General features: G+C 35.3%; 4 protein-coding genes and 1 long non-coding RNA gene across 9 annotated transcripts; 2 read left to right on the forward strand and 3 right to left on the reverse strand.

Annotated features, from left to right (window-relative positions):
- Nucleotides 1-556: 556 nt before the first annotated feature.
- On the reverse strand, nucleotides 557-1,513 carry LOC116181920 (uncharacterized protein C14orf119-like). 2 transcript variants are annotated; one of them, XM_031502373.1, is made up of 4 exons: nucleotides 1,357-1,513; nucleotides 1,007-1,208; nucleotides 921-971; nucleotides 557-872 (listed from the first exon to the last, which is right to left on the reverse strand). In XM_031502373.1, the coding sequence occupies exons 2-4, from the start codon at nucleotides 1,148-1,150 to the stop codon at nucleotides 681-683; spliced, it is 387 nt and encodes a 128-aa protein (XP_031358233.1). In that variant the 5' UTR covers nucleotides 1,151-1,208; nucleotides 1,357-1,513; the 3' UTR covers nucleotides 557-680. The 2 variants fall into 2 exon arrangements, with proteins under 2 accessions (XP_031358233.1, XP_031358240.1); XM_031502380.1 differs by having other exon boundaries at nucleotides 1,007-1,181; nucleotides 1,357-1,511.
- A 1,493-nt stretch (nucleotides 1,514-3,006) lies between these two features.
- LOC116174936 lies at nucleotides 3,007-3,312 on the forward strand. Its single transcript, XM_031493007.1, has one exon. It carries the CDS (start codon nucleotides 3,007-3,009, stop codon nucleotides 3,310-3,312), a length of 306 nt encoding a protein of 101 aa, XP_031348867.1.
- Nucleotides 3,313-6,649: 3,337 nt separating this feature from the next.
- Nucleotides 6,650-23,626, reverse strand: LOC116159519 (synaptotagmin-16-like). Its single transcript, XM_031472510.1, has 8 exons — nucleotides 23,428-23,626; nucleotides 10,567-10,822; nucleotides 10,389-10,518; nucleotides 10,139-10,342; nucleotides 9,627-9,893; nucleotides 9,412-9,575; nucleotides 9,221-9,362; nucleotides 6,650-7,601 (listed from the first exon to the last, which is right to left on the reverse strand). Exons 2-8 carry the CDS (start codon nucleotides 10,770-10,772, stop codon nucleotides 7,401-7,403), a joined length of 1,314 nt encoding a protein of 437 aa, XP_031328370.1. The 5' UTR covers nucleotides 10,773-10,822; nucleotides 23,428-23,626; the 3' UTR covers nucleotides 6,650-7,400.
- Nucleotides 23,627-41,131: 17,505 nt separating this feature from the next.
- Nucleotides 41,132-116,464, reverse strand: LOC116159167 (protein doublesex-like). 4 transcript variants are annotated; one of them, XR_004142900.1, is made up of 5 exons: nucleotides 115,665-116,464; nucleotides 58,955-59,095; nucleotides 58,801-58,878; nucleotides 58,351-58,637; nucleotides 42,896-43,028 (listed from the first exon to the last, which is right to left on the reverse strand). XR_004142900.1 is itself a non-coding variant. In XM_031472103.1 (4 exons), exons 1-4 carry the CDS (start codon nucleotides 116,116-116,118, stop codon nucleotides 41,147-41,149), a joined length of 798 nt encoding a protein of 265 aa, XP_031327963.1. In that variant the 5' UTR covers nucleotides 116,119-116,464; the 3' UTR covers nucleotides 41,132-41,146. The 4 variants fall into 4 exon arrangements, 2 of the variants coding, with proteins under 2 accessions (XP_031327963.1, XP_031327965.1); XM_031472103.1 differs by lacking the exons at nucleotides 58,351-58,637; nucleotides 58,801-58,878 and adding an exon at nucleotides 41,132-41,205 and having other exon boundaries at nucleotides 42,885-43,028; XR_004142901.1 differs by lacking the exon at nucleotides 58,801-58,878.
- Nucleotides 93,659-95,844, forward strand: LOC116159168. Its single transcript, XR_004142902.1, has 3 exons — nucleotides 93,659-95,569; nucleotides 95,629-95,727; nucleotides 95,788-95,844. It is a non-coding gene; the product is annotated as an uncharacterized LOC116159168 (long non-coding RNA).
- Nucleotides 116,465-144,179: the final 27,715 nt, after the last annotated feature.

Here is a 144,179-nt window from a genome sequence, read left to right on the forward strand (position 1 = left end):
CAGAGAATCTTTCTACATCTAACGTGCTATGGAAATTCTGATAACAAATTCAGATATTCTCCGAAAAAAAAGGTGCCCTTATATTGAAGGTGATGCTAACGGGAATCGTGCATTTCCAACCGCTTAAGCAAGAAAAATGAAAACAAAATTTAACATTTCTGTTTTTCGGTGAGTTATTTTTAAAGATTTTTCAAAAATTTTAAATGCGTTTTTTTGACTACAAAAAGGGGTAACTTTGCCCCTTTTAACCTACATCTGTATGTAATGTAAGGGTCCCTGGTTCGTATCCGTGTCCAGGCATGGATATTTGTAAAACAGTGGGTTCTGTTGATAGAGGCATAGACTATGCTGCTTCTCTATTATAAGGGTAGAGCAGCCTTGACTGAAAGCCTGTCCACTTAAAAATAAAAGATGTAGATTATACCTTTATTTGTAACTACTAAAAATATAAACTGGAATAATGTAAACAATTGCTTAGCTGCCGTATAGTCAGTACACTACACTTTACCATTGGCACGTACATATTTGCCAAACAAATTAAATAATCAAACACAGCTAAATTGCAAGCTATATATACACGCTTTCATTCAACTTACATCCTTATTAAAGTATGTAGAAATAAATAGAATTAATTAGGTACGTAGATATGCAGGTAAAATAAAAAAAAACTATTCATATAGTTAATCTTCCAAAAGGTCCTCTCCATTTGTCGCATTATGATTTTCGTTCAAAATTTCCCCATTCTCCAAACCTTGCTGCAATTCCACATTTAACTTTGCAGCAAAAATCTCATCGATGTCTGATATTTTCGTTAAAAAATTGTCTCTTTGTGCAGGATTCCAATGGCCAAACCATTCTTTGAATAACTTTATCTGAAATAGTTATTTACATGAAAATGTAATTATCTTGTCAATGCTTACCCGGCACTCGAACAACGACATTGGTTTATCCTGGCAATTGACATTCGACATGTGATTAACAATTCCTGGCAATTGACATTCGACATGTGATTAACAATTCCATTTACATATACCTTATTGGAGTATTTCTCCGCTAATATTGGCAGAAAATCGGATCTCTGAAGCTCACTCCACTCGTTAAACCATTGGATTAAATATCGAATTTGCGCTTCGGCACTGATATTGGTCATGATGTATGAAATAAACAGTCTTGTTTTCAGTCTACACAGTGAATAGTGAAATGTAAATCTGGAACAATAAACCGCTTTGTGTTCTTTTATTAGAAGTTGGAAATATGCAGTAAAGAGAAAGGTTACTAAATACCATGAGATTGCAAGTTATTGTTTATGAATAAAATGGTCAAATTAGCCAAAATTTCTTTTACCTACTCGCTTACCTTGAGTGAAATTTTTCTTATCTTCTAATGAACATCGACAACCGACAAAATTTTCCTCATTTGTGTTAGAAATTTTTAAAAAGGTTTCATTTACCGTAATGACCTCGCACTTTTCAAACGAGCAGCCTTGACCCCCGCGGCCGATTTCTTGGTTATATGTACAGGATCGTTCACATCTTCAATCATTGTATATACAGGGTAGTATTTTAAAGTTGCAAGGTTAGTTTATCATAGGCGCTTTCTTTCGGCTACTTCGCAATCATGATTTCAAAATCGTGATTCATAGGATCACGTTTTACGAAAGAACGCGCGAATTTAAATCAAAGTATGGTTAAGTTTACGTAGTACACATTTGCATTCGAATTACGTATTTTTTGTTTGGATTATGAAAATAATTTAAATTCAAGTGGAAGTACTTGTGCGATTATGCTCCTCTTCAGTTACAAATATGGACTAACCTAACATTTGAGCAAAAATATCCTTGCATTTATAGGTTAGGAATTCGTGATCATAAAACTTTTATGTTCAGTTTGTTCACGATTTTAGCAATCATGATTATAAGATCACACTTCGAAAGAACGTGATTTGACAATCCAAACGCGTTTGCATCACCGAAAGAAAGCGCCTCATGTTCACATTGGGCGCGTTCATAAAACCAGTTGTGTTTTATGAACGCGCCCAATGTGAACATGAGGCGCATGAGGAACAATTACCGATACGTCGCTACTTTACGGCAGTCGGCCATTTTTAAGCGAGTTTGTTTTACAACAAAGTATATGTAGCAGTAGATCAAGAATAGCTACCGTTTTACTAGTATAGTCATAGCCAGAAAGCTCTTACACACTAATAGTAGAGTACGAATTAAAAAAATATCCTAGTTTGCATACTTTCACTGGACTAGCAACGAAAATTGTGGATTCTCGTGTGTCACGGGCTTTTTACAGTGTTGTGATGTATCTAGATACTTGTAATTTTTTACTTATATCTAGATACAGTATCTGGATCTACTTAAAAAGTATCTAGATACATAAGATCCTTTTCAAAATTTGTATCTGTATCTACAATTCAGATACTTTTTTTTACATTTTCTTTATTGTCCAATTCCATTAATCAATATTATAATGATGTATTAAAATTATATTTTCAACTGACAAAACGCTTTTTATTATTTGAGGGATGTCTCATGTCGCTTTACTTTGTCGAACTATCAAAAAGTCACCTTTTGCATTTGAGTTTCTTTTTTGAATTTGGTCCCGTTTTATATTTTGCACAGCGCCACTTACTACAAATCTAGGATTGCAGTAGCGGATATCTTTATTGTGTATGTGAATTCTTCTTTCGTAGTTCTTATGTAATTGTATAGTTCAAATGCGCCACCTACATAATCTGAAGTGTAGTTCTAGCTGAGGCTGAGTAGTTTATAAGTTTACTATTCTTGATTTGTAAGGTTTATCTGTACATTTTTTATTGTTAAAAAGGAACTTAATTTAATAAGTTTTTAAATCAGTAAACAAAGTAAGTAACGTAGGTAATTAAAAAGCGAGTTTACTAAAAAAAAGATGGTAACCTTGTGTGATTAGGATTCATAACCTAATTGTATATTGATGACATAACACTTCTATTCTCAAACTCTGTTTTCATTTTAGAACAATGTCTTTATCGCCTTTTCTTCGATCGCCCTTCACCGACTTGACTGGCGCAATGGTCAGTCACCAATGGTACGGACAATGTGCAGATATGGAATTAAAGGTGATGGATTGTTTAGAGGCGTACGGAGTTGATAAAGGGCGAAAGAAGTGTGACACTCTCATTCAAGACTTCCAAGAATGCGCTTCACGAAAAATTCGAAACCAACGTATTATCGAAATGCGACAGGAGAGGCATCGGCAATATAAAGCAGGGGAACGTTCGAAGGAAGATTTGTACGTTCCTACCATTAAAACAAATGGATATTAGTGTAAAACTTGTAATTTGTAGTAATATAGTCTGATCTTTCAAATAAAATATGTTGGTACTAATTGTCTTTTTTACTATCAATACTTTCATGGATACTATGTGATCAAAAACGAGTTGCTGTCATGTCACCTTTGGAATTTTTGTTTACATGGGAAATCTTACTTGAACTTCCCAAGGCGGCTCGACCGCCACTCATTTTTGATCATGTGGTAATTACAATCTCGGTACATATAGTAAATAACTATATAGGTAATCAAGTCCAACACCAATACTTGTTGCTTCGTAATAGTTATTTATTTATTATACAAGATGATAAAGGGATGCTTTAACTATCAAGTGAATCAACTTTCACAAGATGTTTAGTTTCCTCTGGTGCCATTGTGTATAATACAAAACTTGATTTTAAAGTAAAAGCCATAGAAATCATTGCTTCCGTTCACCAGGCGAAGTGATATCTAAAGGCGGGAAAGACTATAGTAAGATGTCTCGCGCGAGTTGCTGTCTGATAGCACTGTCGAGGTGTAGATATCACTGTGCAATCCCACTTATGGTGGTATGTAGTATGTACACCTCGCCAGTGCTATCAGACAGCAACTCGCGCGAGAAATCGCTAGTCTATTACCGGGCTTACCGCCTTTAGTTAGCGCTCCGCCTGGTGAACGCACTCATTATAAAACTTCTGAAAATTCTGAATTTATATTTGATGTCAAAAGTAACAAGCTTAGGTTCTGGCGTTTCCACTATATTGTTTTTTGTTCTGAATTTATTTCATGCTCCGCGTCTCTTTTTTAAGACTAAAACCGTTGAGTGAAGGATCTAGATCCTTCACTCAACGCTAAAACTCAATGCTAAAACGTTGGCAAAATGTGGTGTACAAGGGATACTCCTACGAGTAAAAAATAAAAGGGGAGAACCTTGCATTAAAAGGGGACGAGACGGAAATTGACAAAAAAGGAAGTTATAAAAGTGCGAGAAGAGTGGGGAGAAACGCGTCATTATTGGCAGTGGTGTAATAAAACAAAAACTGACATCGTCTCTTCGCTGTTTTATGATAAGAAGTCAAGTCGACGTAACTGACCAGCGCCATAAGGAAGTGATATGATGACGACTTCCGTCGCCTGTTATGCTATTTCCCACCACCGTTATATTCTCTCCTCTTATTTTTTACTCGTACTAGGGTACTCAAACAAACCATGAAAATGGATACGGGTAGAAAGAAGGTAATTGGGAAAGTAGATGAAGGAATATTTTCACTGCACGTGGAGTAAATGTATAGTCGAATGTTCTGATTGGAGGGAAGAATTGGTTTTGACTGGTAGGCGTAGATTGTTCGAGGAGAACCGTCAGGCAATGCGCGTTGAAATGCGAGCGAAGATGGGCCAAGGACCTGTCAATTAGCGCATTGCGTTTGTGTTGAGCCGTGAGCGAACTTAACTCATCAGCCACCGAGAATTGATCGCATAGAGGATTTTATATTGTGTGTTATTTGAATTTGTGTAATTTATCGGAGTGAAAAATCGCTATTGGCTGCAGTCTGTCGTCTGTCCGCCCGTCCGTTCGTCACACGTACTCCTATACACCACCGAACCGATTTGGGCGATATAAGGCCCATTTGAATGGGCTTGCTCTAAAGATTCCGTGCATACCGATATTTTTTGGTTTTGCACATGCGCAGTGTCAAAAATTTGGTTTAACGCATGTGCAATTCTAACTTTTTTTTATTTATGAAGAGATTTAAATTAAACTTTATATGTAAACACTACGAAATATAAGTAAAATTAATGACATTTTCAAAATGTTGTTTTGCACATGAGCATTGCGCAATGCCAACTTTCTTATTTATTAAAGCATTTAAATGAAATTTTATACATAGACATTTGGAATAAAAACAAATCTAACACCAGTTGGAAAAATTGGTTTTGCGCATGCGTCGCAATCACACAAAACCTGTCGATGATATCAGTCGATCTGTCTGTTTGTACAGTGTACCCTCATTTCCGGCTAAACAACTGAATCGATTGGAACTAAATGTTGCACACATATTCTTAGACATAAAAGGAAGAATTGCGCATGCGCAGGTGTGCGGGTGGTATCTGTGCTAGCCACAGCAAATTTTTAAAGCTGCCCTTTGGATGGATATATTGATCGTAAAAAACACAAATCATGAGTATTTTTTTTATTTTGTACAAAATATGTTGGAATATAATTACAAAGTGCATTTGTGGTTAAGGTGCAACATATTTCCATGCAAAATTTAATACTGACAATATTATAGAAAAATGTCATACAATCCCCTTTCGTTTGGTTTTTAGAAATACCTACACATTGTATTTCCCCTTCCATTCACTTAAGTAATTACGAAGGCATATAAAATTGTAGGGATGGGGAATAGCAGTACTTGATTTAAGTTTGATCTTTAGTTTCTATTCTACAACTTACGCAATGCAGCCGTTTAAACAGTTTTGTTAAAGACTCCGCTTTTACACATTTTGGAATCATTGGTTCGCATTTTCAGTTAACAGAGGGCCGCATTTTTCTTTAATAGAGTGTAGTTTATGCAGACAAATTGTTAAAATTTAAGGCTATTATTAGTGATATTAATTAGTGTAGCGCGAACACTTTAAAATCTAAAATTTTATTTACATTTTAAAAAACTGCCATAATTCGCAGCAATTAATGACTACTTAGTATGACTTTTAATATAAGAAATAAATAAGACGTGATGTAGCCAGAAATCACTTTGTAAATGGTCCAATAAATCCACAATATTATACGTAGTATTGTACAATTTTGACTTATAATACGTACTACAAATTTACACGCCATCCACTTGATGTATTACACTTATATCTGAAAATTTTCTTCATAAATACATGTTACAGTCTACATTTTATAATCAATCAAAACATATTGTATCGCAATATGTCCATCAATCACATTTATATCACAATTAATATAACAACTGTCATAAGAATATCCAAATATTTATTGAACACATGAAATTGACTATTTTACAAAATACATAAGTTGAGTGAATAACGGAATGGAGTGTACCTACTAAGAGTACTTTTTGAAAAGCAACCGGCAGGTTTAATATTTTGAATTGTATAAAAATATTAATAATCTTTCACTTAATTGTACGTACCTAATTATCTTTACTTAACACTATATGCGGTACGTTCAAGGATAAAATTGATAAAAAACATTTTAAAACCTCTATCTTGCGTTTTGCAAAAGACCTGTGCAGATTCCATATTTTGCTTAATTTATTTAAATGGAAGATAGAGAGATGGTACCCTGCACCTGCTTGAACGCTTGCTAATAATTCATTTTGTACAAATAAGTAACGTTCAAGTAAAATTTAGGCATTATATGTGCAACCCTGTCATTAAGATCAATTCTTCAAATATTAGACCCGCTTAAACTGTGCGAATGGTCAACCGAATCTGCTTAAATAAATATTGCCTCTATACGTTTCAAAAATCGCTCTACAAAGTAATAAGACACAAAGGGTTTGTCTTATTATGATCGATTTTTGAAACTTACACGTTACATATACTTATCTTATATATCTTCTCCAAAGTATAAAACCTAATAATTTATGTATAAATACAATCATTTCTTTTTAATACAACTATATTTTTGTGTGTAAATGTAAGCGTTTAGTCAAATGTACCCATCCCTACATAATTCTTTTTTTTTATAAATTTACTAAGTAAAGCTTATATTTAATTTGTGCAATGGTACAATAAGAGTAGGACAAAGTTTTTTACCTATAAAATTTTTGCCGGTTTATAGAGTTGTCGATTTCTCTGCTCCCTCTCATAATGTTGTGTGTTGTTTCAAATTAGATTTCAATATCACATTTCATGTATTTTGTTTGAGTGAGTTGTAGTTATGTTTGTCAAATATTTGTTTACCTTGAACGAATTTACACATTTTAATTTCAATATAAGGCAATGAAAATACAGACTAATAACTTATATATAAATAGAAATTGGTACCAAATTTTAACAGTAACAATATCGTTATTTCTCTTTAAAGTATAAAAAATTATTAGCGATTTAGTTTGACGCCTATAAGTTAAACTATGATTGCACCAGGACGTGCCATCGACAAATTTGTTCCTGTTGGAATTCCTTCATGTCCATCCAGTGTGCCAGTTCTTCCGCGCCGCTCGAGTTCAGTCCCAAGCTAAACCAACCGACCATTTCCTTCTTTTTGGTTACTCCACGTCTGTTGTAGACCGATGCCATTAGTGTTACGTCTGCTAATTGGAAAAGCGCCACCTGCAAACAGTTTTTGGTAAATCTTTACAAAATACAAGGCACAATAGTATAGTTAGGGAATATATTTGAAGAACGAGGAGCAATTGTCCCGCGTTAAATTTCATGAGCAACTCGGAATTTCTCTTGCAAGAAGTTTTTTTTGTAGGGGGGGAACGAATACACTAGGAAACGGTGTTGATTTTAAATTGTGGAATGTACGTTCCTTACAACTAAATTATATCTCAACAAGGAACGATTTTCCAGTTATTAAATTTGCATTTTTGATCGATTTAACGGTTGAGATCCGTGCCATAGATTTCGATGAAGTAGACAATTTTTTTCCTAAAGACTTTGAGTTATGACTACAAAAAATTCGACAGTAACAGTTATTATAATAGAGTTTTTGTTAGGGTCTAAAAATTGTATGGGTTTGATGGTCGAAATCGAAAATCTCCATCCTTAAAAAAGGAGTAAAAATATTGTTAATTTAATGAGAACACAAAGCCGACTACTTTTCTGCGTTCGTTCGTATTTTGTCTAAAAACGTCCATGCCGTTCCATACATTGCGCATGTCTGGAGCATTTTTATGCTTACTTGAAAAAAAATCGTTTTATGACAAAGTTTATCGGTTATGGGGGTAGTTTTTCGATATGGCGAACTCCGAAAAAGAGACTTTCGCTACGAATCTGTGGAACTGGGTGTGAAAGGTATTGTAGCGAAGCGATGTGAGCGAAAATCACAAAGATAAATAGGGTGGATACTAAAAACCTATTGCTTTTTGGAAAAATCGTAAAACATGTTTCAGAGTTTTCGTGGTTTTTCTAAGCATGTAAATCTAATCAACATCGCCTCGTAACAGGGTGAAAGTTTGAAGCTTCTTCAATGAGATCTAGAACCTATGTATTTGTTCAAAATCAAAAACACGCTACCGGGCAAATGTTAAAAGTGACGCGGAAAAGCCTAGTTTAAGAAAATTGATAGAACAAAAAAACATCTACCAAAACCAGTTTTCTATTAATTCGGAAGAGATAAATGTAAGAATTGGAATTAAAAGATTTGAAGACACGGGGAAAAAGTTGAGCATTTTAAAACCATAGTATCCTTATTTATAAACCGGTCCTACATCTCTAAAAGATTCTAGAGCAACGACGAGAAAGTTTTGCGTTCTTGTAAACTCGTATAAATATGTTATTTATAGAACTTGCAATTTGAGTGGAAGGGAAATCCCATTATAATTTCCGATTGAACGTTGAGTGAACCAGCATGCAACGCCACCGTAATTGTTTGTACTATTTATAGTGCTTGAATGGATTAGAATGATGGCCTTTTATATTGTGATTCTCTGGAAACGTAAGCGTATTGGTGAAAGGTATTGAGCAGAAATAAAACTGCCCCTAAGAGCGTGAAAAGCACGAACGAATGAACATCATATGCAGCACATCAATGAAATCTGCAAACAAAGTTTATCGCATGGTAGATCCGGAAAGATTTGTTTAGTCGAAATAAACAGGTACAACGACCTTTCACATGAACTGCTACGCTTTATCAACATACTTTTCGAAGGTGCCAAAATAGTGCGCACTTCAAATCTCACAACGCACCAAGAACATCAAATTATCTGTAACGAAAGGAAACTTACTTGGAAAACGAAGGTTTCTTTAAAAAGTGGGTTCGGTTGGCCTCTCCTAACTGTCGTTTTACTGTAACCAAGTTGTTGGCCGGTACTGCTAACCAGATGTAGCTTGACGTATGTATCTGGAGCTCGATTTAAGGAAAGGTTCCTGAAAAGACAGTGCGAAAAGCACTTATTGGTTAATAAGCCCAATTTACCTAAAATGTGATCCCTTGACGATTTCTACACTAAGTCTACCAGTGGTCGCATTATAAGATAACCCAAGTAACAATTCAGGTACACCTCCGTGTTGCATCGAATGCGTTGATCCCGTACTGTCCGAACGAGCTAAACTCATTAGTTCTCCCGTATAACCGCCTAACTGTAAAAAAAGATCAAATATCCTTTCGTTTGATCTAATACGAGAACATACCGCAGTGTTCGCTCGTGGCTCTAAGTTTAACCAAAAATTATTTTCTAATTCGAGATTTATGTTGGCAAAGCTAACTATGGCTTCTCCTATAAGTCGCTCTCTACGCATCCTTTCACAGCCGTACAGTCGCAGTCTTATACCCATCGAATTTACATCTTCGGGATTTACTCTATGTAATAAAAAACTTTCCATGTATTGTGGATTTTCTCCCGATCTAATCTTCGTTTTGTGCTTCTGTTTTTTACTGGGTAGTAATATCAACCGCACCTACAATTGTTTAGTTTCAGAATCATGTTCTTCTATGTCTTCAGGAACCCCTAGCAAATTGATTTCTTATGAATCTTTATAGCGCCAAAACAAAGTGGACTGTACACTGACAAAAGAATTTATTTCGAGACCAGTCCTTTGTAAGTGAAACAATGATATTAAAATATGAACAAGAAAGTCGCTGTGGCATAGATGATAATGCATAAAAACGTGATCACAATTTAATAATTGACTACTTTTTTTACCTGGGTGTGTGTGGGTTGACCGCGATCTCTACTTGGAATGTCACGGGCTTGCAATACATGTACAGTCATTTTTCTCATTGGTGCATCGTATAAGAGAGCTATCTCTAAATGTCCACATTTGTTTACTAGCTGAGTCTCTGCTTCCGCCTCAATGCATGAAAGAACTTCCGTTCCATCTGCTTCTGTATTCATCAGTACTATGCACTACAAGACGGTCATTAATACAAATATAAAGTTCAAAACTCCTTACATCTCTCGAACTGTTACTATGGATACTGTGTTGGGTTACTTTGGAAACAGTTTCAGTTTTTTGATAATTTTCTTGTGTTTGTTCTTCATTTTGATTGTCTATTTTTGTTTCTCGTAAAGAATTAGGTGATCTAAGGTGGTAAGTGAGATTTCGTGCATTTACGGTTGTAAGTGATTACCTTTGGCCACTATTAATTTCTGCCGTCACCTTTGTAGAACTAAGACCATGCTTCTCCCCGACGGAACTGGTTGTTGAACTGCATGAACTGTTACTGCTAATTCCAACTCTACCCTTTTCAACTAGTGAGATTAGGTCATGCGGAGAGCGAGGAGGAAAGTAGGGTCCCACTGTTCCAGAAGGACCTGGAAGTGTTTTTCCACCCATTTCCGATTCCGAACTGGACTCTCCGCCAACATCGAATGAGTATGCTTTCACTAAAAATAAAATTACATGTTAGGGACCGGTATTGCGCAGTGCAATTAAATTTAATGAATAACAATTCTATTTTCAACTTGGTACCTTCGTGTCGTAGAAGGTATTCTATTGATCAAACAAGATAATACAGGACAGGTTAATAATGTAACAAGTTCATATTGTTTTTGCCAGCATCGTTAGATGGGCATTACCTATTAATATCACACTATGTTTTTCGGTGCCTACTTTCATTCGAAATCAGTTTATATGAAACCTATATCTACGTGGGTAGTAAACGTACATCGGCAATTTCCCATCTGGTTTTGTTATTTGGTCAAAAAATTAGTGATTGAAGGAAAATAACCTACCCGCACTCTTTGTCTACGTTTATATCGTCGTTGCGTGACAAGCTCTCATAGCTTTTAGAGTCTAGAAAAGGTTATATTAGAATAGGAAAATAAGGAAATTAGTGCAACTGATGTGTTTAAGATTATTATCTATATGGTAATGGTACTCTTTTTCCGCAAGATCAATAAGTATGCATTAACTATAGTACATTTAAACTATATCAACATAATTTTTAGGTATACCTACACATTTTTGGTTTGATCATAATAGGCTGCCCTACTGAAACAAGAGCGTTATAATAAACATTTTTAGCTTGAACAGACTATAATTGCAATTCGCAATTTCGCAACTCATCATTTTGCACCTTACAATCCCCTCTTTCTCTCCCATCCCAGTGATTTTGCACTACTGAAGTCGTACTAAATTATAGAGTTTTTTTCTTAATTTAGCAGCATTGTCACTCCAAGGGAACGCAGTTAAGTTAAATCACGTGTGACGTCAGCTAAATAGTGCGATAAAAATAAATTCAAAGAATTTCCGTGTAGAACACGAGATCAGCGCGAGCGTGTAGGTATTGAATGTAATTATTATTAAAGAGATCGTGTCTCCGGTATTTAAGGATGCAGGGTATAAGAGATAAAAAACTGGGTGATACCTAAATAAACAGTTTTTTTTTCAAATAAGCGAAGCGTTCAAAATGTTATGCTTAGGAACTACACCTACAACGGCCATAAAATTTGTGTGTCTAAATTCTTTAATTTTTTCCACCACCCATACCAGTTATAAGGTTCTTACCAGGTTTGTCAGGTATGCTCTCTTTCGATTATTTAAAAAGTTCTGTATCCTTCTGAATTATGCGAAAGAAAAATTCTGCACTCCACGAAATTTGGTGTCTTGGTGCTTTTCAACATAAAAGAATAAATTCATAATCATGTTTTGAAAATTGGAAAAGGAATCGCAACTGCAGTCCTTGGACCGACAACAAAAATTGTCAAATTGTTATAAAATTTGCGAGGTTATGGAAATTTCCACGAATTTTTTGTCCGAATCTCACTTTGTAAAGGTGTGCCATGGGTATGTTTTTTTAAAAATTACATCCAAAAACGTAGTCAAAGCCGACATCTCCACAAACTTCTACGGTACTTCTATGGTGCTGAGAAAAATATTATTTAAAAATATTTGAGAAGGGTTCAATTTTACTTTTCTAGCAATCCGCAATATTCTTCAGCGAAAACCTCTCCCCAGGCAGAGTGATGTTGAAACGAAACGATTTTTGAAGTGACTACTTCGTGTCGCGATCCATATGATATTTTCAATGATCTTTGTTGCGTCCGGAAGCTCTTATCCCCCCCGCCCTCCCATGAAATGGCCGAATGTTATGAACGGTAAAGCTGTTATTTAACGAAGATAGCAACCCCTTTTACTTTTACTTGCACAGTAGCACTACCGCTTCGTTTTATTGCAAGGTAGGTAAGCTTTTTGTTATTTATTGTTCCATTAATTATAAGGGAGGATACTGTTTCGCTTTCCTGCATTTGCGCTCACGTAGATACCGCTACCGAATCCCATTATTACTGTTCCCTATGCGCTTTAATTTTGTTTTAGTATTCACCAGTGGCCACCCACCCTTTTCCCTTTAGAATTCCTGGAGCAGCCGTTCACCCCGTTTGAGTTTGCCCGATTCTTCAGAGACCGATCCGCCAAACCATTCCTACTCCGAACTTGAACAGGGGCAAGGTTGCAGCATCCCTTGGTAGCGCCCCAGTTGACCGTTCCGCCGCATCTTGTGTATGTGCCCAATGATCCTTCAATTTCTGTGTTTTTTATTGTTTCAACGCCAATTTTTCAAAAAAGGGCCCCTCATATACTTTCAGTGTGAGCAAAATTTAAAAGTTTCCAAAAACTAAAAAATCGTTCTAATAAGAATAATAAGATGTTTCTCTAAGTTTTCTGCACGAAATGATTGCCTCCTGTCGCTAAGAATTAATTTATAAGCGCTAAGCAGAGAAACTTCCCTCTACATCAACAAAAGTACAAAAAAAACAAATGCATTAGAAAACGAAAAACTATTGGGAGCAATTTCCAAACCTTCCATAATATCGCCCATCAACACCGTAGAGAAAGAGAAAGATAAAATAGTTTGGAAATGATGAAATTAAACATCAATTAAATCAACAAATCTTTCTTCCGGCTATTGCAGTATGTTTCATGATCGCGTCCGTTATAAAAATCCGCAAAAATGTATTAAAAATTCAAATTAAAATCGATTAAATCTAACAAAAATTTAAATACATCTTAAAATATGCAAAAATAAATTTGGTTTAATCGCAAATGTTGCAAACCGAAAATACACAAAATCTCATAAGAAGTACAACCAAAAATAAACGATATTCATTTGCATTTTTCATACAAGTTATCACAGCTTTAGCTGATCAACAAATTAAATTAAAATTAAAATTAAATAAGTGCTTCCAAACATCAAGAAGATGGTGAAAATATGCAAAAATATGTGGCGAGATTTCACCTTGAATTGCACTCTCCAAAATACAGGCAATCTTAGGCAGTGTTTTATACAACGTTGCCTTATAAGAATTTTCACCGTCTTACTAAAGTAGGAGATACATCGGATAAACTGTTGTACACTGTGAAGGCTTCTTCTGATAGTGAAAGTTCAATCTCATAACGACCAATCCAGAAACTTTTGAAACGAAAATAAATCAGCCCTACGAATTCAATATAAATATATGAAGGAAAGTCGATCTATGGAACCATTACTTCAGATTCTTCACCTTAGGACTGAGAAGAAACTTCGTGAAATTACTAAATACAAAAATCATTGTAGTTACGTCTACAGATATATTATAGCTGAAGAAGCATGATCAAATACCAAATGATGATGGAATTGGTATGTGCGGATTATGTTTCCATAACTTCACTTCTCTACTTTAATTGAACTTGTATCTCAATTTGGACGACACTGGATTCGTTGTAATTACAGATGTAAAATTGGCTCTTTAATGGTGAAAAAACTCCCTTTAACGAGTACTGGGGAAACCTTAAAGAAAGGCTTCAGATAAGCGACGCCTGCTTCATAAACACAGCACTTTCACTAACTTCTTCGTAAAACGTGAAACACGTTTCTGCTTAACTTTAAACAAGAACTTGACAACTGACAAGACTGACTGTCTTGCAATAAATACGATCAAATACGGCTTTTAGCCATAAAGTCAGCAAAGAGTTTGTTAATATTGATGGAAAGGTGTATATTGTGCCAGATAATTTGACATAGATTATGTGAAAACAAAAAATACATTGGAAAATTGTACGTCTAAATCAAAGAGATGCTATTCCGGAAACAGCACAAAGATGAAAGATAACGCTAAGTTTGGGTTCCATATCACCTCACGTAGAATTACCAAGTTGGCTCTTGACAACTACCATTATGTAATGTAACTTAAAGTGTACAAGCGCATGCAAACTGCCAACTTGTGGAAACGTCACTGAGGAAAAGGAAGCAGTAGCAGATTTTAGTGTATATGGCACTTTTGAAAGTAACGAAGAGGTTGATTTAGTTTTTATTAAATGTTAATAGTTAAAAAAAATTCCGTTGGTTTACTTCATGCATTAGTTACTAATTGTTGATTTTATCGAAAAAGTAGTTAAGTATGACAATATTGTAGCACACACAAAAGCTTTTATTTAAGAAAATGATAAAGTCGGACCAATAGTTCTAAAGATAGGTATAGTTGATTTTATAAACCTTAACATCCGCAATCTTGGATTGGCCGCCATGTCTATCAGCTACCAGTTTTGAGATGGCTATTATAGTTTTTTTACATCCTAATATAAGTGTCTAACCGTCGTAAAAAGGAAAATTGGTACCCCCAAATTATACCATTTCCTTAAATTTAGCCTGTTGGCCCATAGACTAATATTAAAGATATCGAAACATATCCTCATGTTGAACGGAGTCACGATATTGACCTATCTAAAATTGTGAAAAATGCTGTAATTCAAAACTGGACAAAACCATCTGCAGAAGCAATTGGCTTAAATACTCAAGAGAAAAAAGATTATAAACATAAAGTCCACATTTTTCTTGTTCTCTGAACATTTTATATATTAGCAAAATAAAACTTTAGCGTATGTTTTCTATTAAGAGTGCTCAATTTACGACTGCTATACAATACAAGTATACACGTGTCTGTAAGCATACAAGAGGTTGAAATTTAAATTAAATACTGCTGGGAGCGATCAATTTCTCCACGAGTCCAATCTCACCCTACTTGTTGAGATTCAAAACCAATTTCAACAAAAGAGACTTTGTGTTTCATGCAAAAAAAACTCAAATTGTCGGACGTTGTTTACTAAACTAACATTCATCACTACCTTCATTTGATCAAAAACTTTAATTTTCAAGTGGCGAATATGGGCGGAAGCGTAAATTATCACAGAATATTCTTTGTATCATTCACGCCGCGTCCTCAACTCGGCATTGTTTTAATATCAGTAATCGGTATCGAAGAATTATGCGATATTCGACTTGACGGTGTTTCTTTTTTAATTTTTCTCTCTAATTATAACATATTCTTATTATCTTATTATTTGCATTTGTTTCATATTATGGGGAATGTAAATCCTTCAACCCTTAGAACGGCGATATCTTAAGAATGGTGATTCACATGTGGGATCTATAGCGAATTTGGCACTTTATTTCTACTGGTGTACCCCGCGAAGTGTACCAAAATTCAGCTCTGTCGGAGTTGTTGTTATTTGATCAGTATTTTTACGTCTATTTTCATCGAGCTAATGGGGCAACCGATCAGCAATCGCAAACAATTTCACTTTTTAGCTAACTTGCTAAAGGGGATACGGTACGTAGCTAATGGGCGACACAAGTTTATTTTAAAAAAATGTGTAAAGTTACCAAGACACCACGAAAATAAATATTCGTATAAAAAAGGGGCGAATTTTTTCGATTTTTTCGGTAATTGGTGGCGGATATAAACAAGTCTCGCACTTTTAACAAAGTATAGAAGCATCTGTGGTTAAAATTTCAAGAAGATATCTTGATAATTAAAATCAACTGATATTGCACATCCTACGCATACGCACATTAATCTGATGTTTGCAATATGCGATACGTTTGATTTTACTAAAAGCATATTTTCAAAAAGAAGGAACTAAATATTTTGAAATCTATTAGGAGTAGAGTTAAGCCTCGGACTGACGAACAGAGAAAGTGGCTGCAATCGCACACCCAACTTCGTTGTGCGCGTTTACAACATCTTTCCGACGACACCAATTTGAAAAGAATCGGACCAAAACTGTAGTAGAAGATAGGAAAAAACTGAAAAACCTTCACGTTAGTATACTACGCTCGAGGATGACGCCCAGATGTCGCCAACCCCACATCATGTAGCCATGTCCCTAAGGGTGACAAATTTCACGGCCTTGATACACGTACACCCGTTGCCTTTCTACAAGAGTTCTTCTACGCGCCCACATTTGCAGCCAGCCAGCCAGCCAGCCAGCCAGCCAACCAGCCGGCCAGCCAGCCAGCCAGCCAAAGTGAGATTAAAAGCTACTTTTTACAAATAAATTTGCAAAAATGCGCTAAAAACATAGATTGTAAATTGACACAAGGTGTGCTGTGACCGGCAATCTTTCCTGGCGAGAGTTATAGCTTTTCTCTCTACGTTGTTGAATAATAATTATTTTGATTACTGCAAACTGTTGCATTATATAGGTAACCTATCATGTCCTTCAATCTCATCACCCTGCAGCAAAACTTTTCATTGTAAATATAATCTATTCTACCCTTACTCTTAAAATGCGTGTATTATTATAATACTTTAGAGAATTAGCGAAACTTTACCATTTGTGACTTTAATTATTAAGGATCCTCAGATCCTTTATAGTTTTGTATTGTCGTCCGTCCGCCCGTCCGTCCGCGTGCGCTCTAACTCTTTTTAAAAGTGTCCGATTGTGTTGAAATTTGGTGTACGGGTACGTTGGACATTAAGGACGGACGCTATTGATTTTCAGGAAGCTGGTTCAACAGGAACAAAAGTTATAGGACTTCGAGTGAATCGGGAACAGGAAAAACTGCGAACTCAATATAATAGAAATCAACATATTTCATTCCCTAGGTCATGTATCGAGTTCGGACTTCCGCCAGATTATTCCCTATGACTCTTAGAACTGTAACAATTCAATATAACTCTTCTCTGTAGTCTAGGTCAAAAGTTTTAGAGTATGTACCCAAAATTATTTTGTACACATGAATTTAGAGTTGTAAAAGCTTGATGCTGAAAGAGTTGATAACGTGCACGTTTGATAACCGCATGTGTGTGATTCAAAAATGTTAAATTATTTTTCTGAGGCCACATGGATTTTGATCAAAATATGTCAAAATCGTTATTTATGCACCAAGATGGTTGAGAAAAAGACCAGAGCATTATATCAATGACCAAAACATGAATTTGATCTATTTTTGGCGACCACATGGATTTTGATCAAAACATGTCAAAATCGTTATTTATGCACCAAGATCGTTGGGAAAAAGACTAGGGGCATTATCTCAATGCCCAAGACATGAATTTGATGCATTTTTGGCGACCACGTGGATTTTGATCAAAACATGTCAAAATCGTTATTTATGCACCAAGATCGTTGGGAAAAAAACCAAGAGCATTATCTCAATGCCCAAGACATGAATTTGATGCATTTTTGTTAACTATAAAATGTATTTTGTAAGATTAAAATAAATTGTCGTCAAAAGTGATTGTAATACTGAGGATCCTTCCATATTTCGTTGTATTGGTTTATTATATATCTGTTCTGTATTCAGTGGTAGTCGTAGTAGTATTGCTAGTAGCTCCAAATGATAGGTACAAATTTCCATTTTTAAAAAGAGGGTAAGGGAGTTTAACATACCTGCAAATCTCACACTAACAGGAAGCTCGTAAATTGATCAAACGAAGTGCCACCATTGAATAAGTAATTATTACTTATTTACTGGTACTTACATCTAATGTTTGAAAAAAGTACGTGCTAAACCTCTGCATAATTGATCAATATGATTCAAAGTTACCTACTCCAAACAATCTTGTTAATGAAAGCCTTAATTTGATTTTGTAATTGAGAAACATTGGCAGTCATTCGGATTCGGCCTAGTTTGATATCCGATTTAGCAAAATGTTTACAGATCCACGGCAATGTTGTTTTATGTACAATAAATACCTGACAACGTTTGTACGGGGGGCGCTAAGTGCTGCTTTCCCAACATCAAATACCAAATTCGCTTTAAACACGTACACATTTTTAACACTCTCGCTTTTTTACTCAGCAAAGTGCCGATAAATGGTGCTATCATACAGGCTAATAAGCATTGATTAACACAATCCTAATCGGTGTTTAACCACATGTCAAGTTATCACGCTTTGTAGGGGTTCCGGCGCAGCTATATGTATTGTAAGTTAATTTTTGTTATGTTTTTATTCAGCGGAAATTTATATAGTTCATTCCCAATTAACTTGTGTCACATGCAATGCTACCCATAGTAGAATTCTTACTACGTTTTCTTTAAAAATTAACTAGACTAGCTAATTCAGGAAAACTAGCTGTCGGAGAAATTGTGCCCGGGTGCACCGTCCTGTTGAAACCAACATTATTTTTGTTTTTTTTGTGTGCTGTTATCGTTGTATTCGTAATAAAAAATGCTACTCAATGCAGTGTGTACTTTCTTTACGACCCATATAAAAAATAAAGTTGATGATTTCTCCGGAACGAACCGTTGTATTGAAAATCTGTTAATTGTGTCTTGTAGAACTCAAAAAGTGGCAATGAGAAGTGTTTTTATTGTGTTTTTTATTTTTATTATTTTTCTGTATCTACTCATATACCTAACATCAGAAAAAATAAACACGAAATCTGAAAATTTCGGATTTTCTAGCATATCTTAGGAAATAACCGGAATTTTCTGGTTTTATTTCAAGCATGATACTAACTGTAAAATTACACAACTTTTCTTAAGTTTCGAAGTTGTTGTAAGCGCACTTCTTACTAAACATATTTCTTCAACATGGTTTAAAAAATATCCATTCTCTCTAGGTACTTATAGTAGTACGGTACAGTACTTAGTGTAAATATTGCCCCTTATAGAAATATACGTTTTATTCCGCCTTTACAGTGACGATTTCTGTCGTCTATCCATTAAAAAATTAGTTAAATAGTTAAATTAAGTAGTAAAGTACGTGGAATTAAAGAACAAAAATGGTCTGATAGGCATAGAAAGTTAAGTGTAAGTACGAAATAATAAATAAATGGACTTAAAAAATAATAAATGGATTATGATTAGTTGCCCAATATAGCCCTCTTTTGTGTAAAGTGTCTCTCAATCCTACGTTTTTAGCGCATTTTCCAAAAGGAAATTGAACGCTATTTTCCGCACTTTGTCCGTCTGTCCGTCTGTACCAAATAGTCCTAGTCCTCCAGTTTAAGCTTTTTCGTTGTGGTTTCTTTCTTATACAGTGTACCACAGTCCCGAGGCCAAAGCGACAAAATATTTTCTTGGATTAGTCACTTCTTTCCCCAGTTACAATTGTTTCTGTGCGATTTTCGTCGATTGCGAGTGACTACGTTTTTTACTTGATTTTACTAGGTTGATAAAGGAAAAGTGTGTACCTTTTTTGTAACAGTTTAGAGCTTTAATAGTGTTGTGGTTCTAACATGATTGGGTGAGTATTAATATATCTTCTTGTTTTTTGAACGCCTTCACACCGTCGCGTCTTTCCTGAAAGTCTGATCGATTCGCCTCTTTTCTCCTCTAAATTATATAAGACTTTTCCGTCGCCACATTCGAAAATTCTTCGAAAAACACCAACATCTTTCATATTCTTAATTAAATCTTATTATTCTTTTGTACAAATACATCTGTAATGAAATGAGATTTCATTCATAACGACGTTAAAAACTTCCTTCCGGCGCAACTTGAAAACATTTATTTCTTAATTTGTTGTTAATTAATTTGCATTAAACAAAAATTTTCTTTGTGATTCATTCGTAATGAGAGCTTTTGAATTTTTACGTGTAATCATTTGAGCTAAATTAACTTTCAACAGACGTTCCGTAATTTGGTAAAGCGGAAGTTTAAATGAGAGACAGACTTGAAATGAACTCTGAAGAAGTTGAATTACGACCCGATTGTGAGTTTTTTGCTTTCAAGCGAGTCAATTTTGTGCGAAACAAATAAAGATAGCGAATTAACTCTCAAAGAATTTAATTCGCAATAAACTGCGAATTGCTGTGAGATATAGGTAACAAATCACGTCTGTAAAGTATATTGTTTGGAGAGTCGAAACTACATATACATATAGAGTAGATTATGCTAGCTACCTACTTCCTAATAAGTTTGCGTGTTTCAATTCGCAATTTTACTAGTTCTGATTACTTGGGCTTTAAACTTTTGTCGGTGTTCAGGTGGTATTGTTTTTTTGCTAGGTATATACTTAAGTAAAAGTGAAAAATATTCGAAATTATTATCCGTATATGAATCATGTTACGTATTTTTTGTCGGAATGCGCATCCAATTGTCACTTGTTGTATTGAATTATTATTGTTGTGTGAATACTGTATAAGCTCAATTTAATAGAAAAATGCATAATTTTACTCAAAGTTGATATGTAGGAAATGTATATTTTAGCAAGGAAAAAATACCTTTGCCTTGGTTAGCATGTATCAAGAGAAATATCCTGAAGATATTTTCGAAGATTAAAAGCCAGGGTACGTGCTAATACAACCGCGTTTATTGGAAAATCGAGAACAACAATAAGTAATGTAATTGAAATAGAGATTTTGGCCTATTTCCAAGTGGCCCTATTAGATTGGCTGCTACCGAGTAGAATTGTAGTGGAGGAAGTGTACATACAAATTTAAAAAAGAAAGTTAGAAACAGCCTTAAATTGATCTAAAACTCGACAGCAGAACCTGACGACATCCCTGGCATCTTCCTTAAAAATCTCCCACCCAATCTACAAAAACAATTACTCGAACGCTTATGCGAAGTGTTTAATTGGACCATGTTATAGTCAATTTTTATTGTTGGTATCTTATGATTAATTCAATTTGTGTGTTAAAAGTAAATTTTGTTTGTGTGAATTCATGTAAGTCGTGTGTTTACTCGAACCCTTTAATGATACAGATAAATGTCTCATGCTCAATTATGATTCATTTTGCTGATCAGTACCCAAAGTTTGTTTCTGATATCTACAAAATTTGTGTAAATAATCCTTTTGGAATTTAAAGAATTTGATCGCGGCTATGCCTTAGAATTTAGATTGTGAAGTCGAGATTAAAATTTTTCATTGTCCTGGGATTCGGATGTGTCCTAGGAGCTAGCTTGGTTTAAGGTATTACAAAAAATGTAGGAGTTTTGTCTTCTCTAACTTTCACTTTTTTCGTAAGATAAACCGCTGCGAGGTTATTTTGAAAAAAACGTTTTTTCTACCTTTGATCCAAGATGACGGCGTGAGCGGTCTTCCCCCAAGATCGAAAACATGATTTTTGTTTCAAGGCCACAACAAGATATTAAAAAATTACTACTACACCACCTTTTGTAGAGCAAATGCCTTGTTTATCTCATACTGACTGGAATATTAAGACTATCTTAGATATGCTTTACATATAAAACACTCAAAAATCTTATAAATATAAAGAATTTGTATCGGAAGGGTTGTAATTTTCCGAACAAAGAGACCATTAACTTGTATACGCAAAGGAAACTATTCAGCGTAGTATGCTAAGCGTAAAAATCAAACAAAATATGTATCTAAATGAAGGGGTAAAAACCGCGAACGATTCAGGAAAGAGTGGACAAAAAAATGTAAACCATAAGGAATAAAGCTATAAGAGCTATCGTTGTTCTACAAGAATTGATCAAACTAACAAGGTAACCAATAAAAGTGTGTTGCTACAAAGAAGATTCAACCAGGAATCATTCACACTTGTTTCTAAATATTTTTAGCTTCCTAGCATGTGCTAGGTAGCTATTGCGATAGCCGTTTTTTGAACATTTCAAAATTTCATCAAATGTCGACGTTTTAGACCATTTTAAGCAACTTTTAAAGAATAAAATTTTTTTCCGTCTGTATGTTACGTTTGTTGGCAATTTTCTGAGAAAACGGCTCGACGGATTTTGTTGAAATTTTGTATATATGTTTTAGGCATACCGAACAGAAAAATAACGGGCCGGATTTTTGAAAAAAAATTTTGGAGCGCCGTAACGGCATCGAACTTTTTTTTTCAAATAGCAACCTAAAATTTTTATTCTATTATTTGGAAGACCTTATTTTCCTGTGTACAACCTACAAAAAATTTGGCCGGGTTATATTATCAAAAAACGGAGAAAAAAATTGTCAAAGTCAAAAAATTGTGTTGCATATGTGCAAAACCCAACGATCTTGTTTCTGAAGCAATTTAAACGAAATTTCTATGGTAAGTCCCTTTAATAAAAGCAAACAACATTCATGCGCAAAAATCGTGTTCCGCATGCGCAGAAATGCAATTTTCTTATTTATGGAACAATTAAAACGAAATTTGGATGGTAGGTCCTCCTAATAAAAGAAAACAAAATGCATGCGCAAAAAATCGAGTTGCGCATGTGCAAGATCCAACTTTCTTATTTATGGAGCAATTTTAACGAAAATTGGATGGTAGGCCCCTCTAATAAAAGCAGTGCGTACAGATGTTGGCAATTTTTGGTTTCAGCTAGGAAGCTATTCTGTCAAGAATTTGACACCTGGTTTATTTAATTGTTGCAAAGGCCAAGGTCGTAGTCATACGAATAAATAGCGGAGCCGCATTTTACCATTTATTTGTTTTTTGTATAACCATCGCTTTCTATTAAGACAACTCAACATATTTCATGCACCTAAATTTTATGTTGTAGAAACACTTTAAACATTCATATCCAATCAAATTAAATTTATTTTAGTGTGAACGAATGTGTCCTCCAGTTATCTATTTTAGCTATTGCCTCTTCCCCATTTACTAACTTGTAATTCTCGTTGGGCGGGCCTTTAAGAAAATGAGAACCATTTCGTTAAGCAATACATAAATATTGATTTGTTTAGCTTCCCATGTATCGTCATTTTTAAAACTTTGGTTATAGGAAACATGTGAGCGACCTCTACAATAAAAAAATACGGAGCTAATAAAAAGAGATTGCGGCAGGTAAATATAATAGCAGTTCATAAATACTGTGAAAATATCTTACCAAGTTTGTGCTTGTGAGCAGGAGCCGACGTTGACGGCGCCGGGGATGGAACTTGGCGTGCCGACACTGGAGGGCATGCATCTTCGCAACAGCTGATACCGCCCACTGCTCCCCATAACCATTTTTTGTTGATATAAAGCAAGAAAACTAGAAGGAGAGCTCCAAAACCAGCGACGACGCCTAATAGCGTTCCACCTGTCGCACCTGTAAATTAAAAGCCGCTGCTTCAGTATTCAGTGACATACAAACAAAAATACATTTCAGACACGATCAAATATATGTATGATTTCATTTAAGTGACAGTTCAGTTTTAATTTATGGGCGTTTTATTTACTTTTTTTAAAGGTTGATGCAATTTATTAGCGATAAGAATGCATTTTAATGGGCAAAGACTGTGTTTTTTTCGTAGAAAAATGATACTTGAGATATGAGAATTCCGCGTCAAAATTTGGATATGTTAAGGAGGAACAAGGGACCTAGGAACGTAGGCGGGATTGGCTGTTGTTGTTGCTAGTGTCCATTAATTGGATGAAGATGAACATGTTGTGAATATTTCAATAAAATCCCTGGCCGGCTAATGGGTGTTTCCATTCTTTATTCAATGCAGTATATATGTAACCCCATAGTTTGAGATCAAAACCCATTCCATTTCTTTTCATAAATGTTTTACATCGACACTAGAACTAGAAATTGCACTCACTTCCTCAACAATCAAAAGAATTAGGAGCGAATATAGACGACGGATACTACAGAGACGCTTTTATAGGTGGATTTCTAAGGGAAAATCCATTAACCCTAATTCGTTTTATTACAGCACTATAATAACGGACATTAATTTTTAGTAAACAAACCAATTTTTCTAATTGCCTCAGCAGTTGTATAAATATGTATGTTATGGTCGGTTCAGTAGTTTCAGGAGGTTCATAAATTTGGAAAAGGAAATTTGTAAATCGACTAAAGGAGACTACGGCAATTATTCTTAGTTAATTATTAATTACAAACGTTAAGGTAAATCGAAACTGGGGTAGCTGTAAGATTGTACGTGAAACCGAATCACAGTTTCATTTCATCTCAGTCAGCCCTACATGAATTTTAATTATTTAAAATCCCTAGCTCCAAGCAGAATTTTTAATGAATTCATAACATGAAGCGACATTATGTACTTAGGAAACAAGAAAAGTTTCCCCATTAAAAATGACTAAAGGTTGAATTATTTCTACAAAAAGATTGCATTTATGAATCAATGCTGGTAGGTATAACACTAACGTCATTCTTGCAATTTTAATGAATGAAACCTTTCTGAAAGAATGAATGTTGTTCTGATATTTCTGAAAAAACTTATGTTTAAAGGAAGTTTAAGGTAACATAAAAAATGTGACTTTGGTCAAATAAAAATTATCAAAGTTTCTATTGACGATTTTTCACTGGATGCGCGTGACAATTCTAGCGAATGCAAAAGTAATTTTCAACATAGAAATAAGGAATCCAAAACTAAGAAAAAGTTATGCATATTTTATTGCCTCAATCACGTAAATGTACATGTTTTGCAAATGTAACGGTGGCTCTAAATTTGGATTTATTTTTTCGTATTTTTTAACAGTTTAGGTGTTACATATCAGAGAAAGTCTACAGGGTGTCAAAATTAGAAGGTCATATTTTCCAAACGACTGATGGTGATTAGCGATCTTTTATCTGTTCTCTGGAGTACTGTTTTCATAATGGTTTCCGGAAGTGTCTGTCTAATTAAGACTACAGAAGAGAACCACGTTCGGTTGCCGCAAAAAGTTTCTTTCTTAGTAACATATTTCTAATAAAAAAAAGAAAGGGCTTTTAAACTGAATTTGCGTGTTTAATTGTGGAAATAGATAAAGACAACTGTGTCGTATTTTTCATCACAAAGGATTAGTCCTCCGGTGCGAATGCTACAAAAATTGAACTTCCTAGTTAGAATTCGTAACAAAAACAAACTGATTTTAAGTATACACGTGTTGAAAAAACCTTCATAAAAGTAAAGTGTACGATTTTGCGTGGTGGGAATTTCTCCTAGTACGGTAATACAAAAGACGTTTCGAACTATTAAAGAACAACTAGCATTACACTCCTTTGGTAATTAAAAATTTTGCTTGCTTGCAATAAATATTTTGAGGGTGAAATTAGAACCCGCCATTTACTTACACTGCACCTATCATACTCTCATAAACAAATTTTGGTGGGTGATATGAGTAAGAACTGATTGAAATAGAATAGCTGATTGTTTCTATAGATTTAAAGCACAAAATAAAACATTTCATTAAATTAAGGGTATAGTTCTACAAAAGAAAAGATAGAAAATTGAATTCGTGCGCGATATGATGGTAGGGCAGGATAGGAAATGTAGGAAGATATTTCTATTTGCGGTATAAATTTTTTTGCCTCCGTAAAACCATTGAACAAAAATACAAATTGCTACCCCGAAATGTGGTGAATATTTCCCAGAATGTGTATTGAATTCGGATATTCCAACACGTATTCGTTCGGAGAAATTCTCGTCTCGGTTACTTTTCATGTGGCGTGGTAATCGGATTACCTATATATCTCCTCGAGGTGAAATCTGGATTTGGATTCAATGAAAGCGGAATGAAAGTTATTAACATTGTTCATTCACGATTGCTTTATCGAAGGCGTGACCGGTTTGCAAATTGTTAATTTGATAAATCTGAACCCTCGGGGTATTATTGATTGATCTCCTGTTGGCACGTAACTGCGTTCTTCGTAACTACACAACAAAACAAAGCGACGTAAAACCTACTTCAAAAATAGATTACAGTCTGGTACCTAGACACATTATATTGCGCCATTTGAATATTCTGTTTTTTGAAGAGACTAAGAGACTACGTTGTGATTGATGAAAAACGGTAGTCAGTCTATAGCTAAACATAAATACCATACGTAACCATAATATGCAAGAAGGGCCCCTAACGAGAGATTTTCTAAATTACTATATTTTACAGCAACGATAAACCTAAAGCGATAGTTGATTCACCTTTGATTAGGTTTTTGTACAAAAATCTTACCTCCCAGACATATGATTGGTAGCCTGGGAGTCTGTGGAAATTAAAGAAGGAAGCTAAGGTATAATAGTTGCGCAACATTAACACGGAAATCGAACTGCAATTGATCAAAAAGTAAGCTAAAATGAAAAGCGCTCGATTACTATTCTAATAACCAAAGAACAAAGAATCAAAATTATAATGAGCCACTACCCTTCTGATTATTCAGTAGATAACAGACTTCGAGGAATGTGAATATTTCATAAGAATGGTAATCAATATTTTCAGGGAAACATGACCAAACACAGACACATAAAAAGTATTGTTTGAAAGATGTCGTTTTTTTGGATGATATTTCCTTAAATTTGTTCTTTGCATTCCTTATATTCACAAAGAAAAATTGCAAATTTCCTGACAATATAACTTTTTATACACAGCCTCTGTCTCCATATGGACACTTAGAAAAACGTATGCATACACAAACTATAATCCTGAGGCATTTCTGGGGCTAGTTGAGATAAGTAAACATTTGTAAAGGCTCGATAGAGAAGAAGATACATGTAAATGGTGGGGTCTTGCTATTACATTTTTCGAACCATTCGCTTTATAGCTTTGCGAAATTGCAAGGGCCATAAAGAGACGAGTGTCTACGTTCTTGCGCTTTATCGTTATGCCTTGTGATTTGTAGGTCACTTTTAAAGGTTTGGACTACATTTTCGCCTGCTTGTCTGCCATTTAGAGCGCAAGAGGGACCGAGAAAATAAATTTGCCCACAATAAGATTTTATCAAAGTGAAATCAGTTTTGCTCAAATAAATACGAAATTCGTCAGTTATTCAGAACTTGGCGAGCGTCGGAAATATTAGAACCAAAAAATAGGTTTTCTCATTTCAATGAGTTTAGGAAAATTAATCAAAGTAAAACGTTTACCTTTTTGATTTACCCAAAAGAAATTATATCCACGTGAAAGTTATAACGCCATGTAGGCCAAAGTGTGTTTATACGGTGTTTTACAGTTCAGCGAATTTAACATCACACAGATCAAAAGGCAAAGTAATTAAAATGTTCACGTCCACGTTTGAGAATTGACATGATCGAAAAACGAGACGAAATGATCTTTTGAGGCACTATTTATACGGTTACTGAGCGGATCTTTATCATTGCTTTCATATACATGGACGCATTGGAACCCTTGTAACCGTTGAAATAACCACAACTGAAACAGAAATATCAAAAGAACCACAATAAAACGAAGGCGAAGGCAAAAAGGAGAGAGACTGGCCGCAACCGTGATAATTTTATGAAGGGCGTATAAGATGACAAATATTCAATGTTTGTGTGGGAAAACGGCTTCCAACCATAGCAGATTTTCCACAAGTCTGCATGAATGTTACCATCGGACTACGCGATTTTAATTGCAGTGAACACAATAGCTGCAAAATATCTGTAGGCCACTAAAAAATATAGAGAAAGGGGTTGAAATGTATTTTTAGCGCATTTTTTAAGAAATAAAAACAAGTATAAATTGTACACAACTCTTGTGCAGATAAAGCGCAATTCTTTAAACCGAAATAGCTTAGTAAAAGGGCTAAAAGCTTATAAGTTATAACCCTCTATCGATGTTTACTTTCTTGGTAGGTAATTAATGGGGTAGGACTCCTACCGTAGGAGGCCCTTTACACATAAACATCTAAAGGCCGCCTGGCTGGCATACATTCAAAATCCTTCTCAACCCATTCTGCAGATATTTGCACAAAGCTTTGACATCACCAATAGGCATGTCTCGTCCTAACGTTCCACGTACTCTCTTCCGACATTTCGTAGCCAAGGTATCTGCTTCGACTAATAGACCAATAGATATGTCTTGTCTATTCGATTCATTTTGCTTTTGGGAGTACTTTCCTCCGACAAACACTTTCTCATTGCCACTTATTGAGTTCTACAAGACACCGTTGATTTTCAATACATCGTTTCGTTTTGTCTCCATCATCACCTTAATTTTGTTATATGTGCCGTAAAAAAAGTACATACTGTGTTGAGTGGCATGTTTTATTACAAATACAATGATATACGCTCGGATATACGATATAAAAAAAATCAAAAGTTGGTAACTCTGTTGGTTCCAACAGGATGTTGCATCCGCGCACAACATCCAAATCTTGTGGGAATACCTATCGGGCAAATTTCCGGGAAAATGGAAAATTTGTCCGATAGCTATTTTCGCACGATTAGGGTGTTTTGCGAGGGTGCGCTATCCTGTTGAAACCAACAGTTTCAAACTTTTTTTTACGTGTGTCGTATATCGTTGTATTCATGAATTCAAGTGAATTTAAGAGAGAATTTTGTTTGATTGTAGAATCGAGGTATCTTGTACTTTTGTAAAGCCGAAAATGGTATATCTACCCGAAAACCAGTGTAGTCTAGAGCGTTTACCGTTTCAATTATAGGTACCGGAAGTCGACACTCACTTTCATAAATTAGATGGGTATTGTGGCATTAGGCACAAATTATGAATGTGTAAAATACCGTGCCTTTTAACCCATACAACGTATCGCATCGTATCGTACATTTTTTAACGAAGGAGTACAATAGTACCGTGAAGAGATAAACATACGTGTTGTTAACGTAATTTCGGTCCAAATATCGGGAATAATAGTCGGGACATCCTGTATATGGCGTAATTCAAGTTATTTCATAAAACCTAGGAATTTTTTTATTTCAAATGGACACAGAATGGAAAAACTATTGTCATTTTTAATGTTACTCTTGCTATTGTAAATTTAGTCGGTAATTATTTAATTTATTTAATTCTAGTTTTTATGATAAATTTAAATCTCAAAAATAAGGGAACATTTAGTCGTAAGGTTAAACGTTTTTTCTGGTCAGATGTTAGTAAAAAGATATCGGACAAAAATTAATTGGTTACGTAATGCCACGTGCGAGATAAGCAACGCAGGTGTCGATCAATTCGGGCGACGGAGCGGAATTTCGAGTGTCGCCGGGGAACAACGATGTTCAATTTATTATTGGAAGAACGAAAAATAAACGCGACTGTTTCGAGTTATTTTGAAAGATGGCGTAAAGTCTGTGACGTTAATTTGTACCGTTGTGTCTAGTCGGCCATATATTTAAAGGAAGAACAACGTGGTCTTCTTGTTAACAAAATAACGCCGCAACAATCGCTTTCTTCTGTGAAGATGTTTCTACTTATGAAATTTCGAGTTTAAAAAGTTGTGTTACCAAGAATGAAGAATTCTTATAATACAAGGGAAGTCTTATAATCCGAGCAGTCATTAATTTTAGTGTTTTTTGTCTTCGATCCAGTTTTGACGTGAGGTTTGTTTTTTTAAGAAGAATCTGTCAATATCGTGTGCGTGTTTTGCAGATCATCACATATTTTTGTCCTGAGCAATTTATTTGGATCATAATTAACTGTGAGTACTTTTAGAGATCTCTTAAATTGTTTTTCGATCGACCGTTTTGCAAACGGGGTGTTTTGTATTCAAAAGACACTGAACGCCTTACCTTTTTCTTACAGGATTCGTTGTACTTGATTTTCTTTTTATGGCGTGTGTTAGAAATACATTCTTGTAATTTCTTCTTGTCAATTCCCAATTAAAAATCCCGGTAGAATTTTATATTTCTAATTTCTGTTTATCCGAATGTTATTTCCAATTCAAAATTTGAGTAGTGATTTCATTGAAATTTAAAAGGAATTTGATTGAGGCCATCGACTCTATCGAGTTTATAAGAGTTTTAAGTCAATGATAGGATTTTATTGTTGTGTCGGAAACCAGTCGTGCTCTGGAAAATTTTAAAAAGAAAGCTAAACTAAACTAAACTGTGTGATTTTAGCCATCTAGGTAGGTACGAGTCTGTTGGCTGGTATAGTGACCGCATACCATTGCAAACAGCATGATCTACATAATTATATGGTCCATGTTCTCGGCTACTTTTTTGGAGAAAGTGCTATTGATCTGAAATTTTGACAATAACTTGTAATAATGACCCCTGCTCGGCAAAACATTTTGACTGGAAAGTGATACTGAAACGAAAGGCCTGAAAAATTCGTTTTTTAGATTAGGTACACTTGTTCTAATTTTCTGGTGCGCACAAATAGCACGTTAGGATGACCGTATATTTAATGTTTGGCGCCCAACAGGGACTCACGCACTCGTTGGTCTAGTGATTAAAACGCATTAAATTAATAAAAGTTTCATTACCTGTTTCGTTAAGATTTAAAAAATAGTTTACAGTAGGATTCGAAATTACCTAAATCAGACCATTGATTTTTCTATTGCGTAACACAAACGAATGCGTTCATTTGCTAGACATCTGAGAGTAAGTAGTACAGATTGGAAACGTGACCCAATGTCTTAAATCGATTTTTACAAAAATAAAACTCATTATCCATTTTAAATTAGGAAGGGAAAAATACCTGAATTAAGATATGTGAAATCGTCTTCAATTGAAACAATGATTCATTTAGACAGCCCTGTTCTCAATTCTCTTTAATTTGTCTGTCGCAATTGAAGTTGAAATATACGCTATATATTTTTCTTTGACAGGCTGCACTTATATTACCTTACGTCCCTTCGACAGACCAATTACCCGTATGTGTTATTTACTACACCGTAACAGTAAACAGATTAGTAAATGGTATCGACATAAGTCAACTCGAACGTAAAATAAATATTTCAAACGGAACAAATAAAAGTAGTTTCCTACAGAATGCGCCCTTATTAAAAGGGCAAGTGACCTATATCACGAGAAATTTACAAGGACGTACGTGGGCGCGACCACTTGTTGTGCGAATCGCTTTTTAACTATTGTTTGAAATGCCTCTAGAAGAACTTTTCCTAAAAGAGTTTCCATTAGTACTAGTTTCCCAACTGTCGTTACTGAGTAATTAATTGGAATGAAGGGATCAATTTGCAACCTTATGGACAGTAATGTCACGCTACCGACATCCCCTTAGACAGACGCCTACGTAAAAGTGGGTCTCTCCTACAACTGTGGATCGATTCTCCCTACCACCAAACAACCCCTACCAACAGTTCATTGAACACAGAACATCTGCAGCGTGTGTTTGGAAACAACCTGGTCTACCTATACCCTCGGTGGGGCATTCCATGTTGCTTTTTGCGATTAATTCCATTCCGCTCGATCTTTGAATTGAGATGAATTCAGAACTACTGTGCAAGTTTAACCTACTTTCGTAGGGCGATTTCCGCCCTTCTACTACAAAAACAATGCACCAAGGTGTATCGAAATAGCGAAAAATGTTAATGAAATGAGGAAACCCAAGCTCACATCCTGAAAAGAATGATTCGAACTCTTTCGTCTAAGAGAGGACAATTGATTACATTAAAAGTTTAGCCGTTCCTGTGTGCCTAGTCAGTATAAGTCTGTTTTTCATCCGCTTTGATTCTCCAGAGGCCTGCCAAGTTTATTAATTAAGAGGGATATCTTTTAATCTCAGCACGTGCATACAAAAATTCAACTCATGCGGGAGACATAACTTCTATGGCTAACTTTACAGCTACATGCGGTAGTAAACCAAACTTAGTGAAGCGGAAGAATAATAGGTGAAGCTCAGTTACATTGTACTCTAATAAACCGATACAACGAAATATCGAAGGATCCTCAGTATTACAATCACTTTTAACGACAATTTATTTTAATCTTACAAAATACATTTTATAGTTAACAAAAATGCATCAAATTCATGTCTTGGGCTTTGAGATAATGCTCTTGGTTTTTTTCCCCACGATCTTGGTGCATAAATAACGATTTTGACATGTTTTGATCAAAATCCATGTGGTCCATAAAAATAGATCAAATTCATGTTTAGATCATTGAGATAATGCTCTTGATCTTTTTCCCAACGATCTTGGTGCATAAATAACGATTTTGACATGTTTTGATCAAAATCCACGTTTTCGCCAAAAATTCATCAAATTCATGTCTTGGGCATTGAGATAATGCGCCTAGTCTTTTTCCCAATGATCTTGGTGCATAAATAACGATTTTGACATGTTTTGATCAAAATCCACGTGGTCGCCAAAAATGCATCAAATTCATGTCTTGGGCATTGAGATAATGCGCTTAGTCTTTTCCCAACGCTCTTGGTGCATAAATAACGATTTTGACATGTTTTGATCAAAATCCACGTGGTCGCCAAAAATGCATCAAATTCATGTCTTGGGCATTGAGATAATGCGCGTAGTCTTTTTCCCAACGATCTTGGTGCATAAATAACGATTTTGACATGTTTTGATCAAAATCCACGTGGTCGCCAAAAATGCATCAAATTTATGTCTTGGGCATTGAGATAATGCGCGTAATCTTTTTCCCAACGCTCTTGGTGCATAAATAACGATTTTGACATGTTTTGATCAAAATCCACGTGGTCGCCAAAAATGCATCAAATTCATGTCTTGGGCATTGAGATAATGCGCTTAGTCTTTTTCCCAACGCGCTCTTGGTGCATAAATAACGATTTTGACATGTTTTGATCAAAATCCACGTGGTCGCCAAAAATGCATCAAATTCATGTCTTGGGCATTGAGATAATGCGCGTAGTCTTTTTCCCAACGATTTTGGTGCATAATTAACGATTTTGACATATTTTGATCAAAATCCATGTGGCCTCAGAAAAATAATTTAACATTTTTGAATCACACACATGCGGTTATCAAACGTGCATGTTATCAACTCTTTCAGCATCAAGATAATGCGTTTGAAAGCTTTTACAACTCTAAATTCATGTGTAAAGAATAATTTTGGGTACATTTTGCTCTAAAACTTTTGACCGAGACCACAGAGAAGAGTTATATTGAATTGTTACACATCTAAGAGTCATAGGGAATAATCTAGCGAAAGTCCGAACTCGATACATGACCTAGGGAATGAAATATGTTAATTTTTATTATATTGAGTTCGCAGTTTTTCCTGTTCCCGATTCACTCGAAGTCGTATAACTTTTGTTCCTGTTGAACCAGCTTCCTGAAAATCAATAGCGTCCGTTCTTAATGTCCAACGTACCCGTATACCAAATTTCAACACAATCGGCCACTTTTAAAAAGAGTTAGAGCGCACACGGACGGACGGACGGACGGACGGACGACAATACAAAACTATAAAGGATCTGAGGATCCTTAATAAACACCCACACAAGGTCGCAACTTGCCAGACATCAACAACAATATACAACAGCCCTTTGTTCTAAAAATAACGTAAAATTTTGATATTTGTTATAAAGGAATGTTACCTCCCCATTTCTATTATTTATTTCATAAAACGATAGGTAGAGGAGGTTACCTTTTGCAATGAATAGGAAAGAGAAACCAAATAAATTTCGAAGCAAGTGAACGATCTTTTTCTTGCTGTCAGCAAATTCTTTTACAAGCAGGCTCTGTTTAACCTTGAAAGAGAATCGCTAAATGATTTAACATAGGCAACTTACATAGCCTGCTAGTTTTTTTTTTGCTCGTAAATTTTTGTCTTTTGTTATCCCCATTACACAGTACTAGCTCAACGGTACTAGCCTAGTTAAAAAGTAAGAACAACTCCATCGCAAGATAAAAGCGCTTAGGTACCTATTTCATATCTTTATCGTATTTTTTACCGACTTCATGAAACTCTTGGTGGCACCCTCTGTGAGAAAGAAGCTACACTGTTGACCGCGATATTAGTCACAGCTGCGTAGTTTATTTCCATTTCTCCAGTTTACATGCCCATTTTTCAGAACTTCATTCACCACTTTTTTTATGAAAACTTTTGAGCTTCACATAAATTGCCAAAATATAGATAAGTATTCACGCTACCGATCCCATACATTCGTATTGCTTAAAATGCTCCCTAATTTTTGCAATTAATTCCTAAACTATGAACTCTTTTGACGCATGTTTTCTAGATTTTTTAAACATATATTAATGGACAAAATATCAGTTTATATTGTATGGAAACTATGCTCTGTACATCTATCTACCTAATGCATATTTTTCCGATCATATACACCCCTTGCTTATGGAATGGTGAATGAAGTTCTGAGGCAATGCACGCCCCATTGAATTACATGTGCATCACCAGTTGCCTATATTCTCTAAATCCAAACCTTAATTGTTGGTGTCATATTAATGTAGTACCCGAGGTAGTACCTATAAATACAATTTAAAAAAAAAAAACTCTTAATGAAACTTTTAATTGGACAATATACAAATCCATTTTAAAGCTGTAGGTATTCACAGAACTTAACAGGAAGTCGCCGCCAGTTATCGGAATTCAATGGGAAATCGCAGGTATTCATATAGGAAGTCATCGGTATTCAGTCGGTATTCATAGGAAATCATTGCCATCGGAATTCATTTGTACAACGAAACTTCAATGTAACAACCCCTCGGTAAAAATAGTGAGAAAGCAGCATTCGTTAAGCGAGCGTAGATGCTGCTGAATCTGCGCTAGTCGTTTGCGCTGAGCGAGTTGTGAATTTTTAAGTTTAGACCGTCCACTAGGTAGATTGCGAAGAAAGAAATTAAGTCAAGAGCGAGCCATCATCTCCATCAAGCCACCGTAACGATTTCCAAGAAAGAAAACAAGAAAGTTAAAAACATTCACGTCGTAACGCAGCTGTTACCAGACGACTGCGGAGTGGAGTTCAGCAACGTTTCAACACGAATACAACGGTCTCAGCGGACTCTATAGCTGGTCCATGCATAGCAAAGCTGGATCGAGGACTAATTTCATTCTGATCGTATTTTAAACTCCTGATGCAGAATTATTAAGGGTATTTATGAACAATTGTTCTATCGCGTTGTAATATTAGCGTCATCCGTCATGTTACCATTTGTTGTTGATATACTCACGTATTTGAACTAGCGCCGTAGTGTATTGCTTTAATTACAAACTTATTGAAGAGAATTTTATGCTCAAGCGCTATTTAATTATACTTGTGTAAAGGCGCTATAACCACCTACTTGTAACTTTGCAGCAAGTTAGTGTTTGTGAACACCGAGTACAGTAGAATGTAGACCTGCGCCTGAAAATTCTTAATATATTAACATAGTGCAGTTCGATTTGTTTTTATTATACAGGGTATTGATAAAAATAAAATTAACTTTCTTTTAGCACCTGACGATTATACATTGTGTTTGCTTCATTTTATAAATAAATTTAAATATTTCCTATCAATGCGAAGTGTATTTTTTGCGAAATTGCAATCCCCATTTACTAATATTCTATTGCAGTAAAGATATACCTTAAAGAAAATAAGAACCGTTTCATACTTAAGAACGTCTTATCATTTATTCCGTTATCCTATTCCCTTAGAGGCGAGAAGAGGAAGGATTACCGACTGACAGCTAGCCGGAGCACATTTATTCATATACAGGGTGACAATTTGAAAACTTACCACCCCCCATATCTTAGTAAATAAACGAGATATTAAAAAAAATCAAAATCCGTTTCGGTAATTCGGAGGGGGAATCACAATGACATAGTTGGCGACGCACCCCCTCCAACCCCCTGCACCCCAACTTTTAAATCTTAAATAGTGACCCCCCATGTGTGATACGTCGTTGGAAAGCTCTGAAAAAATGCTTTCCAACCATACCAAATAGCATTACATTTAGGTTAGTAATTATCGTGCAAATCAAAAAATAAACTAATATGATACATTTGAAATCTGTCGTATTTAAAACGCAACCGGCGAACATTAGACGAACTAAGACAGAGAATAATTCAAGAATGTCGAAATATTGCAAAACCAACATTTGAAAAGGTTCGACAAGAGTTTGAGAATAGATTATAACTGGCGATCAAAAATGAGTTGCTGTCGAGTCGGCTTTGGAAGTTCAAGTTAAATACGATTTTCCATGTTTATTTTTTGATTTGCACGATAATTACTAACCTAAATGTAATGCTATTTGGTATGGTTGGAAAGCATTTTTTCAGAGCTTTCCAACGACGTATCACACATGGGGGGTCACTATTTAAGATTTAAAAGTTGGGGTGGCTGGGGCGCAGGGGGTTGGAGGGGGTGCGTCGCCAACTATGTCATTGTGATTCCCCCTCCGAATTACCGAAACGGATTTTGATTTTTTTAAATATCTCGTTTATTTACTAAGATATGGGGGGTGGTAAGTTTTCAAATTGTCACCCTGTATGTAATTACATAACAAGAATCACGCCCAATTTAATTAAGATGTATGAAAATTAACCAAAGGTAGGATGGAGAAGAATAAATTGTAACATCCGTTACATTCTAAGAACTCGCGAAAGTGAAGTTATGCACCACCAAAAAGTCACATGTATAAGTAAAATTACAAAAAGACCACTTTACCATTTAAATTCAAACAGTATTTAGAGAGTTCGTTACAATCAAGATTGGTGTGGTGATAAGAAGCAGAACTTTAAAAGCAGTGTTACTTTAATGCTTGTGTTGATTATTATTGTGCATCTGATAAGAAAATGATGGATTATTAACACTAAGTAATTAAGACTTTGTTTTGTTTAATCGTTTGTTTGTTGGGTGGTGTGTTGTGGGTGGCTTATTGACCGTTTGTCATTGCAGCTGTTGTGTCAACCAAAATTGTATCCTAGTGTCTCTACCATAATTGCTTACAGCTCCCAGCAAATACTTGGTGTAGAAATTGTAAGGCAAAATTAATTATTATATTTGGAGCGGGAGAAACGCGTTCGGAAAACCTGTTGAGTCTCTCCCACTTCTCTTCTTCTACTACGGACGTGTGTTGATAGTTCTTCTACTGACTTGTTGAACATATTCACATGTTGCATTATATCTTCGATCGAAGAGCTACCAGCAACGTTTGTGCTTGCGAGTGTAGTAATCGCTGGTGCCGTTTCTTCCAAGATGTCAGTTAATACGGTTTGGTCTTTTAGCGTATCTTGCTAACTGACATTACAACTTGCACGTTGATATTATATATACCGGCTAGATTTGACATTCTCCTTAACAATTGAAACCAGTGAGTAATGTTTGTTTTAGAATTATTACTATTCTAAAACAATGTCTGTTTCCCTTGCCGAGTGTTTGTTTCATTGTCCAAAGCAGACAATTATGTACTTGGTTGTATTTTATAAAATTCTGGATAGTTCGAAGTTACATTCTGCTAGTACCAACCATAAGGTTTCTTTGGCTTTCTAACATTGCGGCAGTTTAACGCTTATTATCAACGACAACTGACACTATGACAACATAAAAATTCCACTATTATTCAAATCCCTGATTTTCGCTAATGATGATCGAAATATCAAACGGGACTTTAGGCGGATTGACATTATATCTTCGAATAAACAATGTATAAGTAGCACGTCGGTAACCGGATTCTCACGTGTACTTGTGTGCACCTTTACGGATTATTTATTCGTAGCAAATCTTTTGTAGCAATTTCAATGTAAATATTTGTGGTGCAGTTGCATATTAATTAAAAACAGGAAGCTATCTCATTGGCATTTAAATTGAACTTAATCAGCGAAAAAACCTTCACGCAGATTTCGAGGAATCGGACTTTGCGAATTGATTTCTAAAATATTAAAGGATAAAGTTGGCACGTTAATTTAACCAATACCAAAAGTTATACGATGTGTACGTTTTAAATCAAGGGAAACACACGTACATTACGAAAACTAAAAAGATTTACGATTTCATTTCTATTTCACAATGCGCTAAATATAATGCGAATTTTTACAGACTTACGAACGGAAGTTGAGTCGTTAGAACAAGAAACTTAACAAGTCCAGGTGGCCATTACAAAAGTGCAAACATTAAACATGGCATTACTTTGATAAATAACACAAAGCGAGCGCCATCTTTCTCACGTCGTCAATTTATTAACTAATATAGTTTCGCGAGAGTAATCAAAACAGAAACTGTGAACTTAATAACACCAAGTATTATTGCATTACTCTAAGTGCACACAAAATCTGCAAAATTACACAATCTCCATTGTTGACGTTGGTTGTTCCCTATTAACCAAATTATACGTTAAAAATATTTGCACTAAGGGCTAATTTACCCCAGCAAGCTTTGGCAATAAAGGCACGCATATGTACATACTAAAAATATTATAACCTTTGCATTTATGGGGATCATAAATTATACTTTAACGATTCTGTGCAGTTGTTTTAAAACATTACACGGCATTGGATGGGAGTGCGACATTTGATAAAAATTCATTCACACTGTTACTTTATATCGATTTTAGTTTTGTAATATCGGTACTTACCGCATTGATTTATTTTGCGTCGGACGGGAAAGTCAATCCGGGTAAGGCAGAGTTCGGTTGATTTATTACTAGAAAACTTACAGTTAAGTGCAAATGAATATTGCACACATCAAAAATGACAATCAAGAATGTGAAACTGTGTGTTTATATTTTATTATTATTATCATTATTATCAAAAGCATAGTGCGCGTGCGAGTTTTAGTGCGATAAAACTATCCAATTTGGTCCATGATGTTCCAGTTGTGGAAGAAAATTTAACGTTTAAACCAACACCAATACCAAATAGGATCATATTATTCTGGCTATGTTTCTCAGTTGGGCTACATAGCCGGAAGGTCGCGTGTTCGAACCTGGGCCGAGGTAATAATTTTTCATCTGTGGCAGAGATGGGATTTTCCTTAGTTCAGTTTGGAGCATTCTGCCGGCTACTCCGAATTAGGTTTTCCTAATTTGTAAGGTGAATACCGAAGTAGTATAGAACAACTTAAGACCTTCTGCAGGGGCACCTCTAAAAAGCATTGTAATTTGGCACAAGCCTGTTGACTGTTGAGGATCCAGAACATAAGAGGGACAATAAAAAAATAAATAAATAAATTACTATTAAGTCTAACTTGGATCGGAAGCTATTGCTATTCTATATGGAAACGAATGTGTTTCAACTGTCCATTAAAAATCACAGACCATTTTCCTATAACCTAAGAGTGTAATTATTAATGTAAATTGTAAATTGTATTTACGTTATTGGTGCAAGTTGTTCTTAAGTTAAGGGTCATCATGATTATAATATATAAATAAATTCCCTCTTGTAAAAAAAAACACTACCTTATAATACATCGTTCAATTAATAAGTCCCGGATAGTCCCGAGTTAGTATCCACAAATGGCGTTAGTAATATCAAATCGACTGGTTTTTGAAAACAACTAACCTGCAAATTACATGTTGCTGATTTTCGCGTCAATCGGACCATAAACGGCTAAACAACTACTCTGGTGAAAGCAACGCAACTTGTGCATTTAATAAATGTTTAATCAAACATTGCTATTTAATGGACCAAAATACAGGACCAGCTCAGAAATGGATTGAAAAATGTTATCTAGACACATTACAGGTGGTATCCACATTTTAAAGGCGGTCGCACGGATACAAATGATGCGGAACGCTCTGGTAGGCGTAATGGAGCAGTCACTTCGGAAAATATGAAAGTTTTTTTAATCGTGATAGATGACCGAAAAGTGAAAGATCGTGAGATTGCTGATATGGTCTTCTTCCCTCTCTTTTTCATGCTCATTTTCCACTTTGCAATGAACCTCGAGAAGGAAAAGGGAATTGGCCACGACCAGTCAAGGGAATCGGGTCTTGCAATGAAACAACCACCGAAGTTTGCCAAAGCTCATATAATTTCGGGCACCAGGCGTGAACAAGTCACGCCAAAAAGTAAATAAAAAATATAAACTAAAAATAAAATAAGAATACTAGCTTTGTGAATCCTTAAGCACTGGCGGGTATAAAAAAAACTTCTCCTGTCTTAGCAAAGAACGATACATATACACAAATAAAATTTAATTGCATAAAACTGTCTGCGCAAGGATAAACTTAACTAAATGCAAAATTCTCAGCAGATCTGATTACTTATAAAGTATAACTTAATCTAATCTCATTTACAGCCGGAAAGATAAACAAATTAACTAACTTAATTACTTAATTGAAAATGGTTTCTTGATAGCTAAAAAATATCTCAAATTAATTCTGATCTAATTTTAAAGTGTTTAAAATATTGAAATGCCACATTTAATGGTCTATTAAACGAGTATACATTTTTGTGTAGTCTAAGAAAGACGTAAATGAGTCTAAAACACACAGCTACGAAAATTTCAAAAATTTCCCATCAGGGTATGCCCCAAAACCCATACCCCCCCCCCCCCCGGTCTAACGCGGAGGGGGGCCACAGAGATAAATAACATTCACAAGCAGGCCACCAGTAAAAAAAGGTTGAAAAACACTGATCTAATTAATATAAACATATGTACCTCATTAATAAATGGGTTTCGGATTGTGACATAGATCAAAGAAAGATATGTAATTAAATTAAAACATATTGCATAACCTAGAAATAAACGTGTTAAGCAAATAAGGAATCTTATGAAAATAACTTTACCTTGAAAAGATATCAGCAATCCCAAATTCACGTAAATACGTTTAGATCATTTTTACTGGATGGCTGTAGATTTTACACCTCACAGTTCAACATCGGAAATTTGATAGAATTTCACATAAACTGAAGGATATTAATTGGGTAAATATGTTAAACAGACGTTATATGCACTATTCAGTTCTTATATCACAAAATTACATTCAGAACAGATGTACATAACTTAAATTTGAGGTTTAGGGGCCACATTACCATACCACGGTTAACCACTGAACTCGGTCGATGTCGTTTTACTTACAATGTAGCGAAATGGTGGAATGATTTGCCACAGAACCTCAAAGTGCCTTCATTACCTGCGTTTCGACATAAACTTCGTACGTTATTATTGTCTGGACAAAACCGATTTAAAATAGTTCAATCCTTATGATTATTTCTTAAGCGTACAGGAGTGGACATGCAAGACCAATAATTAAAATAACAACAAACTCTTTCGAAAAGTCGGTACCTCTGATTTTAACGACAAAAGCAAAAATGATATCCCCCATTCACATTCATACCAACTTTCATTCACTCAAACTATGTATTAAAAATTAATTAAACTAGGTAAATTTACGCAATATGCAAAAGGATCATATTGTATCGTTAACGTGCTAATTTATCGTGAGGTATTATGTTGGTCGAAATTCGCAAATTAATTTTTATCTTGGAATGTGAGATAAGATGTAGCTTAAATCGGGGCAAGTGCGGTGCGCAAAGAGAAATGAAGTTCATCGCGTTCTTTATTTTAGGAGCAATCGATAAGTGTAGATGTTTAAAAGGTGCGCGTGTACGTAAAATTAGTAGAGTGCCATATTAAATCGGCGATAAACAAAGTGATAATAAAGTTGCGAGAATTTCAGGTGCATCACTGGTTTTGTCTCAGCGAATGACGTAAAAATCCAATATGGCATCCATAAGAAATAAGAAAGTTGATTAGAAGAAGTCAGCGTTGCCATCGAAACCTGTCTGCCTCCGTCATCAGCTACTAGCTACTACCCTAACGAATGACGCAACTTAGTATCAACATGGGCGTCATCCCAAGGAATTATCGGTGCTTTCGACTAAATCGCGCAAAACTTCTTCGTGCGTACTTAGTATGAACGTTTTGTTTAATAATTTAGAATTACTCGTTGCATTATTTACTAAGATAGGTTCAATTATCTGGCGAGCAGGGATATGATTTTTTTTTTAAATCAATTAAATTCTTTCCTTTTCGTAAATCGTAACCTCTGTTTTTATTTCAGCCAGCTTGGGAAGTAAACGTAAAGGGTAGATCCAAGGGAAAATGAAGAAAAAGACGAAGTTTGATAGTAGAATTTTAAACATAGAACCACGCCACGAACCCGAGATAAAAGAGGGAGAATTAAAAATAGTCGCCCGAAAGTGAGGCTTTAAAAGTAGATCAGCTATCATGTGGTTTTCCACTGCATGGAAGCAGCGTTGTTGAATAAGAGACCAAAGTTGGCATTACTAAGTCCGTCGAGTTGAAGGTTTTTCAGCACTCAGATTTAGTAGAAAGCTGCGGGTGAGTGGACGAAATGAATTGATATTATTATTGAGATATTTAAAAGAAATTTAACAACAAACAAATTTTCACTATTTAATAGTTGTTTACATAAAGGTAAGAAAAATGACATTACTGGTGAGAAAATATTGAGGTACGAGGCCCCAGGGACCGAGTACTTTAAATTCCGCGTCAAGTAGGGCCATTTTACCGACGACTTTCGTATTAAATTTTTCCAGAAATCGTCTTTTTTAATATAAAATTTCAATTTTCATATAGAACTTTTAATATCAATATGTCAGTGAAGACAAGAGTCATTAGACATTACCAATGAGACATTCAAAGCGGAATCTGGTAAAGTGACAGGCAGTAGATGCCATACAAACTAAAATTTCCTGGCATATAAATGAAGGTCTCATGACGATTTCGGGAAAAAATGTTTACTCACTGATGCATCAACAAAGCTTTACAATTACATCTTCATCTTACCTTCATCAATCTGCTTCCATGCTTCATCCTGGTCATCTCTTGCGTATTTGAGAATTACATCCACCAATGAGATCATTTTCCAGGAGAAATGAAATTTATCCTTTAACTTAATGCAGAATTCCAATAGTACTTCTGACGCTCTACCTGTGAGAATAAATAAGTGTTAATTTGCCATTTGTTCCAACGCAATTTTTTTGGTGAACAAATATCTAAAAACTTAGTTTAACAAAATCAAATGTGCACTAAGTACTTATTATTAGATCATCGATTATTTGTGTTATTGACCGAAGTTTGCTTAAAAAAATCTCGAAAAATGTTTTAGCCCAAGACTTTTAGGAAGAAAAGTGGGTCGATAACCCACTAATTCATAATGAACAAAAAATTTGAGAATCAACTCTTTATGACAAGTTAAACAAACCCTGAAAAGTCTCATAACTTCTCATGTAAGCTTCCATCCAAAACGAAGAATCAAAGATGACCAGTCAGTAGGGCCGTCGCGAGGTATGAAGGCGCACAAGGCCAGGCTTAACCCCCCCCCTACTCCGGTAAAACTCGAAAACTCGTAATTTCCAGTCCCAGTTCCAGGGGATGATGCTGCACCTGTTTAGAACCACTCCATTATCCACCTCCACCACCTATGGACCCAGCTGAATCATAGAGAGAATTTGTGCGCATATGCTATAAAATAAAGTATGTCTTTTTTTACCATGGCGGCAGCCTCCAGATCGCGACGCCCATGGAGGCGACCTCCTCGGTCGCCCCACCCACACGACGGCCCTAACTAAAACCCTCTCTTCAACATTTAACCTGGCCATTCTTCCACAAAAATAGTGCATGGCTTCTCACAATTCCCTTCGAGTACAACGGGGGCTGGCGAACCACCTTCATCGAACAGATTGGGTATGGTTCGTGAATGAACGGAAAGCGTAAAGTAGAACGCATGGAGTTCTAATTGCCATCTTCAGAATATATATTGATCTCTGGCGATTGAATACATCATTTGGGAATTACGAAGTGATTGGTATGGGCCGGATTCGCCTGTGCTCTCAGTGGAGGTGTTACATATCCGTTTGACGTAAGTACCCCCATGTTGCATTTCGCGTATTTATCGTGTACCTTCTTTAGGTTTCGGCTGCAATTTGTTGAAATATAATTTCCATCAACAATCATTGCTGCATCTACGATTAGCCCTCTTATCTAAGAGGTAAGTAAATTTTATGTCATCATAGAAGGGGGGGTTACCTTTAATTTCTTTTAGGATTCAAGTTCCATAACGTTTTACGTTACATGTCTTGTTGGACATACCAGTTTTGTAACCTTGAGTTAAACTCACCGTTACGGGCGGATACCGACGCCCTTAGCTTATCTTAATATCTGCTGATAGCAATCGGGCATTTTTCTGTGAAACAAGTATCAGAAATATCTCACAAAAAAAAGCAAACAAGGTAAATAATGCTTAGCAGCCATCTTTGATTCGTCATTTTGCATGGAAGCTGATATGCGAAGTTATGAGGCTTTTCAGGTTTTGTTTTACTTGTCATAAAGAGCTGATCCCGAAATTTTCAGCTTTGTGGCATACCAAACCCGATTTACTGGGCTATTTCTATTGTTCTGTAGGACACGCAAAAAAACATGGTTGTTCTTTTTTTCGTAAAAAAATTATTTCGGTATTAAACAATTGTTTATGAAATATCAAAGACGAACCATTCAGGTAGTAATCTGTGTAAGAAAATCAGCGCGATAAGATCAGACGATTTGGTTACTTACAACATCTTTTTTTGGTTTTTTTGAATAGTGGAAAGCCAGCAAAAAACGAGTTTTGGAGTCGAACCGAGAACACTAAGAAGGGACAGCATATTTTAATTCAGCCAATATTTACTTGTTCAATAATCCTCGTAACAGTCGTAATTTTTGTGGCGCTGCGATTAGTCGTTATCGATGGTCAACATTAATTTTCCTCTTTCGATTGCAAGCTGTGACCGAGTGCAGATTTAATTTTGAAAACGCATGGGATTTTAATGGCCGCCACCCATATGTAATTTTAACGGATTCTCCCTAATAGTATGAAGGATATCGTTGCGTTTTTTTGGCTTCTTCTGTGTAAGTACGCCATTTGCATTTACATGTACTTGAAGTGTATTTTTCTTTAGGTTGGCTAATATTTGCTATATCCATCGATGATTGTTGATTAGCCCTCTTATTTAAAGAGGTATGTTCATTCTCAATTTTAAGGTTATTAACGAAGAGGGACTTTTCGGATTTTAATTACCAGTTTTAATTTATGGTACCACTTTAAGGACCAGTTCCAATTCAATCTTCAAAGTATAATTTCGGATACGTTTTACATATGCGTGTGAGCAACTTGCGAGTAAATTTACCATCGATGCGCGCGTGCCAATACCTTTTGACAGAATTTCCATTGCTAAGGAGCCGCCATTTGCTGAAATTGGGTCACGGGGTCATGCATCAGATCTGATATAACGGATTCGATCGTTAACCAAGAAACAACTTCAGTAACCTTTTATCGTAGTAATCAATAACTATTTTTGCGCCTTCCGGGATATCCCATATAGTTATATAACCTTTCAAGTAATTTTGTTAACGTCAATATCAATCTATTTTTTATCTTGAGATCTCTGTTAGGTGATGATCGAATTAGCGTATGCTATTGACAACCCTCCACTTCCTTCGGAAGCGGTTCGATTAAATATTGTACTTGTGATAGAAGCTTACTACAAGTAAGGCGAGGCCCTTCAATTCATTGCATTCCGAGATATGGGGCTTGAAAGTTTTCATTTGTTTACAGGTTTAGGGATCCAACAACTGAGCTCACTTCTCTGGATCACATCTAAGTTACATTTAAGGTAAGCGTTACCTTTTTAATATCAATTTCTTTGTGGAAACTTGTTTTAAGATCAAGTAATCAATTTAATCGATCATCATTGATTGGTATATTTCAATTTTCAAGTCAAGTTATTAAGATTTTTGTGTGTGACGTAACCTAAAATTTTGACATTTGAATAGTTGCATGTTACGCTATCCCATTGGGGAGACAATTTTGATTTTGCCATTTAATGACAATAAACCAGCATTTATTTTGCTACTTAAATTGATTTGTACTCTTTGTAATACCCCCGTATCTTGTCAATTTCATGTGGAGAGTTAAGTTAGAAATTGAGTGGAGCTCAACTCTTGATAAGTTCAACAAAGATAAGAAGATCATTTTACCTAGGACTCAAGTGCTTATTTTGCGGTTTACCCTCAGCTAGTTGGCCGTTTATGGGGTCGAGTTTGAGGAAAGCAGCGTCAACTTTACCTACCCGTTATAATCTTTTTTTTTTTAAGAAAATTGTATTATGGAAGGAGGAAATTTATTGTCAGTAATGACAGTTCATTACTTCAATACCTCTTCTTTTATCCCTTTCAGTAAATGTATCTTTGCACTACTTTCAGTTTCATCGATATCTTCGGCCACGTTTCAAGAAAGAATCCCGTTAGAAAGGAATATCTTCTGCAGCAATAAAACAAACCAAAGTTATTTGACTTGAGTGTTGACATTTGGACCAGTAATTAAAGAAGAAGAATTAATAAAAACATCGGGAAAATGTACAGCAGAACAGAGAGAGAGTAGCTTTCAAAAGCGTATCTGGTGCTGCTCTATAGCATTTAAAGTCTGCTCAGAAAATTGTACAAAGTACAAACGACTCAACAATTAAGTAATAAACTGGTACTGAATGTTCAAAACTCGAACATCATCCGACCATTGGAATGTCTATAATGGTTATAACTAAAAAACGAACAATACAGTTTCAAAAAACCGCACGCCATAAAGAACAAACACAACAATAATGGGAAATGGTTAACCCATTATCTAAGGTAAATCGACCATATATAAAGAATAAAGCAGAAATGATACCACAAATTGTTAATAAAGCAATAGCAACTCAGATCATAATTAGAAATAAATTTATGGGCAAGTTCTCATTCGCTTCATTAACATCTTACCTTTTGCAACGCTGATGGAAATTACCATTAATTAATTAGCTTTCCAGTTTTATAATCTATTGCAATTTGTCTTTCGTACTGCGATTGGTGGTATCACACACACACAATCGATTGAATAACGATCTTGCGATTTTAATTTTCTAGTAATTGTGTACTCGTCTTAAAAGAACTGTGAAATTGAATTATTTCGCTTGTATGTAATCGTTTTCAGTTGACGTACACCTGTGTACTTTGATAGTTACACCCATTAGATGCCATTACGGTTGGATAGTCGATTTTGTGCAATTTTATGGTAAAGTTTAATTAATTTTGTACATTTTGCCTATACACGTTTATTACTTAAAGTGCATTGTATTACGAGTATATCTGTAGCGATACGAATTGTAATTACTGTTGGAAGTGTGAAGTAACAAGTAAATTCCTATTTATCTTTATCACGAGCAATTATGGAGATAAGGGAAAACGTACGCCACTACTAGGTCACAAATATTTTTTTTAAATATTTTCTCCCATTCCTAAATTTATTCTTCTCGACCTGTTTACAAAGGGTACTAATAACACTTTTATTATGGCTACACTATGAAAAATAAACGTATTATCTGTAATGGAAGTATTGTATATAAATAAAACACTATTAGGTTACAATGTACAAAACAACCCAAATAAACAACAACTTTTTATTATAGCAACATGATAAACTCTACAGTATAGTTCAAAATCTGCTATAAAGTGGAAACTTATTCTTTAAGAATAGGTTAGTTAGTATCAGAAGTACTGCGGAATTGAATCAGGAGACGTAACCAAATCTTTCGGGGAATCTGAACGATTTCAGGAAGCATCAAAAACGGTAAATATCCAAAAATCAAATCTATGCTTTCTCGTCGATTCAACATACCTTTGCAAATAAAAATGTTGCCCAGCCATGGTTATTAATTACCGATTTGGCTCCTACTCAAAATCGCATACTGAACTTGTGGGCAACATTTTAACTGATTTCCTCCCACACGCTTTAATGCATGATTGCGAACCGTAATTTACCAAGATGGCGAAAGTGTTGTAAGAATTCACATTTACAAGAATAAGTAGATCTTTTAGGCGTTAAGAGAAAAGAAAAACAAAATACGTTTAAATGGGTTTACATAAATTAAAAGGCACAGATAGGACAATCTTCTATTCCATAAAATGCTTACAAATTTGCTCTTGACATTCCACTAGCAACATAATTTATTGGAAAATCGGTTCTCTAAATTTCGACGCCCTGTTAATTTTCTGAGATGTAACGCCTAATTTGCTCTAACCCTGGAAATCTCAAAAAATAAAATTTCAACTTTGCCCATCTGTATAAAATTCGAAAAAATAAATCCAAACTTGGAGCTACCGTTACATGTCTTGAAACTGTGAGCATTAGTGTCAATTGGTCATGATGCGTCCTCGTGCGAGAGTACAATTGTCCTGCAATATTTATTTATTTTTGCATTTATATTTGAGTGGGCGGGGTTTCAGCTAAGGCTATACTCTACCAACCCAACCAATTATACATTTACAAATATCCATGCCCGCACCCGGATTCGAACCAGGGGCTCTTACTACCGCAATCTAGCTTCACCTGAACTACGCCACACGGGCCGGTAATATATCACTGCAGTGTTACTAATTCTGGGATTCTGAAGAATCACTGCGCTTGCGGTAGTAAAATCGGTTTTGCCGTGGTTGTTACTGTTATATTTTTTCCTCTTTGGTCTTCGTTCTTCTTTGGTAGATATAAATTGTATGAATACAACTGCAAGATTAATTTGTCAATGGGCCCTCCCAAATTAGTCCAGACATGCTTCATTAATAGAGTTGAGTTATGAATCTAATTACTAGAAAGTTTGTGCTTGATCGGTATCGGTTTCTCTACAAGATCTGAGATCTGGGTTTTCCGCCTGGTAGTGACAGGTTTTTATTGACCACTCTGTGCATCATGAACGTCCGGTACATACAGGCGCTTCGTCACATGAAAAACCCGTCAAAAATATTGGTGTTTGTTCCAGAAGTTAGGAAACAGAATAAAGAACAAAGATTTGATTCCAACAGCCGTTTTCCGCTGATAAGGAGACAGTGGCTGTTTGCAATTAATTCGTTTTCTAGTTGTGCTCGTAGAGAGATTTTGGTTGCAGCTTCTGAAAGCTGGCGTAACCGGGAAGAAGAGAGACCATTAATTTGTTTTTGTGTTCAGCGCCATTAATTAATTGTTAACCATTTTAGTTTCCAATAGTAAGTGAAAACCAGGACAGAAACGAATATTCGCCGTGAAAACAGTTCGCCGGCAAGTTGAGAGAAGAGCGATATCGCGGGTTGAAACTGAATTTCGATTAGGCATAGGCGTTAATTGGACTAACGCATATTTAAATTTGAAGGTGCCTAATTGGGTAAGCATAATTAATGACTGTCGTTTTAATAAGTTGGAGAAAATCCCTCGGATAACGTTCAAAATAGTCTCTAAAGATGTGCGCATGATTGGAGAGAAGAATGGTATCCACCTCAATTTTCCGTTAATTACATGGAGTGGATTTGATTAAAAACAGAATTAGTTTGGACTTTCGTATTGATATTGCGAAAAATTGGATTTTCCATATACCACTTCTCAAAATGCCGGCTTTCTTTCTAAGGTAAACCCTTGATTTGGTTAGGATCTTCTTGCATCTTTACTTTCGCAAGTACGTTTTATAAGTACCGTCATTTTGATCAGTTCCGTTCTTTTACTTTTATAATTAGTTTCTCTGTTTTTGCATCATTTGTATTGTAACGAGTTACCGCTTTAGTTGCGAGCTTTGCTTTAACGTCCTGTCTAATTTTGTTTTGGCCGCGGTTTTTTTCTGCAACTAATTTTCTTGCACCGTGCTTTGTTTTTGTTTCGCTCCATTAATTTTCGTAGGTAAGCATTCTGGTAATTTTAAAGGGGGTAATGATTATTTCACTTTTCCGTATTTAACCTTCCGTAAAAACCGCTAATCCAGTCGTGTGCTTTTAGTTTTGCTTTCAAATTAATTAACACGTGATCATCGCCATTTGGCCGTGTGTGATGCTTAATTTTTCTTTTAGATTTTATTCGCCAGAGGCCGCAGTTAATTGCTGGACTGCCGAACTGCTGAACCACCGCACCGTACCTAACCAGAGGTTCCGCTTCCGCAACCCTTTGGTGGCGCTCGAGTTAGTCCGCCGCCCCGCCGTTTGCTCCAAACTCTTTAGTTTGTTAATAATTAATTGTCAATGTATACTTGTTTTTCATATTTTTTGCCGTAATTAAATTCCATTTTTTTAATATTCCGTCAATTTTTGGTATTTTAAAGCAACCGTTTGTGGCGAACTTCCCGACAAAGTTCGTTTCAACTAAAATGAAAAGAACAAAAATTGTTGCTTCTGTACGCAGTCCCCACTTCTCATGACGCTGAACCCCATCCCTACGACCTGTCCAGAATTAAGGCAAAACATGCAATACCATAAACTGCAGTTGTAGGAGGAAAAATGTGCCATGCATAAAGTTGTGTAGGTAATCGATGTGAAAGTGAACACTAAATTGTGTATGGCATAATTAGTGAACAAGTACAATTGTTTTGATAATGGGAAGTCACCCTTTAATGTTGAGGGAATAGCGGGCTGGAAATGACACAACATAAATGAAAATCGAGGTACCTATCCCAGCAGTTTGCTAAAATATTATCATTAACGATTATACAGTGATATTCATTTAGAAGTAGACATAAGTCGCTTTTATTAAAATCGAGAATGCGCATGTTGCAATGATGCATAAAATTAGGCGTCTTATAGAAGAGTTTTTGTGGTTTAAAAGTAGACATAGAGGAAATCCCCATGTCTATTTCTAAATTAATATCACTGTATAAAATATCTTTAAAAACGTTTGACGTCAAATTCGATTAAGAAATATCAACCAAGAAAACCTTCAAGGGAATTTTACAATACGTAAAAGAAGCTTTTTACCCGAATAAAATTTCAAGATTTACACAAAGATTTGCATATATCAATTTTCTTCTTATATAATTACGGTAAAATTATGAGCGATATTTAATTAGAGATACACATTGTAAATTTGAAAACAGACCGCCCAGTTCCAGAAAATTGGCTGCTAGGTTCACGTCTGTATGAAATGATCAAACAGCTATTTTCGATAGCTGCGACACATGATCTGGCGAAAGTCCCAAGATGCCACGTGGAGTAAGAAAAGCATCACTAGGCCACGCAGCCATAGGTTCTAACAGATTTCAAAGAAAGCTTTGGAAACGGACACTTTCGAGTCGAAGCAAAATTAGCTACCAACCGCCGGCCGTGCTGATTACACGCAAACAAATTTTTATCTTTTATCATTATATAATTTAATTACAAAGTAAATGGAAAACCAATAAGCAATACTATAAAATTTAGCTCTTGTGAAGCAGATGTCTGAATCCAATGTACCATTCTTCAAACCAGTGACACTTATAAATATAGAGTATAAATTATTTATGCATCAAGAAATTATTGGCACCAAAGTTGATAAACTAATCCTTATTTTGGAACGTATTTAATAATCCGACTAAACGCATACTAAACTCTTTACTACCCAATAAATAATAACATTGTTTGGCTTTTTATTCAGGTTTATACACTCACATAAATTTCCTGCACTTTTTTTCCGTGCGAGACGAGTAATTTTATGCACACAGAAATAGTCTATTATAATTTATAATTCAATTTTTATATAGTATATACTGTAGAATTTATGTAAATATACTCGTCATGGAAAAATTGTATAAAGACTATGCATATCTATATTGATTTTATTGATTACACTACACTTATCAAGAGAGCTTTCGTGTTTATTTATACGCTACAAGTTTTTGAAGAGGTCATCAATCATTTCGCTAATAAATATAGATTAATTGACTGGTAAAGTGTATATTTTCCACTCGCTTATTTGCATTGAGGGTAAATAAGACATCAGACCCATAATTGATCAATATTATCAAGCAAAATACTTCTCGAGAATCGATACAAGATAATAAGCCTCTTGGCGCAGATCGAAGAATTAAGATATCAGTTAGTGTGAAAGAAGTACAGGAATATTGGAAAATTGTACACGAAAATTTTGATATGAACAAAGTGTCCGGGATTCCTAGGCTCCTCGCATCACAACAAGAAGTGACAAGCAAGATATTTGTCATACAAATTTGGATGCTTTAAACAAGGTATCGATATTTTTCCAAAAATTATTAATCGAGGACCAATGCGTGGGTGCATAAAGGATTCCCACTACTAAAAAAGAGAAAACCCACTGTTTGGCGAGAAAACGGATTTCTGAGACTGTGAGGAGATTTTGTTGATTGAGTACATGAAAAAGGGCACTACGCTTAACAACGATGTTGATAAAGAGACTACTACAAATCTTAAAGCTACGGTCATAGTCTTAGTGATTATGTTAGTTTGTAAGTTTACCATGTCAACCAATATTTTGGTAAAATTGTACATACAGTCAGTACCTAGAAATCCTTGAATTTTAAATGTATTTTTGTTTTAAACCAAACCTCAGGGAACTTGTTATTTAGGCGTATATTTCTACCTACTATCTGTTTAGTGTTTATAAACTTAACATTTTGCCTTTTTAGACAGATTTGTTTTTGGTGTCAAATGATCAACATCTCGTTCTATGTAACACGTATGCAATTTTGTTATTTATCACATTTTTTTTAAATAACGAGTCAATTAATCGAGTAATATCAGCGGATCATCGCATCTCAAGAACAAATCTAGTCGCCGTGATTTAACATATGGTCCTTTGAGCAGGATTTATCAACAGCATATCAAGCCAGCCACCGCCAATCAAATAAATATATTACTAATAAGAATATAGTTTAAATTGTATGTCTATTTGTTTTGCTATACATGGTTATTCTATCTTTTCTGCGTTTTTTATGTTACCTTAATTTTTTTTAGGATTTACTATTATTACTTATTAGTCTGGATAATTATTATTACTTTTAATAATGGTTTGCTATTTTTTCTCTCATTTAGCGTTTATTATTGTACGTATGTACATTCATTGTAATGTTTCTATTGGCGTGTTTTGCTGTTAAGACAATAAATTTCATTGCATGCCTTTGTTATAATATTGTGCGTTGCCATGAATTAAAAAAGGGCAGCTAACGCGCTTCCAAACCGTTTTAAATTCATTTAATACAAGTACTGGCACCGTAATAGAATTAGAAAAGAGGTTGTAAAAAATTGAAATTGGGTGGATTACTTTCAATGGAATTCAAACTAACATTCTGAGCGCGAAACGTTTGAAAACGAACATTTTAAGGTAGTTAAATGTTCTACAATTACCACAATTTAAGGGTTCTTACAGTGATATACAGTGCTATTTATTAAGAAGTAGACATAGGGATTTACATATATTGTTTTTCCCTATGTCTACTTTTTAATGACAAAATCTCTTCTGAAGGGTGCCTAACTTTATGCAACCACAATAACTTCTCAAAACAAATAAATATCTGGCTGTCATATTAATTAATTTGAATATTGTAGTTTTGGATTCCGTATTTTATTCTCGTTCGGGTATGATGTATTCAACTGATGAAAACGTTGATATTGTCAATTAGTACGGTACCGGTAATAGTTTAAGAAGCGCAAGAGTTTATTTTCTGTGAAGCCAAAGTAACAATATTTAAATTCATTAGCACCTATGACCGCCAGATCTAAGTTGTTTTTCCTACTCTTAAGCTCTCCTCTACAATTGTCTTAAGCGTTAATATAGCTTCGCGCGCGCCACTATTTTTCCTAAACCCGAACTGGCCATCCACCAACCCCCCATCGATCTTCTCCTCTATTCTCCTATAAAATATTTTAGCTAGTATTATTTATGCGTGCGCCAGTAAGCTAATTGTCCTGAAATGTTATTTTTCTGAGCCTGCTTTCTTCGGGATCATAATAATCAGCCTACTTTTTGTTACAGTCACTCGGCATCTGCCCTGTGTCGTATATCCTATTTTGTTAGTTTAAAGAGTCTATCCTGCACCTTTGTTCCTGAGTATTTTATTAATTCTGCTGATACTGCATCTGCTTCTGTTGCTTTTCCTACTTTAAGGTCCTTTATGGCTTTGTCGAAATCTGACCTAAGTATGCTAAACCCTAGTTCTTCCTGTATAATGTTTGATTGCTCTAATGCTGCTAGCGGTTCTGTCGCCTATATAATTGTTCAACGTACTCTTTCCATCTCTCTGCTCTGTCCCTAGGTTCTATGAGGTCTTCTCCGTCTGCGCCTTGCAGAACGTCGGACTTTGGCCTTGCCTTACTACTCTATAAATTTCCTATATCCTACGTCCGTCCTACCTATTGAACTAGGCCTCTATTGCTTCGCATTTCCCCTCTAGCCACTGTTCTTTTGCTAACCTATACAATCCCTATCTACCTTGTTTTTTAATTTTTTATATTTATCCCTAACATGGATGCGTTTTTATATATATTCTCCTTTCGTGCATTAGTTCTAAAATTTCCTCTGTGACCCATCAATTAGATCATTAATAAGCCCATTAATTAGACCCATTAATTAGCTATCAACGTTCAAAAGTTACATTATCTAAGATCTTGTTTGCAAGGGAAATTAGAATGTTGCTTAGGATCAAATTAAAAAGCGATACGACAATAAAAGCGTAATTATCAATAGTAGGGGGTGGGCGATTACAGGTTTGAATAATCGATTATTTTTAATTAATGGATTATTCAAATAATCGATTAATCAAGCACTTGATTAATCAAAAAATTGATTAATCAAATGATCGGTTAATTAAATAATCGATTAATCAAATATTCTATTGCCAAATAAGCGATTAAGATTAACCGTATGATTAATTGTCACATACAAGGAGTAATGAAATATCTGTTTGTTCTCTTTAATACGTTCATTACCTAATAATTCTCTTCATCAAATAGTCCAAATAGGCAAATCGATTAATCAATAATCACCTAACAGTAAATCATTAGGCAGCTTACTTTACGTTTAGGTGTGGGTTAGTTTTGATGAATAGGTATTAATGAAATTACTTGAAAGTTTGATTTATTTGTCGAAACTTAAGTTAGTTTGCGTAGTGTGTACCTTGAGTTCAATACACTTCTAGTGCTTTAAATAATTTTTTATTTATTCATTGTGACTAAACAGTAAATTGTCTACATCTGTCACTGTTTATAATGATGATGACTTTTTATTTGTTTTAGTTAATTTTTTTTAGTTTTTCTTATATGTAATACCCACAATTATGCACTTATTGCATTCGTCTTGGCATTCTTGTCTTACGACTACGATTTGGTAAAATAAAAAGCTCATTTTGTTTATACCATAGAAATATATTGTTCATTGAATAACATATACACTTATTATTAGGCAATTTATGTAACGTAAAATGAATTACATGCGATAAAAATTAATTGTTCTGCATGATCTGAAGTAAGGCCAGCCCTATTATCAGTTACAATAGAGCCTCCGCGCCCTTACTAAAAACAAAGAGTACTCTTTGCTAAAAACACATTCTGACGATAAGAGGTGAGCGATTACAGGTTTGAATAATCGATAAGATTTCAAATAATCTATTAATCAAGTACTTGATTAATCAAATTATCGATTACTCAAACAATCTATTAATCAAACAATCGATTAATCAAATAATCGATTAATTTAAAAGAATAGATTATCGATTATCATTTGATTATAATCGATTAATCGATTTTTTTGGCCAACGCTAATCAATAGTCAATTGTAATCAATCATTCAATTACAACGAATTTCTAAAGACAACAGTGTTTAAGAAACTTTCACGGTAGGTTTCTAACTGAAGTAAGATCCCTACAAAATGTAGGAGAACCAGTTGTAACGAGAGCATTTATTTGCTTTCAATTTTTGAAAATTTTCCCGCTGAATTATGCGGAAGAAAAATTTCTAAGTTTCAAGAACATTCCACCAAACAAATATTACTCATTTATTTATTTATTATCCCTCTCTTGTTCTGGGCCCTCAATAGACTTGCGTGCTATTACAAAGTGGCCCGCATATTACTTTTTAGAGGTGCCCCTACACTAGCAGGATGCATAAGACTTTAAAAAAACACAAAGGTAATTCATCCGCTCTCTAGCTTCTGATGATGATCCAAAAGTTGATGCTGGTGATTTTTTACAAGAGCTACTTAAAAGAATGTTAATTTATAAGTACCTATCTGCTTATTGTAGAAAAGGTAAGTGAGTAGATATTGAATGTACATATGTGGAAACTAAAATTTGTTTTGTCTTAAATTCCTTTTCTTTCGCATCTATTTATGGGTAGATTACATAAAAATGTCCCCTCGTACAATATTCGTCAATTCACTATGCAACTTTGTACACTATAAAAGCTTCAAGCTCTCCTTAAGAGAAAACAATTTTGCAAATTTAAATAGATTAAAGAAGTAGGTAATAGTGCTAATAGAATTAAAGCCAGGGCGTATTATCAAATTTAAAACAATTACTTCGTATTACCATTAAACGCAATTGTTATTTAGTTGTCTACGATTAAATTATATACTAATTTCTTGGTTTTAATCTGAATCGCCGACTAATGATTTTAGTACAAAACTGTCAATGGGACTTGGTTGCATTTTACCAGGGCCAGCTTTAGGCATAAGCGGGGTAACCCTCCGCTTACGGGGCACACAAGGGGCGCAAAATTACTGAAATTTAATGGCTGCCGAATCACGGATGTAAGATACCGACGGCGTTTTCTATTTTTAAGATCAAACGATCACGATATAACATAAATTGAAAAATATCCTAATATAGTAAGAAATTATGTAGCGAATATTCCAGAAATCCCGATAGATATCCACGCGCCATGAAAAATTAGTAATCGGCGATAAAGAACAAAGGCGGATGTGATGTAATCTTTCTGGGAAATGTGACGTGTTTTGTTCTAGAATGTTCAAGACCATTCGGGAGCACTCGAGTTGGCTACTTAAGTAAATCGAATTGCGTTTCAGGAAAATTCCAATTTCAACACCGAAGTAATGAATAGTTTCCACTGTTATACATTGCGTTAATGTGAGTTATAAACAATATTTGGGTGTTATAAATGTATTGTTAATTAATTGTAAATAAATAAAAATTTAAAAAAAAAACGTGAAAATCCTACTTTTTACTTGTTTAAACAATACGTTGCCGACCGATTTCAGGTGTGCATTTTCAATATCTGTGTCTTTAGACCTATAAGAAGGCATAGAAAGAAAAAGTTTCAATAGGAATTGGTGTGTCTTAAAAACCTCCGACGCCTGGATTATATGGGAAGAATTAAGATAAAAATTGAGTGGTGCTCAACCCCATTGGTAAGTTATGACAAAGTATAGAAGATTGAATACCCAAAACAAACTACCGCTACGGAAGATTTCAAACTTTTATTTTACTTTCTAACCCTGAGCTAGTTGGCTGTTTATGCGTCGGGTTTGAATTAAAGCAGCGCCAACCTAAACCTCACGTTATACCGGAACATACAATTAGTGAGTGAAAAGTATCCGAATAGTAGTAAACAATCAGCAGTTTAACTTCGGGTAAAAACATTTTAAGTAGCGAGAACTCCTAAATTTCGGTATGTCGTAGATAAACCTTTAAACAAATTCGGATTTATGACAAATTGGGAGTTACCTGCAATTTTATGTGTGTGAATGAACGGATTACAGTAAATTCCGGATCAAATTGATTGGTAGAACAGTCATTTATTAATAGTGGTAAAATATACGCGAAGGAACATTTTGTGCATTCACAAGACCTAGTTATTAATTGGGTAAAATTAATATCAACACAACGGAGCATTGGCTTATTATTCCTGTACATAATCACGATTACTTTCGTAAAATTGGAGCCAGTTTGCTTGGATTCTCGATTCATACGACGTGCAAGTTTGTAACCTTCGGTTAAATTCACCGAGACCTAACGAGTGGCGAGCCAATAAGAATCAAAATTTTCAGCACTAACCGATGCACCTAATCCTGGTGCCGGCAAACGCGAAATCAGGATTCAGGCATGGCATGGATCATCAATAGATTAAAATAAGAACAAAAATCGGTACAATAAAAACCGCGGAGCTTTGTGAGTTTAGTGTCACGAGTGGAAAGGTTATCTTTAAGCAGACGCTCAATTAATATTATTTTTTACCTTCCATAATGACCACTATTATTGTATTGCTACAGTAAAGTTGTCATATAAATAAAGAAAAAAGGAAGACATAGTAAGCTATTGAAAAGAAGACAAAGATTAATTATTATAGAACCTCCTTATCATAACAACAAAGATCGTTATTAAACAAATGTATGCAGTATTTCAATTAATATAGTCATAAATTACCGTTTAATTGCCTTTGCATTTATAGAATTGAAGACACTTGGGTGGTCAATTCATTATAGCTATAACTTACCTGATCTTAGCAAAAATACATGGTGCAATCTCTTCTTTTGATATAATTTGGTAATTTATAGCAGTGTAATTTGTGGATAAAGTCCTTTGATTCACATTCGATAATATTGTATAGTTTTAAACCGATAACTCTAATGTGCATAAATTAATTCTTGAGTAATTGTTAAAACAAATAAATAGTTGGATATTTGGAAAACTGTCTTTAAAACAACACATTGCATTTAAACTGAAGATTGACAGACTTGAAATTTGAATCGGTGAAGTATCTTCTTTCTTGGTTCTTGTTATCTGATGGCGAAAATAAATAACATGAATTAATTAATTAAAAAGAAAAATCTCTAAATTTAAAGCAAAAAATGAAATTTTAAGTTCAGTGATAAAAAAAAGAAAAAACCTTTGACAAAATGAGCAATGTTACTTTATAGTTAAATTTTTAATCATCCATACTGACGTGTAGAATTTCGCAGTTCAACACCGTCGTACATGTTCAGGTTGTGCATTCTCGAGTATTCGTTTACGACCCGTTTTCCTGTATATAGATTACACATTAAAATTTCCGAATTTATCGGAGTAATATCCAAATAAGTATGAAAAAATTTGCTCACCTTCGTCTATACGCCTCGAAGCCTCCTCCAAATCCGCTCTGGCGTCCTTTAGGATTGCGTACATTAATGGCATCATTTCCCATGGATATTTAAACCTTTCTAGGAGTTTTTGGCAGTCTTCTAAGAGATCCGTGCTTTGCCCTGTAATCAAAAGAAACGAATGTATATAGGAAAGTGTGTAATGTTAAAACTGCTGTATTTCTACGTTGCGAGGAATATTTGGTAGTTCATTAAAATTACTTAAAACGATCATACGTGTTTATGCTGAAATGCAAGAGCTCACTTCCTTCCAGTGCTTAAGAGTTTTCTCACATAAATCACAATCGCGTGCGTTTATTTCAAATCACATTGGAAACAGAAATATATAATGTTTCTTATACTGTTGACGATAGACTAATGTCGTCGGAGCTTTATATGGGAAATTTGGTTCTCTACAATTTATCTTCTACACATTTTTTTCAGTTTGACCTACGTTCTGATATAAATGCGCGCGATCGTGATTTTCGTAAAAATCACAGACTATACTAGCGGAAGTGTGAGAGGAGACTTTCTGTCTCTTCCTTGCAGTGTATTGATCACGATATTTCTCAGAATTTAAAGAGTGGTTTTGTGACTAGAACTAAAACAAGAACAGTCAACCAAAATTAAATTATCACGAGTAAAGGAGAAATATCGTCGAAGAACCAAGAATGTTCGGTATTTTGTACAGTTGTATAACAAAATTACTTACTTCCCTCTTCTTCTTCATAAAATCTTTTTTCCCATGCTGTGCAATGAACGATTTCATAGATATGACCTGTGACACCCTGTACATGACAGCACGATTATTGAGGAAATTTTAATTCCGATTACCAGTTGTTATTTTTCACTGATATTATTATGATATATTGATCCTGTAACTGGTGTAGCACATTTTTGAGATGCAGGACAATGAAGTTTCATAAAATTATAACTTAATTTATACGCCTCTTCTGTTTCTATCCCCAACTTAATTGACACATAAACACAATTATTTTACATGAAAATGTACTCCATTTATTATATTTATAAATATAAAGTAACCACTTCTCTATTAAGGAAAATAGAAATTGATAAATTAGTAGCTTATTCTTCACTCAAGTGTCGCTAGTTTAATTAGTAAATTATTGCATTTTATGGAATTTCAACGTCAACTATCACTTAAGCTTCAGCGGTTGGAGGGATACACGTTATAAAATAAAGTATGTCGTCGTTCCCTATCTTCCTCGCAATGGACATCAAATGCATGAATGCTATACATTTTTCAAGTAATTTGTTATGTTTGTTATTAAAGTCAAATAAATGCATTAGATGTGAAACTAATTTTGGTCCTTTGTGTCGGATAGCTTTACAACAAACGGTGGCGGAGTTCACTAAATTGACATTTTTTCAATATCCCGTTCGAAACTCCTATCCGCTAGTAAACTTGCCAAATATAAATTAGGCTTTAGTGAATTTGAATAGCAAAAGAAAGTTTATTGAATAATTTATTCAAAAGTCGAAAATGAATCGAAATGCAGAAAGGGTCGTGACTCCTAGAACTCAACGGACGAAAATCGAGCCGAAAAAAATTCCGAATCATCGTTCACAGAGGGTAAATATAGGTGAAAAATCTGGAGCAATATCTACAATATAGAAAACATAACAATCCGAGGAAATACTCTTGAATTTGAAGAATTTAAATCTAACTTCAATCTAATACAACATTTGATGCACTCAAAAGTAGCCAGCTCAAATAGATTTAAAAGCAACTCCCCTCCTTTCTCATTTGTGAAAAATAATATTCCCAATTCTCTTACATAAAGTACATGAAATACTTTGTTAAGTAGCGGAACCTCCAGTCCAGAAAGTACGTGAAGGTCCTGGATACGGTACCCTTAGAATGAAGTGTTGTATTTCGAGCTGATTATCGACATTTTAACACTCCAGCATTTACCACTGCACGAACGAAACAATTAAAGACAGATTCATACACACAGAACTGAAGTCGGCAAACACACTAAACGAAGGAACATTAACAACTGGTCAATCTTAAACAAATCAAAATAAGGATAACATTTAACGAAACAAGCAAATATCAAAGAAATTCAAGTGTTAACCTATCCCCAGTTACAAGTAGCTGAAGGCAATACAATTCTCAATAAAACGAAGAATTACAATTAAAATTAAGTACATTACCTTTTTTATGGCATAAACATTGCACAAAACTAGACAAAGTTCGAACAAAATAAACTCGTCTCTGACTGAACACAGAAAGCAAAGTGGCGCTAAATTTTGCAATGGAGCTGTATGAACTTCAAAATGCAATATCAGCAAAGCTAAATCAAGAGACATAAACAAACTATCATTGTTTAAAAATTGCTGATGCAAGAATTAACACATATATGTAGAATGACAGCATTGTATTTAAAGGTTAATGTATCTCCAGCGGTGTCTCTGTATATATGCGAACGGTATTTAAAATTTAGAAATCAGACATCTCAGCGTGGACGAAAATACCAACGTGGAACCTCAAAGAGAAAAGCAAAAAAAAAACGCTGAACAGCGAAATAAATTTGCTAAAATTGATCAACTCCTGAAGCCTTCACAAGCCATTTCTGCAGCTAGCCCTGACCATCGAGTTTTTTAAAAGGTCAGAGTCGAGATGGTTGTCATTAGAAATCTAAGCGGTTAAATTACTATGCGTAAGGGCCTCCAAATATTTTTGAAAACGGTCCTCTTACATGAAGTTACGCCACTGAGACGTGAGTGTACCTACCAACAAAGACCGATAATGCCGAGGATAATGCGTTTACTAATTTCACCACTAGTAGGTAAAGTGAAAAAGTCTCATTCAAGCCATACAACTGCCCCTAACGTGTAATCCGCAAACAACTTCGAAGGATCTAAATCTAACAATGCATATGTACCTACTGTAGTTTTAATTATTGCTTCTTTCTTGATGTATACAGTTAACACGTAGGTACATAATTACGGAAGTTAACAGGGCAAAGCGAAATCTTGCTCAACTACCGCACATTTTTTATATTACTTATACTTAAATATGTAAACGTTGCCGATTGCGTTTATATAAGTACAATATGTGAATGAAAATGTTCATTATTTTCGAAAGTAGTTGTAACCGTTTAGAAAATTAAACTAATTACATCACTTCTTAGTGTACTTTTAAAAGTGTAACACAGACCTCAGTACAATTATACTCCGCACTGTGTGAAAAGCCGACCCTTTTTAATTTAATTAGAGCATTAACAGCAATTATAATTGTGTTACTTGTATAAGTTAAAACTATTCCTTTAAATTTGATTTTCGCGATTCTAACGCGTGAGTTAACGCCAAAATGGCGTTACACGCGAATACAGAAGCTTGGGCGCGTGTTAATGAACGGAGGTAATTGATTTGTTTGTATACGTGTACTCTCATGATCGCAAATCGGAATTGTGGCATCTTTCTGCCGCTGACAAGCTGAATAATTCAATTTCGTGAGATTTTTGCACGCTCGCTGCATTCTTTATTGACATAAATATCTGAAAAGTCTGTTTTAATGAATAATGCTTTTTGTCTTTCGACTTTAAAATGCTGCGTAGTTGCGTCGAGCTTAAATAGCACGTTGACGTTTAGCAAACAGAGCTAGATGAAAGGTACCATACATTTTTTGCAAAAAAAAAACCCTACTGAAATGTGCGATTTTGTGTGAAAATTTGTGCCCGAATAAATAGTTTTGTAGTACAAAGTACTTTGATCGTTATCCTTTACAAGAGCCTCTAAAAGTTCAAAGGGTTCGAACTTCCCACGGAAATCTTTTCTTCGCGGAACGCTGTTGCCTTATAGCATTTTTGTTGCGTGCGAAATCGAGCCTTTTAAATACAAGTGCTTTAAAGGTTGCTAAGTTATGAAATTGTCATCTGAGACTGAAATAAAAAATCTTTTTCCTTCTTCCTTAGTTGAAGGCTTGAAGCTTTCGCATCAGCGTGTAATTAATTTAGGGTATGCTGTCAAATCTGTTCCATACCAACTTTTCTCCTGCTTTTGCAACAAGCCATTGAATGGACGATGCATTATCTTTTTCAACCGAAGTAATTTTATTTATAAAGACGGTGCTTTCTATAATCAAATGTCATGTGACATCATGATCAGCATGGGTCATGGAATTATGAATAAACAGCCCACTTAATTGTATTCGAGTATAATATCAATATGATTTTATTTTATATCCCTTATTTTTACATTATATTGTATAAGAAACACGTGTATAATTGGTCCTTAAAGCACTTACAACTCATTCTGCGTGCTTTAAAGGCTTCATTAAGCACTTGTCTCTTAATATACTGGTTTGATATGTGCTTTCAATTCACTTTTATAGGCGGCCTGCGTTATTTAGTGTACGATTTTTTGTGAGTTTGTTGGTATGCACATCCTTTCAAAATGTCAAAAAAATCCATTAATAAGAAATTTGAATCTGCACATCGCAGTCCATTTTTTTAAGACATACACATGAAATAATGGCGCAAAGTAATAACCAAGGGTTACAACAGAGCCAATTTTCTTTATCTAACCGTTTCGTCTGTCAATTGGGGGTTGAGATCAAAATTTTGAGTCTCTCTGACCCAAAATGATCACTAAAACTGAGCAGGTTTTATGTTTGAGATCTGGCTAATCAATGATCAAAATGCAACAAGCGTATAGTAGTGTTTGCTCTGATTGCTCGCAATCCTAAGCGAGTTACAAAAAAATTAAGATTTCAAGCGCACAAATTATAGTAAATGTGTAAACAAATATAGCAAACGAGCTCCTGGGTATGGCATTGCGTATTATACGACTAATGCACATTTAGAATTTTATGCAATTCAGTTCATACCTAACGGAAATTTAAAAGGACCTTCCTGATTTTTTTGTCAACATAGACAATTCAGGAACTCCGATCTACAAATTTGTTAAGCGATCCTGCAAAATTTCATCGTAATCGGTGACCGGATCATCGCACTTCGCGTCCATGTGTTGATTTTAGTTAGTGCTGCAGGGAGTGCTTGGGCCGCCTGTGCCTTCGCAGCGTTGTGCAGTCGTTGTCCCAGGTTCTCGCGACTTCTGGGTTTGGGTGGCTCGCGGTGGTTTCAAGAAACGTAACTGCGGCGTCCTTCATGATATCGGACTCTGTTTGGACGTTCAAGTCTGCGTGTATTGCGGGTACCACGAGGCGTTGACCGCTAAGAATAGAAACCGATTTTGCACTATCTGGAAACGCTGTTTCGGCCAATAAGCGGGTAAAGTCTGCCTATGAACGCGGACGCCAGGTGTTCTCTCCAGAGTCGCTGACGATCTAGAACCACCACAGATACTTAACGGAGTCGCGCCATTCCAAATCCGTATCAGAAAGTGTTACGTTTTCTACAGCTTCTAGTGAAGAAGGTCGCCGAGATTTTCTCGGAGTTTATGCCGATGTACCACGTTGCTACCTCGTTGGCGGCTCTCTGGGTCGGAATTCCACCATGGGGGCGTGTTTTGAGCGGGCTAGAACTGGTAGCCAGCAGGGCTAGCACTGGTAGCCAGGATTGCTCCTTCGGTCTGGGGTAGATCGACAACGTAGACATTGAAAAGTATAGGCGACAACACAGAACCTTGCGGAACGCCGGCGGTGAACAGCGCTTTAAAACCAAACTGCTGGATAGGATGTTCAGATTTTTCACTTCCGCCTGTAGACGAGCGAGGATGCCGCGCACCAGGATAACATTTCCTACCCAAGAGACATTAAGAATTACTACCAGGATGGCGACACCTTTATCCGGGAGCGGCGATAACGCACTGTTGCGTCGACGCCGTTTAAACCGTGCAGAGAGAGCATCCAGAGAGCTCTCTTTTAATATTTTTGGACAGTCTCCAGAGCGAGCCGTCTTGAGGGTAAAACGATTCGAGTTTTCCCTCCATTTGACGTTCCAGTGATTCCTAATTGCGGTTTTTACTTGAGCTCCAAGGCGACTTAGTATACTTTTATCCTCCCGCCACCGCAGTTACAGCACAACGCGCGTCTTTTGCTTGGAACAGGTCCCCTTGGGGGTGCAGTCCTGCACATTTAACGCATCTGGGTCTGGCGGGACAACCGCTCGCAGCGTGGCCGAATCTTTGGCAATAGTGGCACCGCCCTATATGGCCTTCTGCGGGGCGCTTCTACACAAACTTGAAGGTGATCCAGGAATTGGCAGTTGAAACAATTCTCTTGCATGGATCGACTTCTCGACCTGCATCATAACCATGGACGTCTTCCTCGTCCTGAACTAGCACACATTCTTGTAACTTTTAGTACCTTGTGGCCTAGGTCTGTAAAGATCCAACATGGCGTTTCCACCAGGTGTACCTCTGAGAAAGTAAGTATTAAATTCCACCCCTACGTTTTGGCAAGGGCGGAGGAACCTTTACGGTAGTCGCCGCTTGATGAAAATTGCACGGAGACCGAAGGAGATCGTCCGGTGTGGAGTCGGAGTCGTCCATGTCCACTTCAGAAAACTTCGGATTGTGTGGACGTGTGGCCTTCTTGATGGTAGTTTTTGGACGACGGGGAATAGCTTCGTCAACGAATGGAGGCTTCTCGTGTTTTGGTAGAAGGGAATTGACAAGCTTCATTAATCCGGCGATTCTTTTACTTGGATCTGGAGGATTAGACGCTGACAAGCTGGTTTTGTACTTCAAGTTGCTTTTTAAGCGCCACATTCTGTTCCATAAAGATTCCTTATATTGTTGACCACGGGAGAAACCGTTGCGCCATTTATTATCTGCCACTAACTCATTGATCACTATTATTCAACTTATAATTCACTGACTTTGACACTACCACTTGATTACTTCTAAGGGTAAACATGTCCGCGGATAATCATTTGCGATGTTTGATACATGATAATGCAACCCCCTCCCCTCCCCCCTTTGCGTCCGTGGATTTAGGTTTATAATAAGCCGTTTGAACCAAAGGTTGAGAATAGATTTGTCGCGTAGTGAATTCTGACATAATCTGCCCCCTGTTTCATCGCATCATTTACATCTACCGCCGGCAATATGTAACATTTCACCCACTGTCATTACAATATACATATTACGCGAAGCAGATTATTTAGAATGATGAGGAATAATACTGGTCCGATGATAGAATCCTGCGGGAACGCCCATGGGCAGTTAGATGTTTCTGGGGTTTGAGATTGTTGTAACCACGATCGCTGAGGGATATCAACGTTAAAAACGCCAGGATATTACAATACAAAACCCAATACAGTACACGCTGGGTCGTTCGTTTTTGAAAAAAAATATCCGTTTCCGATTCTGCGAAGTTTCAAAAGATGATCTACACGATGGTGCACTTTTGGTTCTATTTTCATATAGCTATGTATACGCTTAAAAGTTGAGTCAATAAGAAAAGATTAGAAGTTTTTTAAGTGCAGCAAAATCAATATCTCCTTCCCCGATGGCAGTTCATTCGGTACAATTTAATCAGAATAGTAGCTTACTTTCCCCGTGGGTGCTGTTCCATTTGCCTACAATCACGCAAAATAGATACGTAGAAATTCTTAATTTAGTGATTCAAACTCGCTCAGTTCATAAAGCTATAAAAATAAAAGAGAACAGTCTCTCGTGGGTAAAGAGGGTGAGGTTAATCGTGTTTCAAGCTTCGCGTAAATCCGACCTTAGAAAGTAGGTCAATAAAAAATTCAAGGAAGTACTTACACGTTTTACGGTGATATTCCTACAATGAAAGAAGATAGTATTGCATTTTCCATAGGAGTGCATTTTGAGGTATTTATGGAAATGCTAGTATATGGTTCTGCGAGCTAATAAACTCATCTTTCAGTTATAATGTGCATTTACATAAATTTTTGTCGTTTCAAAACATTTAACAAATTCGCGTACAATATATAATTACATCAGACGATCGTCTTGCTTCCACTTGCATTCTCCACATTGGCGCCATTATCAACAGACCATACCGTTTTCGCAAAGCCAAAAACAAAATGCATATTCACTTAATAAAATTCTAGAGTGAACAACAGACATAGATCCAAAAATCATTCAAAATTAGAGTTATATAAACAAAATCATTAATTCTAAGCTTCTTATATTTTTAAGTTCTGAACACAAACAAAATTCACAGATACCTACCTGCAGTCGTTTAGCCAATAATATTGAAAACAGATTTTTGTTCCTTTGACACTTTTGCGCATGCGCAATTCTAATCTAACCTGTTCCTCCTTTTATGTTGAAGAATATGTGTATTGAATTTGGTTCCATTCGGTTGAGTCGTTTAGCCGGAAATGAGAGCACAGACAAACCGACCGATACTATCCAGATTTTGTTTGATTCGGTTTTCTGTTTCGGGTTTCAAAACGTGTATTTCCGTCAAAAAAAGGGAGGAGGTCATTTTTTACCCCAATGCAATACCTCCCTTACTAAGGTGTGGGTGGTAAAAATCTACCAGAGACCTTGCCACATGTTACTTCTCAACTCAATTTTTATCTCTTACGCAGTGTTCTAATAGAAGTAAATGAGGAGCTAAGTTCACAATAATGGATTACAATTTATGATCACTTATCTCTTCTAGCTCTTTCAAGTTTCCAAAATTGCTAATAATCGTCGAGTGATTATTCACTCAACGTAATAAGGTCCTGGTATATGAAGAATCGTTGATACCCGCGATTTATATAGTATCTATGAAAGACAAGATCTGTGATGACATTCGATCATAAAATCGTATAGGAAAAAAGTACACATGCATTTTAATTATGTAAATAAATTACTTGCTTGACCTTATTTGCAATTAAATACCGACACGTGTGTGCATATCTATAATTGAAAACGATAATTACTAAACTTTCTATCACAAAGTGTTTAAATAGAATGTAAATGGAAAATCAAATACAAGTACAATCTCTGAACTTTGAGCAGGGAGTTAAACAATTTGCATTAACTTTTTTGGTACTAGAAAATAGGAATGTTCACATACTTACATTGAAAATTGTCTAAAATCGCCACTAGGGAGATGGTTTGTTTTCAAATATTTTTGTGGTAGTTAAAGTTCATTGCATTCGGATATTTTTCTAACAAAATTGATGATACATAACGACCTTGAGATCTTTTGCTCGAAATATACGTTGGCGGTAGCTTTCAACTAGGCGATACTAGAACAACTGACAAGTATAAATCTAATGTTCAAAAACGAAGGCGCTACGATGTTCCATCGGCGAGATAGGTGCCCGAACGATCGACAGTTAGTGAAACTATAAGCTAGTAAAGATACGCTAAGGTTCAATTTAGATAGGTTGTTTTAAGTCAGACATATCGTCAGGTGCGTGTATTTGATAAAAGGTCACATCTGGTCCTTTGCGATAAGAAGTGGGGGGCACTGTTTAAGATTTAAAAGTTGTGGTGGCTAGGGCGCAGGGGGGTGTGAGCGGGTGCGTCGCCAACTATGTCATTGTGATTCCCCCTCCGAATTACCGAAACGGATTTTGATTTTTTTAAATATCTCGTTTATTTACTAAGATATGGGGGGTGGTAAGTTTTCAAATTCTCACCCTGTATATAACCGTGACGCATATTGTATTGACCGCAATCAACCAGATAAATTCTTTACATCATCACGACCAAAATATTCGAAATGAAAAGTTTCTCACACACAGTAATAGAACGTGATAACACAACCTAACGATCGACGTCAAGAATAAGAATTTTAAAATATCCATACTTATATTACACGAGCAATTACAGAGAGTAAATGTCCACGGAGGGATGCGTCTTTTAGGTGCCCCTTTCCTCTCAAGATGATGAATTGTTGAGCGGCTGAGGTGAGGTTGGACTTTGTACGTTTAAGATTGTCTTCCCAATTTTTTTTAAACCATACTTACACAAAACTACAAGATCTACTCAAAATGCGTATGTCCCAGTGAATGCAGTTTACTCCTTGCCCTGGAAGAGCTCGTCATTAATTACCCCGCTACCACGGACCGCCAACCTACATAATTACGACCGGGGAAAGTGAAGGAGAAATGGATAAGAAGAAAACGAGTCGAGTTTAATATCTCAATCATTAGTGACATCAGGAACTTGAATTTTTAATGATGTCACAGTTCATTTCTCGTTACGAACTATAGCGAACAGAACAGCCCTCTACTACAAGTTCGTTATCGGGTACACGATACGGACAGGTCAACTACACAAAATAAACTCGAGAATTTTCTACTAGTACTGACATTGCGTAAAAAAAGTAAAATGGGAAATTTTGCTAATGCGCTATTGCCTCGCTCGATATTCCTTTGAAACTAGTGAGTGACCTTATTTTCGTTTAATACGAAACCCTGTATTTCTGTCATAAACGAAGCATTTCCTTTAGTTCTCTTAGGCGCCCTGCACTTGTCGAAGCAATGGAAATTTATGTGAAGTGCACCTCACCTACACACATAGCAATAACTAATTAAACAAGTCACTCGAAGGTCGAGGATAAATTCTGAAGTACGAGTATATTACACTTCCACAGTTGTTTCCATTAAAGCAACCCTTTCATATTTCCTATTGTCTAGTGTGACAGCTTTTCGGCGTCTAAAGTTTCAATTTGTAATATTTCTATAGTGAGATGCATTCTGAGATTATAAATTACCTATGCGCAGCACAATTTGCAGCAATTACAAAGTAGACAACCGATTGCATATTTATAATTTGAATGCACCTTTATACACTTCAAACTCAATTTTAATATTCAAGGTACATTGGCGCAATAGAATTTATACGCTATATGATTAAAATACCGGCATAATGAATTTATCCTTCGCCGAGTATAGGGCGCGCACATATCTTTCATCCCTATTGGTATACTCGATTTGAAAGCTAAACGTAGTAGGTGCTTTTGTTACAAATCCAGATAACATCCAAGTCGTAAGACAAGATCATTTGCGCTTCCCTGCTTACGGGGTAAATCGCCTATAAAGTCTTAACAAAGAACCTATTTTGCAGATATACGCGTCTACCTTTTTAATTTGATGTCCCTTTACTACCGTCCGAAATGCGATTTATACTTGCAAAAACAATTTTACGATAGTTTATTGAAAAAGTATTTTATGTCGGATAATATATATTTTATCTAGAATTTAATTTAGAAATTTCTGCAGACGGAGTGCAGATCGCAGCTGCGAGTTCAGGTGGAAACAGAAACCATTAAATAGTAATATATTTTTACGACTAAGTACTGACATAACCTCACACCACAATGAAATTTAAGTTATAAGTAAGGACGATCGAATATCCTCCCAACATTGAATGCACTTACATTAGATAGGGAAACGTTCAAAATAAAGTAGAAACGCCGTTTTATGTTCGGCGGTTGTTACGATTGCGAAAATTTTAACGCAAAGTCGTTAAGTTTCAGCGGTGGACTTTAGTTAACTAAAGAGTTATTACTCAGGCTGACATAATTACAGTGGCGAAATTATAGAAATGCGCCTAATTTGTGTTCATGCTTGGTGTAGAATCGTAGTTCTGTTATAACTACCCTAATTTTCATCCATTAAACATAAAACCAAGTTTCAAACTATAAAAAATAAATGATTTGCAAATAAAACCCGGGGTCACAATCATGTACCAAAACACCAAATGATCGCAAAATTCAGATATATTGATCCAAAAATTTATATGATTAGTTGATTACGTTTCACTCTACACATTTTTTTCTATTTATAAGATTTTCTTTAGGTAATTCCAACTAAATTAGATATTAAATTGGTGAACTGACCTTATTTTACAATGCAATCAATTAACAATAACAGGCATAAGATTTTATTTAAAAAAATGTACCCGACACATAATCGGGATGTAGGTACCCATGAATGTAGATATTATCTCTAATGATCTTTCACAACTCGATTTGAAATGAATCAATTTTCTCTCCAAATCTAATTCTTATGGATTCATAATCATAAAAACACATACAATAAAAAACGGCTTCCAAAACAACAACTCTGCCTCGAAACTGGCAATAAACGTCGTCAAAGGACCGCGCTCCGGCCTCGAACTTGACGAAAAAGCGTCTTCAAAGCACGTACTCCGGTATTTAAACGGACTTCCTTCGTTAGATTGGATTGAAATTTCTATATCAATTAAGGGCCCTTGGTAACTGGACAAGTCAACAATAAGCCACCATATCTCTTTTACAAAATAAACGAAAACCCAATAAATCAAGCCGGAGCTGTCACAAATGCATTAATAAAACAAATTGATAGGTAACAGAAATTGCGATAAAAATTTTCTTAACCTTAATTCAAAGAAATACCCTTTCCTTTACAATAAAATAAATAAAAAAGCAGATATGCAAGATCGTTGTGTTTATTCGTAAATAATCCGACGAAAATGGTTGTTGTAAAGAGAATTTGATTAATACATCCGTATTCACTTGAACTGCCTACGTCTAACCCTCAATGTCCAGGCCGACATTGTTTACACACCATTATGTATTGGCTTAATCAATACAAAATCTGCTCATTTTGAAAAAAAAATAATAATTTGCTAGGTTTCGTGCCCTCTTGGGGTTTCTCTTAAAGGTTGGTTCCATATGAAAACAGGGCAAACAAGAGTTGGAAAATGCGTTAAAAAATGTGCGAGTGCCTTCGGAGGGAGTGATGATGATAATAATAATAATTTTATAAAGTAGTAGGTATAAATTAAATTCCGAGTGAATTAGGTTTTCGCTTATACATGTCCATATTCAATTTTGACAATTTGATTTACTTATTTTATTTAGTCAAAACGTCACTGGGAAAGTGAAATAGGGAGGTTTTTGAATATTTGTACTTAGGTTGTTACTCTGAAGGCCGAATCTATGTAAAATATTTTCAAAATGGTTGCACTTCCGGAAGTATCGGAAGTAGCTAGTAACTTCGTTATTTTAAATGGCTACCCCTAGTTTTTATTGCATTTTTAGAATCTACGTAAATTTCGGTTCTTTTGACTATAAAGAAAATGACGGATGTAGAAATTGAAAATTAATTACTTGAAAACAGTTGTAGGTAGTTATAGCCACCCATATTTACCAGTGCATAAAGAAGAAACAAAAGAAGATTTGCGTACGACCGCACCTATGGAGATTTAAGCAAGATTCAGTTTTTTTTTATGAAATGACTTTCTTACTGTTGCATTCAATGAATCAAAATTGTCACATTTTGAAGTGACGTGACGGGAGCGTTTGGAGGCGTCGATGCGAAGAATACTGTTATAAATGAATCCATTTCAAGAATGTTATTGTAAGTTAATTGTAATTAAATAAATCACGGAATTAGACTTATGTTACATTATCTATACAATGAGTTAGCTGAGGCAAATTAAAAATGTTATCTACAATAATTATAATAAATGACCCTAAATACAAAATAATACATGAATCTTAATTAAATAAACATAACCGATCAAACCAAAAAATAAAATAACTTTGGTTTATGTAACGAGGCTGTTACACTGTCGCTCATATAATTTCATCCTAATTAGTCAATTTTATAAATCAAAACAATTATTCTTCTTATTATAATAACGCAAGGAAAAATTAGCAATCCCATAAGTGAAAGATTCGATTATAAAATCATTTCATATGCCAACCTACAATATACCTAATGCACATATAATATAATGTAGGTACAGTATATAATGTGCATTTTTCCTTCCCTTGAATGTACTGCTCTAGATAAAGATGTGAGAAGCAGGTATAACCAAAGAGTACCTACTCTTTGGTATAACTCACCACAATTACTTGTCTATTATATTCATTTGCAGCACGCACCGCTCGTGTTTAAAATATTAATAAGTCACTAATAGATATGTTTTGTTTCGTCGTTGAACACAACACTGTGGGCGCATTAAAAAGGAAAGATATTTTACATATTGCAGTGTTTTATTAACAACTCACGACAGTCCCTAACAATTAAAATAATTAGTTGTAACAAAGGAGATTTTTTTAGGCAGAGTCCGAAGCCAGAGATAAAGACAATACCTATTCAAACTTGCAGTTCTTTTTATGTTTATGGAAAACATTCACGGCCAAGTAGATGTCGTGCAAAAACGATTTTTGATAATTAATGATGTTGTTTGATGAGGAATCCGAATTCCTGGTGGTTCAACACGTGTATTTCCGTAAAAAAAAGTGTGGGGTTATTTTGTACCCCAATGCAATACCTCCCTTACTAACCTGCGGGTGGTAATTAAGTCAACGATTGTTTCCGGTATCGCCTAACTGGTATAGAAAATTGCAAAATACCTATATTTTAGTTGAAATCCGCTGATCATTGACTAACTTCATCTATACATTTTTAGAAATTTAGGCACACTGTTTCCCTGATAATAATCGAGTCAACTCGTCATTGGGTTCCTTGTAGCAAGTAGTATATCGTTACAATTACAATCATTGAAAAAGGGAGTGTAGCAATTCAAGATTTTGAGATAAAAGTCTGAAATTCAATTGGGCATTTTAAGTTCTAACGTGGAATTATAAATAATTTTTTTTGCGCGATCGGTCATTTCTGACTATTTACCATGGGTGTTTCCATGACAGTAGGTAGAATTTACCAGTTGCTATGATTACGACGACGTCAAAATTACTTACCGATCTAAAAACAGAACAGCAAAAATACTTACCGACGCCTTTTTAAAAATCAACAGTCTTACATTACATTTAATCTTTAATTATTGTTAGGTACATTAAACGTACAATTTGTGCTGTTGTTTCCTATAGCAAGACGCTCATAAAGTCATAAAGGAAGTTCAAAGCTAGTAAACTACATCAGACACATGCACATTTTTATGAAATTATTAACTTCAATTTTGACAAATAAACTGGTTACCTAGTGATATACACCATACCACTTCGATCATTTCGATTTATTCTGCTCGTTAATTTCTTAGTGCATATTTATATTGGTTGCATAAATTTAATTTCGATCGCGCAAAAAATGTTATAAGCACGTCGAACGTTAAGGGTTACCGTTCTCAGACAATAATTGGAGTCGTCGCTTCGCTCCTCCTCCAAACAATTGTCTTCGAACGGTAAAAATCCCTTACCGTTCTCCATACTTAATATACTATTGTACCTCACCATTTGTATGGTACACACTGCTTATGTTTCTTTTAAAATGTAATCATAAAATATGTCGGCTCTTCCAACATAAATAATTGTAAAGAATAAATGATTACCATATTAGATACCATCAACTTGTGCATAATGACTCATCTCAAATAATTGAACGAAATTTCTACGATCTAGAAAAAAATAGTAGACAACACGTATGAAGGTCTCTATTAGGTTTTCGATCTTCGGTCGATCAGATTTAAATTACTACCCCAATTTTGAGACTATACGTAACACTAATTTCTTAATAGCTATCTTCAACAAGAATATGTCATAAATCAACGTAGACATCGACTCGAACATAAATAAGCCGGAATAATTATGACAAAATACCTGCACCTCCGAGCAGGAGGCACTCGACAGAGCAACTTTACCCACGATATAAACTAAAACGATTGCGAGTTTGGTATAAAAACTAACAATTAGCGTGATTACATACTGTTATGTGCCCATTAAGTTTAATTTTTGTTCTGTACGGATACCATGTCAAATTGCCAATTCCTTTCACAATGCTTCCTTTGTTCGGTCGTTGGTAGGTCTGTCCTCGCCATAGCGTAGCTAGATTACAAATGGCCTACTAGAAAGACGTTAGTATTTTTTTGGTCGGAGCAAGTTCTTCATTTAATTGTACCCAATGGTAGATAGAGAATACTTTAGCTCCTCCTTTGGCTTCTACACAACAGCTGTTTGGGGTAATATAAAGACATAAATTAAGGTGGGTAAAATGATATAGCTATTATAGCGGTAACAAGGCGAGAAAGTAGAGGAACCGTCCATTGTGCGTTGGCTCAAACAAATGGGAACAGCGGAATGTGCTTGGATTAACTTGTTCGTGCAGAGAGATTCTTTAAGGACACCTTCCCTTTCTGTATATGTGTCTAATGGATCTTGATTTGATTTGTTTTTGACAATTAAATAGCTCTGATATCATTCACCATCAGTATGCAACAAAAATAGATAAATGTTTAAAGGCGTACAATTTTTTTCCTACATTTAATTTTTGTTGCTGCTACAAATAGTGGTATGTCTCTCGTTTATTAACAAAAAAAATGATTCACAATGCTTTTTAAATTAATTAAGTTCTTGCAGCAATAAGCATAAATTTGCTACGATTTAATGGGGTCATAAAAAGTATTTGTGTCGTTTGATTGTATTTATACATTTTTGGTTAACTATCTCACTTTGGATTTAAACAGGCTTTCATTTGTGCATTCAAGTTTATGAGACGAAGTCTAAAGCCCCTGCCACACATAGTGCGGTCTGAGAAATGCGATACTTATATCATATAAGCGATTCTACGTAAATGCACTGTACCTCTGTCAAACAGAAGGAGTATTCGGACCGCGCGGCGGACCGCGTTTAACAGGTTACATAGAATACAAATGTCGCAGACTGCGCTCTGTTTGGCAGGGCCTTTTATCGGCCGCTTGAATCTGCAGGTAACTGTTTTAGTATTGGAAATGCTTATGTTTTGTGTATGGCTATGAAGTTACCAGTTTCGGCAAGCAGAAAAGAAGACAGTGGTGTCGCGTCAAGTGTTGATTGTACTGTACTCGGCCACAATCGGTAGATTAAAGAAAAGTCGCGGATACTGTCGATACGGTACTTACTTAATAGTGCGCAATTGCTTTGTTAATTCCAATCTAAAATTCTCGCACATCTCCTTCAATAGGATTACGAGCATGTTACGATGAGACGGATGAAGCGTATTATTCAGAAAGTGTACGTTGTGATTTCGGGTGAATAAAGGTATTTGGCGTTATACAGTTATCATTTCCCAATGTTTCCGATGGTTGCATGGATTGCGAAATCTGTAATTTTTTTTATGTCTTACTAACCTATCATAGCACATTTTATATCTGTGATATGCGGGCATTAAGTATCACCATAGTAACTCATTTATACTTAATGACAAAACAAACCAATATTTGCAGGTCATTGAAAATTAGAAACGTCAATTATTAATTGTCAATAGCTACTAAATCACAAGATTAGCCTTATTTCGTATAGTTTCTGGAACTTCTAGCTCATTCAGGATGAAATGAATTATTTAAAATTACGTTTGACGTTTGGATGGTTTCAATCACATTAACAAATTCGAACCACGCATACTCGATCAAACATAATGAATTATTTTGTAAACGAATTTTGACGAAGAAAACTATTTGTAAAACATAAAATTGTGTATGTACCACGGGCATAAACTGATGTTTATACTCTCGGGCGACTTAAAAGCTCTCGGGCCATAGGCCCTCGAGCTTTTTAACTCGTCGCCCTCGAGAATATAAACATCACTATTATGCCCTTAATACATAAATAACTATTATAAAACTTAATTTTTATGAATGATACCCATGCTAGCGGAATAGATTACAGCAAGGTTGCTAGGCAAAATGTAATCGAAATTACCTTTAATTAAATATATTGTAATTAATTTTTGTTTCAAAATCCCAGATACGTGTTTTTTGAGTGAATCCAACGTCATGTGAAAGAAAATAATGTAGAGAATACAAAAAAATAGTTTCAAGCTCTTAGTCAACCGCAATCTATGGGGTGCAAGGTGTAAAAAGGTATTGCTGGGTTAATTATACGAGAAATTATACAGTGATATAAGTGATATTCATAAAGAAGTAGACATAAGGATTTCCTATAGGAATTTCCTATGTCTACTTTTACATGATAAAGTCTCCTGAAAGACTCCTAATTTTATGCAACCAAAATAACTTCTTGAAACAAATAAAGATCTGGCTGTCATATTAATTATTAATTTGAATATTGTTGCTTTAGCTTCACAGAAAATTTCAACTTTTTCTTTAGTTGAATACATCGCACACGAACCGAAATTAGAATTAGGGAAGTCAAAGCGATAATATTCAAATTAATTAATATTTGCTGTAGGTAGTTACTTTGGTTGCATAAAATTTGGCGTCTTTCAAGAGACTTTTTATCATGTAAAAGTAGACATAGGAAATCCTACTACTACTTCTGCATAAATGTAGTTTTTGCTTATATCAATAGGGTTTTTGAATTACTTAATGTTTTGAAAAGTACTAAATTGTTGAATAAAACTAAAATTTACAGAAATTGAAGTAATAACATCATGGTTTTGGAAAGTTGGGAAATTGTTACGGATTTGGTATTTTTTATGAAGAAAATAGGGAAAAACATACTTTTTTTACAACACAAAAATTGTTACAAAAATTAAATTTAAACGAATTCGCTTTCTTCGTCCTCTTCTTGCTGTTACATCGCCTTTTTCTTCGTCATCCGAAATTGTCTTTATTTTTGATTCTAAAACATTGGAGTTTTCGTTTGAAGTAGGTACCAGTTTCATCTGTGACATCATTGTCTTCAAAGTTGTTACCATTTGACGATAAAAGTTCTTCAGCGCCGCGTCACCAATGAACCATGTTGAATTTAATGCACCTTCAATCAACGACCCACCGCAATCCTATCAAGGCTTAGGTTTACACAACATGGATCAGTTGCTTTGGTCCACATTGAGTTGACAAAAATAATTCTGAGCATTTTCAGTTTCATGGACTTCCGACAAGGTAGTGGAATCAATTTCGAATGAAAAGTAACATTTTTTTAAACTTTCTTGTACTCCTTGTTGCTCAATATTTTTTTGGTCCGCATTCTATGCGCTTAGAACAAAATGCCGTTTTTCTTTTTAAAACTCTGTTTTAACAATTGAAAAAGAAATGATATCAATTTGTGAGTGTTGCGTTATTATGAACGCATTGAAAAAAAATTTAAAACAGAGTCAATACATACTTTTTAAGTCTTCAAATGAAGAACTAGAAGAAGAATTATGGAATATTAATCTCTGATCGATTTTCCCGTTCTCAATCAGTTCATGGGAGGCACTAGTTTTATTAAAATTGACTCAACTACTTTTCCAAATGTCTGCGTCAGGTAAAATACAATGAGATGCAAAAAGTAAAAACCATCAATCACTTCCATATGGCAATTTGTGGAGCATTAGCTAGTCCAATTTGGGATTTTAAGTGATCAGATAATTTAGATTTGGTCGTTTTGAACACGTCACCAGAACATTGAAAAGGAGCTGGACGTGCGAGTGCAAGAACTAGTCCTTAAATAGTACTCAAGATCAATTTTTTTCCAAAGCAATTGCCAATAGCCGCCCGAACACATTCAAATTAAATACTCAAATAATAATAAAATAATAATAAAATACAAAGTAAATACTCGTAACTGCCCTTTCATACAGGTCTGTTTAGCATGGTTTAGCAGCGCTGCACTGTGTCCTGTCCTTCTGCTTAGAAGCGCTGCTAAGTCGCCCAGTGCGAAGGAGCACTTACGAGTATTTACTTTGAATTGAAGTATAAGCATTTGCTTACTTTTATTCATACGGGCCATTGTGTTGTGACCACGCCGTATATTTGTGATGTCGACGAGCTTTGCCGAACACTTGATATCTAGAAGCGTATTAAGTTGGGCGCTTCGTTACTAAGAAATTTTAGTTTCTGAAGTTTGCTCTAGGAGACGAGTAGTGGGCTTTGTGTGTTTTCATTTGAATTTATCCATTTTTGCAACCGTTCCTGTAGGAACATTTAAATCGTAACTATAAATGATACGCCCTCTACTAACCTACAGCATGATGTGTAGCGGAACCTACAGCGAAGTGAGCCGTAGACAGCATCTACACACATCTTCCCGATAGCGGAATACAAAATGGGTGCAAACAGACTAGCATGAAACAGTGTCAAAACTTTGGATTCGTAAAGATCGCATCGTCAGTCAAGATTCCAAATCCTGGAATTGAAACCACAAATTATGGTCTTGAAAAGATCCCGACGCCGGTAAACCAGAACCCCACCTTCTGCACAGACCGTTCCAAGTTTGCGAAAAAAACGGGATCTGGATGGTACAGCGTGAATCTCGAAGTGTGCAAATCGGTAAAAAAAGGAAACCACTGCACAATCTTTCAAGGTGAACTGTATGTGACCATCACATGAGCCATAGAAAGCCAGGACGAAGAGGGGTACGTAACTGCGTAACACATACTCTTCAAATGTCCTCCACTGGAAAGAAGAAGACACCAGCTAGAAATGCACAAACAATCAGCAACATCAAACCCGTAAGTAATACTGAAACTAGGTAAAGGGAATACGGATTTAAATACACCGACAGTACCATAAGCCAGAGGTTGACGAGCACTATCCCAAATCTAGACAATCAGTACACATAATCTCTCTCTAATCAGCAAATGTCAAGGAATAAAAAAAATAAGGTTCACATTTCTAATCTCTCCGAGAACTCTGATCAATAATATTCCTAATCATTATAACTCCTAAAGTTATTAAAGATTTATAACACCCTCAAGATTAATAAGAGTTCCAAACTGCATAAGAGACTTCGGACTTTTCCAATTTCAAAATTCCTCAGATTCGTTTTTTGGATTTGCGATGATTCGGTCTCTAAGATTTTTAGAAATCTTCTAATGGGTAATTTAAGGAGCGGTGAACATTGGAAATATATCAAGAAAAGCTTAAACAGAGACGCAATGCCCCTACAGATTTTTCCAAAAACAACACCGCATTTACAGGGGAATTTTTTTCTTTCGAAAAATTCCCATATTATTTGATGGTTTTGTCCGTCTGTCGGTCCGTCTGTTCCTCGTCTAACTCGAGAACGAAAAGAAGCAGCGCAGCGCCAATCGATTTCTACGAGTTCAGCGCTATTGAATATGAGCCGAATTAAAAGTCTGGTTTCCGAATGCGACCTGAATGGAAAAAAATTTCCTCCTGAAAATCGTATGTGATTTTTCGTATATTGTTTATCACACAGCGTAACAAGGTTATAGTTTAGGACTTATTACAAATTGTCTTTCAAAGTTTCAAATCATAATTATTAATTATTTTCGAGTTTGTGAGTGCGTATCGGTCGACAGTGAAACGTTTAAAATCAGTGAAACGTTTAAAATGTGAACATTTTAAGAAATAGATTTCCGCATAAGGTTGCAGTGGTAGAAATGTGGCGAAAAGTCATTCGTTCCGTTCCGATTGCAAATATCCAATGCAGCAAAAAAAGTGTCTATTTCACGTACGGTTGTTTTCCTTTTACCGTATTTAAATTTTGAGATAAAATTAGCAAAGTGTAAGTTTTACAGCGTCTTAAACCCTGATGCGCCCTGCATTTAATGGTAACAAACAAAATGCTAAGCAATCTAAAGAACAAAGAGCACGACTGTAATAGTTGTTTCGCATTTTATTTTCGTATTTTATAGCCTCAGCCAAGGGAAGTGGCTTTCTTTAGTAGGAACTATGAAAGGCATTAAGAATCGTAATTCATATTTTTCGACTTGTAATTCCCGATTCATATGCGACAAGTTTTATGACGTGATTTTTTTTCAACTGTTGTTCACTGCGTGACGTCATTTTACTACTGGAGGGCGAAACGATCGTAAAACTGAGAGCCGTAAGTTTGTCTGAAAGGGGATGGACGATTAAACAAACCCTAACGTTTATAATACGTTTGCTAAAAATGATAATATCGTTTTATAACTAATTGACACATCATCATACTCCTGTTTAACTCTAGACAAGAAAATAAGGTGAACTATCTTTCATTAAAAATCGATATAGGCACTATGAAATTACAGCCAGATCGAAATATTAGAAAGCACTTATTACAATTTTTTATACGTTTAAACGATAATTTGGACCTAGATTTTGACCTAGAATATACATGGATGTTCCAGATCGTCAAAGAAGTTAAAAAAGGCTTATGAAAACACTTCCAAACACTTCGAAACATGGTACAGCGAAAACATCACAGATAATTGAAAAAGTACCTACCCGCGTACTGCTCTCATAATAATTACAAGTGTATTACTCTCCCTCTAGTGATCAAGGGGCCGTGTAACACCAGACTCGAGATCTGGGATATGACGACTCCAAGTGAGAATCCAGATTAAGTCAACACCATCGTATTTTGTGACGTGCGAAGCAACCCGTAATAGCGGATGAACTGACTGACTAGCTGATGGTAGACCCAAAGCTCCAAAGCGAGGCCTCTTTTCTGCTACCCTATCGAAGCTATATTCTTCTAGTACCCCTAGCGTCTGGATAGACGCCTCCTTGTTGAGGTCCGTGGTGGGTGGGGACCTAGAGGGACGAAACTGCTCTTTTGACATGGAGATTGATCTAAATAAAATGCCAAACGGAGCGTCCCAGGATATGTGTTTTATATAAATAAACCTGCAACACTGTAGGGCGGCTGCTGTTACCTTAAGCAAACACCTCACTGTAACCCTGGATTGTTAAATCTAGGGCTTTTTTCAAAGGGATGCGAACTGAGAGGTACCTGTACGGGGGTCGTGTTATAAATTTCTTATCAAAAGTCGAACGTTATCACTAGGATTAGTTTTTAGCTTAGAAAAAACGCACCTAAAATAATCAAATCAAACGTACCTACATTCCAAAAACTACAGCAAATGCGCAAAACCCGATTTTTATTTATACCTAAAAACTTACAGCTAAAGTGAAACGAGTAAAAACCATTCGAATGCAACATTTTTTAAATTAGTACTGTTTCTAAAAAGTGTGGGTTGTCAGACATTTTTACACATTTTAAATTCGTCTAGGAAGATTAACAGCTCTCGTCTCATTGTTTGTTATATGCAATTACTTCCTTGCCAATTAATTTCATTGTTGAAGGAATTAATTGCATTGTTAAGTATATTTTATTACACCTGTAGGTGAGACAAAAGCAGTTAAGATTAAATTTAGCATTAAATTGGGGATACACAACGATTATCCATGAGTCGTACACATTATCACAATTTAATTTCATTTCGCGCCCTAACAGTTCTTCCTGTTTCGTTAAGTATCTAGGTACTTTTTCTAGGGCTGCTTGAAAGTGCACAAAAAAGCAAATATCGTTCGGACGATTCTACTTTACACACGCCGCGCCGCGTGTAAATTTTACACACACTGTTTGAAAGTGTAGCTTAATTAATTATTAATTAGGTATTGGTATTCTTCGTAGACATTAAAATGGTAAATTCAAAGTGAAAATAGTTTACTCAATTTTAACAAGTTGTGTAGAGCAACCGAGTTAAAAAGCTCAGCTAGTGAGGTAGGTACTCAAAATCCTAGATAACTTTATTTTTGAAGTCATGCGATTCGTGTCTTTCCACGAATATTGGTAAGGGACGCGGTGCGGTCAATTCGCTCCGTAAATGGTCAGTTCAATATCCGGCAACAAAGGCCTATTATAACAATCCTTAACCCTAGAACATTGTTGCTATTTTGTACCGCATAATAGTATTGACACGTGAAATGTACGTACATGGGAAATTGATAGGCAAAAAGGAGATGTTGTAGTATTAGTCGAATGTAAGGCAATAAAGGCGACACAAATGACTTATGACATAAAAAAAGATAAATAAACATCAAATTTTAAAATTTTATTTTCACAAAACAGAAATTTAAGTAAAACATTTGGGACACAATTTAATTATGTGATCTCCACAAATTGGTTTTTTACAATTTTGGGCAGTATGTTGTTGTCATTCTTTTCTTCGCTTGGGGGAAATATGGCAATATTGTTAGAATTTGAAAGGGAGCGTGTTAGAATTTCAAATTTTATTTACGATTTCCATTGAGATAACTTTATAAATAAGTGGTGTTGTCAATATATATTTTCTATTAACGTGTAATTTTTGTTCGATATATTTAAATAGTAATATTTGTTCTGATACGACTTCCAGCGCTTTATTTACAACCTCCACTAACTCTAATAAAATACACTTACTATTACTGCTGATACGTAAATTTGACGTGTTGAGCTCAACAAAGAAATGCCATTTGATCTGCTAAGCAATAAGCATACATATACTTCGGGTACACCACTGCAGAATTTGGAATTATACGTAATTTTTACGTACAACAATATTCTAGGGTTAAACAAATAAATAGTAGTAATAGTAGAAAATCCTATCCAGACAAGGAAGTTATCATACAATTAACATTTCATAATACTAAAATTGAACAACCCCGGATTTTTGCTATTATCTATTGTTTTTTCTGTCACATCAGGAACCGATTTTTATGTGTTTTTTTATTTCTCCGCCTCTATTGCGCGATAATTGAATTTTAAATGAAGTCTTGCAAGTGCAACAAATGTTTCCATTTTCTAATAATTTTAAACTACCACGTAATTTTCGATCACCTGGTATAGCTACGACACCACGAAAAGTATATCGATGGATTTGAGTATGCAAAACTTGTGTATCAAAGTTCAAGCGGCGAATCGATGACGAATGTAAATTGAAAGGAAGCCACAGTGCAGTAAAAAGACAGAGATTGTTGAACAGTAGTCCATTCATGACTAATTTGTGTTTTGACTTCAGGAGAAGGTAATATTTTTTGTCTAAAGTCACGTACCTTGTACATAATTCCATCATTGTAATACACAGCTGGCCATTGTCCTGCTATAAATTGCCTTAATTAAAATACTCTAATATATTTTGCGGAAAATAATCACAAAATCAGCACACGTATATACAGGAACAAATCCTGTTAATTATCTCTTGTACCAACCGCAAACGTGAAAACACTAGACGTATTTGAATTCTTCAGGGATTACGACCATCCCTTATAATTAAAACAAATTTGATGAAACGAAATCGATTGCTTTGATACAAGAATTCCGCAATATCTGAATTTTTACGATTTCATTGACCTAATCCTGAAGAAGAGCGATTGACATAATGTTGTAATACCTACACAATTCCAACAATAAGTACCGACGAAACGGATATCAAGGTAATTTTGTAAAGGACCTTGGTAAAGTACCTATGTACACTACACTACAATAGTTACGTAGACAGCACGTGCAGTGGTAAATGTATACAACTAATTACATGTGTACCCATAATCTACAATCTATTTTTACATAAAGCAATTCTTTTTGGAATGCATGCGAATCTTAATGTTCCTGTAGTCATTCTATAAAAAAATAGACATTGTAGTTGTGAATGTTTTCTCAACATACAATTAATGATATCCTACAAATCGAGCAACAAATTTGCTCAACAGTTCCAAAAAATTTGGGAACCAAAAGACTGCCTCAAATTGTGCTTCTATGTAACAAAAAATATTCATTTTTTTTCTAATGAGCCAATAGAATAATAGAACGCTTTCATAGTTTCATAGTTTAGATGTTCCATAGGATTTCCATGAAGTATACCTACACTTTCGCGAACTATTCGTAAGATTGTAACACCATTGCGTCTATCAGTCTATCGGTCCGTCCAACTGTGTGACTACATTCTCTAATGCTTCGATATGGTCTCTATACAGGGTGTTACAAGACCATATGTAAAAAACAATTGGGTGATAGAGGGGATCAAGACAATCACTTTTTCCAAACAAACCGAGGGTCCAATGTGTTTCGTTTGGGAGCCACCCCCAAAGAAGTTTGGATTTCTTCATTAATTTTTTTCTCAGCAACCATGAGTTACAAAGATGGGTGGCACCTATGTTCTATTCGATTTTGAAAAAAAAATTCAAAATTCCCTACCACGAATGAGCGCATTTTGGGGTGCAAAAAAATTCTGATTTCGACGAAATTTGGTATCTGGGGGTTTTTGAATATGAAAATCACGAATCTGGAATTAGTTTTTGAAAATTCGAAAAAAAAGTTCCACTGCAATTCTTCTTGATTTTAATCTAATAAATAAATTAGATATTCACACTTATTGAAAAACATTTGAAAAATTTGAAAGTAGGTAAGATTGGCTGCATATCTTAAGGGGCATTTGCATGTATATTTGAGAATTGAACATAGGAGTTTGATATACAGACGATTTGTATTTATGCACTGTATAGTCTGCTTTGTCAGTTGCATGTGCGACCGTATTCTTTGCCCTAAAATTATCACGATTTCTTTACGAATACTTGTCCGATAGTGAATTTAAGTGTACTATATTTCCAAATAGTGTAATTGTTATTACCTTGTTTCTGTAATTCGATACTCAATTGATTCGTTTAACGACATTTGACATTTCCAGGTAGGCAAAGTGCCACATATTCATCAGTAAACACGAATTAGGTTTTGACAAATCTTGTAATGCTTAGTTTTAATCCTCTTGGATTATTCAGTTCAACAACGAGCTTTTTGGGTAGAAACTTGCATACGAAGTAACCAAGTTGAAGAAGTGAGAGGTCCATTGGTCATGCTCCAAGACCAAACAACCGTAAGAGGTTTTGTTATAAATTGTAAGTGATAAATAATATTTTTACTGTGATAATTAATTCATTTCAAGACATAAATTTATTGTTAATTAATTGTAACGACGTAGTTAAATTTATGTTTCAATATTCTTTATTCTCGGCATTTCGATTTCGATATTTGTATATTTTGGTACTATGGTGGTATAATCACGTTCCTCAAATCATCCAAAGAAAATGTGATAATGAAGTACGCACTTAAGGTAGTGTTAAAATTATATATTTGATTACGAATTATACAGGGTGATTCCTATAGTACCTGCCACCGTTTGGGAGCGTGTAGGTGGTGCGTAGGGGAGTATTTTGATATAGGACACTTGGGGTCGGAAATCTAAAATAAGGGTGCCAGAGCCAAATTTACCTTCTGGAATTTCGCGCCTGTAGGTAGGCAACCCAACCGGCCGGCGGTGCACACGGAGCGATCTCAGGCGGCGATGTGTGGCTGACACTTGATCAGAATTTTGTTTAAACCCACGAAATCCCGTCTGCAACGACGCGTATCAAGTGAATAAACACTATGGCAATAGTATAATAATAGTTGGCTAGATGTAGGAAGTGCATTGAGAACAACGGTGGCCACGTTGAACACTTGTAAACGTTATTGCTTTTGACTGTCGTTTTCCCTCCTTCCCTCCCATGTCGCTTCCTCGCGCTAACTCGCTCTGTATCGCTCCGCGCGAAACGTCGGTCGGTTGGGTTGCCTACATACAGGCGTGAAATTCCAGAAGATAAATTTGGTTCTGGCGCCCTTATTTTGATTTCCGACCCCAAGTGTCCTATATCAAAATACTCCCCTAGGCACCCCCTATACGCTCCCAAACGGTGGCAGGTACTATAGGAATCACCCTGTATGTACATATTATAATAGAATAACACTTCTTGCCATTTTCGCTAAATTAAACGATACTGAGAATGAACTATTTTCATACGTCTGTTGCAAAGTCATTAAAAGTTTGCAGAATTATAAGAATTACAACAAATACATTTGTAGTGATACACAACTTTAAAAATCGATATACTAAATAAGGAAGCTGAGAATAGTTTCTTTAATACAAATAACATCCGATTAATCAGAGTAGGTGTACTAATACAATAAATTATTTCACACTTATGTTTCAATTACGCTTACGAGCAAAAGTGTTATAAATAAAACCTTTATGAGTTTGTGGTGAACACATTTGAAAGGAAACTAAGGAAAAAGTATTGCAGTAAAAAATATTCATTTTGTGGTCATTTAAACTATATTTATGGTAAGCTATGTATTCACTCATCTGGCCACAAGTACAGCTTCACCTTTTATTACCCAGAGACACACCACACTGATATATAAAACACCATTAGTAACAAAGCTATTATAATAATAATAATAGTTTTTAACCGAAACCAAGTTATGGATCACATTTGCCTTATATTTGGTGTTCGTATCAATTTAATTAGCTGTAGATTAAAATTTATCAATAAGTTTCACCTAATACGAAAACATCTGGGCACAGCACTAATTCTCAGTTATCAACAACGTAGATTTACGCATATAGTACATTACAAACACTTATAGAATGTCACGTAACATACATTTTACCTTTGCGGCACCAACTTAATTATTTCCGAAAAAACGGTCACGGGAATTTAATGAAATACTTTGTATGTAGCTTCAAATGCAAGTACTTGATGTGTAAAGGTGAGAAGGCATAATCGCTTGAGATTAAAAAAAAATGTTTAATAGTTACATTTCCATGTTTGTCTAACTGATTTTACCGCAATTAAATTCTATCTCAATTAATAGTAAAGGTAAATTCTAACTAGCTTACAATCAATACTTGGCAATTCTCGTGAAATTGACAACCTTAATCTACCTATCTATGCTATGTCAATTAGTTTTGAACGCTACATTGCGTCTAATTTAATTTCAATGCAAGCGCGAATTGAGAAAGATATCATACGCGGAATTGTTATTGTAATGGTGAAAACCGTGTCGTTGGAGGGATATAAAATCTAGAAAAAATCTATTGCGCTACAGTTTAGCTGTACCAATAGTGGGACAATCACAAAAATAATAAAACATGTAATGAATAATAGAGCAACGAACATTTTCGACTCAAGGGGGACGATTGTTCTATTGACTTCAATCTCAATGTTCATCAGAGTATCAGACACCTCGCACTCCCTGGACTAGAAGGGTATATTCAGTATATAGTATAGCCGAAGAGAATTGCTAGGAATTTAGTCAACGAAAACGACCGTTAGAGGGTAATTCGAAGCGGTCATTTTTGGTTTTGGTAGACTATCCCCATTATTACAAAAAAGTCGGGCAAAAACTATTCTATACCTCTGCTAGAGCAACGATGAACTTAAAAATCTCAAAAACGGAACCCAATTGAATCCATTTGGCGGTCACTGCTTTAATTGTTTGAGATTCTCTGGCATACCGAAAAAACTTGTCTCATCTGTTGGTGGGATTTTCCGCGCAGATTTGGGTGCATTCTCAACTTACTTTTCCGGCATATTCTTGGTTTAGCACTCTTAAATTTATTTATTTATTTATTATGTTTCTCTTGTTCTGGACCCTTAACAGGTTTGCGCCCAATTACAGAGTGGCCCGCATAACGCTTTTTAGAGGTGCTCCTGTACTATACTACTCCGGTCTTTACCTTACGAATTAGAAAAATCTAATTCGGAGTAGCCGGCACCTCGAAACTGATCCAATGGAATTCCCATCTTTGTCACAAATGAAAAATGCTTACCTCAAGTTCGAAGACCCGACCTCCGGCTATGTAGCTTAACGCTCTACTCTAATCCGTTATTCCTATGGCTGACATAGTTCTTTATTTTCGCCGCTAGAGGTCATCCGAGTGTTATAGGTTTCTTTTACAATAGTTCGTTCGTTGTTTCGCATCGTTTTTTACTTTAATCTGTAAAGCGGGCCTTCATTTCATCGAACTTGGAGTATACACTCCTGCAAACAGACGAACAGTTCGAACGTGGAAGTAGCCATGCTGAGAGCGCGCGTGGATGTAAATCAGTAAATGTCACCCCTGGACTTAAGACATAAGCGAGATAGATTTACGCATTGTAGTCTATGAGCAATCGAAACCACAAATCGTTGTTTCCGCGTGCACAATCGTACCGCCCGCCACAATTTTGCAGTCGAACTCGGCCCCAACACGGCGCGAAATATGTCGCAAGAGTTTGTAACCGAATTTTTTTAATCGACTTTTCGATCACACCCAGCTCGAATGTATTTGAATCCACTTAAAAATAAATGACATCTGTCGTCTGTCTGTTGGTCTGTCCGTCTGTTCCTTTGTCTGTCTGTCCCTCCATCTGTCCGTGTGAACGAGAACTTTGGTTAAAAATGTCCGATCGCTTTGACATCTCCATTAGTTATGAACTGAATACGCAATGCCAAAAGTTGAGTCGAATCGATACAAAATTCACAGTGCCCTTTTCGCATCTCGACCATTTATTAATCGAATTGCAAACTTTTTTACTTATTTATAAAAGTATTTGAATTAAATTTGATACATAGGCACTTGGAATAAATGAAAATCTAACGCCAGTTTCAAAATTTGGTTTTGCGCATGAGCAGTGCCAATTTTTTTTATTTATGGAAGAATTTAAACGAAATTTGATATATAGACACTTGGAATAAAGGAAAATTTAACGCCATTTTCAAAATTTTATTTTGCGCAGGAGCAGTGCTAACTTTTTTATCTATGGAAGCATTTAAATGAAATTTGATACATTGGCGCTTGGAACAGATGAAAATCTAACGTTAGTTTCAAAATTTAGATTTGCACATGCGCAGTTCCAACTTTCTTATTTAGAAAAGCATTGAAATGAAATACTTTTTATAAACTGAAATTGAAGTAGCACGTCAAAAATGGATTGCACATTTACAACGCCATCTTTCAAATTTGTGGCCGGATTTTTACAATTTTAACAGAAGTTGCATCTTACAAATGGGAAATGAATGCAAATGGAAATGCGCTTTTTGTAAATCGTTTACGATTACTTTTTCACTTGTTTCTTCTCTTCGGATTTCTTTCTTCTGTTCCTTCCGCTTCAAATGGTAAACCAAAACTAATAATTCCACGCCTAGTTTGTACGAACCATGTGTGAACGTGGAAGTGTGAATCGACATATTGCGTTCCAAGTTCAAAAACTTGGCCTTAATTCAAAGTTTGAGGAAATGATTGCACGTGGAAGGTCTGCTTTAGCTATACGTTTTAATTCTAAAACAGATAAGTTCAATTATGCCTACAGTTTTATGATCCAATTTGCTTTGGTAAAAAGTGTATCCATGTAACTAAATGTCAGGTAATGCAAATCCATTATATATATGTAAAATGTGAATATTGTATTCATTATCTGTAATAAAAGTAGACACGTGTGGATTGCATTGACTGCAAGTTCAAGTTCAATCGAATGCAATAAGCATCGTTATTGTTCTGTCGATAGATATTAATAAAAACAGTAATTTACACGACCTGACGAAAAAAGAACTAAAAGGTGTTCTACACTACTGACATTTTTTAATAATCAATAACCAGCAATCACATGTCGCTGACATTGATAAAACCTAATCATTTATTTACATTATAGTTACGTATTTCTCTTTTTTACTGCATTACTCTGTACACACATTTAATACATGATTCTTAAATACTTTCAATTACCGGTTTTGTCTCTACGTCTGTAATAATTATTGCGTATAGATGCAAAGAAATTTACATCAATTACCTCTTTTGCATATAAGCTGGAAATTCTATACATTTTATCATGAGAAGAAATAAATTGTCAACAGTAGAGAATGGATAGCCTTAACCTGATCTATTTTTATCTCTTACAGCGCTAGTGATAAAACTTAATCAGTTGCATATAATGTTGGTCATACACGTGTGTTCTTATCAAATTATTGCCTCTATAATTATGCGCTTGTTTAATTAAATATAAATGATAGCAGATTATACTTTTGCTATTTGTTCGCTTTGATAATCCAGTAATCTTTAATTGAACCTTATCTTGGAAAAATGTTGAAAGTTGCATTACGTTAAGAAAACGATGGTAAAAAATCGCCCACCCGCATCAGTAACTGACCGAGATTGTTGTAGCAGTTATGCCAAGATCCACTTACAAAAATAAAAAGGACCATATTCGCGGAGGTACGAATGATATCAGAAACGGGTTTAGGTACGTACAGTTAAAGAAATTAATGCCTTAATACACCTGCTCTGAATACCTCAGCAGAGTTATGTAACAGATTCAAAACCTGTGACGATAACTGCAACAGAAACGTATAAATTTGTGGCGGATAAAGGTTCAATGCTTTTTAAGAATAAATAAATCCATGATTTAAGACACAATGCAGACAGAGTGGTAGATTTACTTATTTATTTATTTCCGGGCTTTACAACAACAAACATAACCATTGCAATAAATGAACACAACATAATAACGAAAAAAGAGAACAATTAACGTACCTTGCATTTCCTTTTGGCGTACTATACACAGGAAAATAAATATGCTTATGTAAATAATAAAGACGTGTATAGGGAAAGAATACTAAAATGGGTGAGTACGCTTGGGTTTCAACAATTTGAATTTACATAATTTTCAAATTCTTTATCTCCCCCCCCCCCCCTTCACCCCTCATTACGCAATAGGCGAACTTTTTATTCGAGTTCTTGAAAATATATCAATAGTTCTATTGATAAAGTCCTTAAAACAGTTCCATCGGGAACCAGTGCAAAGTACCTCGCTATAAATGGATTAATTTATAAGAAGTATTTATTTATAACATAACACAAGCGAGAACTTAATACTTCACTTCGCATCGATGTTAGAACTGACTACAGCACAATGCGATTGGCTTATATATTGTAGCGATTCTTGAGGGATAGGAAACCGAACTGACCGGCTAGTCAAAGAAGAGTAGGTGTCCCAGTGAAACAATCTAGAGCGAATGCAAACCCGTATAGGGTGGGCGCCAGAGAGGCACAAAATCCTTCCAAAATTAAACTAAAATAAAATAAAAATGAAGGACCAGACGAGGTTGCAAAGCTCTACAACTAGGCCTGGGGGTTCTGGCTTCTTGTCTGAATAATCAACAACAGCTAACATATGTAATTATTTAATTTCAATATCAAAATATTAAAGTAACCAATTCCGTATCTAAGTAATATCAAGATTATAACACTAAGGTACAAAACAATAACCAGAACAGCTGCTTCTGTAATACCTTGTTTCGAGAGAACCAATATAGTAACGGAATTACCTTTTTCTATTTCGGTGTTACAATGAGAATTTGGTGCAACTGTTTTCGGCAAAAACAGTGTTTCAATGAGTTCCATTGTAACATTGTTTTTGGTAACTTTTCATCTCTAAGTTGGCAGTTCGTCAAGACGTCAACGTCAAATCAACAGATGTGAAATCAAATTACATAAAATTTATGCGTTTTCCTTGATTTTTGGTACACGAAGAATTTATCTACGAATAAAAATCACACATTCACGGAATTTAAAGTTTCCAAATGTCAGTGTTGTGTTTATCTACGCTGCCAACTTAAAATTTGTCAACGTAAATGGTGTTGCCAACTTAAGACATATTAATTCTAAAGTTTCCTATAGTTTTTCATAATTACTTTTTAATTAAATTAAAGCCCCGAAATAGAAAAAATAGTATGAAAAACACGTGTTACAATGCTTTATTGTAATACTCCTATCTTGTGGACACTCGTGGCTCCGTTTCGCTACGCCACTCGTGCCACAAGGTAGTCGTATTACAATAGGTCGCATTGTAACACTTGTCTTTCAATATACTATTGTCATCCAATCGATATATGCAATAAATCTTTATCAAGTGTTAAATACGGACAATATATCCACAAGCGAAATACCCGCTACAGTAATACAGGCAACGCTGCAACTAAGGCATAAAAGTATATAAAGAATATAAGCTTAAATTAATGTTGAATGGCCAACGCATATAAACTCATTACAACAAAGGCACATTTACATAAATAATGTTACCACATTTATGTTTTCTTAAACGGCAGATAGCGTGATGACTCTGGTTTTCCAATTCAATATAACATTATTCGTAAAGATGAACCTGCCATTCCCACTACCACGGCAAAAGTGATAATTTCCGCAAACTAAATCGTACCATGGAAAACACACTAAGAGCGCATTCAGTCAGTCAAAGAAAGCAGAGACATTCAACGGAACGTTACAATAGCAAACGCCTATATTTCCAGAAAGTTCTCGAACACTCCCGAATATTCTAGAACAAACACGTTATATTTACCGGAAATAATGCATCACATCTATCCAAAATTCTAGAATATTCGCTCCTGCTTTATTACGTATCGCCTGTCACAACAATGTAACAGGCTCTGATTTGTTTTAATTGTTTTTTTTAACTTGCATGTTTATACTCTCTGCTTAATTTAACAAAAAGGAGAATTTTAGCTTCCTAGTTTCTAGGTGGTTATTGAAATCCCCGTATTATGGACATGTTAAAATTTTGTCAAATGTCGACCTTTTAGATTATTTTAAGCACCTTTTAAAGAATAAAATTTTTGTCCCTTCTGTATGATGTATATATTGGCAACTTGTTTCTGCATTCTTTAACCAATATTACGTTTTCTATTTTTAAAATTGCACAGCCGGCTAGACTCCATGTACATGTAAAAATCAGCGTCCCAGACAAATACGATTTCTTTCAAAATAACCAAGACGTTTACTCTTCATGCTTCCTATTTAAGCAAAACCACCTTCTCTAATAAAATCAACATCGTTATTTCCTACGACACTCGAAATTCCATTCCATTCCAAGTTTTTGTACTGAAATAAGAAAACTTCCACAATTGTTTATTTAACACAAATCTCTATTAAAAAATTGTGGAATTGAGAGTTTGCTCAAAACTCTCTTAATAATAAAATATTTGGCAATATTTTTGATAAAATGTTGAATTACTGATTGTAATTCCCGATAGCTTCTGACCAGAGGGTTCTAGAAGTTCCTCTAATAAAATTAAGAGATGTCGAAACTCCCTTTTTGAATTGTTCACATTTGAAATGTTGACCCCACTGACCAATACGTTTCGTCGACATCCATCATTTTCCTTTTGTGTTCTTCCGGCACTGCGTTTTCGTGATATTACTACTCGCACCAGCGATACGTATTTTCCACTACCACTACACAAATTTTTAATTTTACATATTCTTTTCGTGCTTAACAACTTAACCCCCCCCCCCCCACACACTTGTACTCAGTATAAAAAGGATATTTTTTTTTTTTGTGTCAGGTGGGGAAATGCATTATGCACACTCCGGATGGAAAAGTCCGGAGTAGTGTGGGACTCTCACCCACTAAAACCCCACCTGAGGCTTCGGCTTCTAGGGCCATTCGCCTTTATACATACTTTTACACAGAAAAAGATGACTATATAAGTACAATGGGACAGAAACGGATCTAGTTACATTTATTAACATACAAAACCAACAATTTAAAAATATCATAGATCATTTGCTATACCAATTCTTTGGATGAAGGCAAGAGTATTTTTACATTGCTCTTTGTTTTTAAAGTTATTTTCCCATGCAGGGTCGATATTAAAGAGCACACGTACATCTGTGTACTGCGGACAGACAGAAATAATATGATGTGGTGTTAAAATAACACCACATTGTTCGCATAGTGGCCGTTCTTCGCCGCCAACAAATATCCATGAGTGAGGGCAGTATGCCCCAGCCGGAGTCTGTACAGCCTGATCAAGTTCAAACGCCCAACGTCGATATAAAATAGCGGATCCAGACTCTGTTTGATCTTCTTCAAAGCCGTATCAGTCTCCGACCACTGTTCACTCCACCGCTCATAAATTTTCGTCTTCACAAGTTCACGTCGTGCAATAGATGACATATTCGTAAAGTCAACGTTATCCAGTTGGAGATAGTTTAATACCTCTCTAGCTCTAACACCTAACGATCTACATCTATTTAGCCGAGCAATTGTAGTTGCATCAGTAAGTGATATAAAATTTGGATGTTTATCATCTATCCTTACTTTTATATAATAGTTTGCAACAATCTGTTTCCGGCGTAGAGCTAGAGGGGGAATATTTGCCTCGACGTGGAGCGATGTTACCGGACTTGTTGGATATGCTCCCAAAGAGTAGCGAATGGCCAGGTTCTGAATCTTGTCAAGTTTCTCAATCAAAGTATTACTGCCACATGTAGAGTACGCTGCACATCCATAATCCATCCTTGACAGGATGAGGGCCTTATAAATATCTAGGAGGGTCTTAGGGTGAGCTCCCCACCTATGATGAGCTAGAACTCTCATAATGTTCAGCGATTTTCTACATGTAGCCGCAACATTCTCCAAATGCTTTGACCATCGTAATCCCCTATCAAAGGTAAGTCCGAGGAACTTGACTTCTTGGACAACACTGATTATACGATTGTTCATAAACAAAACGGGGTCATAGTGGGGCTTACGGAGTCGACAAAAGTGAACAACCTTTGTCTTCTCCTCCGACAGCACGTACCCGACAGCATTGGCGTTATGACAAATGATGTTAATTGCCGTTTGTAGGTTTCGAGTTATTGTGCCAACCGTCTTACCAGAACAACAAACCATTAAATCGTCTACGTATAAGCATTTATCAATTGACTCCTCAACACCTTTGGCTATTTCATTTATGGCGATGCCGAACAGGGAACAACTGAGTGTTGACCCCTGCGGCACACCATTTTCTAAAACATACTCTTTGGAGTTGATATCGCCGATTCTTACACAGAACTTCCTATCCTCTAAAAAGGATTTTATAAATTTAGGTAAATTCCCTCGAAGATTGTATTTATACATATTTTGCAATATTCCATATCTCCAAGTCATGTCATAAGCACCTTTTATATCGAAGAAGACCGCAACCAGATGTTCACCACTGTCAAATGCCCTCAGAATTCTGTCTGTCAGTTTGACCAGATGGTCTACCGTTGACCGTCCTTTCCGAAAACCAGTTTGGTAAGGCACGTATACGTTATTGCTTTCGAGAAATGTTTGTAGCCGCACATTAACCATTTTTTCTAGCAGTTTTCCCAAGCAAGATGTCAAACTAATTGGGCGATAACTTTGTGCCTGCAACGGATCTTTTCCTGGTTTCGGTATAGGAATTACGATGGCTTGCTTCCATTCTGAGGGGTAGGTAGAATCATTCCAGCAGTTGTTGAAGAATCTTAAGATGGTATTTTTCATTTCAGAACTACAGTGGCGAAGCATCTGGTTATGGATAGCGTCTTCTCCCGGTGAACATGACTTGGTGTTACGGATTGCTGCCTCCAATTCTTCTACAGTAAAAGGTACGTTGCAGTTCTGTATATCATCTGTGTTAAAGTCAATTAATACTGCTTCTTTTTCAGGTTTGGTATCTAGAAAGGTGTTGGAATAGTTTGACGAGCTACTGACTTTATAGAACCTATCTGCAATTATGTTAGTTATGTCTTGCAGTTTATTGGTAATTATTCCATCGGAATTGCGCAAAAACACCGGATGACTGCAGCTGTTTTTTCCAGATATAGCTCCGACTTTCTTCCAGACATCATTACTGGTAGTCTCTGGTGTCATGGTTGTTATATAATGTTGCCATGAAATTCTTTGGGCTTCTAGTATTTTAGTTTTTTATTGCCATTCGCTAAGAGAGGGGCATTTGTTTACTTGTATCTGGTTGTCAGTAACTTAAACCCCCTACTTGTACTGACACCATATACAAGGAAACAAATGCCCCTCACTTAGCGAATTGCACTTAAAAAAAACTAAAGAAATAAGCACATTTTCCAACATTCCAAGTGCCAAAGAATATTCGGAAACTTTTTTGGTAGAATTAAAAAATTATTAAAAACGTCTTAAAACTTCCACGACTTTCCTTTAATCCTTTAAGCAACGGCTGAAGTTCTTAGAGATTACTGTTTAGAATTTTAAAATTCTGCCTAAAATATAGCTTAGCAGATAAAGGGCTAACATTTAATTAAATTGATTACCAATATGCTAATTCACCAATTTTATTTAATAAGGGAAAACTTTTACACTTAACTTACTTAATTATTTTCTAAAGGATAATTAAAACGGCACCGCGTTCTATTCGTTACGCTGGCTTAAGCATGATTGCACGCGTAAACTATTGTACATACATACCTATAACTTTTAATGAAGTTGTTAAAAAAGTGTGGACGTGGTATTTGCAAGAATAATAAAAGTATGCCCAAAAATATCTATGCGAGGAATGCAGTAAGATGTCGTGACTAATGAGGGTTAAGATCGTTATTTATTGAAACATTCCTTTTTTAGTTTGATGGTCGAATGCGCCCTTTACAGGAAAATGCTTCGCTTTTTTTAATTGAACCGTCAACATTTATATCGCGTTTAAATAAAAGGAAATTATTGTTCAATTGAGCAGTATTCAATCATTGGTAAAACGTCAGTTTAGTTTAATTGACAGATTGCAGAAACACGATTGGTCAACTTGTGAAACCTTTAACTTAACCCACAATTTAACTATAAACTGAAGTTTAATATAAACTGACATTGGCAATTTGGCCTCAGACATCCATAGCGCAACTAAATTCACTTAGAACGTGGTATACATTACAATATTTATATAACAATAATATTACAGTACTTCATTTAAAGATAGGTATTACGATAACTAGCTTAAAGTTCAATTGTACTTCGACACGTGTATCTGTATATATGCTACCTTATTCCATTACACTTGTTGGAAAAGGTCGATTAAGCCAAGAGTAATTTAAAGTTTGTAACGATGAACAGACTAATTCTTAACTATATGTCTACACGGTTACTAAATTTACGCTGTACTCAGAACTGGAAGAAGTATCGTTTTACATTAAAGCTGAAATGGTCTAATGAGAAAGCTGAGTGATAAAAAGAGAGTGAAAAATTCTTCAATCCCTATTGAGCAGGAGTGGTTATCAAAATTATGAGGGTCGTACTGATTAGAAATGCACCGTATGGAGAATTTGTTACTGCAATTATCTCTGAAAACTATTCAGAAGTCTAGTCGGCTGAAGACCGAAGCTCGTCGTTTCTTACTTATACAAGAGTTACAAGAACAAACACATTATCATGTTAAATTAATAAACGTAATCATCTGAAAACAACCTTATGGACCTACCTATGGACACCTATTAATATTTATTTGGTCGTGGGTTTCAACAATGTGACTGACTATGTTGTTTAAAAAAGAATCAATAGTTATTCACCAATTTCGCAATCCATGCAACCATGGGAGACATTGGAAATGATAACCGTATAACGCCATAAATAAAACACAAATAACTCTTTTTTAATCGGATCACTCGCTCGCAAGTTCGCTCGTGTCGCAAACGACTATCTCGAGAGATGTGCGAGAATTTTACATTGGAATTAACAAAACAATTGAGCACTATTAAGTAAGTACCGTGTCGACAGTATGCGCAATCACCGGTCATAATAAACATAATAAATTCCTGGTATAGTCTTGTTTAAAATATACAGCTCTGAATGCTAAACAAAATTTTAATCCAACCAAAGGAATGGTATCACTGAAATTAAGTGCGATTTTCCAGTCAATGAAACAAAAAACCAAAAATCATTTGTTTGGATTCGTTTCTTATCAATCAACGCAATACAAATTTTAACTTGGTGCAGCACTAATAAACTGAAGATAAACTCCGACAAAACAATAGTCATGAATATGACCAAATCTACACAGAATCACCCCTATGAGATTTTCATTGAGGATTCACTGATCTCTTGTAAACCACATAGCACGTATCTTGGTACTATAATTGATTCCAGTTTGTCGTGGCTTCCTCAAACTGAATACGTTATAAGTAAGCTTAACTCATCGTATTATCTGTTATCACGACTGAAACAACAATTCGATGAAAATTTGTTACTTAAAGTTTACTACGCGGTTGTGTATCCATATTTAAGCTATAACATTACATGTTGGGGAGCAAGTACACATACTCACAGAGTATTTATATTACAGAAACGTATAATACGATTGATGTACAATCTTAATTACGCTCAAACATGTCGGGACACTTTCAAAAATCATAAAATAATGCCACTGCCTTGTATATATATCTTTAAATTACTTATTTATCTTCATAAAAACCGACACAAATTTAACAAAATAAGTCAAATTCACGATCACAACACCAGAGGTAAAAATAAAATCTTGATTCCAAAACACCAACATTCATTTTATAAAAAATCTCCGTTTTACACCGGTTCAGTATTACTTAATAATCTGCCTGAAACTCTAAAAAAAATGAACCACTCCCTTTTCAAAAATAGAACAAATAATTACAAAATAATTCTTTCTATTCAGTAAATGAATTTGTTGATTATATATCTCTAGGTAATAAAAACCTAATGACTGGATGCACCTGAATTGTTAGTCCACATATTTTCTGTTGTCCATACATGTTTTGTTTGTGATTTGACGTTTCTGTAATTGTTATTTACAATTTTTAGAATTAAAGATTATTATTTTAGTTAGTTTTTTTTTTTTTTTTTTTAGTTTTTTTTAAGGCAACGACAACAAAGGTCTTACGCCCAATTTATTCGCTTCAATCGTTACTTCTTATTTAAAGCATTCTAAACAAATTGATACTTTTTAGGAAATCCATCACCCTCCTCAGACTCTCCTCACCCCCATCCAAGACTTCAGCAATGTTTCCACTCATACCTGCCACATTCCTCCGATCTGCGTATTTTGGACACTCTACTAAGATATGGTTCACAGTGACTCTATCTCGACATACATCGCATACCTCTCGTGTAATTTTTCCCAGCAGATGTTGATGTGTCATACGAGTATGACCAATACGTAACCTCGTGAAAACAATTTCTTCCCTTTTCGATAAATGGTAATTTATTTTGATTGCTTGTGTGCTGTTTTGAAATTTATACAGGTAAGTATTTGCATCTTGCCAAGCAGAGTTCCATTTCTCATACATTCTTTTTTTCAGGTGTTTTTTGAAATCACTTGGATGTATAGAGATTCCATCATAGACTGTGGAGTTCGTCGATTCTTTTGCTGCCGTATCTACAGCTACGTTACCGGCAATCCCAGCATGACCTGGGATCCAGATTAATGTCACCCTAATATTAATATTTAGTAGGTATTGTATACGATCTTTTATCATGCATATCAAAGGGTCTACAGAATTTGCTTTATTGACTAATGCATGCATGGCACTTAATGAGTCAGAGCATATGACTACCTGCTTGGTATTTTCATATTCACAAAATATCAGTGAGTGCCATATTGCGTACAGTTCTAAGACATAGACGCTGGTGATGTCTGAATGTCTCCAAGCATAACTTTTCTGGTTGACAAACATAGCACTAGCCGTTCCCCTTTCTGTTTTAGAACCATCCGTGTATATAATTGTAGCATCCGGATATTTTCCTATAGTTTCCCTAAAATGCATTCTGTATACAATATTTGATGTTTCGTTTTTGCTGAACGCCGATATATTATTATTATTATTATTATAAATCTGTTCACGGGTCGATTCCTTTAGGCATATTAAAATTACTGCAAAGAAATTAAATATGCGAATTCCTAAAAACAATCGACCACTACTTTATACGAAGTAAAAAATGTAAAATAACTACTGTAATGACGTGGGCAATAGTCCCTGCTGGAAACTAATTGATATTATCTCTCCTTGGAAAATCGCGCTTCCTTTAGAAATATGGAAACGGATCTCTTAGATGATACAGTAACTTTTTTCACCACCCTGGTAACATTTGTAGCGATTTGATAGATATGTGATTGATGATATGTGTAGATTTAGTACTTCCGCTTTTATATTAATGTATTGTTAAAACAAATAAGATACTAATTTTAAATGATCCACCTATAAAAACCAACATGGGCCTTTTCAAGTGGTTTATCCATGTGGTCCAATAGATATCCGAAACAGAAATGCGACTTGAAAGGTTTAGTAGAAGAATTGTAGGCGAATGAAGAGTCGACTCCCTCTTTCTGTGAAGTATATGATATACCTTCTACATTTTTCGGAAAGGCTTATTGTTTCCGATATAAGCAAATTGAATTGTGTAGACTGAGGTTTTCACATCGATGCGGAAGTGATAAATACTGAAATCCGCGCTCGTGTTATAAATTTACGTGTTGTAAATGTGAGTGAAAGCAAGTGATAAATAATAATGAACTGTTATAAATTCATCAATAATTAATTTTATAAGTAGAAATAAATCCCGTAATTAACTTTACATTACAGTAAATAATATATAAAATAGATCGACGCACAAAGTGCGGAAAACAAATCATTGTATTTAAGATAAAACAAAATGCGGTCGTTTAATGTTACTGTCAGCGATCGGTTTCGATATCTGGTAGTCAGAAACATTAAACGACCACAGTGTGATTATTTCAACTCGGCAAACTACTAGGGAAATAAATTCATGACATGAAGAAATAATTTTTTTTGTATACAAAGGAACCAAAATGATTAAAGACAAGGGAATTTCGGTAAAATCACCTTCTTCAATAATGGATGAGTGAAATCACATCAAATCGTCTAAAATTTGGAAAATGAGAAAGCGACACCCAGACAAGTCCCGTTAAAGCAATGGCGATGAACGTAGAGATAATTCCGCTGCACTTAATTTACATTTTAACGTTGATTACTTTTTTGTCACTTTAACATATTATGTATGAAAATTCAACATAATAAACTTTACCTACATTTCGCCATTGAAGTGTAAAATATATAAATGAATAATTAATGAGACACCAATCAAAATTTATCAAGCGATCTATATTAACTTTTGCATTTTTCGGGCTCCGATTCTTAACAGATTTAATGCACATGATTAAGCAGGATGAGTTGAATTATAATTTTATATAACTATCAGGAGCGGTCAGTTAAGAAAATATACGCTTCACAGGACTGATGCTGCAATTCCAGAAATGGGACAAACACACGAATGTTAATAGTTCAAGGCTTTTTACTTGAAGTTAATCGCAACTCAGCATTCCATTCGCGACTTCAAAAAATAGCCCGTCGTCTGCATTAATAACTTTACTCTTCATTTTTTGTGGATCCTTCAACACGATCAAATGTTGTGATGATTTTCAGGTTAAAATATACAAAGCTTTTTCAAAGATTGAAATCATTTTCTGTACCGCTGAGCAAATTTCCAGTGTTGCTTTCCAGTTGAAGTTTAAAACTACGACAAACTGTAAAACTTTAAATTTAAAATTTCATGTATTTTTTGTTGGCTATCAATTCAGCTTTTAAATACGCCTTTTCAAGTTCCCTGCATTAAATGATTTGATGTGCTGTTTTCGGCGCCCAAATTTTAAAATTAAGGGTTGCATTTTGGTATTTATAGTTTCTAATATTTATTTAACTTTAAAATTAGAAACTTCGTTTCAGAATCACGGTTTGAATTTTTTGTGCACCCTGTTATCCCTTAAATTGTGAAATGTTAGTCAAAATGCAAAGCTACGGTAGCTAAAATTTTTAGAACTTCAAATTGAAATTTAGAATTACCACGATTTTGAAACTTCGTTTCCATGGAAATTAACTATCAAATACATTCAATGGGAAGAAGAAAGGCCATTCCTTAGAACCGTTACATTTATTTCATTTCCAAGAAAGTTATCTTCCAAATATATTTAAGGGTAAAATGAAAGACTAGCCCTTAAAGTGCAACAACATTTATTCAAATAAAGAAATGACCAACATCTTCAATCAATCACTGGTAGTGTTATGGATCATTTTACAATTCAATGAATAGTATTTCCCTTGTTAAATGAGTTAATTACCATTTTAGCAACGACAGTCTTCACTTTCCACAATGTATTATGTAAAAATTGGCGCGTCGTGTGCATAACAATGCAACAAACTATGCCCATTCATTGAGAAAAGTATTAAGAATATGACAGTAGATATTAATAAAGTTCTAAGAAGCCGTTAAAACTCCCATTAAATTATTACAATGAAGTTGATGTGTAAATGACGTGCGTTAATGAAATTCATTTTTATGACTGAATTCTGAATTTCTGTCGGGGAACGCATTCGCATACGAGCAAGTATTTTGTTCGTCTAGGAAAGATTCTTACTGAATAAATTTAATAAATTTGTTGATGGTCACGGTCACCCCAAATTAAAATTAATCGGTATTTGTAATAACAAACACATACGAACGTGTATGTGGGGCTGAATCTAGAATCTGTGAATGTAACAATGTACACACGTCGTGTACTAAAAGACCACTTACATAAGACAGATGGCGATTAGACGTATGCGTGTCATTCAATGGTAGCCCGTAATTAGTTAAGGGCAAAACGTTTGGTACCTTGTATACTTTAGACAGTATATCTGGTAACGAGATTGTAAAATAACCAATGTTAAAACCTGTAAAATCCATTATTTAATTTTGTAAATATTGTAAAAGGACCTACTTATATCTAGTTACTGGTTATGTATAAAAAAATACCAGTAGCGTGATGATTTTAAGGCGGCACGTTAGAAACGCTTCGTGCATATTTTAAACTTTAAATGTTGATCGACTTTCAAAAGAAGTAAATTCTGTAGAGACGTGGACTACAAAAAATACGGACGAACTACACACAAAAACCAATACAATTGATGTGCAACGTTGAATAATAAAATGTTTCTTATAATTTTTGTTCAATTTTCATATAGAATTAATGTCAATCTGTTAGTGAGTCATTATAGAAATTTCACCATCTGTTATTGAAGATTTTTCAAGATTTTTGACGTTTGACTGAAAAATCTTGGATGCTTGATAACCTTTGATGCTGGATATAAGGAAATGTGGTATCAACCGAGGTATTTTGATTTGAAAGTGCGTTAAAATACAGGGTGTTGTATTTAAAATAAGAAAGTCGGTATCCACCGGAAATGAAACAATCATGATAATATTTTTCTTTCAATAGATCATGAAAAACTATGTTGGTATGCAAATTTTCAGATTTAAATTATTTATGGGAAACTTTTAGGTAACGGTTTACGTACGTAATAATAATAATAATCATCAATGGCAACACGTTGCCTAAACTAAACTGTCTTGAAGTGTGTTTCACTAATAATGGCCAGTATTTTAAACATCTGGTGTAATTATTTTCATTGTTTTGTTGCCTCGAATAATTTTGTTTTGTTTTTTTTTATTCGTCACAGACTACTTGATTAAAATACAAAAACCGTTAATATAACTGGTATCTTATTTTCAATCTTATGTTATAATAGCTCGTTGAAAAGAGAATTAAAAAATCTATCAAGTAATCTAAAAATCCAATATAGCGCCCATTTAACTTTAGGAAGTTGGTAAATGTTCCTCAAAAGTGGCCATCTTGAATTTTTTTTTGACATCAATTCTAAATTAAGCGTATCAAAGACGGTCACTGTTATATAAAACTTTTTTTTATATCTCTTATACTGTCGATGATATAAGACGTCATTCAAGGAAATGACCAATTTTAGTTTTTTTGAATTTTACGGCGAACCTATGCGACATTTTGAATTTCCATAAGGAAATTTTAAATAAGCATCTAAAACTGCAAAACATTGCCCATTTAACCAATTCTCTATCTCTAATAATAACCCAAGTTACCCATGCAATCTCACGCGATCTGGGACACACTGTATAACAATGTTCTACAAAGCTGACGACCAATCGTGTCTCTTCCATTAAAAACGTTTTCAGCTCACCAACTTCTGCTAAATCTACTGCTAAAGCTAAATTCATAATTGTATTTGAGAGAACGAAAAGTTCAGCGGTTGAAGTAAATAGCAACAATGATGATAACAAAATATTAACATAGTAATTATCATCTAATGAAAACGCAATACAGAATGTAAAAATAGATAACAATGAATGAACTGAACAATTCGATTGAACAATTATCACTAATTAAAAATAAACAGAGATATGAACGAATAAAAATGATATTTGTTTTAAGCGTAATTACCAAATTATCATGTGTAATACCTAATCGGAGTAACGTTAAGGCTGGTCATGCACGTGTTAGCTGTTGAATGTTGTGAATTAAGTACATGAATTTATTTATTCCGAGTTTCTTGTCAATTTGGAATGCAAGTTATTAATTTTCCGCGCAAGTTTTAGCCTGGAAATAAGGACGCGAATATATATTTAGTACATAAAATGTAACGAAGGAGACGCAATCGATAATCTAATTGTGTAATAAACGAGATAATCTTGTAATCTACACAAGGGCCACCTACATTAAAATAAAAATTAAATGATTCTTGAAATGAGTTACAGTTTATTCTCATAGGCGAATTCATATGCAATGTTGGAAGTTATGCATTCTAGTTGTCTAGAACAAAAATACAAATATTTATCTAATCTATGTTTTTAATTACATTTGAGATTTGACCTTTTTGCACTTTGAGTGCAACTGTTTTGCCTTGGAGTTGTCGTCGTGGCAAAATAGTATATACCAATGGACTAAAATGTGTTTTCATTCCGAGGGCGCAGTTTGTTGCCCGACACAAAGTTCAGCAGAACTGAGGGATTAAGATGCTCTTTGGTCTTGTGGTATATACGCAATTTTTTGTACTCCAGCAATTTCAATGTTAAAACTCATAATTTACAGAATCAACGTACTTTGTCACGTTATAGCGTTATATAGTAAATTTCAGTTTAATTTGAAGATTCCCATTCAAAACTACAATCATCAAGTGATACTTATAACAAGATACGGGAATCGTATACGATTTTCAGTAGGGGAATTTTTTACCACTCAGCTCGTATTCGGAAACCAGACTTTTGATCCGGCTCATATTCAATAGCACTGGTCCTTGAACTCGTAGAAACCGATTGGCGAAGGTTTGAAATCGCTGTCTCTTTTCGTTCTCGAGTTAAACGGGGAACAGACAAACGGTCAAATCCATCACATACCTACGGGGAATTTTTTTTCTTTTGACAAATTCCCCTAAACATGCATTGGTTTCAGGTTCAAGCTATACCTACGTTTAACGTAACAACGAATGGATCAGTTACATTGATAATGTATCACCAACTCAAGTTTTAATCAGCAATATCCGTTCGTAATCATACTACTTCAATAAAGTCGCAGTGATATAGAAGCGGCATACCTATTCGCCATTATGTTGGGATACAACATTTATTTTTTTATGAGATTCCAGAAAAATATTCATTTTGACACCATACGTACGTCAACTAGTAACAAAAAACCGAAGCACCAGATTGGAGTTGTGCTTGAAAACATGAACGAAGTACCCGTTGCAAATGTTTGAAATTAGCTTGAAAATTAGGCACATAAATATGCCAAAATTGCACAGATAAGAGGTGCACGATTGTCGTGTGAAAAGAAACTTCCAGTCCACTCCACAGTCCACTCGATTTAGTTCATAGACTCTGAACCGAGCTCTGAACGCAAGGCAAGGCCCTTGGAATTAATGTTTATAAATTGCGATTGACACTAACGCAGCAATCTTTTCAATACAATTTGCTTCCACTTACAAGCTGAATGTAATTTATTACAATTTACAACCGAAACATGCGAGAGTGGAGAAACTCGAGCAACTTTGAGATGCGGCAATTCCCAACAGTGAATTGCTAGTGGTTTGCCATTGACGGTGGTTAGAGCTTGAGACGTATACGTCGGCGTCGCGTAGGTTGGAAATAAGCAAAGAGGTAAGTACTTATAAGCCAAATGTAGATGTAATTACGGTTGCCCTTCGACCTTTTTGTTGATTGGATTCATTATGTGAAGAAAGCGATAATAAAATAAATAAAACAAGTTGTAAATCAGCATAATATGCATGATTAAAGAGAAGCTTAAAATAGCTATTGTAATTGCTGAGATATCAGCCGGACAGCCAGCCTATCAGAAAGCCAGCAATAACGAATATAATAGCGTATTTTTTTTCAAAAATGCGCTAAAAATGTATATTGATCTTATTTCCCTATATAAAAACAAACGACATTCCACAAAAGGAAACTTATTTCCTTATACATTGGTCTAGATCTTGGTATAGATTGCCATTTTTCTATACGCATCTAAAATTGCAATGTAATTAGCACGTTTCTTCAAAGAGCATCGCGTGCGCTCCCTAGAATAGAACGGATCGTGAAAATAATCTTGAACTTGAAATTCGGCCAAATTCTATTCGTTCAATTACGTCGTCAATGTCAATATTATCAATAAATATGTAGGTATTATTATCGCGCTTGAAAAAGAAACTACACGTGCGCCTGTTCAAAGTGGCAATTACGTATACATTTTATATAATTGGTGAATAAATAACACTAAAAATGCAATTTGATAGTTACACCAGGTTATACACAAGCTGTTTTTTGAGGTCAGTGTTTGGATTCTAGAATAAAAGAAAGCAACATTTTTATATTGGTTTCTTTTGCGGTTTACAACCGAAGGTCACTGCACTACACCGCATATTTACTACTTGGCTGAAAGGGAAGTGAGAAAAATAGTGTGTGTGGATAAGCCGTGGAGACACTTGAAATTTGCTAATATTTGCTTTAAGATATTGATTGTAAATGCAAATATATTGAAGGAAGAATTAAATTAGATGATCTCGATCTAATCCACAAGAAACCCGCAAGCAGAAGAGACCCATTATCGTCGGCTTTAATAAATTCTAAGTGCGGGGATCCTAGCCCCTGCATATGAAAATCATTTAAATTGCGGCTGGTACATGAGAGGCAAACGAATAAATACAAACAATCAATCCAATTTGCAATACATTTGCGTGTAACATATATAACTATGTAACTGATATTGTCAGCGAAATTATACGTAGGCGGGTATATATTAACATAAGATTAATATTTAATAGCCGCACGAAAACATATACAAAGAAATTTTAAATTGCTCACATATCAATAATTAAAATTGACATGTTCAGTTTAATTTTTACTGTTTTACGATGGTAGACGTGAAAAAAATTAGTTTATAATAAAAAGTGTCAAGGCTGTCTGATCACACCTGTTTCGTTTTATTAAGATCAAACGGTCAGTTAATCATAATAAAAATGAATACAGTATAGAATTCCATGTGACCACATTATTTTGTATACGCAAAATGTCTAAAGACGTGCCGATGCCGATGCAGATAAAACGAAGCTTCAGAAAGCTTCATAATAATTAATGAAATTTCAAGAAAAGCTTGATGGAGAATTAATTGGTCTTGCATATATGTATTGTTTTTTTTAGTTGGCAGTTATGCCCACACGGTTTTAAGCACATTTTCATTTATTTATTTATTTACCTGTATATATTATAGACAATATAAACTTAAGATACTAAATGCTCAAAAAATTTTTATAGGCCCCCTACAAGAAGCCAAATGTGTTTCATAAAAGTTTTAATGCTCATGCCGTAATCCATAAACGGACTGATGTCCCATTTTGGCACTTAGCTACTATCTGAGTAAAAAGCATACTCGCTGACTTTCAAGGGTAATGAACATGTATTTTATATCCATCTCCATTGTTTGCCGTATAGAATTCTATTTGAAGAAAAAATACTACTAAAACGCCTCTAGAGCTAATTTCGACCAAAGTTTCATCCAAAATGGTGCATACATTGCAAAGACATTAATAAGCATACGGCACTGACGTCGCAATAAAAAAGGTAAGGGATTTGACCCAATTTCTTATTTTTGGGACAGGTCAACCATAGCAAGTCTCAATGATTTACAAAGCATGGCTGAAATGCACTGCATAATGAAAATTTAGGACGATGGAAATAATCCCTTACTGGTTTTTTTAGATCTGAAGGAACGTTCGTGTATAATGGAAGATCGCGTTTTCTTCGTGGGTCTATCCGCATGTCTGTGCATAACAGGTTTTGTTCCTGGATCACGTATCAACTTCGGATGCATGAGCAAAAAGGTTTTTGAGATACGTTCACCGATTATATCGAAATCTTGTACAACGCCCTACTAAATCTTTTTCGTATCCAAGAAAAACAAGTATAAATTGCGCACAACTCTTGTGCGGATTAAGAGCATTTTTAAAAATCTAAATAGCGAACGTAGTTATACGCTATATTAATCGATGTTTGCTTGGGGGTCGCCCTAGGGGCATGCATTCAAAATCTATGCTACATAATGCAAGAAGACATTCGATTCTGCTGATATTTGCACTGAAGGTTTTGACATCACCAATAGATATATTTCTTCCAGACGTCCCAATCGCCCTTTGTGAGTACCGTCCTCCGACAATCTGTTCTTGAGATATAAAAAATGATTTATATCCGATCACGATAAGGGGTCGAGGATTGGTGGAAATTAATTCCTTGCATCGAGACCCTTCATTAGCGTATCATGAAAGATAAAATTAATTTCTACCCCCTCCCCCCTGGGCACCTACTGATATTGAAAAGGAGTCGCGGAGAGAAGTTATAGAACGAGGCGTACCTGGTATTACAGTACCTACAGTCACCGTTACTATGTATCTTAAGAACAAAGTGTCGGAGGAAGGAAAAAACTAGGGGTATTCGTCGGTGCAGGCAAAACTTCAAATACGAATATCTCGCAAAAAGTGTTTTAGAAAAGGACACTTACAAAAAGAAACTAGATGGAGAAACGCAATAGGTTCGCCGAGAGAGCCAATACTTTAAGCTCGAATATCTTGACAAGGGCGTCGAAAGAGCGTTCTTTTGCATTTTAATAGACATTTTATTGTAAAAACAAAGAGTAGGAACGCAATGTATCCGTCGATGGTGTCAAAACTTCAAATGTTATTATTTGAAAAATGGGGTGTCGGAAGAGAGCGAGGAAGAGAGTACTTACAAAGAGAAAATTTTGACAGTGGAGGCGCAATGTATCGGTCGCTGAGGTTAAAACTTACAATGCAAAAATCTCGAAAACGGACACTTACATTAAACAAGTTAAAAAGTAATCGTAAACGATTTACATAAAGCGCATTTCCACTTGCATTCATTTCCCATTTGTAAGATGCAACTTCTGTTAAAATCGTAAAAATCCGGCCACAAATATAAAAGATAGCGTTGCACATGGGCAATCCATTGTTGACGTGCTACTTCAATTTCAGTTTATGAGAAGAATTTCATTTCAATGCTTTTCTAAATAAGAAAGTTGGAACTGCGCATGCGCAAACCTAAATTTTAAAACTAATGTTAGATTTTCCTTTGTTCCAAGCGCCTAAGTATCACATTTCACTTAAATAGTTCCATAGATAAAAAAGTTGGCACTGCGCATGCGCAAAACCAAATTTTGAAATTGGCGTTTGATTTTCCTTTATCCCAAGTGCCTATGTATCAAATTTCGTTTAAATTCTTCCATAAATAAAAAAGTTGGCACTGCGCATGCGCAAAACCAAATTTTGAAATTGGCGTTTGATTTTCCTTTATCCCAAGTGCCTATGTATCAAATTTCGTTTAAATCCTTCCATAAATAAAAAAGTTGGCACTGCGCATGCGCAAAACCAAATTTTGAAATTGGCGTTTGATTTTCCTTTATCCCAAGTGCCTATGTATCAAATTTCATTCAAATACTTTTATAAGTAAAAAAAGTTTGCAATTCGGTTTATAAATGGTCGAGATGCGAAAAGGGCACTGTGAATTTTGAATCGATTCGATTCAACTTTTGGCATTGCGTATTATATGGCTAAATCTATGCCCATATTGAATTTCATGCAATTCAGTTCATAACTAACGGAGATGTAAAAGCGATCGAACATTTCTAAACAAAGTTATCGTTCACACGGACAGATAGATGGATAGACAGACAAAGGAACAGACGGAGAGACCAACCGGCAGCCGACAGATAGCAATGCAAAATTATAAACGATCTCTAGGATCGTTAATAAATGGCAAAAGTGTAAAATTATGGAACATGTAAAAGTAGAACAATAGCTCTTAAGATAAAAAACTAGTAGCGTCGCAAAGTTAGCGGACGGACGGACGGACGGACAAAGTGGCCACAATAGCGCATTTTTTTTTATTTTTGTGGAAATGCGCTAAAAATGGTAAAATTAGCTCCCCTATGAAAAAGTTCACGGAAGACAGAATGACTTCTTACGGAACGTGATGATCTCGGCTGCCGATTGACAGACAAGCTTACCATAATTACAATGACTAATTACTTCGATCGAGACCTCGACATAATATACCTAGTTCTGGTTCAAAAGATCCTCGCCTACTTACCAAATTGGTCGCCACTTTTTCGTCGGCGCGCCATAAAAAAGTTTCGAAATCCAACGAAACATACTCAAAAACCCATTACGAAAGACACTTTTTAAAGCAATCACCCCGTAAATTCTGTATCATAATTTACCTCATCATTTATTAATTATGGTATCGCCACTTTTTATAGGTAGTTTGTTTTAAATTAACGTAAGCATAAAGCATCACTCTGTCTCCATGCAAATAATGGCTGTCGCTGAATACAAACATAATCATAAACAATGTAAAATAGGCTACAATGAAATCAATTAAAGTGTACCCTTTGCACTCAATTCTTATAATCAAAGTACACAGTGTATGAAATAATCATTTACTTAAATATATCGCGAGACATTTTTTTAAGCAGGTCACTTGCACTTTCATTGCGTCTAAGTATATCATGCTGAAGATTGTGTCACAAAAAATAGATGATATGTGTTACTAATATCTTTTGCAAAGTAAATATTGATTGTAATCCGTATTTTATTGCAACCAAATGCACCGTTATACCAGTTATCGTGTATAGTTTGTTTCAAATTCTTGCTCATTTTGCAATGAAGCTGGATTTTCGTTACGAAAATCACATTTGGTGTATACTTATACATTCCTACATAAGTACGAGTATATCTACCAGGGACGTTTGATTTTAATAAAGTACTACTAATACACTAACAAAGGGAAAGAATTTTATACTGCCACGAAGATCAATGACACATGCATCATGGAAAACAGAGTGTTTGCACAACACCTCTTAGCCTGAAATATGCGCAGGATGATATAAATATTTACACGACATGCAAAAAAGGTCAAATGTCTGCACGTTAGTATAAGTTTGTCGAAATTCGAAAGTTAAAATTTTATTACATGCCTATCAATAAGTACAACTAAATTCAGAATTTTTTTAGGTTATCGAGATAAAGCTCTTTATGTGTTTAACAACATTGACGAACAGATTATCCCATAAGACTATTAAAAAATGTGCCAAATTCTTGACAGAATAGCTTCCTGGCTCACACTCAAAGTCGGACTTTTGGAAGGGTGTCTTCAAAAAATGGCAAGTGTAGGGAAAAAACCTCGGAAAAAACGTTTCCACGAAACTAAGAATATTCAATAAAAGTGTATATTTCTATTTGAAAAAACTGTTTGCCCTACACTTGACCTTTAAGAGACAGTTGTCCATATAAAGAATATTTAAATGCCTCATTTTTTTATATCCCCGCTAGTTTCTGCAATAATTAATTGTCTATAGATACATGTAACACCCTGTACATAAATTAATCAAGTGACATTTTACGAAACGATAGTCGCAAAGTTTACCGCAACTCACAAAAGAATTGAACTCTACACCCCAATTCATCTGACTTATGCAGACACGGTTAAACCACAATAAATCATTTCCTGAAAGTGATATGGTAAAAATGCTTGCTTCAAAAGTATCGTACACAACCCGCTACTTAATACCCGGACGACACGAAATTAACTTTTAGAACTTCTACGGGCGACGACATTTTTTGAGGTGCTTAATACTTACACCCTGTAAATAAATCATAATAACTATACTTTCTTAAATAGATACTAAATACATGAAACCGGGGGAGGCGAATTTACGGACGGAGAATGGACGCGCGAGTAATTTAGATGTTAAAAACAAACAGCAAGAATTCTGAAAAGGAAGCCTTTGAGGATCTACGCGTAGTATGTATTTTCAGAGCATTTATCCTTTTTTATTTACTGCAAATGGATTGCAGCCAGAAAAGCTTGAGATGATATAATATTTTTAAGCATACTACCTCGCTTACCACTCTCAAGATTGAAGCTTTGGTTTACAAAAAAGTATCATGAAAACAGTCTAAAATGTATCATTTCTTCCATTTTTCACCACAATGGCCCAACTAAATTCCACGCTACTGAATACTAAAGAATTTTCAAAAAATACCGATAAACATCAGAGGATTTCAGAGTGTTTCTAAAATATTCCTGATATTTTAAGTATTTTTAAATATATTTTTTGAAAATACTACTTACGTTTTTTTTTGTGAAATTTCATTTTACGTATAGACAGCGTACAGTATGAAAAAGGGTGCAAAGTTGGCCCTTTTTGTGACTAAACAAACGCTTTCGAAATTTTAGAAAACTGTAGGGGGAAAATATATTTGGTATTCACAAGTTTTGGTTTAGTTTAGCCAGTAACGGAGAGATCACAAAATTAAATATCTGCTTGTTTGTCTGGTCTATACATAGATATAACCTCGGATATAACATAACCAAACTAGAGACACTGCTCCACTCATTTTTCAATAATTAGTCACAAAAACTACAACGTAACCTACGCTGTATCACTTACCGTTAAGGAAATCCCAATGAGTTACGAATTGTAACCCCCCCGTATGCACACTGTTCCGTAGCCTTTTTTTACAATTAACAATTACAATTTCTTTTATAAAAGGAATTAATTAAGGAATTAATTATAAGCCCTTTAACAACAGTACTAAAAAGGCTTAATTCCATGGGATTTAATTCGCCAAATAGAATTAAATGACGAATTAATTCCGGCCCAGCTCCGGCAGCTACAGACTATTACTTTCTTGTTTCTTGTGGGCGCGATATTGGATTTTTTACAGAATGAGATAGATAAAAAAAGAAAAATGATGACGTCACACTCTACAGGCAGTAGAATTGGTTTACGCACCATAAGTATTTCAATGGTGATTTCTTTATATAGAAATATTTTCTCGCCTAATCATTTTACGGAAAAGTTATAAATAAATTGTTTGTAGATTGTAAATTTCGACCACGCTGTATACTTTTACATAAATTTACAAGAAAAATGATTTATATTCACTTCGGCCATTTCTCAACAAAACATCCTTCGAAAAAAAATGCCCATAGAAGCTGCTAACGACAATCGTCCTTTCCGATTGATTAAACAAAGGAAAATTAAAATGACATTCGACATTTTCAGTTTATCGGTGATCTGTTACTTTCAAACATTTTTCAAAAATGTCAAATGCGGTTTTTAGGCTAAAAAAGGAGCATTTTTGCCCCATTTAACCTACAGTGTAGGTCTTTCACCGTTAAGGAGATCACAACGGTGAGCTACGAATTTGAATCACAATACATTTTTCAAAGATTTCCCTTTGGTTGAAGTTATAAAAGAGAACCTACTGCAGAAATAGATCCGACGATGAACTGAATTCCATTACGTATTCTGGTATTTCTCAAAGTGTAAGAATTTTATTTTTGAAATAGAAACCCCTTTTTTTCTGTTCAGTAACTACCTAGTGGATTATAAATTAAAAAATTGGAAGAAATTATTCAATTATATACATTCATATAAAAGGAACGGTTTTTGTAGAAATCGGAACGAAACGAAAATTTGTGCAATTACATTGTTAATTACTTATACTACTACAAGATACGAAGAATCGCATACAATTTTCAGTAGGAATTTTTTGTCACTCCGCTCGTATTCGGAAACCAGACTTTTAATCCGGCTCATATTCAATAGCATTGATCCTTGCACTCGTAGCAATCGATTGGCGGAGGCTGTTTCTTTTCGTTCTCGAGTCAGACGAGGACCAGACGGATAAAACTATTGAAGGGAATTTTTTTCTTTCGAAAAATTCGAGGAAAAATTCCCCTAAAAATCGTTCGGTTTAATTCTATGTGTATTCAATTTAGCCCAAATTTGAAAAAAATCAAATACACAACAAGGATTAGAATTCAAAAATCATAATTGAACAAGAGAAGAATAAAAAAATAGGATGCGTAGTTAGGCCAGTTTTTTTCCAAAATACAAAGACCATATCAAAGTCGACTTGTAAAACTGCAAATGTTCCCCATTGAAATCGCGTTTCTATCTCCGTTGATCCGTACGCTTATCAATAGGAAAAAAACCTGTTCGAGTCGAGGTTCAAGTAGGTATTATGTAAATCAAACGTAATAATCTAATAATAAATATAAATCTGCCGATTGTGGGCTCTTTTGTATAGAAACGTAAACTAACATTCGTAGTGTACCAAATAAAAAATCGATTTTTGATGTTCCAAGCATAATTTAAAGAAAAACGAATTATGGTCCTCTTGACCAAGATAATAAAAAATAATCCACCCCTACCTTGACCTATAGTTCGAGCGGTTTATAATGGATTTTTATAAAATTGGAAAAGTGGTCCCTCGAGACAATTTAAATATCAATATTATTCTTGCTTTTTTAAGTATTTGACCAAAATGGTGAAGGAATTTTATGAACATTAAAGAGTTCTGCTATTAAACGGACTTCAATCGTAAACTTTCAACCGTTAACGACCTCTATATGCAATTTAAAGATGCTGAGACGTTGATTATTTGTAGCAAAAATATAAAAGTAAGCATGTATTTTATTAAGCAGTTTGTCTGTTCAATAAAGAGAACGATGGTAAGTATAACCGCTATTTACGTAACAAGGGCGCTTACCGGCTTACGACCACCAGTAGTTCATGCAGGCATAATTTAATTTTTCTAAATCCTGTGTTATTTAATGATGTGAAACACAGAATTATTTAGTGGCGCGAAAGGAAAATGACACCGTTCTGGACGAATATGCACGTTTAATTTCACTTAAAAGTATGTTACGGGAACAACTTAACTTATGCATGATTTTGTAATAGTCCAGTTCAAGTCGATTTTTACTGTTTTCCTCGAGACCTGTCCACTTCCACGAGGACTAAAATGGCAATGGCAAGGTACGGTACATTTATAGGCAAACACAACGAGGCGACTTACTACACTAGACGAAGACGACCTTTCCGTGTAAAAACGGTAGTGGACTTAAAATACCTTAACATCATCATTATTTATGCTTTAATTATGCAGCAACTTTCGTATAGCAGTTTTTTGCTAAAGTAAGTATTGAATTTCGACTGTCAATGTTGATAGTCAACATGCATAACCTGTTACACAACTGCAATTTGTTCGTGTCGCAATGAAATGTCGGGCAATGTGACATTCTTATCTTATCAGATAAGGGAATTAAATGAGTAGAAACTTACCGACGGTGGTGCCAACGAGACCAGTGGTGGTCGAAGGTGTAGCTTCCACAGACGTCGTTTTTCTTATAGTAGATATACCGACGCCTCCGCTTCCAGAGCATTGGGAGGACGCCGAAGAGTCGCAATCGAGACTTCGCTCCATTACCTGAATGGGCGATGGGCTTTTATTTGGCATGCCCAAAATGGGACCCGAATGCGTTCTCATCAAGGCTTCGTCCTGAGCTTGTGCCCTTCGTAGTGCCGTTTGCATGGCCATAACTCGCTGCCTCTCCGACGTCAGGCGACACTTCTCGCACTTACAGGAACGATATTTGCAATATCTTTTATGACCTTTCAAGGCAATTTTCATTCGATGGTTTCGGCAACGTGCGCAATTTGGCGGCGTTCGCGGGGAGGCAGAAGTGCTGGATGCGTTTAGATCCATTTTTGCATCGTAATCTTGACTATCCGACATTATGTAATTGCAAGTTCTATTTCATGCTCTTCAAAGATTACACTTATCACAGAAAAAATTGGGGGCACTGTTCACTTTCAAATTAGACGTTCGATAGTTTGTGCAAATGGAAAAGAGAGCAAGTTACGCGAACCGGAAAACTACAATAAATCAGCCAAAAGCGCGAAAAGCGTGTGCATCGGGCGTCGCGTTTGAAAGCGCAACAGGTTGAGAGTTTCTCTATGCAACGAGATTATAAAAGTAGGCTTGCAGGGCAACCGTCGGTTTCACGCGACGACGACGCTTGACTTCCACACTTGCGATATTTTAAACGCGAAATCAACTGTCAGTCTTGCAATGCCAAAGTGAAGTGAGTTGGTGCAGGATTGCATCAAACGAGGGGCAAAGGGCATATCATTTACGACTTTGGCAGTGGGGGAAATGCATGTGCGGAGTGCAGTTTAGAGTTGTGTTTTATGTGGTAATAACTAAAGGAAGCGAGTTTTGATGGAAGGTATTCGGTAACAACTTCTGTTGCAATTTGCCAAATACCACGCTGGTTATATTAGCCGTTTATGATACCTCCCCGTTCTATTTGTTATATTCCGCATTGTTCTTTATGGATCGTCGTACGAACATTTAAATGCATTTCCTTGGCGAAATGACGTCTCCTTAATCTCCTGAATTTAATTATAATCTTAATGCCGGACATTTGTAAACAATATCCTCTCGATTTTGTTTTAATTAATTATTATTAAACTATTATGTTATAAACCCGAGATTATTTGTCCAAGCTGTGTATAATTAAACATGAAGGTTGTTGACTTTGCAATAAATTTAAAATAATCTCTATCTAATCATTGACAATTTTTTAACAAATAATTTTCTTTCTTCTTCAGGACCAACAGAAGCTATTAGTCTGACGCCAAAAATGAATCTGGTGGAGTTACAACATGGACTTTAAATAGCATGAACTGGAACTCCATTCTCTGATCAACACCATGTGCTTTTTTTACCGGGAAGCAGTATGAATCGTAAAACCCGATAACAAAAAACTAGGCTGTGCTGTTGCATACAAATCTGCCCGACTAGGGTCAGGGTTAGACGACCGTTTATTAAACTGACGTCGCGACGCTAGTTATTTAAAACCCGGTGTTTTTGTCATAGTCACCCCAGCGGTCAGTTGCAAACGTTGCAGCAAACCATCGACATGGATGACCAGTTAGATCCACGATTCTCAAATTTTTGAGGGTCGCGGTAGGTACAGGACAGGCTAAATAATTTGGATTTCAATTCCGATTTCAACAAAATGCAAAGTGCATAAGAAAGTTGTGACGGAAAACTTACATAGTTAGCCAGAGGATTTTTTAACATGTAAACTACCGGGGCAATTGTAGTGCGCTCATTTACCCATGTAGTTTTTAATTTTTTTAATGCAGAGTTGGGCATGTATATGTAGCGCAATACTTATTTCTCTGTAGTAGTAGGTATTCAGTATTTAATCAGAAATCAACCGCGTTTAGCCTAAAATAACAAATAGGTACCAGGTACCTATGTAGTCATTGACGACAATAACAACTTTAAAAACCGCAGTGTTTATCTATTTTATTTTACTACTTCTAGGTACTTACCTACCTACAACCAACTTATTTTTTCGAGGGTTTTGTCGGCTATCACGCTTTAAACTTTAAAGCATTATTAAAGGGACCTTGTCAGCAGTAATAACTAAGAACTAAAATACCGCACTATTCTGCGGTTTCAGGTTTCATTTGTACAATGAATATCTCACAACGGATGTTTAGTGCATAAATTAAATCCCATGATTTTAACAGTACATATTCCCTCGGCTGCCGGACTTCGACATCGTCAATCAGATCTTTTGACTGTAGTTTTGTACATTGCGAACCGAATGCGATCTTCCAAGTGGCAGAATTTTTACAAAGGAAGGATAGGCGTTACAGGGAACAGGGGACAGAAAATTCATTAGAAAATTTTATAAAGGAGCAGGTCTCCAAGCACATTACTGAAATACATTCATTTAAAGAAATTCTTAATTTGTTTATTGTTTTTGCTAATTGATAGCTCTTATGGTCTATATTTGCCCGTTACTAATCATTTACAGTTGTGTTACGTGTAACGAGTGAATTTTGAACATTTTGTTAAAATTTGAAGCGTTTGAACTTCGTGACCATGGGCCAAAAGAATTTTCTTATCGATGCTTTACAATTTTAAACTAATTGTAAACCCTTTTAAGCACTTACTTTTATTAATGATAAGCTATTTCTTATTTTGAATTATTCTAATTCCCACTTCTATTCCAAGTTCACGTTAAACGTAATATTTTTCTTTTTATAAATTAAAAAGTAATACCATGCTTTGTTGGTCACGTTAAAAACACCACATACATCTACTGTAGCAGAAACTTTCATAGTTTCTTTAATCAAGCTTTATTCAAGTTTACAAATACGCGGGTATTGCCTGAAATGGCAAACTTGTTTTCCTGTAGTGAAAGCAGGCTCTGGTTGCGTTAGAGGAAATTCAAAAAGAGATTTTCATAATGGAATAGTTTCTTCTATTCAAATAGAGTCTAAAAACATTGAGTTTTATTTTGGTTTAGATCAATTTGAGAAAATATTGAGCATTTCACTTTTTGTTCGTTTTCGTTTGTATCTTTTTTAACGTTATAGTTACTTTATTTCTATTTTTAAACATAAGAACATTGTGTTTTATTATAGTTTTCCTTCCTACATATATCTGCCTTACTTTGAGAATGCTTGGAAGCCCCAGCTCTCTTATGTGTTTCTTGCCATCTTGAGTCATGACTAGTAGTAAGTGATCTATAGATGGACGAAAAAGGCGAAAAGAAAAAAACAAGTAAACACATTACAGACGACCCGAAAATAGTCCAGTGCAGCAACACTTAACTTTCTCTACAGGGTTTCACACCTTCGGGAATCAGGATTGTAATACACACTGGCTCCCACTTCTTGTTTCACATTTTTCAACTGCTTTATATGCTGGATCAGAGCGCCCTAAAAAAGTAAAGATTGTGAACTTAGTTGTGCATAAATTTAGTTGCTCAGCAAGTGCAATATAGCAATGTTAATGGTTACAAGCAACTACATTAACAAACTTACTATACTTAGCCCAGTCAAATGGTGATTTTTCCAAAACAAAATTGCGGAAGTTTTTTTCTCAACGGTTTTATATGTTTTCGAGGGTGCTGAATCTAAATTTATGGTTTGCTGCCTTATAGGAGATCGGCTTCATAGCCAAAAACGCAAAAATCGGTATTTTTCAGCACTTTTTTTAGTTGTTTACTTATATCTTAAAAACTACACGTTTTTTGAAGATGCGCGTTCTACACAAAATTAAAGTAAACAAAATTTTCTACAAAATGCACTAGTGCACTTTGATTTTGTGTTAAGCTCAGTGAAACACAATATTTTTTTTTCATTTTCACACAAACGTCTAAAACGCCCACTTTCATCTCTTGTAACGCAAAAGATATCTGGCATATTAAATCTTCTCACAAAGTTTTGTATGAAAAACATTAATATATTTACAAATTATTAGTTAGTTACATTATACTCAAAATAAAGCAAACGAAATCATTGAAATATGTGCCCAGGATCATCATTCCTTTGAGTGATCTGACGTCATAGCCGCAGTTAATTTGTACGTTTCCGTTTTGTTTTGCGTCGTCAACTAGAACTCCCAGGTAAAGGGTCTTGGGCAATCGAAAGTCCAAACAAAAAGTCAGGAGCTATGGAAGGTCCAGGCTGAATACTAAATTGTGACTGTTCTTCCACTTAAAAAATATTACATTGAAAAGTGATAGACGCGCATTAGGTCCTCTTCTACGTTGAATTAAGTTTTTGTTGATTACTTGTTTATTCCTCGATTCGAAAGAGGTGGTACTGGGCGCTTTTGTAAAAATTCAAAAAATCGTGGTTTTTTAACAAACTCTAGCGCGGGTACCGCTTATCGCAAAGCTAAATAATGTATTTTGTAGGAAATTTTATCTACTTTAATTTTGTATAGGGCGCCCATCTTCAAAAAAACGTATGTTTTTGAGATATGAGCAAAAAACTGAAAAAAGTATTGAAAAATTCCAATTTTTTGCGTATTTCGGTATGAATCCGACTTCCTACAAGGCAGCAAACAATAAATTCGGATGCAGCACATTCGATAACATATAAAACCGTTGATAAAAAAACTTCCGCAATTTTCTTCCGAAAACGGCAGTTTTAAACACGCATTTACTGGACTAACTTCTGTAACATATTAGAATCATAATAATTTACTTGAATTTTGAGGTTAAGAAGTGGTAACTCACACTGCACGTATATTTATTGTTACTTGGGTGGGAGGCAGTTTCTCCAGAGACGGGTTTTTGCTACAAAATATTTCTATCTATCCTGCGTTAACAAACTCTATGGCACTAGTCTCTACAGCATGAATGTCTTGTGTTCCGCTGCAGGAGACCGAAAGTCTCAGGTTCGACCAGTTTTCCATGCGTTAACGAGTTCCGAAATGACCTCTTCAATTAACTGCTTGGAATTCCAACGACGATGTAACTGAAGGCTTTCTGCATATAAGACATAATCTATTTGAAATGGTGAGCACAACTTACATCTCACAGCTTCCAACCAATCGAGAGATTTGTAGTTGCGTTGTATGGTAGGTACTACTGGTGCACTGGATTTGTAAATGAATCCAGGATAGAAATATTATAATAATAATAATAACGTTTATTGCGTACAGAAAATATACACAAAAGGAGGAAATTCGGTAAAAACCGTTCTTCCATTTCCCCTTAAAATAAAAGTTTACATTTTCTCGTTCCTAAATTGCGGAGGTATATAACTACAATAAGTAGGTAGGTATACATCTAAAATATAAATCATACAAAAAGTGTAACATGGTTAATTGAAAAATAACAGTATGCAAAAACAAAAATTGGACTACAAAAATTAATCCTCATAATAATAATAATAATAATAACTACATTTCCTTCCAGGTGAGATTTCTAACGAATTCTTTACTGAATTTTTTGAAAGTCGACGGTGGCATTTCAATTTTACTTAATACTAAATTTAAGAGATATGATGCTAAATACTCAAACGACCCTTCATATTTTACGGTTGCATGTTGTGGAAGTGTAAAGCTATTTATTCTTATATTAATATTGTGCATTTCTGATCTTCTTATTAACAAATTATATAAGTATGGTGGTTCTTGAGTATGATAAATCTTATGTAATATGACTAAGCTTAAGTAAGTAATTCTTTCAAACATGGTATGTTCATTAAGCATAACCAAAAAAGGTGTAACGTGATGACGATAAGGTATATTACAAACAAACCTCATGCATGCGTTCTGAATCCTTTGGATTTTATTTTTGCTGTATGCATATGAGAAGTAGTAAACCGTACAGCAATAGTCTACGTGGGGATAAACTAGCGCCTTGACAAGTTTAAGTTTAGTATCCTGTGAAAGCTTATCTTTAAGATGGTATAAAGACTTCAATTTAAAAAAAGTAATTTTATAAACCTGATCGACATGCTTATCAAAACTTAATCTACTGTCCATGATTACACCTAAATTTTTTATGCATTCTGTCCAGCGAATGTAGATACCATCCATTGACAAGCTACTATTGCAGATTAAGCTTCTCTGCTGTTGTGAGCCTATACACACAGCTACGGTTTTAGTTGCATTTAGCCTTAGTCCATTCCTTGTACACCACTTTGAGACACTATCCAAATCCGCATTTAATAACTTTATTGTTCCTTCGATATCTCGCACTGAGCATGACTTATATATTTGTATGTCATCTGCATACAAATGAACACTAGCATGCTTTATCACGTATGGTAGGTCAAAGGTAAAAATAGAGAACAAAATGGGACCTAATATACTACCCTGTGGTACACCTCTTTTTATTAGCATAAAGTCAGAGATATTGTCCTGATCAACTTTCACCCTTTGCCTACGACCACACAAATAACTTTGAAACCAATGTAGGGTGAGTTGATCTAAACCGATGTAAGATAACTTGGCCAATAAGAGTTCGTCACTCACCAAATCGAACGCCTTGCTTTGATCTAATAACACCAGAATGCAAGAAAGAGATTTATCATTAACCGAAGCTATATCACTACTGACTTTTAGTAACGCCGTCGCAGTACTGTAATGTTTTCGAAATCCCGACTGCATAGATGGTAGTATTTTATTTTCTTTTAAATACTCGATTAGCTGTTTTGCAACTAACTTTTCTAAAATTTTGGAAAAAACTGGCAAAATTGATATTGGCCTTAAATCATTTAGCGTCTGAGGATTTTTACATTTAGGTAATGGAATAATATCCGCCATTTTCCAACAATCGGGCATTGTGCCTCGTTTAATAGAATCATTTAAAATATTTCTTACGAGAGTCAGACAGTAAGGTAAAATTAAGTTAATCATCTTTATATTCAATCCATCATGACCGTATGATTGCGATTTTATTTGTGATAGCGCGGAAAATATATCGTTATCATTAACTTCCTTTAAAGAAAATGTTTTACCACTTAATTTATTGTTTTTGAAGTATGTCACCTCGTTTAAGTCTATGCTTGTGTTACCTGCCGATTTGAGGAAAAAATTATTTATTTTGTGTGGTTCGCGCAAATGTTGTGGCAAAGAATGTTTAACTTTTTTAGTAGATACTCCCCAGCTTTTTAGATTGTTCCACAGCATCTTTTGATTCCCCTCACTCTGTTTTAACACAAATTTCATATACGCCCTCCTCTCATTATTAACTGCAGTTTTAGCGAAGTTGCGTAATTGAACATAGTATTGTCTGTTGGATGGGGTCTTTAATTTTATATATTTATTATATGCTTTTTTCTTTAAAGTAAGGATTTGTTTTAAATTATATGTTATACAAGGTTTAAAGTTGCGACTGAGTTTTATGGTGCGAATTGGAGCATTGTTATTGAATAGAGTAATAATAGCTGTGTTTAGGTAATCTACTCTGCTATTTAAGTCCCCAATATTGTCTATTGCTAGCCAGTTTATATGACTTGCATCGATATGAAATTGTTCGGTGTCAAAATTTTTATAGTCTCTATACGACAATAGCTGTTCCGGAACAGTTTTAGCATTTATTTTAAAAGTGACATAGGTTAGTAAATGATCTGTGTTACTTTCTAGATCAATATTATTAGAGCAGTTAACCACAATATTTTCACTAATGCAAATGACATCAATTAACGACTCTGTCTGATCAGTAATTCTTGTGGAATTTTTCACTATTTGTTGCATGTTAAATTCCGATAACATAGATGAAAACAGTTTCTGTAGCAAGAATCCACCTCTGGAGAAACTGCCTCCCCCCACGTAAAAATAAATATGCATATAGAATATGATTATGATTAAATAAAATTTTTGCGCGATCGGTCATTTCTGACTATTTACCATGGGTGTTTCCATGACAGTAGGTAGAATTTACCAGTTGCTATGATTACGACGACGTCAAAATTACTTACCGATCTAAAAACAGAACAGCAATAGTTATTTACATATGAGTATGGTAAATCAAGGTTTACGTTCACGAGTGAGATGTTTACTGCCGAAGCGTAGCTGAGGCAGGAATTTCGAAACGAGTAACGTAAACTGATTTGACATACAAATAATGTAAAACATTTTATTTCATACTGCTCTATTTCTATTAAAATACCATTTTGATTAGAATGTTGTAGGTACACATTAAAATAAAAGCAAAAGTCGATCACTTGATTTGTTTGATCTGACAGTAGTTTGACAAATATCAATGCATACGTTTAGATGGATGTCAGTTGCGGTTGCTAGGCAAAATTTCCAGTCTGGTAAAAATTTTCAGTCTGGTAAAATACGATTTACCAGACTCAAATCAGTCTGGGAAAGCGGCGATTACTAGATAGTATGAAATAAAAATACTTACCGACGCCTTTTTAAAAATCAACAGTCTTACATTACATTTAATCTTTAATTATTGTTAGGTACATTAAACGTACAATTTGTGCTGTTGTTTCCTATAGCAAGACGCTCATAAAGTCATAAAGGAAGTTCAAAGCTAGTAAACTACATCAGACACATGCACATTTTTATGAAATTATTAACTTCAATTTTGACAAATAAACTGGTTACCTAGTGATATACACCATACCACTTCGATCATTTCGATTTATTCTGCTCGTTAATTTCTTAGTGCATATTTATATTGGTTGCATAAATTTAATTTCGATCGCGCAAAAAATGTTATAAGCACGTCGAACGTTAAGGGTTACCGTTCTCAGACAATAATTGGAGTCGTCGCTTCGCTCCTCCTCCAAACAATTGTCTTCGAACGGTACAAATCCCTTACCGTTCTCCATACTTAATATACTATTTCAGCCTAGTATCCCAGATTTCTATTATTAGATCATACTTGCCTTTGTTAATGTAGTTGTTTGTATTATTATTAAATATTGCATTTGCTGAGCAGCGAAATTTATGCACTCTGCGCCAGCATATCAAGTGCGTCATTTTCTAAGCAACTAGCTATTTGGATTACATCAGGGATCAGACGCAGCCTATGATTCTAAGCTCATGTGAGAGGCTCACAAAAAATGTACTAACGAAAAAAATTGTAAAAATTAAAGTTTCTGAGAAAAATGGCAAAATGTCCATTTTCAGGGGTTCTCATTAACCCCTCGAAGTGGTAACTCTTTCCATGTTGTTTCCCTTGGTGTCCTTGGATCTTGCATAACTTGACGCTGTTGTGTTGGCGCAGGTCTCAGCTCGAAAGAACCGTCTGTGTAGAAGACGAGGTTCTTGTTTGTCGGTGTTCGGATCTTTTCAGGATCACAATTTGGGTTTCGCGTATGACTTTCCGAAACGAAACGAAATTTGCGTTGGGTCTGATTTCAATTCCAGAATTGGAGTATCATTGTTTTGTACAGCTATGGGAACAGTTAGGGAAAGCTCCAGATGATGACATTTGGTGATTGTTCTATCCAGGTGGGCGTTCCAGGTTCCCACTTCTCACTGGATGTGGATGTCGAATAGCTTCATGTTTGTGCATGGCAATTTTAATTTCTTTGTGTAAGGTACTATAACTTCGTTTGCAGAATTGATTTTTATATCTGCTGCTAAGTACCATCTCTCTGTTACTTTCGGGGTTGCTTTCATGACATCTTCAACACTCCTTTAGTTTAGTGTGTACCGAAATAACATTTGTCGTTGGGAAATGCGATAGTAGTTTGTCTACTGTTAGAAATCACAGGAGTGGATCTTGTAGATCAAAGTTTCCTCTCTCCGTGGTCTGTCAATCAGTCTTACTAGTGTTTTCAACACAACCGATGATTAGTCTGTAACACTTAGCTGTGGAATAACTGTACATACCGGGTTTGGGAATGGCTGGACCTCGGGTTTTCCTCCAATTTTGAGTCCTAAATCTAGACTCGCTGTAAAGAAACACTGGAGGAACAGAGTAAGATTTCGATTCCCTTTTGAAGCATCATAGAATATATTCCGTCTCAACAAGGTAATTTGTATGGATCTGATCCTATTATTTATTACTATCTAGTAAAGAAAAGTGCATTATTGAAAATAAAGCTACCTCTTTCAAAATTAAAAAAAATCAAGATAATTAAAAAATTTGACAGTAGGTCTAGGGACACCTGATATTTGATAACACTCAAGTTTTATGACTGATACTTTCCATAAAATAAATCTTATTTCTTACCCTCCTTAAAACTTTAGGGTGGGTCACAGAGGGCTGTCAGAAGTGACTATTATTATTTAGTACGTATAGAGGATTTACTGTGTGAATTTTATAATATAATTAAATGTTTGCCACTGCATTGTAATTGTAACTCTTCTGACGAATGGTATCCGTTTATAGAACTCCATATAATTCCTTGCATTTTACGCGCGCACTAACTGCTGTGTATTTTAATGGCCATTTATTTAAGAACTTGGACGTGACATGTTATTCTACATTACACTTAGCACTGTCTTACTAAACTAACTAGCCGAATAGCCGATACTTGAACCACAACACAGTGTTGCCGGTTTTATAAAATCTTAAACACTACATATTCTGCCTTCTTATTAAAGATTTATTCTTGAAGGTTTTTTTAGAATTTTCACTAGTATTAGAGCTGTCAATTTCACTAGCGTTTCGATTAATATTTAAATTTAAACCCAAGGGTGTATCATTACTTGCATCAATTTCTCTATTTTCTACTTGAAATATATATGTAGAGTAGCTAATGATTTTCATTATTATGCCTTTTTGTCATAATTTTGTTTGTTTATTTTTCACAAAATCATCTTACCTTTCTTTATACAAAACATGTTTGTTTTCCATTTTAGAACTATGCGAGTTGTTGGAAGTGGAACAAGATTGTTTTAGCAAATCAAACCTAGTCCTAGGTCTATTTTTCAATATAGACACTTTCGGCAGGTGACAAATCAGTAACCGTAGATGGTGTATCCTGATATGTGAATAAGAAATTTTGTAATTTACTTATCATTAAATTTTTAGGTAAGCCAAAAATTGAAAAAATATCTTTTAATTTTGACACAGTTTCCAACCTTTTTCCATTACTTTCGCATCTCACCATTTAGATTTTTGATCAATCAATATCAAGAAAACACTTTTATTCATCACAAGACGCAATGAATTTTTCAATAATCTGCATTCATGTTAGGCCACCAACAATAAGAACGCATGAGTGACGAGTGACCGTAGCAGCTGCTGTGGTCGGAATCCCTTGATTCTGACCGAAAATAAATTGTAATGGACGATGATCCGTAATCAGTATAACTCTTCGACCATACAAGAACTTATTAAATTTCTTTAAGGCAAAAATAATAGCCGAAGCTTCGCGTTCTAAATTGCTATAGTTCCGTTCAGTAGCTGATAGTGGATTTGACGCACACATCACAGGTTTTTCTATTTCCCCGATTTTGTGACTAAGAACACCCCCAACTCCATAACTACAAGCATCGCGTGTAACATAAATAGGAAGATTTGGATTGTAGTGAGTTAAAACACTATTTGATGTCAATAATTTTTTGCTTAAGGTAAAAGTGTCTTGACATTCTTGTTCCCAACTATAGCTGCAAAATTTACGCTATCTTTACATAAATCATATAATGGCTTTAACTTCGAAGACAACATTAAAATGAACTTCCCATAATAGTTTAATAACCCCAGATATGATTTTAATTCAGTTAAAGATTTTGGCACTGGTGCCGATTGTATTGCTGCAATTTTCTCTTTTGTTGAGTGTATTCCCTTATTATCGATAATATGCCCTAAAAATTCTACGTTTGTTTCAAAAATGTTGCATTTCTTTGAGTTTACTTTAACACCAAATTCATTAATGCATTCTTTACATTTATACAGGGTGGAAATTTGAAAACTTACCACCCCTCAGTTATTTTTTGATTTGCACAATAATTACTAACCTAAATGTAATGCTATTTGGTATGGTTGGAAAGCATTTTTTCAGAGCTTTTCAATGACGTATCACACATGGGAGGTCACTATTTAAGATTTAAAAGTTGGAGTGGCTGGGGCGCAGGGGGTTGGAGGGGGGACGTCGCCAACTATGTCATTGTGAATCCCCCTCCAAATTACCGAAACGGATTTTGATTTTTTAAAATATCTCGTTTATTTACTAAGACATGGGGGGGGGGGGTAAGTTTTCAAATTGTCACCCTGTATAACATTCCTCCAATGTTGACCCAAAAATTAAAATGTCATCTAAATAACATTTGGTATTTTTTAATCCTGCTAAAATGCTATCCATAACTGACTGAAAAATTCCAGGAGCAGAACTAACTTCGTATGTCAGTCTGGTATACGCAAAAAGAACTAAATGTGTATTTATTACTAACAACTTTTGTGCTTCCTCGCTGACTTTTAATTGCAGATAAGCACTCTTCAAATCAATGACTGAAAACTACTTATTCCCACTCAAACATGCAAAAATATCTTCGGGTAATGGTAAGACACAATGATCTGTATCTAATGCAGAATTTAAAGTCTTTTTGAAATCCACACAAATTCTTATTTCATTCGTATTCTTTTTTGGTCCCACGACAGGACTAGCCCAATTACTAAAACTTACTTTTTTTTAAATTCCCGATTGTACCATGTATGTCAATTCAACTTTTCTTTTAACTTTTAACGCAAATGGCATATGCCCTGTGAAAAACAGGTTGTGCCCCCTCTTTAAGTTTGAAATCTTCTTGAAAGTTACTTATACTCGCATCTGACTTTTCGGTAAAAACTTTCTTAAAATTATCTTTAATTTGGAGCACTAAACTAGATATTTCTTATTCTTCGCTTTGCTTGACCTGATTTTGTATCACCAAACTGACATATTTATTTGATATTTGACTTTGTGACTTATGATATTCAGACATCTGACTACTGTCCCTTGACTTATTAAAATTTAAGTTTTCTCTTCAATTTGGATTCAAAATATTTAACCAGTTATACGACCTAACAATGGGTTAAATCCATGATCGCTTTTTAAAACAACTAACGGTAAGCTAACAATGTTATTTTTGTGATTTTCGGCACGCTCCAGAATCAATCTCAAAAGTAATCTTCTCACTCTCGATCTCTATCGATATTTTCTTTGGTTCGGCTGTACCTTCTTTTTTCGGCTATATGGATGCCAGGAATCCCAGGACTAAGGGATCTTCGTCTTCTGTGGACTTGATTTTGCAAACTCTGCTTGTATGCCCAACAGCTTTACAAAGAAAACATTCCCACGCCTTAGCTGGATATTTTTACGGATCGTGTCTTCTTTGACATCGAACGCAAGGCTTCCATTCCTTCCTCGACGATGAGTGACTAACTTCACTTGACTTTACTTCGACACACATGCGATATTTGGCTCATTTCCCATCGGCTTAACTTCTGCTAATTCTATAGCTAATTCAGTATCATAGGCAGACTGGAATGTTAAATTTACCTCGGATAGCAATTTCTTCTTAATGGTAAATGACCGTAATCCACATACCAATCTAGCAGCGACTCTGATAAAAACTGACCAAACTTGCAATATTGCGAGATGTTTTTTAACCTGGTTACGAAGGTTTTTATATCTTCATTAGACTCTTGATTGGCATTGTAGAACTTAAACCGCTCCGCTATTACTAACCTCTTCGGACAATAATGATCAATCAGAACATTCTTTAGATCGACATACGATTTGGAACTTGGTACGTCTGGTGCTACAACACAAACACAACACAATTTCCTACAAACAAATCCGCAAGAGTATGTGTATCTTCAACCCTCTTTGAATAATAAACATTTAAATATCGGTATGTTTTTAAGCAATCAATGATACTCCGTACATCATTCTTAAGAGTTGTGAAAACAACACGAGGTACTTCCTTACCGGAAGCTTTTGCCCTTCTTTTTCTTAAGTTGAATCGTCCACGACACAGCAGTTCATACACCTCTATCAATTTTACATCGTGGTAGTACTCAATCCTACTACAGAAACGCACACGTACGATTGGCTGAAATCGTATTTTTCGTGCAGCACCTTCGAAACGCACGTATTTATATTTTATAGCGCTAATATAATCGAGTACTTTCATCGCAAGGTGAAAGCAATTCATTTATTATATGCCCGATTTTCTTATTTTTTTCTTCGTATTTTTTTCAACAAGTCAAAGGATGAGTACTTTGTACAATTCAAGGTATGTCGCCGATTTTTTGACTTTTTTGATGACGGACGTATTACTGTAAGGACTTTTACAAAAAATGTCAGATCCACCATCAAGTAAAAGATAGTATGAGTAAGAGCAAAATGCCCACAAGAAAGAACGGTCAAGTACGCGGTTAGATATCTGTATTAACTACCTATTTTTTGTATGCTATAAGTTGGCCTAGACGGTTATCTACTCCAAGGTTGTAAAAAAATGGATTAAAATTTCGTTCAAGTGCTTATGGCTTATCACTCATCGCCTTTGTTTTTACCAAGGTGTTTTGTTGCCCTGCGTGAATGTGATTTTTTATTTCGGATAATTTCAAATCGTTTTCGCCGGAACCAAGCCATTGTCATGCGCTAATGCCATCTAGTACTTACAACAATAAAAGACCGATTTTTCTGTACCAGATCAATTGCCAATCAGTGGGTTGCCAATGAAGGTCATCCTGTAACTATTCGAATGATTGGTCGCATCATGTCTTACCCTTTAATGTCCAGAGCAGACAGCAACGTTTGACCTGGTATAGGATCCTAGGATCCGACTGAACGAGAAACTGGAGTGCCGTACAGTATAGTGTTTAGTGCTGAATGTCGCTTCTATACGAGAAAGCATGATGGCTGTATAAAAGGTCGAGACGAAGACACGAAGTACCTAAACGCGATATCTTGTGGTAGAACCTAATATTCTTTCCGAGCTATGAAATCCACTGTTCCAGCAGACACTATTCCTTTCCATCCAGTGACCCGACTGGTGGAGGCCAATGTCGGCCTCTTAATATGGGAAGCCAGATCGTTTAATTTACTCGGGGTTGATTCTTTTCGCCCCCTGACCCTCGAGACCTCTCGCTGTTGACTGCCAATGTGGTCGCAGACAATTTCCACCTTCCTGCTATTATTGCCGCTTTTATTTTATGTCCACCAAGTTAAACTTGTTCTCTGGTAGAGTGATTTATTTTTCGGTTCTCTGTAAGTATCTAGAGTCCTATCGGTAGCAATGTTGCTACTATGCTATTTAGCAGACACTCGGTTTAAAACAGGTTGTGCATTTATATACACGGTGTGCACCCCCTAATACACGGCAAAGTACTAGTTTTGACAGAGTTGTTAAGCTAAAATAGTTCTTATAGACTGGTTCATTTTTCGAAGTTTCTCTGTCCTAGGAGCATTTCAGACAACATTTGGCCAACAAGGCTTTTTTTACTAATTGGTACCTGCTGAACACGAATATCGATGTTGGCACCTCGAAATCTGAACCGGAAGTCCAGAATTCAAGATGGCGGCCAATTTCCGAAAATGTTGATCTTTTCACTCGTGCGACCGATTTTTTCGATCTAAAAACTAATTATAATGTTATTCCTGACGTACGTCACGATAATAATAGTTAACTATTGTTTTAACAATAATGTAATAGCTTTTTTAGCGGCAGGAATCAGGATGCGTAAAATTAAGAATTAAGAAATTCCTAGCTCTCCTTGCCAAAAGGAGGAGTTGCAAAACGATTGTATCTAGTAATCCCGACACATATAAGCATTCCCGACATGCGTTTATATTGCATAATTCTCCTTATAAAGTTTTGATAAGTACAATTTTTCGAATTTTACGTTAATTTTCAAATGAAAATAATTAAGGAGTTCAACTAAACTGCGATGTTTCGGAAGATTCATATTTTGCTAGGTATCTCTTTATTACCGTTACTCAGGATATATTATTATTATTATTATTAAAGTATGAAAGCATATAGAAAAGTGAAGGCAAACTTATCTTATTTTCATGGTGTTAGGTCAATTGTCTTCTTGAGAATTAGGTACCTAGTACAAATAAACTGAGCCTTGCGACATTTTTGACGAGCAATCCTATTTACAACCACAAAGGACGATATCTAGAGCAGCCTTCGGAGTTAATCTAACGTTGTGAGAATGGGGATGTAGCCATTTTCAATTCATTCTTTCCCCAGAAAATCAAGGATAGATATGCTAGTCTGGGCGACATTTCAGAGTTTAAGGGCAAAGAACTAGGTACCTCTTGAGATTTACACCTCATATGCCGTAATTATGGAAATGGATGAAATGTTAGAGAAGATTAGATGGAATCCCAAGAGAATGGAGTTCAGAATTGTTAGATCTAAAGCTTCGCAACTCCTGAAACTTGGCAATGCTTCTCCACTCTGGGAAGTCCTACTTGATTAACCGAGATGGGGCAAGGGACGTGCGCATTCTTCCAAACGGACGTCTGGTAGCGACTTCTCTCTACCGAACTAAGCGGGACGCGCACTGTCGGTGGAAGCTATGGTATCGGGTACCTAAAGAGAAGAGAAGACGCCATCTAAAATATGCGAGCCAAGTTGATACTATGAACAAGTGAAGTTTCATGTACCTAGTTATGATACCAACCTTGTATAGTTTTGTCACGAAGATTTTTGCAAAAGATATATTTTTTCGCTGAGGAGTATGGTACCCAGCGTGAACAGTAAAGAAGAGCGCTTTTGAAACAGTCCCTGGTTCACATCCGGGTTCGGATATAGATATTTGTAAATGTTTAATGGGTTGGGTTGGTAGACCAGCCTTGCCTGAAATCCCCCTGCTTAAAAATAAAGAACAAAAATAAATAAATAAATAAAAATAAATGCATCCAAGCGTGGAAATTCACAACAGCAAATGACGTGACATCACTTCCTGTGATAGCGTAAAAGGACAGGATATTCGCTATACTACTGCTTTTGGCCAGTTCCTCTGCACATCATTATTTCGTTTGCCAGTATTTTCTCGAATATCTGTAGTGTTATCCTAGTATCCGCTTCCTTGTGAAAAGCTTCTAAGGAAGAAATCTGTGTCGTCTGACGCTACAGAAAACTTTTCTTTCGTCACTGAAGCTTCCAGTAATCACCAGTACGCCGTCAAATGAGGCGTCTTCAAGGTGATGCGACAATAACTCGTTTCTTTTGTTTTCCTCTAATGAAAGGAAATTCTTCCATATGTGAGATAACGGAACATTGCGGATATCTATCACACGACGCACAGGAACCAAAATGCTTGCCAAAACAGAAATAATTTAATAATTATTACACGCTGTGAACAAATTTAAACAGTAGCCATACAGTAGGTACCTACTATGAAAAAAAGGTTTCCACTTTTACGCACTTTGACGTTAGAAAAACTATGGAATCATTGTTTAAACATTTGTTCACTATTATTATCGTACCCTACCTCCATCAGGAATAACATTATAATCCGTTTTTAGCTCGAAAAAATCGGCCGCATGAGTGAAAAGATCAACATTTTCGGAAATTGGCCGCCATCTTGAATTCTGAACTTCCTGTTCAGATTTCGAGATGCCAACATCGATATTCGTGTTCAGCAGGTCCAAATTAGTAAAAAACGCCTATTTGGCCAAATGTTGTCTGAAATGCCCCTAGAACCTGTTAAAACGCTGCTTTTTATAAAAGTGAACCAGTCTATTAAAACTTTTATTCGTTACTCAGTTGTAAACGTTGATTAACAAGACAAAACGCAAACAGGTAAACGTCATGTTTAAACGCTACTGACTTGTAAAACTGACAGCTGACCTGTAAAAATTTTACAAGTTAGTAATCTAGTCATTTCATTGGCCAGAATTAATGCGAAGTCTCTGTTACATGGATAACATGATATTTTAGACATTTCTTCGAGATCAATTTAAGAACTAATTATTTACGTTTACTATTGTTTACAAATGAGTAACAAATAAAATATTGTACATTATACGCCAGGTAATAGTTTTTACTGGCTCTAGGAGATGACAGGCTCGCCTGACGGCTCGCCAGTCAACTTCTCCTATCGCCAGTAAAAACTTACTTACCTGGCTAATAATGTAAAATACTATAACTCTGTGCTAGGAGTCGAGGCACCTTGTATTTTTGTGCTCTCGATATACCAATTACGACATCTTGGCTCATTTTGCAAGGTATAGTTTATTAGAATGGAAATGATCGAGATAGCACAAGTAGGTAGGTACTTATCCTTTTGTTAGAAGGACTTGGAATAGTACAAACGCATCAGACTGTATACATAATATATGATAAGGACACTTCAGGTTTGCCATAACGATAGGTACCTCGCCCTATACTTTTCCGAATGTATAAATAATATTACAATACAGTAAATTTACTATGTTGTCAACAACAATCCGATTAAAATTATTATATCGAAAGTAGTAATTACAACATCAAACTTATTTATATCTGCTTAATAAATATACATTCAATCTATCACACGTGTGTACATTGAATTTGAAATCAGAATTGTAACACAAATTGTATGCGTGCATTTGAAAATCAAATTATGATAATTACCTGTATTGCATTTGAAATGTTGCGTAACGGCAAAAATTATAAATCGGCATGCCCTATTAACTAAGGGGTCCTTTAGATACCTAGCATACAATGTTATTAATTAAACTCCGCACCGTGTAAATCGATTTTGAACGTGTAAGTTCCCATTAAGTACTTGGCAGCTTTTGTCAGAATAGTGTGTTTGCTATATAGGCTTATCGTCGAAAATATTCGTAGGTAATTGCACAAGTGCATCAAAATTACCGATAATTTTTTTGAAAGCATGTTGTCTAAAAACTGCATGAGTTTATTTTCATATTTTGGCGAAAGAGCCCGACACCGAAGGTGGAGGGCTCTTTTAACAAAATATGAAAATGACCGAATGCAGTTTTTTACTGACAACATGCTTGAATAAAAAATTATCAGGTTTATTTTGATGCACGAGTGTAATTTAGGGGAATATTTCCCGAACAAGCATTACTTGTCAAACTGACGTTACCTACTTATAAATTGTCGGTGTATTGTGAAATTGTCCAAAGGAGTTGCCAGTTGCCATGGATATGGACAGTGACAGTGCAATTATCGCAGGGCTCTTTCGCTTTCTACAGTGCAATTATCGCTGTAATTGAGCGATAATTGCACACCTCATATGGCATTTATGACATATGAGGGAAATATTCAATATAATTGGCAGATTATTGAAACTATTTTATTGGCTGTAAGAACTTTTTTGTAATCACTTTTTTACTGACCACGTCAATAAATTGCCTTAAAAGATTTGTGTTTTTAATGCAATTTACACACCTATTCTTCCAGGTGAGAGGTGAGGAAGTGCAACGGTGGGAGAGACTTTTGAGAAATTCACGAAGGAGTGTTCACTTAGCACAATGAATCGAATCGAGGAATTGCACCATAAAAACACTCACACTCTGTATCTCATTTTAAACACTCCGTATCTCGTCTTGATCTATTTCTTGCTGGTCTGCTTCTATTTTAGATTCCATGGCTTGTTGACCGGTTTCGATTTTAGTTTCCATTGATTTTCCTCTAGATTACTCCCTTAGGCAAGTACCTATTAACACTTTTAGATTTTTAAATCTGGCAATATGACAGTTTGTGAGTGGGACTGATGTAAATTGCAATATCAAGGCATTCTATACTTAGATCATTTACGTGAAAAACTCGAGTGCATTGATGCCATATTTTAACAATGTACAAAGAGGTGCAACTTGTGTATTCAGAAGTGTAACACTTGGGAAATTAATGCATATCTCCTCATCAAATTCCGATATAATTGCAGATTTTGACTCTCTGGTGTACTGAATCATAGCTATTACTGCTATTAGCAGTTTGTTATGTGAATAGGATGGCTTATACATATATACCTCCTGAAGGAGTCATCTAGAGACAAATTTTTATTGGAGTTTTTTACTCAGACAATAATGCGGGATCACGTAGTGCTGAGTTTTACACCTATCGAAAGGATTAGGATACACCCTGTATAAGGTCGCAAAATGGGATTAAAGTAATCTGTGTTACCGATAACGATTATCTGTATTGTAATTCCACAATGGCATCAACAGAATTAAAAAATCAACAATAATTGCCTAGATCCTAGATCTTTACAGTCGATGCGCAATTCGCGAAGTGTTTAAAAGTTCCTCTCCTTTGAGTGCTTAATCGATCAACCCAAAGTGGCTGTAATTATAAATATTTCTATATAGGTGTCTATATCTCTCAATCATAATACACAAATTTAGACGAAGAAATGCATTAACCCACTTTCAAGTTTTCCAACACCGTTTATAAATAAAATTATTTAAAAATAAGCAAAACATTGTAATTAAATTAATCTTTCCTTTTATCTATATATCAACATAAACAAACTTGCGTAGAAAAAATGTAGGTACCTAATAAAAATACCCTTTTATTAGGTCGATTGATACCAAATTGCTCAGTAATTGTATTCCGCAGACTACTCGTAGACATCTAAATGACGAGGTTCACCTTTAAATTTTACGAATGAGCAGGTCGTAAAAATATAGCTAATTATAATATTTGTTGTGATGTGTCAATCGTGATATTTAATAGATTCATAGGCATTGGCCTTGCTAAGTTTTTTTGGTACTTAGTTCAGTCAAGGACGGGCGCAGGGAATCAGTTTTCATCTTCTTAGGTCGATAGACACAAAAGTTAAAGCTGATATTATGTTTTCAATTTAAATTCCATAGAACGTAGAAATGAGACCAGGTCAGGACCGTAGTCAGATTAGTTACTATGAGCGGGCAAATCAATCTACAGAGAGGGCGGGCGAAATATTAATAATTTGCTGTGTTCCGCTGAAGAAATTCTTTTTTAGCGCAAGTGGAGTACTTACGACTTCACATTTTCGTCCGTCTGTCTGTCGTTCCGTGCTATAGCTCAGTCCCTAGACCCCGCATCGACTTTGGATTTTCATTATAACTCCAGGTGTGCAACTATCAAAAATTAACTTTCGTATTCATCACGTGTTATAGCAAATCGGTCAAAATTGATATTTATGCGCCAATTTGAGATCAAACTCGATTGCTCGATGACCAAGAAATGATACATATGTATCGTATCGATTTGAAGAGCAGTCTCTATCTGCCTATATACGCAGGTTGCACACAAAATACCTACGTAGTAGTGGTTTTGGTACACCTGTTCTTACAAAATACGATTCTTGTCTTTTGTTTTTTCATCTTACGCCTAAGAACACGTGTGCCTGTGCCAACTTTAGCTACTTTCGGTTTAGTGGTTTTGGTTTGGAAGGAAATAAGTGCACAGACAGGTGGACTGATGATGATCATTGAAATCGAGTGCCTAGGGATCCAAAACCCAGATTTCTGTCTCTCTTAGTAGTAGTACAGGCCTACGTACGTATTGCGGGTGGTAAAAAAGTTTCTCGTGGCTCTACAAATAGCGAAGTTATGATCAATAAACCGAAAAATTTCATTTTCGAAGAATGGACTACCGTTATAATAGAAAACAAACTAATTAATCCAACTAAAACATTTTCTTAATTAATATCCTCACTTAAAATGGTTGAAGTTTTCTATCTCTTCTTTTGATAATTTTTTAAATAAATATTTGATTGATTGATTGATCATTTATTATCATCACTAATAGTCGAAACTATATAAGTCAAACAGGTAAATAACAAACTACAAAATAGAGAGGACAAACAAAACAAATTAAAATATATATGAATATCACAGATCAACGGGCTGGGTTATACTTATAAGAAACTCATCGACTGAGTAGAAAGTATTTGGTTTTAAATAATTGCTCATCACATTTTTTAGATGAGTTTTTGGTAATGATCGATATTTCAAAGATATTTTATTGCAACATTTACTCCCATAGTAATTAATGCAATTTAGTGAAGTAGTTAGATAAACTTGATCATTTATGAGCATGTGCCATATTAAGCAATTTTCAAGAGCGGGCAAAGTGGGTCCCAAGAGAGGGCTTAGCCCCCTCTTTCCCCCCTCTGGCTACGGCCCTGGACCAGGTACACAACAAATTTCGGGTGGTGATCTCCAAAAGTGACAGTTCTCATTATTGGCTACTGGTTAATAATGATTTCATTATAAACCACTTTCAAAAGCTTTCGTAAATGGTTAATAATCTGGTCAGCATAGGCTAATAGTGAAAAAAATAAAATTATAAATCATGGAACTTTTGCAACATTTTGTGCTCTTGGGACTTGGTTTGGTTTGATCACCTCTCCCATCGAATCCTTTTTGAGATCCTGCTTACTGGTTATTGCCAAATAAACAAACATCTAAATGGTTTATAAAACATTACGATTTTGTTCGGAACCCCAAGGCATCAATCACCCCTTTAATTTAGCGCTGTCTGAAGTCAAAAGTCTAAAATGTTTCCTTTGAGAGCTGCATCTCCTGAAGAGTCCCATTATGTGTTTGACTTCGAGATTAGCACTTTGGGACTTTTAGGGATGTATGTATCTCTCAAACGAAACGTTTCGGGTTCTTGATTTACAGGAAAAATGTTAGGTGAACCCCATATTTTTGTGAATTTGTGAAATATGGTTTCGATACTTTTTAACCTTTTGATTAATATTCAACTGACAAACAGGAAGAAAGCAGTGATCGTCAATAAGTTCCAGATGCAAGTTGTGTACGTTTATCTTTCATTTGTACAATGCATGATCTTCTGTGTGTTAAAACGTGCACAAAAATAAAATTACGTGCATTTTATCAATTCTATCATATCTGTTTCATTTTGGAATATTAAACCTATAAGCAACCGTTTTATTTATACCGATAAGATAACGCTGCAAGAATGTAGACGCAACAAAGTTATACATACATTGCCTTTTTGTATGTCTACTACTCGTAAAACTATTCAAGAGTTTACGGTGCGTTTGAGGCAATTTTTGAAATTGTGATGGATAAAGATTTTTTTGCAGCACCTTGCGCCAAACCGACTAATTTTTGATATTATTTTTTGTCCCGGTTATCAGCTACAGTGATTTTAATGTTGATCGAAAAATATAAATGAAACACGGACTATAAAATAATCTACTCCGTGGACTAAATCAACGTGTTTTGTCTCCTACTCTCCTGAGGGATTAAAATGCGATTAGGGACGGAAAGTGACCGTACATTAAATTTACTATTGATTAATGATTATTATAGATCCTTTATTACTTTGTGTTATTTGTCTATTCGTCCGTGTGCATCATAATAATTTGGTATACAGATTTGTAGCTTAAGATAGAATGCTAATGATTAGCAGAGCTGATGAAATAATATTGTAACGTAAATTTAATTATGTGCTTTATGTATTTAGTTAGTTAACAATATTACGGGAGACTTATAACAGTTAAAATATTATTTATCACTTACATATACACAATTTTAACAGCGCGATCTATTTATTACATTGGCGTTGAAATTGGAACTGAACTGAAACTCAATTCGATTTGCTTATATAGCAAACGGCAATTGTTCTAGAATGTTCTTAAAACGCTTCCAAATGTTCTAGAATAAACACGTCATTTTTCCGGGAAAGATTGCGAATTTCTTCCGTTCCTTCTCCTCATTCCTTTAACTTTGATCAATTCTTTCTTAAAATTTTTCTGTCTGAGTTTTTCATCTAAAGGCTGGGAATGGCCGACTAGACTTCTCGATGCCTTTGTTTCAGGTAATCTGAAATCGTGTGATCTTTGTTCAGATATTTCGAATATCTTTTTCATAATCCATTTTCTCTTGTACTTTAAGTTTGTCTTCTTTAAGTTTCAGTTTTTGTTTAATGTCTGGTTCCTCTCTTGTACTAAAACTGAGTCCTGCATATTGAAATACATATTGTTTTTCTAAAATGTCGATTATCCCTCCTTGTTTAATCTGAATCTGGTCATTTATTATTAGTGAGTTTGCTTCTTTAGATAAACGTTTTTACAAAAATCATGTGGGCGGTTTGGTTTTCTATTCTTCCTTCATAATTTCTGCCACTTTGGTGCCCTCTTCTAGGTGGGCTCTGTTAGTTGTGAGATCTTCTGTATTGTACTGCGTTTACTTGTCTTCTTTCCTAATCTTGTCCATAGTCTCCTCTATTTTGGTTTTCATGGTTTGTATTACTTTGCTGGTTTTGCTTTTGGTTTTAGTAATTCCTCTGATCGTGATCTCTTCCATAATTTTGTTTGTCTTTTCTGTCCTGTGTTTCTCGGTTTTGGTTATCTTGCTGCTGGATTGTTTTTCTCCGGATCCAATCAAGATATTTTCCACATCTTGAGAGAAGTGCCTTGTCAAAGCATTGACTAGCTAGTTATCTCAAGTCTGCTTTGACCAAAACTGCTTCACAAATTCTTGTTGTTCCATTCCTTACTTCTCAGTTGTGGCCATAATTTGGCATTGCCTTCCCAATAGCTCCATTATGCTGCTGCTTTTTCAGCGATATCGAAGTTCTTCAAGTAATTTTCCACCGCCTTCATAAAATGGATGGGATGACACTTTCTGAGGTTGCCATCAAATTTCTTTGGTTTTTGGTATAGTTCGTTTTCGGGTTTCACCATTACTTTATGGACTCTGGAGCTGTGCAATCTGACCTTTCCTCTGACTTCTTCATTAATGGTTTCTACATCTTCGGAATATTTTTCAACTTTCTTGTCCAAGTATCTTACAAAGGATAACGATTTTCGCAGATTCAGGGTGCGGTTCGTAGTATAAAATTATTTTTATAACACCACCCACAGGAAGGCAAGCTGTGGAACATTGATTAACATAATTAATAGCTGCTAGACATTGCTCAGCAACGATTTCGTCACATGCGACCCTAATTCTATCTTGCAATTCATAACTCGAAAACGAAGCAAGATCGGACGTATGTTTATCTAGCAATTTGTGCTTTTTCTGAGGTACTGTACCTACTGTTACAGGGTGGACCTTTAAATTTGGGAACAGGGACACTGTATAACGGTCATGTAGGGAAAAAGTAGGGGTTGTACGATATTAGTGTGTTGCAGTTAAGTTTATGTTACTCATTTACTGCTTAATTTGTTACTCCCATAACTACAATGTTTTGCTGAGTGACACATTAAAAACCGTCCCTAAAGAACGAAATCACGGCTGAACTGATGCTCCCATCACAAGCTTTTGTGACTTATAAGAGTGATATAACAAAATCTTGTTTGGTATCTATAAATTAACATAAAAAAGAAAAATAGTGTCCTAATAAGTTGAGTGGATTTTGGTGATTCAATACCTGACAGGGTTTCGAGAAACGGATGCAACACATTTTACTTGCAACAAAAAAAGGCATTGAATGCTGTCATTTTCATTACAATCGCACACGCAACCCTTTACCTATTTAACTTTGCTGGGCCATTTTAAATGTCGCCACAAATTATTGTAGATAATTTAACATTGTTTCGTTGTCTCTTACATAGAAGAAACATTAAGATCGAAAAATGTCTTCAACTACTTCAAATATAGCTCTAACAGCCTTTATCATAATATTACGGGCGGAAATCTTTCTGTTAAATTACGTACACATTCTACTTACTGCATAATTGCACATTGACACAATGCGAAAATATCGCTAAACCAGTTCGATCTTTAACAGATAATGGAGACGTAGGTATGTGAATTTTGCTTTTGAACTTATTAACGGAAACGCCGCGTTTTGATGTTTTGTTTGGATTTAAATACCTATTCATTTAAAACTTGGTGTATGGAATGATGCAAAGAACAACCAAACTAGCACAATAACCGAAAAACTACTGAAATAAAATCCGGGAAAGTCCTTTGTTAAAGTATAGCGAGAAATTGTTACAATAACTAATTTTTGCCTTTTAATATGCATATAGAGGAAATTTTGGCTTTTGGCCTTCTCTCTTCTGAAAAGTGGTTGTATGCTAAAACTGACAGTAAAATCAAAGGAGAATATTAAAACCAGTACTTAGATAGAGAGGACGAAATCCCGCGAAATCCATTTAGCTATACCTAACATTTGCCATTCTCGTCACCATAGCAACGCCGTTTCGACAGGTATTCGCTTAAGTGTTGTCGATCCTTTTAAAGATTTAAAGCGAAAAAAGAAAGAATGTTAATACATTTTATGGGTCCTATCAAAACTCCGGCAAGAACGATTTATAACACATGCATAAGCATATGTTTTAATCACAAGCGTGAAAGTGTTCATTTATTAGCTTGTTCGAAGCGACGAAATATGAAATTGGTTACATTTACATATAATTCGAATTATGTGTCGATGTGGAATTTGAAATTGAGTTAACTCATAATTAAGTTAAAAAGGGATTTTTAGGCCGACTGTTGCGTGTCAGTATTTAATCTTCTTTACGCATAGCCCGTTTCTATCATGTTTCATTGTAAAGTTTCAAATATCGATAACTTAAGCCGCTTATGTACGAAGTTTTATCATATAAAAAAACAAAGTTGATGATGATTTTTCCGAAACGAAACGTGGTGTTGAAAATCTCCCCCGCCGACCCTTGTGCACTGCTGACTTCCTACCACCGTTGGAAGCACTAACGATGATCACATAGTTAGTGTTTCGTTAGTGGATCTTAATCCTTTATAACTTTCAACAGGATGACCGATTTCCGAGAAAGCATTTGTGCTGTACTGACTTCCAATAGCGAGCCAGAGTTATTGATATTATATAGGACCGATGCCGTTTAATCTCTTAATTCCAACGCCACTTGGTCAAAAAGCAGGGTTATATAACTGGTCTTTGAATGAGAACGTTGAACTCAACACAAAACATTTATTTTGACTTTCTTGCGATGGTAGTTCTTTGACTGAAACTTCGACGTTTTCAATGCAGAATCGCTTTTTACATAATTTCACTACTGCTTCCGCTGTAACAGATCTTTTAATACGGTGTAGATATATCCATACCTTCTTCTCCACGCCCAGGAATTCTCCATCCGTATTATCTTTCGTTCCTACTTTCTTAATTATTGGTTTAGATTGCCTCACTGTTGTAACAAAATTTGAGCTTTTTAGAGCTTCTTTATTAGTTGGGGCTTCTGCTGCAAGGTTAAGTTTTGGTGTAGTTCGTTTCGTGTTGCCAATCTCAAAATTTGGTGTTACAGGTGAGGTGATGTTTGCTTGTTGATAAACAGGTTGTTTACGTGACAGGTTTAGTTTAACATGGTTATCTTTCTTTATCATTCCAGAGTACGTGAGTACAGGAATGCTTTGAGCAGCACTGGTCTCTATAGTAGCTTTATTACCCGATAGGTGAGATATTTTCTCCAAGAGTAGTTGATTGTTTGTTGTTTTGCTTTAGTATTATGTTTTTGTCCTGTGCCTCGGTTACTAGTTGTTGCAGCAATTCAATTTCCCGTAAGAGATTCTTTACGGCGTTCTCATTTTTAGGGTTAGAATTTGAACAGCAGATAATTTCCGTAGTACTAACTTTAGTAAAAGATTTTCTCATATATATAGTGTGACAATTTACACATACACACACTTTACAATTTCATTTACAACATTTAAAAACACAATTTTCGTCAGTTTCTTTACCAGACACTTCATCTTCATCGCCCGCCATTTTACAATTTTTTCATTTTTTCAAATGAGCCTAATGAAGCCTAATGAAAGTGTGCATTGCTATTTAAAAAAATTCAATTGTTTTTCGATACTCATTTGTTTTCTGAAATAAAAACAATGGAATGCTGTGCTGCCTTATTATGGGAAATAAAATGCTAAACAACTTTCATATAGAAACATTTTTTATGCAGTCAATATTTGCCGAGATATTATTACTATATTCCATACATAATGGGCACCCTGTATGCAGGTATGGGCAACCCGCGGGCCTGATCCGGCCCGCCGATAAGTTTTGTTCGGCTCGCTAACATAATTCATAGTTAGTACTTCATACGGCCCGCCAATTTCATTAAACATTCGAATTAATTAATTAATACGATTATGTTACACGTGCAACATCTATTGGACGCGATACGAAGCTTCCAACACGATTGAAAGCCTCTTTCCAGAATTTTCGTCGCGATATATACCGGGTGGAGCAATAAAACGACACTTGTTTTGGAATTAAGTAACATTTTAAAGCCATATATTGCAACAAATGGTAAGAACACAAATGAAAATTTAGTTACAAGCTGAATATGGTGATTTTTATCCACATCTGGAAAATGTTGTATGGGCGTGCGGTAAATTCGCCCCGGAAGACTCGCCCCGGTAAATTCGTCCCCGAAAATCTAAAAAAATTTAACTCGAAACATCCCATTTCTTTAAAATACCTATAAAAAAAATTTGCTTATATATTTATTAGTTAAGTAGCAATTAGTCTGCTACGGTACTCTTGTACTCGTTCCAAATTCAGCCCGTCGGATCAGCCTTAAATTTGAGAATTTTGGTAAAAAATGTGCAAATGCCATAAAAGTTTTAAAATGTCCAAAGTATCCACTTGAGATCAAACTAAGTTGAACGTTGACCATTTACCAAAAATTTAGACCTTAAAAAGACAATGAATTTAGTCAT

The sequence above is a fragment of the Photinus pyralis genome, unplaced genomic scaffold, assembly GCF_008802855.1.
Source record: "Photinus pyralis isolate 1611_PpyrPB1 unplaced genomic scaffold, Ppyr1.3 Ppyr1.4_LG1, whole genome shotgun sequence".
Taxonomy (NCBI): domain Eukaryota; kingdom Metazoa; phylum Arthropoda; class Insecta; order Coleoptera; family Lampyridae; genus Photinus; species Photinus pyralis.

Coding starts and splice junctions, on each gene's coding strand:
- LOC116181920 (XM_031502373.1), bottom strand. CDS start 1,150: ATGACCAATATCAGTGCCGAAGCGCAAATTCGATATTTAATCCAATGG. Junction 972..1,006: donor TAAATGGAATTGTTAATCAC/ATGTCGAATGTC, acceptor ATTGTTAATCAC/ATGTCGAATGTCAATTGCCA. Junction 873..920: donor TGTCGTTGTTCGAGTGCCGG/GTAAGCATTGAC, acceptor TAACTATTTCAG/ATAAAGTTATTCAAAGAATG.
- LOC116159519 (XM_031472510.1), bottom strand. CDS start 10,772: ATGGGTGGAAAAACACTTCCAGGTCCTTCTGGAACAGTGGGACCCTAC. Junction 10,519..10,566: donor GAAATTAATAGTGGCCAAAG/GTAATCACTTAC, acceptor TTACCACCTTAG/ATCACCTAATTCTTTACGAG. Junction 9,894..10,138: donor GTCAACCCACACACACCCAG/GTAAAAAAAGTA, acceptor AAACAATTGTAG/GTGCGGTTGATATTACTACC.
- LOC116159167 (XM_031472103.1), bottom strand. CDS start 116,118: ATGTCGGATAGTCAAGATTACGATGCAAAAATGGATCTAAACGCATCC. Junction 59,096..115,664: donor TCTCGTTGGCACCACCGTCG/GTAAGTTTCTAC, acceptor TTTTGATTACAG/GGCAAAGCACGGATCTCTTA. Junction 43,029..58,954: donor TTCGAGGCGTATAGACGAAG/GTGAGCAAATTT, acceptor TTATTCTCACAG/GTAGAGCGTCAGAAGTACTA.
- LOC116174936 (XM_031493007.1), top strand. CDS start 3,007: ATGTCTTTATCGCCTTTTCTTCGATCGCCCTTCACCGACTTGACTGGC.